We start from the raw sequence: 144179 nt of genomic DNA, 5'->3' as shown, positions 1-144179 counted from the left end.
GTGAATTACTGAAGTATTTAACAGTATTACACTTATTTTTAGCTTAAAGGTTATTAATTTTTGAGCTAGAAAGAAGTATGTGAGTGTAATAGTCCATTCTCATGCTGCTTATAAAGACATTCCTGAGTCTGGGTAATTTATTAAAAAAAAAGGATTTGATGAATTCACAGTTCCACATGGCTGGGGAGGCCTCACAATCATGACAGAAAGTGAAGAAGGAGGAAAGATATGTCTTACACGGTGACAGGCAAGAGAACATGTGTAGGGGAACTGCACTTTAAATAAAATTATTACTTTTTTTAATATTCACATTTATTTTATTATGATCTTGACAGAGTATGCAACAAAATATGGGTTTCTCAAAAAAAAGTTATTATTCTCAACACACACACAATAAGCAATGAAGACCTGGCTTGAGTTAATTCTACTCATTGTAATTAAATTTTATCTAAGTATTATGAATTTTTTAATACATACATGTCTTTGAAACTGTTTCCTAGGTTATCTTGTAATGAAAATATAAAATACACTGAAAAAGAGAGAGTGAGCCATTTTGAATAACAAAGAGAAAAAAAACACATATAAACCATACATACTCCTCACAAGATAGAGGCAATACCTCCTTGTTGGCGGGATCTTTGCTATAGGTAGAGTGGTCTTGACTTCAGATAAATCTTTATTATGTCAAATACAATTTTGTAAAAATGTTTTACTCTAATCTTACATGGTTTTCTTATTCAAAGCAAAGTTATTTTTCCCTATCATTAGCTGCCTTATGTAACAAAAAAATATAAACTACATCTATTGATTTATCTACCTACATCATCATCTACCTCTATATCTATATAAATTTCATGTAAACATTTTTATTATAAGAACTTCGTTTGCTAATAGTATTCAAGCAAGACAAATTCTCAGTCTAGGCAACTTGATGCTAACTCAAGTAAATATGCTCTGGTAAAGAACTAGAGTGATTAAAGCATACACTTGGAAATTAGTTAAACGTGGACTTGTATGTTGAGACCAGGTCATCTACATCTTCAATAGTTCTGGTGAGCACTGAATGACACTAAGTGGATGTAATGTTCAAAAACTGATCATAAATAGTTGTATATACCTTAGTATTGTTTTGTTGGAGTCAACAGTTCAAACTATTTAGTAACTAAATTAGGAAGCAAATTTGAGTTGTGATTGGTTTATATTCAATTGAGCTAATAAAGATTATTTTTAATGGAAAGTGTTGGCTTTGCTTACTTATAGTCCCTACAATTAGAATTTTTATTAGAATTAGAGGGTAACAATAGAAAAAAATCATTGAAATAATAAGTGTCTAAACCTGGAATCTTTTTTCCATTATTCTACAATGTTTCAAAAAATATAAACCCATGTATATTTATAGATATGTATACAAATAGCTAAAATATACTCACAGTTAAAAATAATTTTATAGGAACATTTCTAATGGAGATGTTGATATTAGACGTCAGTGATAAAATGCATTCCCCTGAAGTTCTTCCTAATGAGCTTGGTATAGATATTAAGTGACCATCAGATTTTACAGGGTGGGTGCTCCCAGAGGCCACTTCCCCCATTCAGTAAATAAACACATTGATCCTGTCATCTTGTTTGCCTTTTTCAGCTCTCTGAAAATTCCTTCACATTTTGTGTTGTCTAACTTAGTCATTGATTTAGAGCAGCATCACAGGACCGATCTCATCTTCTCAGAGTATCCTTTAAGTAAAGTTAGTCAGCATCTAGAAAATCACGTTTTACTCCTTAATTTCACTAATTTTCAGATTAAATTTTAGGTCATATCAAGATACCCAGAACCTCCAGATTCTTCAGGAGAAACTTCAAGCTTGTTTATCACCTAACAGATGACATATAGGGGAGAGTTTGTCTATGGGACAAGGAAGTACAGAGTTTTTGTTGTTTTTTTTTTCACTCAAAGTGGTCACAAACTTTAATTTTTAAAGATAAGACATTTTAACATGTCTCAAAGTCAATGAATGTTTCTACACTATTGTTTTCACTCTTGGAGGTATTAAATGAGGGCAACCACTTGTTTCAATGGTTGAGTAAAAAAAAAGGAAAGACTAGAAATGACAAGTAAAACTACCATACTAATGTTTTAAATTTACTGACACATCACATGAGCCTGGTGAAAAAGCAGAAGAATGTGCATTGAAGGTTTTTTGATTTTTTTTTTTTAATAGGAGAGACAATTTGGGTCTAGGGGAAGTAAGAAATGTGATCATACACATGGGACTTTGGGTAAGAGTTTGGTGATAGAAAGCAAGTCCATTTTGCTGGGAGGAGGCATTGTGGTATTCTTATCACTGCTTCTTAACATCTCATGGGTAGAGTGTAGTAAACTATTTATAATGTGGTTGTGAAGAATGTTAGAAAAACATAAAAATGCTTTATATGCATGACTGTATTTGAATTGTTGTTGCTGAGTTGACAGTATCAACATAACTTCTTGGTAATGGATCTTCTTTTGCCAACATATAAGATTAAAGTCTAAGTTTAGGGAAATTCTAATGTTTAATCTTACTCTAAAGGCTTATAAGTTTTATTACATAAAGTATAACATATAATTCTTTTAGGAAACATTCTTAAATACTTTAAGATAAAAGGAAACTATATTCTTGTAATAGTGTGTGAATTTTATTTGGACATATTTTAGGAGCATAAGAAATTAAAAGGTGATTTTCATTCTCATTGTCTGTTTTCTCTTTTGTTTTATTCTAAAACTAGAAAAGAAATCAAAATTCCTAGGTCTATCTATGTTAGAAAGTTCCTATTCATAGTTCTGAAGTGGAGCCCTAACCCTCACTTCAACAGTTTACTTAGGTGACTCCACCAGTGAGTCTAATTTAAGATTATTACAGTTCATGCACATTTATTTACTGAATACTGAAAGTTCTGAATCAATCATTTTAAAGATAAAATTTGTGTCAGCACTGCACAAGTTGATAGTCACATTCCATTTCTTAAATTAGAGATAGGATAAAAAGACTTGGACCAGTTTGTAGCCTATAATTTAGAAATTAAAAGAGCATAATGTAAAAATTTTCTAATTAAAAATATATTTTATGTGTTTTCTGTCTTCAATTCAAAATTAATTACTATTACAAAGAGCAATACCACTTGGCAGGCAGCCAAAATGTATTTTCTCTGAAATTCTTACTCACAAGAAATCAGTGATACTTGTGTTTTCCGTTTTTATACATAATTATAATAAACCTACATTAACTAAAAAAAAGTCTCATGTCTTTTTCCTTAAACTTTGTACCTTTAGTAATCTATGATGATATATTTGATTACATTTAAATCCAAAAAATACCACTAAAATGAAATATTGGAACCCAGAAAGTAAATGAGCAGTTATTTTTAACAGTCAGTACTTCTTAGACAAGATTTCTCAACTGTCATATGAATGTACTTAATTGTAAAGGTAAAAAAACAGGCACTCTGGAAAATAATTAGAATTAGACAGTTTCTAAGTAAACTATGTACACGTTTATTTTTTGCCCCATAAATTTAAATCTGTGATTTATGTTTAGATATATGAAACACATAACAATATTTTACTTAATGTAATATTTGCAATTGCAAAATCCATAGGAGATTGTCAAGGAATATACAGTGTTCCATCTATTTAGTGTAGTAATATTGTGCAACCATAGAAAATAAGAAAAAATATTCATATAAATATGGTAATTTCTAGGATGTATTATTAGACATAAAAGCAAAATGCCAAAGGTTGTGCATTTGTTAATGTTTAAGAAAACAGAAGTGATACTATAGTTCAATATAATAGTAAAACTTCTATTGTTGTCATTTTGAATTTTACATATGTATGTGTATTACTCAATTTAAAAATAAGGAAAGATGAACAATGACAAAAATCAAACATAAAATTAAATACAAATAAAACAAATAAACTGACCTATGTGATAAATTGCTAATTAAGACATACCAAAAAAATTAATCAATTTAAGTGGCTCTTTAACTCTGACTTTGTATCTTTAGTATTATATAGTTAAGGAGAAATAGAACTGTAAAGAAATCTTTCTCTTTACTTGGTAGAACTGCTTTCACCATAAAGGTATTGGTGTATTTGTTATGAAACTATTGTGTATATATTGTTGGATTGAGCATGGAAATATATTGCTATGTCTGGGCCTGGCCTCTTTATTACAAGGAAGAGAGATGAAAATATGCAGTGAGGAAAGGTGAGGAAGTACTCTGTGAAGGTAGATACAAATGGGAGGTGTCAATATAAACATATCATTTCTTAAATGTTTTATTTTCTAACTCAGATCACTAGAAAAGACAGTAGTAATGAGAACCCAGAAGCAATAAACACAACCAACATGCTCAGATCTTAGACTCTAAATTATATTCCCCACTAAAACAAAACAAAACAAAACAACAAGAAAAATCATGAGTTCCTTTTAAAGCATCAACTGATATCAAGTTGAAGAAGGAAAAGAATAAAATCACTCTGGCACATCTCACATGACAAGAATTCATCCAGAAACTAATAGAGTTATGCCAAAAGAAACAAGATGACTTCCAGGGAGGTTCATGAGATACATTTTGAGCATCAAAAATAATGCTGTTGATAATGAGTTACCACATTTTGAAAAATAGCAAGATAATAATTAACAATATTAAGTGGTTCTCAAAATCATAAAGAGGGCTAAGAGGAAAGAAAGAGCTCCTCTCTAGAGTCTAGCTACTAAATGTAGAATTATTCTATTTAGAAAATTATCACTTTATAATCATCAATATAATAATTGATATAGCAGATCAAAATATGTTGAATAATTTTTGGAAATTTATTCATCAATAAGATTTTCTGAGGATCTTGAACTAACAAACCACAGGTAACTTATTAATTACCATAGAAAACTCTGTTACAGGGAGATCTGGTGGATATCAAATTAAACAATAGACTCAACTCAGTATCATCAATATTGAATCACACTGAGATTGTGTTCTTTCTAGTATGCAATGAAACTAATATGACATCAGCTATGTAGCATTATTGAAAAAATGGTTAAATTGAACCTAATCATGAAAATACAAATTTTTGATTGTGACAAATTTCATAACACAAATGACCTGTGTTTTTAAATAAATGAATATATAGTAATTTAACTATAATAATTTTCTAGATGAAAAACTTGTAGTGGTTAGTTTAAACACAGAAATATAATTTATTTGCAGTATACAGAAATTCAAGATTGGAGCAGTGATGTCTTAAAACAACTTGGAAACTGGGAGCTCCAGGTAACTCAAGAACAAAGAGCTCATGACATTTTTTCCTAAAGGCCAAAATTAAAATGACTCAAAGTTTTAGGCATGACAGTGTTTATAAATCTTTCTCCTTCTTCCAGAAATCCAACAACAACAAGAAACCAAAGATATATTTTTAAAATAAATGAAAATATAAATTGTATTGAAAACGGAGACAATATGCAGACCAAAATTAGTTAAGGGTTAACAAACCTTTGAGATTTCCTATAAGTCCCAAATAGGAGGTTACAGAAAAGAAGTATAGAGAGGTGAAATAACAGCATCAATTTTCTAGAATATGCCAGCAAAATCTCACTTTCTTAAGGAAAAGAGATCACACAGTAAAGCCAAATCAGTTATCATTATATGCAGTGATAACTGCAGGAATTGATGGGAAAAATGTCAACTGGATACTACTGAAGAAGTAGGAGAATGAAAAATATTCAAACGATCCCACTCTTGGATAATATTTACAGGAAGCAATTGTTTCCATATAAACAAAGGTAAAAGATTTTGTGAAATGCCTTCTGGAAATGTCCTGGGCCCCTTCAGAGGGTGACAATTTTTGTATAAAACTCATTAAAGAAAATTCACTGATACAGTACCAGCACTAAGAAACTCTAGGAGAAAATCCTATAGAAACATAAGCAATACTTACCAACATACACAAATCAATTATCAGAAAAAAATGATGTCATAGATCTGATATACTTTATAATCAATTACTTTGCTGTTAATTAAAATCCATCATAATAAAATAATTCAATAACAGAATTCTACAAAACAGTTACATGGGGAAACACGGGAAAAGATAAGACAATTAAATATGAGTTGTCAGAATTAAGTAAAGAAGAGTCATTTCTGACTTTATGTATTTGGGTCTTCATAAAATTCTTGTTTAGTCTTGCTAAAGGTTTGCTGATTTTATATTTTCAAAGAACCAGATGTTAATTTTATTGATTTTTTTCCACTGTTTTTGTACTCTGTATTTCATTTATTTCTACTCTGATCTTTATTATTTTCTTCTTCAAACTTTGGTTTTGTTGTTTATTCTTTTCATTAAAAAATATAAGTGTTTTTAAAAATGTTAAAATACACTCATCGTATGATATAGCAATCTCCGTTTTGTGTATTTATCCAAAGGAATTGAAATCGGTATGTCCAAAAGATTTCTGCACTCCCAGGTTCACTGAAGTATTACACAAAATAACCAAGATAGAGAATCAACTTAAGAGATCATCAGTGGTTAAATAAAGAAAATATGGTATATAACATAAGTAGTAGAATATTATTCAGCTTTAAAAGAAAATGAAGTCCTGTTGTTTGCTACAATGTGGATGAACTTGGTGGACATTGCCTTATGTAAAACAAGCCGGGCAGGGAAAGACAAATGGCACCATCTCATTTGCATGTGCAATCTAAAAAAGTTAAAGTCATTAAAACAAAGAGCAAAATGGTAGTTACAAGAGGATGGAGATGGGGAGAACTTAGGAGATACTGGAAAAAGGCAACACAATTTTAGTTTGAGGGGATAAATAAGTTTAGAATGTCTACTGTACATCACAGTGATTACAGTAAAAACCAGTATATTGTATACTTCAAAATTTCTAAGACGGTAGATTTAACTGTTTTTACCACAAAATAGTGTTAGGTAATGAAACGTTAAATAGCTCAATTTAATCATTTCATAATGTATACATACATCAAAACATCATCTTGTACTTGTCTTGTCCATTTTGTGGTCATTGTAACAGGATATCTGAGACTTCATAATTTATAAAGAAAAGAGGATTATTTGGCTCATGATTCTGGTGTCAAGAAAGTTCAGAGTCTGGTAACTGGTGATGGCCTCAGATGGCTTTCACTCATGGAGGAAAGCAAAAGGAGAGAGAATGTGTGCAAAAGGATCACATGGCAAGAGAGGATGCAGAGAGTGAAATTGAAGAATTCAGACTCTTTAACAATCCAACCAATAACAGGATATTGGTTTGCCAGAATCTGGAAAACCAATTTTTCCTATGAGAATGAAACCAGTTACTCCAGAATGACAACTCGTTCACTACCTCAAGTATGGCACCAAGCCATCCATGAGAGCAGAGCCCTCAAGCACAAATACTTCTCACTTGGCCCCACCTTCCAAGACTACCACATTGAGAATCAAGTTGCGATATGGGTTTTGGTTGGAAAAACACAATATTCAAACAATAGTAGTACTTCATAAATATATACAACTTTTACTTGTCAATTAAAAACATATTTTTAAAAAGTTGAACTCAGAGAAATAGAGAAGAAGGTTATAAGGTGCTAAAGGAAAGAAGGATGGGAAAATACTGGTCAAAGGGAATAAAGTTTTAGTTTGATAAGATGAAGAAGTTTTTGAGATGAATTGCAAAGCATGGTGACTATAGTTATAATAATATAATGCATACTGTTGCCTTTTTAAATCATTATACTTTAAGTTCTGGGATACATGTGCAGGGTGTGTAGTTTTGTTACATAGGTATACACATGCCATGGTGGTTTGCTGCACCCATCAACCAGTCATTTACATGAGATATTTCTTGAACTCTGTGGGTCCACTTAAGTGGAAATTGTCCTTCTCTGCAATCCGAGACAAGACAAACCCTTCTTCTTCAGCCTACTCAATGTGAACAAGAAGAAGATGAAGGCCTTTCTGATGATTCACTTCCACTTAACAAATAGTAAATATTTAGCTTACTTAATGTTAAGAATACAGTATATAATACATATAATATGCAAAATATGTGTTAATAAACTGTTTATCCCTAAGGCTTCTAGTCAACACTAAGATATTAGTATTTAAGTTTTTTAGAGAATCAAAAGTTATACATAGATTTTTAATTATGCAGGAGGTCAGCATACCAACCCCTATGTTGTCCAAAAGTAAGCTGTATTTCCAAATTACTAAGAAAGTAGATTTTAAATGTTTGCATCATACACACACACGTGCGCACACACACACACACACACACACACTTAGCATATATCAGGTAATTAATAGGTTAATCAGCTTAATTTAATCATTTCATAGTATATGCATATATACATGAAACATCTCTTTGTACCACATAGATATGTATAATTACAATTTAAAAATGAAAATGAAAAAATAAATTAAAATATATTTTAAAAAGAAGCAAAAAATTTCAAGGAAATCTCATGGAAGTAAAGTTGAAACTGGGAGGAAAGAGTAGTCACTGTGGAATGAACAGTTGAAAAAACATAGTATATATAAATAAACAAAACAAAACAGTTTGACAATGCCAAGAAAATTAACATAATCATAATAGGTACGCAAAGAAGATCTAATTTGTAAATATGTTTAGTAGAATAGAAGAGTATATATGCCTAATTGGAGCACAAAGATAAGACAATCAAATAATAAAATATAAATTTGAGAGTGCACTCAAGAAGTGAATACACACACACGCAGAGAGTGAGAGAGAGGCCATATATAAAGAATAACAGGCACAGAAGTGTCAACATGACAGTATAACCTGTAAAAATTCCGGTCTTTTAAATATAAAGATTCCTTGTATGGCCAGGATAAAAATATGAAGTAACTTACGAGAGGAAAAATAAAGTTTGCTCTCAGATTTATTCACAGCAAAATTTAATGTCACAGAAGAATACAGCAATGCCTAAAAACACTAAAAGAAAGACATTGAGCCAAGAATTTTGTATCTAGCCAATCTGTCCTTCACTATAAAAGTTATGAGAAAACAATTTTGAAAGTGTAAAAATTTTAAGATTTTTTTTTGTCCTTGAGACTGTTTTAAGCAATCTAAGTTCACTTGAGGAACTATGGCACAGAAGCTGTCAACAGGCTAAAATTTAAAATTTAGACTAAACAAAATATTTGTTTTAGAGTGACAAAATAGAATGCCTCAATAGTAAGGAAAAATAATTTAACTCAGACATGTGGGAAGAGGAAAAAGGGAAGATGATAGAAGGTATCTTTTAACTTCTATCTCTTTTTGCCTCATCTGTTTATGAATTTAAGCATATTGCATTCTTACAAATAAAACAATAAAACAGCTTTTACTGATTTTCTTGTTTCTAAAAACAACGGGTATTATGAGGTTGTTCATTATTCTATGTGTATATAATAGATAAATTTAGTTAATAACGTTGTTTGATTCTTACATATTTTACTGAGTTTTGTTACATTTTGCTGTTTACATGATACATTTATGAGAGAAGTACATTAAATTATTTTATTTCACTTATTTATATGGGTAAATTAAAGTATTCCAGAACCATTTATTAAAGGGACTATTCTTTTCCTATTAATAGTCTTGGTACTTATGTTGAAATCAATTAATATTACATGTTTGTGTCTATTTCTGAATTCTCAAGTCTATTCCATTGGTTTACATATCACTATGCCAGCACTGTATTGTTTTGATTGCTGTAGTTTGGTAGTAAATTTGAACAGTGAAAAACATAAGTTTAGCAACTTTATTCTTATTTTTCAAGATTGCTTTGGACATTCAGGCCCCTTAAAATTCCACATGAACTATAGGATTGAAATAAAAAATGAGAGAATTTTCATAAGAGATTACAATGAAGCTGGAGAAAACTTGGGATAGTAAAGGTATCTTAACAATATTAGTTATGGCAATCCATTAACATGATATCTTTTCTTTTTTTAGGTTTTATTTTTGCTCCAATGTTTTATAGTTTTGTGTGTAAAAATATTTTACCTCTTTAAATTTATTCATAGGTGTTTCATTCTTTAAATTCTTTTGTAAAAACAACTATTTTCTTAATATATTTTCAAATTGTTTGATACTGATATATAGAAACACAACTGATGTTTGTGGGTTAATATTTTATGTAGTGTTTTTAAAATCTGTAATTAAATATTATTTATATTTTAGTAGTTATTTAAAGATAATATGCAGTCATAAATTACAAAGTTTAATGTTGTGATATTTTTAATTTCTGCCTGAATAAAGCAAACATCTTAAAAGTTTAATTTTACTTATCTTTCACTGTTATATATATAAATATTTTATATATAATATATATAAATATTTTTTGAGACTTATACGTTATCATGTATAGCACCAATTATTTACCATAATTTTTTCATCTTGGATAGTTTTTTATTTTCTTTTAGAATCCTCATAATATTTACTTTAGTGTGGGTCTGCTGGTGACAAATTACCCCATTTATTATTTATCTGAAAATATTTTTATTCAACCTTAATTCCTGAAGGATATTTCTGTAGGTAAAATATTTTAAATTGACTCCTATCCCCTTTCAATACACAAAATTTATATTTATCACCATAATTAATTAATTATTTCAAAAGGATAGGCTCTCAGATAAATTGTCTTCTCAATTTTTTTTATTATTATACTTTAAGTTCTGCAGTACCTGTGGAGATCTTGCAGGATAGTTGCATAGGTACACACATGCCATAGTGGTTTGCTGCCTCCATCCCCCAACACCTATATCAGGCATTTCTCCCAATGTTGCCCCTTTCCAACCTACCCATCCCCCAACATACTCCCAATGCCCTGAACCCCAACAGATCCCAGTGTTCCCTCCCTGTGTCCATATGTTCTCATTGTTCAACACCCACTTATGAGTGAGAACATGCAGTGTTTGGTTTTCTGTTCTTGTGCCAGTTTGCTGAGAATTATGGTTTCCAGATTCATCCATGTCCCTACAAAGGACAGGAATTCATCCTTTCTTATGGCTGCATAGTCTTCCACTGTGTATATGTGCCACATTTTCTTTATCTAGACTAAAACTGATGGGCATTTGGGTTGGTTCCAGGTCTTTGTTATTGTAAACAGTGCCTCAATGAACATACATGTGCATGTGTCTTTATAAAAGAATGATTTATAATCCTTTGGGTATTTGCCCGGTAATGAGAATGCTGGGTCAAATGGTATTTCTATTTCTAGATCCTTGAGGAATTGCCACACTGTCCTTCACAGTGGTTGAACTAATTTACACTCCAACCAACAGTGTAAAAGTGTTCCTATTTCTCCACATCCTCTCCAGGATCTCTTGTCCTCAGATTTTTTAATGATTGCCATTCTAACTGGCATGAGATGGTATCTCAATGTGGTTTTGACTTGCATTTCTCTAATGACCAGTGATGATGAGCAATTTTTCATACGTTTGTTTGTCATATAAATGTCTTATTTTGAAAAGTGTCAGTTTATATCCTTTGCCTACTTTTGAATGGGGATGTTTGTTTTTTCTTGTAAATCTGTTTTAGTTCTTTGTAGATTCTGGATATTAGCGCTTTGTCAGATGGATAGATTGCAAAAATTTTTTCCCATTCTGTTGGTTGCACATTCACTCTAATGACAGTTTCTTTTGCTGTGCAGAAACACTGAAGTTTGATTAGATTCCATTTGTCTATTTTGGCTTTCGTTGCCATTGCTTTTGGTGTTTTAGTCATGAAGTCCTTGCCTATGCCTATGTCCTGAATGATATTGCCTAGGTTTTCTTTTAGAGTTTTTATGGTGTTAGGTCATTATCTTTAATCCATCTGGATTTAGTTTTGTATAAGGTGTAAGGAACGGATCTAGTTTTAGCTTTCTCCATATGGCTGGTCAGTTTTCCCAACACCATTTATTAAATAGGGAATCCTTTCCCCATTTCTTGTTTTTGTCAGGTTTGTCAAAGATTACATGGTTGTAGATGTGTGGCATTACTTTCAAGGTCTCTGTTCTGTTCCATTGGTCTATATCTCTGTTTTGGTACCAGTATCATGCTGTTCTGATTACAGTAGTCTTGTAGTACAGTTTGAAGTCGGGTAGAGTGATGCCTCCAGCTTTGTTCTTTTCACATAGGATTATCTTGGCTATGTGGGCACTTTTTTGATTCCATATGAAGTTTAAGTTTTTTTTTTAAGTTTGGTGATGAAGTTCAATGGTAGCTTGAAGGGGATAGCATTAATATAAATTACTCTGGGCAGTATGGCCATTTTCAAAATATCGATTCTTCCTAACCATAATCATGGAATGTTTTTCCATCTGTTTGTGTCCTCTCTTATTTCCTTTTATGTTGTTTTAGAGGCAGGTCTTGTTATGTTGCCCAGGCTGGACTTGAACTCATAGGCCCAAGAGAACCCTCCACTTCAGCCTCTTGAGTATCTAGGATCACAGATGCACACCAATATATCTAGCTAAAATTGTCTTTTGAAAGCCCTTATTCTCTCTTTTCCTTCCTTCTTTCTATAATAGTCTGCTTTTTTACACTGTATTGATTTTGCTGATATATGTGATGTTGTATTTTATCTTTTTGAACATAATAAGCCTATGATAAAATTTGAAATGTTTAATATGTAAGTATAGTTAAGAATTCACAATCCCCAAACTTGAAACCTGAAATATTCCAAAGTATAAAACTTTTTAAGCACTAAAATGACAACACAAGTGGAAAATCCATGATTCATTTCATATGATGGGTCCTGTTGAAATGCAGGTACACAACAGTTTATTCAGTGACTCCATGGTATAAAGACCTACCCTGTCTTCTTCAGCTGGAAAACATCTGTATTAGTCTGTTCACACTGCTAATAAAGACTTACCTGAGACTGGATAATATATAAAGGAAAGAGCTTAACTGACTCACAGTTCTGCAGGGATGGGGAGGCCCCAAGAAGAGAAACAAAACATGTCTCTCTTCACATGGTGGCAGCAAGGAGAAGTGCAGAGCAAAATGGGGCTGGGGAGCCCCTTATATATCCATCAGATCTTGTAAGAACTCACTATCATGAGAACAGCATGGAGGTAACTGCCCCTGTTTTAATTACCTTTTATCAGGTCCCTCCCATGACACATGGAGATTATGAGAATTACAATTCAAAATGAGATTTGAGCAGAAACACAGCCAACCATATTAGTATCTTTCCTGTACATGCCCAGATTTCCCTATACAAGCATGTCACAAATGTTACCAAAATCACTCCTGTAATGGCCATACACATCAATGTCAGGTTCCTCACAATGGGACCAAGACCTATGTGCACTACGTTTTGATTTGTAACATAAAGATATTGTATTGTTGAAAATGTCAAAAAGACCTGCAGATACCAACATGAGTAACAGTGTTAGAAGGAGGAAACATTTTTATTTGTCCATAGCACAGAAATCAAGCTGCTGCAGACTCTGAACAATGGTGAAACTTTGATATATACAGAAGAGTATAATTTTGGAATGTCCACCATATATCAACTGAAAAAACAAAAAGATAAACTGCTAAAGATATATGTTGAAAGTGATAAACAGAAGGCAATGAAAAAATAGAAAACACTGTATAAATCTGAAAATGAAGATCTAAATTGTGTATTCCAGGAATAAAACTGCTAACATTGTAGTGAACACAGGCCACCTAATGGTATTCTGATCAAGAAACAAGCAAAGCCTAACACAATAAATGGAAAATTGTAGAAAGCTGTGAATATTCAATAGGCTGAAGTAATTCAAAAAATACATGGCATTAAATTTTTAAAGATCTGTGGTGATAAAGGATCTAATAATCATGAAGCCATGGAGAAATTCATTGACAAGTTTGCCAAACTCATCACCAATGAAAATGTGATACAAAACAAGTCTCTAATGTTAATCGAACATTAGAGCTTTGGCACTATTGCCACAGAAAGACACTAATGAGAAAGGAATTGATGAGGTAGTATCTATTTAAATTGTGAGTGCCAAGGACAGAATAACTATGCTGGGATGTGCTAATGCAGCAGGCAGGCATAAGTGTGAATTTGCCGTGACAGGCAAAAGCTTGAATTCTCATCATTTTCAAGGAGTGGATTTTTTTACTAGTACATTATGCTAACAAAAAATGTGGAAACCAGGAACTTGTTTTGTGATTGGTTTCACAAACATTTTGTTCTAGTGGTTTGTGCTCACTGCAAGAAAGCTAGATAGGATAACAACTGCAAGATTTTGTTATTTATTGACAACTGTTCTTTGCATCTTCAAGCTCATTTTTCATCAAAAAACTTTATGCTATTCACTTTCCTCCAAATTTGACTTTATTGATTGAGCCATGTGACTAGGGTAGCTTTAGGTCAATGCAGTCTAAATATAAACAGCATTTCTTAAATGCTTTCTTAAACAGCATTTTAGCAGCAGTAAAGGGAGACATGGTTGTGAAAGGATTTCAAAAGGAATTTAGGATGAAGACTACTGTATATGCTGTTGTCAATGCTTGGAACTCAGTGACTAAAGACACAGTTGTGCATGCCAGGCACAACCTCTGGCTTGTAACTATGTTCAGTGGTGATGATGAACAAACTGCTAGCTTTGAAGGATTCTTTATGTTGAGTGGGAAAAAAAATCATGTCTTATCTTACATATGTGACACACACACACACATATATATATGTATATATATATATATAAACTCTGAAAAGATATATATATATATATATCTTCAGAGTTTGTCAGTAAGCTGGTAGAAGATGTTGAAGATGTTTTAACATCAATAATGAGGCTCTGTTTGTTTATTCACTGGCCATTGGTTACATAGAATCAAGGTCATGATATCAGTGATGATGAAGATGTTACTAACACTTAGAAAAAAATGCCTAGAGACAAACGTGATGAAAATGTGTGATGAACTTTCTGAAGGATTAGAGCAATGTAAATTGATAACAAAACAAGTTTTCATGTTAGTTTACAAAGTCAAAGTAAGGTTTCTAAGACAAGAATCATTGTTAATGAGACAGATAACTCTGGATGAAATATTTGAAAAAGCCATTCAACAGAATGCCTCCTCATTACTAGAGGAACCACTTCCTGGTCCCTTAAATTCTTTGAATGTTTTTCAACAGACTATAAAAGCCATGATTTTATATTTAGAAGATCCCATTCTCTCAGAAAGCATTCCATCTTTTAGGAAGAATTAGTATCATGAAAATGGCTATAATGCCCAAAGTAGTTTATAGATTCAATGCTATTTGCATCAAGCTACCATTGACTTTCTTCACAGAATTAGAAATAAAAACCTTAAAATTCATATGGAACAAAAAAAAAGCCCACATAGCCAACAAAGAAAAAAGAAGGGTAGAGGCATCATGCTACCTGACTTCAAACTATACTATAGGGCTACAGTAATCAAAACTGCATGGTACTGGTACAAAAACAGAGATATCGACCAATGGAACAGAACAGAGGCCTTGAAAGTAATGCCATACATCTACAACCATGTGATCTTTGACAAACCTGACAAAAACAAGCAATAGGAAAAGGATTTCCTATTTAACAAATGGTGTTGGGAAAACTTACCAGCCATATGGAGAAAGCTAAAACTGAATTCCTTCCTTACACCTTGTGCAAAAATTAAATCCAGATGGATTAAAGATTTAAACATAAGACCTAACACCATAAAAACCCTAAAAGAAAACCTAGGCTATATCATTCAGGACATAGGCATAGGCAAGGATTTCATGACTAAAACACCAGAAGCAATGAAAACAAAAGCCAAAATAAACAAATGGAATCCAATTAAACTTCAGAGTTTCCACAGAGCAAAAAAAAACTATCATTAGACTGAACCAGCAACCAACAGAATGGGAGAAGACTTTTGCAATCTACCCATGTGACAAAGGGCTAATATACAGACTCTACAAAAACTTAAACAAATTTATAAGAAAAAATCAACCCCATCAAAAAGTGGGCAATGAATATGAACAGACACTTCTCAAAAGCAAACATTTAAGCAGCCAACAAACGTATGAAAAAGAGTTCATTATCACTGATCATTAGAGAAATGCAAATCAAAACCACATTGAGATACCATCTCATACCAGTTAGAATGGTGATCATTAAAAAATCAGGAGACAACAGATGCTGGAAAGGATGTGGAGAAATAGAAACATGTTTACACTGTTGGTGGAAGTGTAAATTAGCTCTACCATTGTGGAAGACAGTGTGGCCTTTCCTCACGTAGCTACAACTACAAATGCCATTTGATCCAGCAATCCCATCACTGGGTATAAACCCAAAGGATTATAAATAATACTACTATGAAGATACATGCACAGGTATGTTTATTGGGGCACTGTTCACAATAGCAAAGGCTTGGAACCAACCCACATGCCCATCAGTGATAGACTGGATAAAGAAAATGTGGCACATATACACCATGGAATACTATGCAGCCATAAAAAGAGGATGAGTTCTTGTCCTTCCTAGGGACCTGGATGAAGCTGGCAACCATCATTCTCAGAAAACTGACACAAGAATAGAAAGACAAATACCACATGTTCTCACTCATAAGTGGGTGTTGAACAATGAGAACACGTGGACACAGGAAGGGGAACATCATACACCAGGGCCTGTCAGAAGGTGAGGAGGAATAGGGGAGGGATAGTAGCGGGTGGGGGATGGGGAGGGACAGCATTAGAAGAAATACTTAATGTAGGTGACAGGGTGATGGATGCAGCAAACAACCGTGGCATGAGTATACCTATGTAACAAATCTGTACGTTCTGCACATGTACCCCAGAACTTAAAGTATAGTTTTAAAAAATCAAAAGTAAAAAAAAAAAAAAAAAAAACAGTGTACATTAACTTTTTTTTTTTTTTTGAGACAGAGTCTCACTCTATCACCATGGCTGAAGCGCATTTGCACAATCTCAGCTCACTTCAACCTTTGCCTCCCACACTCAAGCGATTCACCTGCCTGAGCCTCCGGAGTAGCTGGGACTACAGGCGTGCACCACCACACCTGGCTAATGTTTCTGTATTTTTAGTACAGATGGAGTTTTACCATGTTGGTCAAACTGGTCTCAAACTCCTGATCTCAAATGATCTGCCCCCATCAGCCTCCCAGAGTGCCAGTGTACATTAACTTTTATCAAAACACAGCATCTTTTTTTGATTTTTTTTGAGACGGAGTTTCGCTCTTGTTACCCATGGCATGATCTCGGCTCACCGCAACCTCCACCTCCTGGATTCAGGCAATTCTCCTGCCTCAGCCTCCTGAGTAGCTGGGATTACAGGCACGTGCCACCATGCCCAGCTAATTTTTTGCAGTTTTAGTAGAGACGGGGTTTCACCGTGTTGACCAGGATGGTCTCCATCTGTTGACCTTGTGATCCACCCGCCTCGGCCTCCCACAGTGCTGGGATTACAGGCTTGAGCCACCGTACCTGGCCAAAACACAGCATCTTAATTGGAGACTGAAAGCCTGCAGTTGTTTGTTTTTGGTGTTGTTTCACAGCTAATCTAGGTATTCTTGTGATCCTCATGTGCTGCATATTTATACTGAGCACGTCGTTTTCGGTTGTATTAAAGCTACTTCATATATTTAAAATTTTAAGTACTTATGTGTGAATACGTGTAAGAAATGATTGCTTATCAGTAGCATAGAAACTTTTGAGTCGGGAATGATGCCAAACAACCACAGACTGTCCATATAGGTGGCTAAGATACTGACATCTTGCTTTTAGATGGTCCAAATGTACACAAACCTTGTTTCACACATAAAATTATTAAACACATTGCATGATTACATACAGGTTATGTGTATAAGGTATCTATGAAATGCAAGTCAGATCAGAATATATTTTACTAGACATTTATTAATAAATTGTTATTTTAGTAATTGTCTTACATTATCTTTTGTTTATTTTTTCTTGACTAATTTTTGGAATTTGTGCATCTTCAGCATATTATTTTCTTATTTACACTGCAGTAGAAGTTCATTGTAAGAGAGGAATAAACTATAATTCATATCTGGCACATATAGTTTTGAAGCACTGATGAGTTAATTGTTATAAAATTAAATGTTATATTATTTGCAAATCCTTTCTAATTGTTATACATATTATTAATTGCCTTTTATTTTTATTTAGCAAAATGGGTTAAATGTTTTTGAAAAAGCTGAGAAGGCATTATAATTTTCAACAATGGACTTGATTTAGAGAATGAAAAATACCTTTACACACACACACACACACGTCCTTGATTAATAATGCAGGCTGTCATAGAATTATAGAATTTAAGGAATAATTGAACTAAGCCTTTTTAAGGACAGGCAACAGAACCATTTTATGGATCTAAATATTAGGTTTAAAGTATCTGACATAGGATTAATGAAAGATTCAATGCAATAATCCAATATTTGTGTCTCTCAGGAGAGAAAAAAAATGCCTATTCTATCTTAATTTAGGGGCTCACTTTGATAGTAATCAACTATGAACCAAGTAGCCACATACATTGATGCAATTTAAATGTTATCAGTGTATAGAGCGCCATTCTTGATGAAGAATCTAATACTTAACCAAAATAATTTAAGTCTAGCCTCTTTCATTTTTTAAAATCTGTCATGATATTTTGATCAAGGTAAAGTTACTTGAAGGGAGATAAAACGGAACAGAGGCATACCCATTAAACAAAGAATATGGTCCCAATACTCTTTATGCACTAGCTGTGGAAAATTGGGTAAGATACTTACTGTCTCTGTTCCTTGATTTTCTCACTTCTAAGTGAGAATAACATTTTTAGTAGTGTTATTGTGAGGACTAGATAACAAATGAAAATCCTTGAAATTAAAATACTTTCTGGTATATAATATAATATATAATAAAAGTATTTAAAAGTTAAAATGTTATTAGTAATGGTATGGCCTTTATTGTTACTATTTTTATATGAAAGAGATTTTTATCTTGTAGAAAGAATGACAATATTATTATTTTGAACCACAGTGGGCTCTTCCTTGGTCTTGACACACTAAAAATTTCACACAAGAAGTTCGTCTTACCATTGAGCAACTAATTTATTCTCAGTGCCAATTTAAACATCTCATGTTTATCTTGATTAGTGTAACAAAGTAACCAATAACTTTATGCTTTATCTTGATTAGTGTGACAAAAAATAACCAATATCTAGTATCTAGATAACTATCTGGTAGGGGTGATTGACCAGTTTAAAAGAGAAAAAATTGCAAACAATTCAAAAAACATTTAAGGCAAGTATTCAACTACATATCTGGAAACAAGTGAAAAACATTGTTTATGTGGCAGATATAGAAAAAGTATTGCAACAGTGTGCAGATGTTGCATTGGTGTTGTGCTTGTCTTTACAACTAGGCAGATAAATAAAAATGAATACATTTTTCAAATTCCAACATATTGTAGTTTGAAAGTGTGTCTCTCTCAGCCAGTAGAATCACAAAGTCTAGCTCAACTTTTAGATACATTTGGACTTAAACACAAACACATGTAACTCTAGATAAATTAATATTTTTATTTTAATAGGCAGAACTATAAAAATAACTGAAAGTGTTAAATCAGTGTACAAAACAGAAATTCTTTACCCATCTTTTTCTCTCAGCTTTCTGCTTGGAATAAAATTATTGGCAATGTAGTTAACGTTTCCCTTCGTGTTAGTAAATGAAATAAATTATTATGCCAGTATCTTTGACTAAGACAGTTCAGTGATTCATTCTACAATATTCTGGATGAGACCTCAGACAACACAGACATTAAAGAATACTTGCCAGCCATTAAAGCCTGAACTAAATCCTCATCATGTTTCCCTTCCTGTGGAGGTTAGGCTAAGAAATTCACAGAGAAGGATTGCGGTCTGTTGGCTTACTGCCTGTAGTCCTTGGAAGGATTGCCCAGGTCTGCTAACCTGGCATGTCTCCACAGGTGCAATAGATAGCCCAAATCTGGGCGATTGGACGAATATAATGCTTGCAATGGCAGCAATGTGGGAGCAAAGAGACTTCATCTTGGTATCTCAGCAGAGGGTGACAGTTATCCAGCTCATTAGATGCCAGGTGATAAAGGACAACACTTTCCAAGATTCACTCCCCATCTGTTTTTTTTTCTGCCTAAGCTATCCTAAGAGCTTGCTTACCTGGGTACCGAGGTCACATATCAACATGAACAGTCAAATAAAAAATGTAATTCATTTACAATAAATTAGTAATTCAAACAATCAAGACTAAACAGACAAAAGAAAAAAAAAATAGAAAAAAGAATGAACTCTTGGATTTATTATGGTTAATTTATAGAAGTAGGAGAGAATTTTAATACAATGCATAGAGAATAATCAGGAATACTTAACATGCAACACCAATAATTGTTTCTAACTGGAATAACATAACATGTTTACTTAAAAAAGGAATAAACTGAAGACAGAAAATTTGCTATCTGAGAACATCGAAGGAAAGAGCTTTAAAATGACAAGAAACAAGAAAGGGAGAAAAAGTAATTTTTAAATAATTAATGAGATAAAAAATGGGGAAGGTAGAATACCTAAAACTTAAAAGTTAGTAATTTCAAATGAGAACATTAAGAAATAATGAAGTCATAATTACAGAAATAATTTAAAGATAAAAATCTCAATATTAACTTTAAAACACTATCAGGAAAATCTAATAAAAAGACATACATAATTAAGATTAGTACATTTCCTGAATTTCAGAAATAATGAGCAAAATCTTGAAAAACTAAAAAGAAAATGAAACAAAACCACACATATTAAAAGGAAATTAATATAAAAATATGAGTGCATCTATTATAAAAGTGATAAGTGACAGAATTACACTTTAAAAAGACATTAATTTTAGAATTGACATAAAGCAAAATTTATGAATAGAAAAGCATAAACATAAAATGTTGAGTAGCAATGTACAAGGCAAACACAAGGAAAAATAGAATAACAAAGTAAAATTTAAAGTCAATGTCTTTACTTTTAAAAAGAAAATTACTTAAATATAAAATATAAGCCAGTGTACAATATATAGCCATTGAATGTTAATTTATAAAAATAAAGACATACAAGGAGAACTCCATAAAATATATTAATAGCTAGACCTTTTTAAAATAAATTTTTTCAATTAAAATAATTTGCAGTGTTTTTATTTTAAAACTTATATTGTAGGTTTGGGGTATATGTGCAGGTGTGTTATATAGGAAAATTGTGTATCATGGGGGCTTGGTGTGCCAGTTGTTTTTTCACTCACGTAATAAACATAGTATCTAATAGGTAGTTTTTCTGTCCTCACCTTCCTCCCACCCTCCACCCAGTATTAGCTAATTGAAGGGGATTTTTTTTGCAAATTTCGAATAATATCACAATAATACCTTCTTAACATTTATATTCCTTTAAAATTTCAGTTTCACTAAATATGATAAGCTGATATGACCTATATAATTTCTACTTATGAAAATCATTGTAATTTTATTTTTTTCTCACTAAATAAATTTTCATATTAAATTTAGAAGATACAAATTTATATATCCTCTGACTATAGGGTGATCCTTTGTGTATATTAATGCAGTCTTGTGATTTGTTATCCAGATATTCTACATATCTTTGAATTTGTAATATGCCACATTTCTATATAGCAGTCATTTACATTTCATTAGATTTATTCCTCAGAATTTCATGTTTTTGAATGCTATTTTAAATCATGTTTTTTATTTTTATTTTTTTTAAGACAGAGTCTCGCTCTGTGGCCCAGGCTGGCATGCAGTGGTGCAATCTTGGCTCACTACAACCTCCACCTCTTAGGTTCAAGCAATTCTCCTGCCTCAGCCTTCTGAGTAGCTACAGGCACACACCAGTATCCTTGGATAATTTTATTGTATTTTTAGTACAGACAGGCAGGGTTTCACAATATTGGCCAGGCTGGTCTCAAACTCCTAACCTTGTGATCCACCCAATGTGGGCCTCCCAAAGTGCTGGGATTACAGATGTGAGCCACTGCGCCTGGCTGATTTTTTTTTTAATTTAATTTTTTATTTTCTCTTACAAATAAAAGTACAATTGACCTTTTATTCAGTGATCTTATTATATTTCACAATTAGTTGAAATTGCTAGTAGATACTTGATATGTACATAATTTATACAATTAAAAATGTGTATGTTATTTTTACTTATTTTCAATATTTATATTTCTAGTTTTGCTGTATTGTACTGAATAAGACTTCTAGAACAAGAAGACATTAGTTAATGTTTTCAAAATGTCAGAAATAGAAGACATAATTTAAATATTAAAAGACATTTTACAGTTAAAAAGTAAGAACGATAAAACACAAGAAAATACAAAAATTGCAACTTTTATGGAAGAGAAAAGGAATGAATGCACCCACCCTGTGTTATAGTCTAAATGTCTGTGATTTCCCAAAATTCATATATTGAAATACTAACCCCCAGTGTGATGGTATAGGGATGTGGGTCATGTGGCAGGAAGTCAGGTTGGGACATAGTAAAGTCATGAAGATAAAACCTTCATGTATGGCATTATTAATCTTATAAAAAGGACTCCAGAGAGCTCTTTTGCCCTCTGATTGCCTTGTCAGGACTTAGGAAGAATTCAGAAGTCTTTGATCCTGAGAAGGGCTCTCACCAGAACTCAGCCATGCTGGCACTCTCATCTGGGACTTTTAGCCTGCAGACATGTGGGAAATTAATTCATTGTTTATAAGTCACCCAGTCTATGGTACTTTGTTATAGCAGCCCAAACTAAAACCCGATGTAAAGGATTCTTTCAAATTACAACAACACAATATAAATCGACCACCAGGCAAACATTTTAAAAGATTAATTTAACAACAACAACAAAAAATTAAATAGCTAGAGCCCTTGGTCAACCTTAGTAATAATCAGTTAACTGTGATAAAGAACATACAAAAAAAATCATTCGAGTGTGAAAAGTTGGAAAAGTTCTCAGTAAGTCCACTTTTCTGAGTTGAATATAGTATATAATCTTATATTTTAGAAATAATAGAAGGATTTGTTTACAGTCATAGAATTATTTTTCGGGAATAATAAGGGTTCCCCTAAAATTAATAAGTTGAAGTCCTAATTCCAATACCTCGGAATGAGAATTCCTTTGGAGTTAAGACTTTTAAAGAGGTAATTAAGGCAATATGAGGTCATACAGGTGGCCCTTGATATAATATACCTGGCGTCTTTATAAGGCGAGATTAGGTCAAAGACAGACTCCATATAAAGACAGAATAAGAAGGCATCAATCTGCAGGCAAAGGAAAAAGGTTTCAAACCAAATCTACCAACACTCTGATAATGGACTTCTAGCTTTCAAAACCACAAGAGAATAAATTTCTGTTGTTTAAATGACACAGTTTGTGGTATATGTTTATGGTATCCCCAGCAAACTAATACAGAATGAAGAACAAAATTGGACATATTTTAGACATCTCTGATAGGTTAAGATTATATACAAAAGAATTTATTGTAATAGTAACCATTATTTATATTATTTAATATGCCAATATTTAAGTAATATTAATTGGAATATTTATTATATATATGTATTATATAAATAGCCTTAAATGATGTCTATGTCACTTGGAATATTTTATTTTCATTTATTCATGAATCTTTTCAGGAAAGGCTAAGACAACATTATTGAGGATTACTCTGCAGATTGTAGTTTCATACTAAATCTCTTGCATAAACCACATCAAAATAAAAATTTAAAAATGCAGCCTGGCGCGGTGGCTCAAGCCTGTAATCCCAGCACTTTGGGAGGCTGAGGTGGGTGGATCACGAGGTCAGGAGATCGAGACCATCCTGCTCAACATGGTGAAACTCCGTCTCTACTAAAAATACAAAAAATTAGCTGGGCATGGTGGCGTGTGCCTGTAATCCCAGCTACTCAGCAGGCTGAGGCAGGAGAATTGCTTGAATCCAGGAGGCGGAGGTTGCGGTGAGCCGAGATCGCGCCATTGCACTCCAGCCTGGGTAACAAGAGCAAAACTCTGTCTCAAAAACAAACAAACAAAAATACATTTTTTGCATTTATTTAAAATAAAACCATTTTAAGAGAGCTAAAAGCAAACATAGTACAAAACTTTTTAGAGTATATTGTTTTAGACTATTTTATCTGCCTTAAATTATTGTAGTTTTGAAGCAAACTTAGAGAATAGTTCTCAGTTACCTTAGCTTTCATATAATTTACTTGTTAAACTCAGATTTTATAGACTTATAAGACATGATACTTAGAGTATCATGTGATGCTGCTTATCACATGATAGAGTAATCAGTAGTCTAAATATGCTTGCTATTAGTCAGCTCAGGCTGCTGTAAGGAAATATCATAGAGTGTGTGACTTAAACAAGGAAAATTTATTTCTCATGGTTTTGGGGACTGGAACGTCAAAGATGAAGGTGCTGACTGATTCCGTTTCTGGTGCCAATAACCACCTTTTTGCTGTGCCTTCACATGATCTCTCTTCCACATAAAGAGAAAGAGAGAGAGAGAGAAAGAGAGAGAGAGAGAGAGCGCCCTCTTCACTTTTCTTATAAAACCACCAGCCTTATAGGATTATGGCCCTACACTTATGGCTTTATTTAATGTTAATTACCTCCAAAAGTTTTATCTCTAAGTACAGTCGCATTTAGATTTTGTGATCCAATATGTGAATTTTGGGAGGACACATCATTCCATAACAGTTGCTAATACCATAGTATTCAAAAGGGAACTAGCTGAAGCAAATGTGTACAGGCATGCTACAGAGTGACCTTTTTCTGTATTTACTAAACACACAAGGGGCTTTAGTTTTAAAGGATTTATAACTAAAGGAGAAGGGCATTTGTTACTCTTGAAAGCAGGTGGCTTGAGTGCTTAATTATAGAAATAAAAGAAGTGCAGGAAGCAAAGTGTTTAGAATATTATAGAAGGTATGATCTCATTAAAAAAAAATTTATTTTTTCCTCTTGCCTGATTGCCCTGGCCAGAACTTCTAATACTGTGTTGAATAGGAGTGGTGAGAGAGGGCATTCTTGTCTTGCATCAGTTTCAAAGCGAATGCTTCCAGCTTTTACCCATGCAGTATGATTTTTCTCTGCTTGCAGATGATATAATTGCATATTTGGAAAACCCCATCGTCTCAGCCCAAAATCACCTTAAGCTGATAAGCCACTTCAGCAATGTCTCAGGATACAAAATCAATGTGCAAATATCACAAGCATTCCTATACACCAATAATAGACAAAGAGCCAAATCATGAGTGAATTCCCATTCACAACTGCTACAAAGAGAATGAAATACCTAAGAACACAACTTACAAGGCATGTAAAGAGCCTCTTCAAGGAGAACTACAAACCACTGCTCAAGGAAATAAGAGAGGACACTAACAAATGGAAAAACTTTCCATGCTTATGGATAAAAAGAATCACTATGGTGAAAATGGACATATTGCCCAAAGTAATTTATAGATTCAGTGTTATCCCCATCAAGCTACCACTAAATTTCTTCACAGAATTAGAAAAAACTATGTTAAATTTCATATGGAACCAACAAAGAGATCATATATTTATGACAGTTCTAAGCAGAAAGAACAAAGCTGGAGGCATCTTGCTACCTGACTTCAAACTCTACTGCAAGGCTACAGTAACCAAAACAGCAGGGTACTGGTAACAAAACAGATACATAGAACAGTTGAACAGAACAGAGGCCTGCAGAAATAATGCCACACATCTACAACCATCTGATCTTAGGAAAACCTGACAAAAATAAGGAATTAGGAAAGATTCTCTATTTAATAAATGGTGTTGAAAAAACTGGCTAGCCAAATGCAGAAAACTGAAACTGGACCCCTTTCTTACACCTCACACAGAAGGTAAGTCTTTACACATAAGACTTACACATAAGACCTAAAATCATAAATACCCTAGAGGACAACCTAGCCAATACCATTCAGGACATAGGCATGGGCAAAGAAGTCATGACCAAAACATCAAAACCAATGGCAACAAAACCCAAAAGTGACAAATGGGATCTAATTAAACTAAAGAGCTTCTGTACAGCAAAAGAAACTGTTATCAGAGTGAAAAGACAACATACAGAATGAGAGAAAACTTTTGCAATCTAGCCCTTTGACAAAAGGCTAATATCCAAAATCTACAAGGAACTTAAATCTACAAGAAAAAAAAATATCAAAAAGTGGGTGAAAGATATGAACAGACACTTCTCAAAAGAAGACATTTATGTGGACAACAAATGTGAAAAAAAGCTTGTTATCACAGATCATTAGAGCAATGCAAATCAAAACCACAATGAGATATTGTCTCATGCCAGTTAGAATGACAAGCATTAAAAAGTCAGGAAATAACAGATGTTGGAGAGGATGTGGAGAAACAGGAACACTTTTACACTGTTGGTGGAAGTGTAAATTAGTTCAACCATTGTGGCAGACAGTGTGGTGATTCCTCGAGGATCTAGAACTAGAAATACCATTTGACCCAGCAATCTCATTACTGGGTATATACCCAAAGGATTATAAATCATTCTGCTCTAAACACATATGCACATATGTGTTTATGCAGCCCTGTTCATAATAGCAAAGACTTGGAACCAACCCAAATGTCCATCAATGACAGACTGGATAATGAAAATGTGGCACATGTATACCATGGAATACTATGCAGCCATAAAAAGATAAGTTCTTGTCCTTCCCAGGGACCTGGATGAAACTGGAAACCGTCACTCTCAGAAAACTAACACAGTAACAGAAAATAAAACACTGCATGTTCTCACTCATAAGTGGGAGCTGAACAATGAGAACACATGGCCATAGGAAGGGGAACATCACACTGGAACCTGTTGGGGGTTGAGGAGACAGGGGAGGGATAGCATTAGAAGAAATACCTAATGTAGATGATGGATTGATGGGTGCAGCAAACTACCATGGCACATGTATACCTGTGTAACAATCCTGCATGTTCTGCAGTTGTATACCATAACTTAAAGTATAATAATAAAAAAGAAATAAACAAAATATCATATAAGTTTTCAGACTTTCCAGTGGCCTGTCATGCTTGTGCCCATAGAAGCTTTTCTACTTTTGCTTCTTGCTCATTTTCAAGCCTGTTCCTCCAAGCTTCTAGGTGAGTCTGTGATTCCCTAATATTGTTCTAGTTCCTTTTTGCACTTAAGGTAGCTTGAGTTATTTAGTCAAGTAACAAACAGATACAAAAACCATTACCATTTTTGAATCAAAGACAATAGATCTAGAGAGAAACATTAGATGGTCCTAAAAGCAGAGATAAATCCAGTAACTTGTGGTTTGGCTTCCAGTGTGTGTCCTCCAGTGTGTGTCCTCCAATGTGTGTGTGTGTGTGTGTGTGTGTGTGTGTGTACATGTGTGCATGCGTGTACATAGCTAGGCAGAATAATTGAAGGGCAACGTTTTATGTTATTTTTACTCACCAGAACTTAGTACTTTTAAATTGTTAGAAATGAATCTGGGATTGAATATGAAAAAACTATTTTTACACACAATATCATCTTCTCTCTATTCACAGAGCATTGATATGCTAATTACCAAATACTCATTTATTTATTAAATTAGTTCCCCAACCAGGCATTTATGCAAACTTAGTTCAAAAATATCTTAGAGCAATTCAGACTATTAATACTATATTTCTGTAAAAAAATCTATAATCCATATTGTTCTGTAATAGCTTCCACATTAATCTCTTATCAAACCATAATGTATAATTTGCTAATAATTTTATCAATATCATTTAACTCCCTTCCACCCTTAAAAAATATTTCTAAATGTATGCTATATTGCAGTTTAATCTTAAAGGCAAATCATCTGGGGAAAATGACTTACTATTAAATTTGCAAGGGAGATTATCGCAACACTTTAAAGTTCTTTAAAATTTTAGTCTTGGGATAATTTTTTAATCACCAACAAAGCCCATATATTCTAACCACAGGTTCTGTGAAAAAAAGAACAGCAACACTTATCTGAGAAATGTCATTTCTGCAGAACCAAAGGGACAATACAGAGAGAATTTGCCTAGGCAGAGTTATTCATCTTAGAAATCAGTATTTATGAATTATCATAATTATGTTTCAAATGAAAGTAATTATACAATAATAACATTGATGGTATAAAATATTAAGCATTTTTTTGTAAAAAAAATAACTGTCCTTTGTCATGTCAAATAGGATAGAACTGTAAGCATGAATGGTCTATCCTTTATGGATGGTTATAAATTATCAAATATCAAGATATCTTAAAATATAATGAGATAATTTATTGTGTGATTATAAATAAAACTAGTTTATAATTAGTACTTTTCTGTAAGCAAGTTTACATATTTTCAAAATATTAACAAATATAATCTAATAATTTGCATTTAGGAAAATTCTTAACTAAGAAAATTCAGCAGTATTCTGATTTTGTATATGCATAATAAGAGTTAAGTCTATTGGATAATTCATGGATGGTCATGAGGAACTTTCTGCGATTAGAATTATAATATAAATAGAGGGATATATCTTCTTAAGAATTTAATAATTGATTATTTCTTGAGACCAATACTTTAAAAAGCGATTGTAAATATAATGTCCATTCAAAATAACAACACATGAATTAGTTACAGAAAACAGGGTACATCCTATTTCACATGTGTTTACTTACTTTTCTGGCATCTGAGCCACTACAGAGGTTATTTAGCCTGATATGTATTTCTTTTTTTTTTTTTGCCTGATATGTATTTATTAAAGTAATATACTATTCTGCCTCTAGCCAAGTGCAACCAATTATGTTGTTTTGATGCCATTAAGATTTTAATTTTTATCTTCAATTTATGCCCCCAAAACTCTGTTCAAAGTAACTAATTTAAGATCTATAACTATATAGAGCCCAGAATTATTCTGTAGAATGTCTTCTGTGACTAACATGACGTCTACAAAATGTCATGTAGAAATACTAATACAACAGAGGGTTTTAATAAACTTGAGAACTATAATAAAGAAAAATACAATTGCTATGAAGATTTTTTATCATGTTTTAATGGACGTTTGCTTTAAGATGTTGTGACATCATAGAACTGCTTCCCAGAGCCATCAGCTAAGCTTTAAAATGAGAAGACTAGATTTGACTTTTCTTTGTGGAATTATATTAAATAGTTTTTGAGAGATTATTTTGTGCAAAAATGTCAAAATCACTTGTTACAAGTTAATAAGATGATGTTTTCAAAACTATTTGAATGAGTTGAAGCTCTTAATCATTCTCACAAAAGCATAGGTTTATGATAATTACTCATGCTTCAGTAGAAAAATTATGAAAAACTACAAATGATTTACGTCCACTTATTAAGTAACACTATTAATAATACAAAGATGTGCTATTAAGCCTATTAAAATAAAATTGAAAACAATCTCAAAAAATCCAAATCTTTTGCAATTTTTATTAAAGTCTCCCTAGAAATCTTAAAGGTTGAATAAATAGCACAAGGTTTGTTTAATGGACTTATTTACATCTTTTATTGCACTTGTTTTGCTCATTTCCTTTTCAGATAATTTTATTATTGAAGTCCACAGAAAATTTATTTGAATGGTTTCTAGGATGCTATTTACAAAAGAATATGACAGTCTGGTACTGCATCTGTATACTACTCAGGATTTCTGGTGATGATTGTTTTATCTCTACCACATATTCTGGAATAACAAGCCTATGTGATTAGAAAATAGAAATAAATGAAAAAATAGAAAAATTAATATGGAAACATTATTACTGAAAAATATGATTATAAACCAAGAAAATACTAGTCAGTGGGAAATTATTAAAAACTATGGGGCCACTGCTTAAGTAAAGATTATTCGTGGTAAAAAGATAAGTAAGTTGACTAAACACATGAGCACACGCGCACACACACACACATACACACACACACAGTAACAGAACAGAGAGATTGTCAAAGAAAGTTCCATTTCTTAACTGAACTTTTACCAAGCCAAATCTATGGAAAAATAAATGGCAATATTTATGAGATTAGTAATTGTGAAAGTTATGTCGCATTTGTATCTCTTGATTTTCTACCTTTGATTATGATTTTTTTTCATTCTTAAAAGTTGTTATTTTATGGCAAATAATATATTTATTGCCACAATAATTAATTTACTTGAATTTTTTTAACCAAAGGGCATAGTCTGATTGTTCTCAAGTGTTAATTTATATTTATAATACCATATTTTTAAATATATGCTAAGATTTAATGTGTAACTTAAAAGTAAATATTTTTGATAATTTATTTAAATTTGACTTTGTAACATTTTAGAGCTTTATTACAACTATTAATAAGGAATTTATTTTTAGTAGCCTAAACATTTCATTGATTTACTCTCTAAAAACTAGATTTGTGCATTTCAATGATTTTTTCACTTTCTAATCAAAGTGAGGTACTTCAAGATGAGTTCATGTTTTTCCAATTTTTTTATTGAGGTAAAATATACATTAAAATTTTACCTATCATCTTTGTCATTTTCAAATGTATGGTGCAGTAGTAATAAACACATTTATATATAGTTTTGCCTTAATTCTCCCACTCTCCACTATCATTCCTAACCTTTAGTTGCTCACTATCTTCATGAGATCCACTTTTAAACTCCTATACATGAGTGAGAACATGTGCTATTTATCTTTCTGAGTTTGGCTGATTTTGCTGAACTTAATAACCTCATGTTCCATCCATGTGACTGCAAATGGCAGAATTTCATTCTTTTTTTAATGGCTGTATAATATTCCTTTGTGTATGTATAGCACATTTTCTTTCCCATTCATCCACTGATGGGCACATAGTTGGATGCCATATTTTGGCTATTGTGAAGTGCACTCCAATAAACATGGAAGTACAAACATCTCAACATACTGATTTCATTTTTCTTTAAATATATGACCAGAAGAGGCATTGTTGGATCATACGATATCTCCAGTTTTAGGTTTTTTTTTGAGGAGTCTCCATGGTTTTCCATAGTGGCTGTACTAATTTACATTCTTATCAAAAGTGTAAAAGCCTTCCATTTTCTCCACATCTTTACTGGCATCTGTTATTGCCTGTGTTTTTGGTAAAACCATTTTAACTGGAGTGAGATAACATCTCATTGTAGATTTGATGTGCATTTCTCTGATGATTAGTCATGGTCAGCATTTTTACATATATCTGCTTGCCATTTTTATGTCTTATTTGAAAAATGTCTATTCAGAACTTTTAGATCAGATTTTCTTTCCATCGAGTGGTTCTTATATATTCTGGTCATTAATTCTTGTCAGGTGGATACGTTGCCAATATTTTATCCCATTCTGTGGGATGTTGCTTTACTCTACTGATTATTTCCTTGGCTGTGCAGAAAGCTTTTAAATGTGATGATGTGACCCCATTTGTCAATTATTGCTTTGGTTGCCTATGTTTTTGAGGACTTATATAAAAAATCTTTGCCCAGGTCTGTATCTTGGATTGTTCTCCTCAATGCTTTTTTTCTAGCAGTTTGATGATTACAGGTTTTTGATGTATTTAATCCATTATAACTTGATTTTTGGGGAGACCAAAGTCCAGTTTTATTCTTCCACATGCAGTTAGTAAGTTTTCTCTGCACCATTTATTGAAAAGGCAATCCTTTCCCTCATTGTATGCTGTTGGCATCTTTGTTGAAGATGAGTTTGCTGTAAATGTGTAGATTTATACCTGGGTCTTATATTCTGTTCCATTGGTCTATGTCTGCCTGTTTTCATGCCAGTGCTATGCTGTTTTGGTTACTACAGCCTTGTGAAAATTTTTGAAGTCAGGCAGTGTGATGCCTATAGCTTTTTGTTTGTGTATGCTCAGAATTGTATTGGCTATTTGGTGTGTTTTATAGTTCCATATAAACTTTGAAATTTTTTCTCCCATTTTTGTGAAGAATGTCATTGATGTTTTGATAAGGATTACATTGAATCTGTAAATTAACTTGGGCAGTATTGACATTTTAACAATATTGGTTCCTCCAATCCATGCTGATGAAATCTCTTTCCACTGTTTTGTGTGTCCTCTTTGGTTTCTCTCATCAGAGTTTTATAGCTTTTCTGTATACATCTTTAATTTATTGGTTAGATTGATTCTTAGCTATTTTCTGTTTTTTGTAGCTATTTAAAATGAACTGCTTTCTTGATTTCTTTCTCAGATTTTTTGCTGTTGGTGTATACAAATGCTACCAATTTTTGCATGTTGATTTTGCATCCTGCAACTTTATTGAATTTGTCAGTTCTAAGAGGATTTTTGGTGGCATCTATAGGTTTCCCCAAGTATAAGTAATAATGGCTACAAACAAGGATAATTTGACTTAATCATTTCCAATTTGGATACCATTTATTTTACTTTTTCACCTAATTGTTCTGGCCAGAACTTAACAGGGCTTTGTTGAAAAAAAGTGAAAGTTGGCATCTTTGTCTTGTTCCAGTCCTTAGAGAAAAGGCCTTCAATATTTTCCTGTTCAATACAATGTTAGCTGGGGGTTTGTCATATATAACTTTTATTATTTTGAGGTATGTTTCTTCAATAAATATTTTGATGAAGATTTTCTCATAAAGAGATGTTGAATTTTATCATATGCTGTTTTGTCATATAACAAGATAATCACATTTTTGTTCTTTATTATTTTAATATGATAGATCACATTTATTGATTTATGTATGCTTGCATCCCGATCCCACTTGACCATGGTGAATGATCTTTCAGGTGTGTTGAATTTCATTTGCTAGTATTTTGTTAAGGATTTTTGCATCTATGAACACCAGCAACATTGGTCTGTAGTTTTCTTTTTATGTTGTATCCTTGTCTGCTTTTAGTATCAGGATAATCCTGACATCATAGAATAAATAATGGAATTACACTTCTCTCTTCAGTTTTTTTGAAGAATTGGAGTAGTACTTGTATTAGTTCTTCTTTAAATGTGTGAAAGAAATTGTCAGTGAAGCCATCAGGTCCTGGATGTTTTGATCTTATTATTCATTATTGGTTTGTTAAGGTTTTCTCTTTCTTTATAATTCAATCTTGGTAGGTTGTATGTGTTCAGGAATATATTTCTTCTAGGTTTTCTATTTTGTTGGCATATAGTTGTTCATTATAGTCTGCCATAATTCTCTGAATTTCAAAAGTCTCATGTATGTCTTGTTTTTAATTTCTAATTTTAAGCCTTTTTTTCATTGTATAGGTAAGATGTGTTAGTTGTGGCTAATTTTTCAAATAAATGACTTATTCTTGGTCTAGCTAAAGAGTAGTCAGTTTTGGGTTAACTTTTTAAATAAATGACTTTTTGTTGATCTTTTGTATTTTTTAGTCCCAATGTTATTTGTTTCTGTTTTGATATGTATTGTTTCTTTACCTTTACTAATTTGGAGTTTCGTTTTTTTCTTGCTTTTCTAGCTCCTTGAGGTTCATCAGTAAGTTGCTTATTTTAAATCTTTCTACTTTTTTGATGTGAATAGGTATTGCTATAAACTTCCCTCCTAGAACTGTTTTTGTCATGTCTATAGGTTTTGATATGTGTTATTTTCATTTTTCTTTGTTTCAAAAATGCTTTAATTCCCATCTTAGTTTCTTCACATATCTATTTGTCTTTTAGTAGCATGCTGTTTAATTTTTTAATGTGTTCATATACTTTCTGAGGTTCCTGTCATTACTGAATTGTAGTTTTATGTTGGAAAATAGCTGATAAAACTTCTATTTGTAAAAAAATTGCTTACACATTTGGTGCCCTATGATATGGTTTATTCTGTAGAATGTACTATGTGCTGATGAAAAGAATGTGTATTTGAAGCTGTTGAGTGAAATGCTCTGTAATGTCTCTTAAGTCTCTTAGATCTAGTGTGTAGCATAACTCTGCTCTTTCTTTGTTGTTCTTCTGTTTGCATGGTCTATTACTGACAGTGAGGTATTAAACTCTTCCACCATTACTTTTTTAAATTGTAGTCTATTCCTTCCTTTAGATCTAGTAATGGTTATTTTATATACTTGGGTGATGTGATGTTGAGTTCAGAAATATTTATTATTGTCATATTTTGTGGCTCAACTGACTCCTTTATCATTGTGTAGTGACCTTCTTTGTCTCTGTGTATAATCTCAGATTTGCAGTTTATTTATTTTGATATAAGAAAGCTATTTCTGCTCTTTATTGGCTTCTAGCCTTCACTTTCAATCTACGTGTGCCTTTATAGTGGAAGTGGGTTTCTTGTAAGCAGCATCTAGTTGGCCCTTGCATCTTTATCCATTCAGCATGCCTTTTAATTAGAGAAATGTGACCATTTACATTCTTTATTAATAATAAGTAAGAAGTTACTACTGTTAATTTATTGAATGTTTTGTGTTTGTTTTGAGGCTTCTCTCTTTACTTCTTTTTTTTTACTGTCTTCCATTGTGCTTATGTAATTTTCTCTAGTAGTATGTTTTAATTGCTTTATATTTTCAGAGAATCTATTATAGGTTTTTGTGTTGTGGTTACCAAAAGGCTTACAAAAAAAGTCTTGAAGATATAGCAAGTTATTTTAAAGAAATGATACCTTATCTTTGATTACAAATAAAAGACTAGAAACATAGGAAAACATAAAAATTGTATACTTTACATCTTCATTTCTTCATTTTGACTTAGTTGCCTCAATTTATATAATTTTATATTACCTATCTTTTAATGGACTGCTGTTGCCATTAGTGTTTTGGATAGATTGGTCTTTGTGTTTTCAGAAGAGATTTATAAGTACACTCCACATCACAATTATAGTATTAGAGTATTATGAGTTTTTCCATGTTCTTAATTTTACCAGTTTTTAATCAGGGTTTTATATGATTAAAAAGTTGTCTTTTTGCATGCGAATGTTTTATTTTCTTTCAAACTGAAGAAATCCCTTTAGTATTTTGTATGATGAGTCCAGTGGTGAATTCTCTCAGCTTTTGTTTGTCTGTAAAAGAGTTTATTTCTCCTTTATATTTGAAAGATAATGTTGGAAGCAATAATTTTGAATGGCAGTATTTTTTGTTGATCACTTTAAAAATATTTTTCCACACCCTCCTGGCCTGTATGGTTTCCATTGAGAAGTCTGTTCCAAGATAAATTGAATCCCTGGTATCTGTTATTTGCTGCTTCTTTTTTGCTGATTTTAGGATCTTCTCTCTATCTTTGATCCTTGAGAATTTGATTATTATATGTCTTGAGATGGTCTTACATGGGTTCAATCTCTGCAGTGGTCTCAGAGCTTCTTGTACCTGAATATTTATATTGTTCTCAAGATTTGAAAAGTTTTCTGTTATTTCTTTGAAAAATCTTTCTTCCCATTACTCTTGAACACCAATATTTCTTAAATTTGTTTTTAAAATAATTTTCTATCTTCTAGATAGTCTCTAATATTTTTTGTTTGTTTGATTTTTCTCTTGTATGTATTTTCAAATAGCCAGTCTTTCAGCTCATTCATTGTGTCCTCCGCTTGGTACATTCTGCTGTTGAGAGCCTCTATTGATATATTTAGTATAACAAATGTATTTCTTAGATCCAAAATGTTTTAATTATTTCAATCTGTTTGCGAAATTCCTCTGATAAATTTTGAATTCCTTTCCTGTGTTATCTCAAAGATCATTGAGTTTCCTTAAATTTGCTATTTGGAATTCACGGTCACAAAACTCACTCACCACCAACTTCTTAGGGTCAGTCAGTCATTGGATTTTTGCTTTGCTTTATTGAGAAAGTCATTCCTCCTCCTCATTTGCTACTGTTTCTTATGGGTATATGTCTATGTCTTTTCACTGAAAAATTATTTATTTCAGTTTTATCTGTCTAACTTTATTTGTTTATGCTGAATATATTTGCTTCACATATGTTGACTGTTAGGTCTCAGCCTTTTTTAAAAGCTCTATTTTATGTTCTAAGACCAGTTCTGCCTATCTCAAATTGGGGGGATCCAAGGAATCATCCTGGAAGTGTGGAAAGTCTGGCTAGGTTTTGTGCTCAAGAAACATATCTTCTACAGTGTCATACTGCTGAATAGCTACTGTGATTTAGCATTTCCTTGGTCTGAGTTACAGAGAAGTTTCCAGGAGTAGAAATTACAGTCCAACTTCCCCTTTTGGTCTCTGCCTATCCTTAGGGATATTTCTTCCTTCAGACAATAACATGCTTCCCATGGGTTCAGGCAAGGACAGGTCTCCTGCCAGGGAACCCAAGATGGTGGGAAAAGTGGTTGACCACCTCAATCTAATTTGAGTACCATGAGTTGGGGAGCAGAATCAGGGTTTAGGTTCATCACTGGCATGAAATTTTGATTCTCCTACCATCTGCCCAGAAGTTTCTTGCTTTTTCTTTCTCTCTTTTTTGTTTATTTAAATTCTTTGTGACCCTAATAGCTATTTTACTCTCAGATTTGAGTTGTGATTTGCTGCTGGTAAAAATCTTGGCACTGTGCATTTGTTTGGAATTGTCTGAGGGCAGGAGGGATAGCTTGCTTCTATCTCCGCAACCCCCGAGTAATAGAGTTATTTTTTAAAAAACAGTAAAATGCAAAAAACAAAGTGAGCTAAACATTTATACTTTGAATTGAATTATATTAAAAACAATCAGAAATTATGAATACAATGAAATATGTCAATATATGACAAAATATGATTTAATTACTGTGTAAATATATTTATCATGAACTGAATGGATAATATTTGAGAAAAAAATATAAAATTTGATATATCTACTCATCATCCAAAAGATTACAGCATTTTTTAAATAGTGACAAACCCATGTAACTTCAATACTACCCTGGGTTGAATACAATGACCACAGAACTGTGTAAAATGTTTGATTACAAACTACACGAAGTAAGATTTTGGAAGAACCAAATTTATCATCAGGAAGTTGCCTTCAAAATTAGAGCTATGGCTTATCTCCATTATCTTCCATTTTCATTATGGAGAGGCTGGTGATATGAACACAGACATCTATATCTTATTATCTAATAAACATTAAATTTATTTCTAGTGAAAAATAAGTATATCTTCTTCAGGAAAACAGTATCCTTGATGTGTATGGGCTTCAGGACAACCAGCAAGCTAAAGAATGTTGAGTCTTTTCTTATAATTGTATAAGATTATCTTTGCTTGCAGGTTACAAAACTCAATCTGATCTACTTGGGTAAGAATTATTTGGCACAGAGAATAAAACCACATGAAGAATTTGAATAAAGTTAAACCCTAGAGGCAGGGCTTCAGGGGGATATGCCAGTCTCCATTCTATCTAAATATCTTCCTATGTCTACATGATGATTTTATTATTTTTATTTATCCCACATATCACATCCTTTGCATCAGATAGGACTTGCTTTTATTGATTCCAGTTAAAAATTCCCAGTAAAAGAATTTCACTGATGTGGAAGTGGGGTACCATGGAAGGCGAATGCAGTAATCGAGTCTCCAAAAGAACCACATGGCATACAGTCAGACAATATAGAGTTCTTTTAAAAAGGAGAGCAGCTGGGAAAAATTAATTATTTTTTAAAACAACACATTTATATTAAATATAATATTTAGCAACATGCCTTCATGTTTTCCTTTAAGACTTAATAATTTTGTAACAAAAACATATTAGAAACGGTGAGATTGAGTCCAAGAAGACTTAAATAGTTTACAAAGCTAACATACATACTAAATGCCAGAGATTAGACTAGAATTTAGGATTTCACACTTTGAGACCCATGTTATCTCTACATTTGAAATTAGCTGCTTCCATCACTTATTCAGATAGTCATGACTATTCAAAGTCATGCATTCATAAATCTTTTAATATTATGAGCTTAATACTAATTATACAAAAGAATACTGTACAAAGAAAAATAGGATAAGTTCAGCTGAATGACAGAAGGTTGTAAAATCTCTTCTTACTCTTTCTAATCACCACCTCCCACTAATGTTTCCTCTATATTTCAGTCAGTCCTTTCGAATTCTGAATGACTTAGTTTTCAAAATGAATTTCTTCTCTCATTAGATTTGTAGTAGAGAATATTTTATTCATGGTAAATATTATGAAGGCATTATTTCCTGGAAATAAATGAAGACACTTTCATTGAGAGAGTAGATAGAGTGTATATTTCCTGTACTTTGTATATAAAATTCCACATGCTCTATGATTATGAATGTCCAGAGTAGTCACAAAAGAGTTTGTCTGTAGAAGATTAGGTGGAACATCAATGATCAGAACAAGTTCTGGAATGAGTCAAATATCCCCTAACTTCCTATTTTATCTCTTTACTAATAGAACCTTTCATGAACTCCAAATATCTGAAAATGTTAAATACAATCGTGACTAGTGTTTAGTCACAGACATACAGAAAGTATACATGATGGTGCAAAACCAGTGGGATTCTGGCTTTTTTCTGTCTCAATTATTCCTCCTTCTTTTCCTTCTCCCTGTTAGCCTTGACCGCTTCTGTCAGACTTTTCCATATTTTTTTCTTTACTCTTACTGGACAGACTATTGTAAATTCCTCATTTGCCCTTTATCTGGAGGCTTAGGTTTTCTGGCTACTCTTTTTTAATTTCCAAATTTTATTTTAAGTTCAGGGGTACATATGCAGAATGTACAGCTTTGCTACATAGGTAAATGGGTGCCATGGTGTTTTGCTGCGCAGATCATCCTATCACCCGGGGATTAACTCCAACATCCATTAGCTTTTCTTCCTGATCCTCTCCCTTCTCCCACCCACTACTCTAGTGTGTGTTTTTCTTCCCAGTATATCCACATGTTCTAATCACTAAGCTCCCACCTATAAGTGAGAATATGCAGTATTTGATTTTCTGTTCCTGTGTTAGTTTGCTAAGAATAATGTCCTCCAGCTCCATCCATGTCCCTGTAAAAGATATGATCTAGTTTCTTTTTATGGATGCATAGTATTACATGGTGTATATGTACCACTTTCTACATCCAATATATCATTGATGGGCATTCAGGTAAATTCCATTTCTTTCTTATATACAAAAATAAACTCAACATGGAATAAAGACTTATATGTAAAACCTCAAACTATAAAAACCCTTGAGAAAAACCTAGAAAATACTATTTAAGACATAGGCACAGGCAAAGATTTCATGATGAATACACCAAAAGCAATTGCAACCAAAGCAAAAATTGAAAAGTGTGATCTAATGAAAGAGCTTCTGAACAGCAAAAGAAACTATCAACAGAGTAAACAGACAACCTACACAGTGAGAGAAAATTTTTGCAATCTAGCCATCTGACAAATGTCTAATATCCAACATCTATAAGAAACTTAAATACAATAAAACAAGTAAACAAATCCATTAAAAAGTGGGCAAAGGACTTGAAAAGATACTTATCAAAAGAAGACATAAATGTATCCAACAAACATATAAAATAGAGCTCATCATTAATCACTAGAGAAATGCAAATCAAAACTTTGAGATACCATCTGACACCAGTCAGAATGACTATCATTAAAAGGTCATAAATTGACACATGCTGGTGAGGTTGTGGAGAAAAAAGAATGTTTATACAGTTTTGGTGGAGAGTATAAGTTCGTTCTGATTACTTCTTAGTACTAATTACCAGAAACTGTTGTCTTGCATCACGTAATTTGGTATATCATGTTGACAGTATCTCCTTTGCTTTATTCTATGTTAATAATACTTTCTTTCCCTTTGGGAGAGGTTAAAAACCATTCCATGCTTGTACTATCACATATTATAAATTATGTGTTCTCTTTTCACTAAGTTACCTGTTGGAGCTATAACCGAACAAAAGACAAATTTAGTACCAATAACACTCATGTTCAGTTGTTCACTTGTGTTGTGAATGTTCGGGCATTGCATTAGCAACTCTCCCTAATCATGAAATAAGTGAAAATTCAACCATCAGTATAATACATATTAACATTTATACTGGCAATAGCTACAAGGAGGGATTATGCCCTGTGAGAGATGGGTAGTATGGACTTTCACATTACAATCTCCCAAGAGGAAATCCCATGAACTTTGATCCTTTAACTCATTTTCTGTAAATTTATCTAAGGTGAATTATCAGATGAATGAATCATTGTAGCTGAACAATGATACTCACACCTAAAATCACTATTTATAAAGCATATTATCACTGAAAATTTGTTAAGTGTGGTATATCCATGGAAGGAAATTTTAGGAAGGCATTTAAAAACACAAAGAATTATTTAAGTATAAAACAGTTGTTCACAGTGTGTAGTTAAATGAAATTGCAAACTTCTATAGGTTGTATTCAGTATGGTATCATTTATCTATACTTTTTAATCAAGGTAGTTATACCAACTGGTTACTGAGTGTCCATCATATGTCAGGCTGTGTGACTGGCAGTAGGAATACAGTCATAAATCAGATAACCAATTTTTTTAAATATTACATTATAGTGAAGAATACATGCGCCAAAGCAAATAAACCGAGGGAAAACCAGTATATTTAATTTATATTTAGAACCAGTCAAGCACTTTTATTGAAAGATCTGTTTCAAAATCAAAGTTACACTGCAGATTTCAGTGTTAAAAAAATAATTTTAATTATAAATAAGAAAAAAAATCACTGTGCTTATGGCAAATCAAGCTTTATTTAAAATGATTAACAAAAGTATAATTTTTAAGTTTTAAGTCTTGCCAATATTAATATGTATATTGGCTTCCTGCTGCTTATCTTACAGTTCTGGAGGTCAGAGGGCTAAAATGGGCACCACTGGGTTAAAACCAAGGTGTTGGCAGCACTATGTATCTTCTGAAGGCTGTGGCCAGAATCTCTTCCCTTTCTTTTACCAATTTTTATATATATGAGCCTTGGCCCTTGGTCCATCTTTTTTTAAAATGAATCTTCTTTTTAAAAATTTCCAGTGATACACCTTATTTGTACATTTTTATGGGTGATATCTGATATTTTGTTACATACATGGAACGTGTAGTGCTCATCAGCTTATTTAGGTATCATAACCTCAAGTATTTATCATTTCTACATTTTACATATATTTCAAGGTCTCTCTTTTGGTTATTTTGAAATACATAATGCATTGTTGTTAACTATATAATAATATATATAACCCAATATATATAACAACATCATCTTATTTTGTTCTCAGACATTGCAACAAAAGTAATTGCTGTTTTAGTTATTAAAACTAAAGGCAAAAACAGCAATTACTTTTGTACCAAGCTAACACTAGGTATGTTTCCCCATCAACCAGCTCCACTTCATTCCCTCTTAAAAGCCAGGAATAGCATCACTTAGACCTCTGCTTATATTAGTATATCCCTTCTGATTATTTCTACTACCTTCCTCTTTCATCTATAAAGAAACTTGTAATTACAGTGGGCTTATCTGATATTCTAGGATAATCACCCCATCTCAAGATATTTAATTTTAATTTTAAAATATTCACAAAAACACTTTTACTATGTAAGGTAACATATCTAGAGGTTTAGATCTATGAGGGGCTATCTTTCTGTATACTACAACATGCTGTATAATTTTCAACAATTATATAAACTGTGCATCACAAATCTTTGTTACAAACATAGAGGCTTACATTTCAGATGGTTCAAGTCTGGCTTTATAATAAAATAGTTTGAAAATAATGGGGTCTTTATCTTTGTGCATCAAATATCAGGAAAATAAAACAGCAAAAACATATCTGTATAGTGATATGCCTTATAAACATATCACTTTACAGTTTAAAAATTCAGCACAGCATTACACCATGGAAATATTAATATGTCAGTATTTGTCAAAGAGTGGTCTCAGCACCAGCATCAACACCTTCAAGGGAGAACTCATTAAGACATAAAAATTCTTGGAACCCACCCCAGATGTGTTTAGTCAAAAATCATGGGATTGTGGCTGGGGTTGTGGTTCAATAATTTGCATTTTATAAGCATTTCAGGTAATTCTGATGCACACACAAGTTGAAGATTGTCTGGAAATAACAAAGCACTTTTAGAAGTTAATGATTTGCTTTTGAATTTTTCTATAATTAACATGGGTTCCTATTTACTTATTCATTTATTTAGAGACAGAGTTTCACTCTTGTTGCCCAGGCTGGAGTGCAATGGCATGATCTGTGCTTACCACAACCTTCGCCTCCTAGGTTCAAGCTATTCTCTTGCCTCAGCCCCCAAAGTGCTGGGATTACAGGTATGAGCCATGGCTCCTGGTGGTTCCTTTTTAAAGATTGCTAATTCTGATTTCATATTTATCTGTATCAGAGAGAGATAACTAAAATTATACTATTTCCATATGTGACCTATATATCCTAAAATTGCAATTTGCAATAAGTTTTATTAAGTATGTAAATAAGAACCTTAACATAGAAGCCTACATTAGACAGGGAGACCCCCAGAAAGAAGTGAAATTTAAATCCTAACCTATGAAATTAAAGAAGCAAATTATTTAGAGGATGGTCAAGAACATTCTAGGTAGAGGGATCATTCCTAGGACAGAGAAGAACTTGAATGATTTAGATAAATCTTTGTTACACAAGGGTGCCAGAGACTTAATGAACCAGGAAAGAGTGGACAAGATGAGATCAAATAGAAAGCAAGGATCTGGACCTGTAAACCTTGTAAGTCTAATAAGGAATTTGGGTTTGTTTTAGAGACAACAGAAGATATTTGAGTAGTTTCAAGTGACATAAATTGAGATGTGTATAAGTAAGCATGCACATATGCTGTGTCCATTAATTTTATGCTAGAAGAATCAAGACAGCACCTAGGAACCCTGGTTAAGAAGACATTGCAATGATACAAATGATAGGCTGATGGTCCATGAGCAGAGCTGATGATGCTAGAGATGGCCAAAAGAGGGTAAATTCAAAATTTACTTATGTGTGAATTTGTTTGTTTATTTTACTTTTTATATTTTTATTGTTTTTGCTTGGTTTGATCGCTTTCAATGTTTGGTATAAGTCATCAGTGAAACCATTTGGCTCAGAAGTTTTTCCTGTTACAAGTTATTTTACTAAAAAATTGAATTATTGAATAATTAAAATGGATATAAAATTATTCAGATTATTCCTTCTTGAATGGATTTTGATAGATTGTGGATTTCAAGGAATTTTTTAATTTTATCAAAGCTGTCAATTTTGTGAACATAGTGACATAGAGTTTATCTTTTTAATGTGGGGTGATATTGCCTATTTTGCAAATCTTTCTCTTTCTTGGTGACCTCTGTTTTTATCATCAGGTTTACTCGTTTCATCCTCCTGAATCATCTTTTACAACCCCTTGTGACTGCTTTGGACCTTCCTAAATAAATCAGGATAATCTCCCAATCTTAATATTCCTCACTTAATCACATCTACAGAATCCCTTTTGCCATGTATGGTAACATATTCACAGGTTTGAGGGATTAGAATGAGGGCAAGTTGGAGAGGCTTTTTTCTACCTAGAAATTTACTTATGTGATAATAATATTAACTCTACCATCATTTATCCTTTTTACTTAAATTTACAAGCAAAAAACAAACAACTCCATTGAAAAGTAGGCAAGGGAGATGAACAGACACTTTTCAAAAAAAGACATAAATATGGCCATAAAACATATGAAAAAATACTCAACATTTATCCTTTTAAAATCCAATCTAATAATCTGTCTTTTAAATGTGTGTTTAGACAATTCACACATGTCATTATTAATATGATTGATTAAATTCAATCATCTTTGCAGCTCGTATTCAATTTGTACTCTGTTTTCTTTTTCTTTTTTCCTTTTTTCACCATATTCTTGTGTTAATTCTGAACTTTTTGTGTTTAATATTCTCTCCTCTACTGACGTATCATTTCGACATTTAAAATAAATTTAAAACTACCAATTAAAGAGAGTCTACATTATACTACATTAAAATAATACTGCTTAGGATGAAGTTTTAAAACTTTTCAATAGTGTGTTTCCAAAATCTTCCTCCAATCAGTTGGGCTATTACTGTCAGGCTGCTTACTCTTACACATGAAATAAATACATCATGAACTATTCCCATTTCTGCTTTCAACAGCCAGATATCTCTTACAGTAATTAAACACACACAAAAGAAGAGTTTTACTGTACTTTTATATATTCAATTTCTGATGTTTCTTATTTTATTTGTATAGATTTAGATTATGCTCTAATTGCATGTAATTTCTGTCTGAGGAACTTCATTTAACATTTCTCATAGAGTAGTTCTGTAAGCAATACATTGTCACATATTTGTTTGCCTGAGAAAAATGTATTTCTCCTTCAATTTTAAGGGATGGTGGTGTTTATCCTTCTTGGTCTTCTCTGGACTTTTGAATATGTGATTTTATCAATATATCATTAACTTAGAAAAATTCTCAAGTGTTATTTTTTCAAATGTTTCTTCTGCCTCTTTCCTCTTGAATTTTAATTATCAAATTTTAGATTATTTGATATTGTCCAATGTTTTGTGCTTTTTTTCCTTTCATTCTCTCTCTCTCTCTCTCTCTCTCTCTCTCTCTCTGTGTGTGTGTGTGTGTGTGTGTGTGTGTGTGCGTGCTCTTCAAATTCTTTGGTCCTTTCCTCATTTATACCAAGTCTTTATTGTCTTCTCCATTTCTAGCAGCTCCGCTGGGTTATTTCTTAAGATTTTCATCTTTCTGATCATACTATTCATGTGCTTTTAGATGTTATTCGGGAATTTTTCTTCCTTTAACATGTTAATTATAATTATTTTTAAAAATCCATTTCAGATAGTATCACTATCTGTACCATATTTGAGCATTCTGCTGATTATTTTGTCTCTTCAAAGTGTGATTCATATGCTTTTAAATTTCTTTAGAAAGCCAGATATCATGTATAAGACATTTCATTACACACTGAGGTAAGTTATCTTTATGCCTTGAAAAGGGCAAAGCATTCCTTGTGACAGGGTTTTGTCATGAGTGTTTGAGTTAGCCTAGTTAGGGGTTTGGCCATCCCAGGCTTCGAATCTTATAGCAATGCTGTTTACAGGGTGGTGGCAAATTTACCGGATTATGTTTGTAATATTCAGAACTTACACCTTTCCAGTGAAATGTTATCAGAGAGGTCCATACTTATGATCTTGTTCATCTCTTTTCTCTCTCTCAATAGTGCTAAACTGTTGTTATTTAACTCTCTCTCAATAATGCTAAATAAATCATTCTATGATTTTGAATGTGTCCTGGAAACTCACAGATGTGGCTTTCTTATTGTCCTGTCCTTTCCCTATTTACAGCCATGTAAAACACTGTCCAATGTATAACGTTGGAGCTTCTGCTCCAAGGGTAGAATTTTTTGCATTTTTCTTTTCCCTGCTGCCATGAGTTTTATTGATGCCAAATAAAGCATTGCTTGTTTCACTTTTCCCTTTAAGTTCTGAATTCACCCCTCCTCCTGTGGGGCAGAAAGATCTGGGTAGAGTTTCTTGACCTTTGCATACAATGCCCAATACCTTTGCCTCCCCCCACCTCCCAAATAAGGTCTACGCCACACTGAACACTTCTTAGCAATCAGTGGGACTCCTGAGAAAAAAAAGTCAGCAAAAGGTCTTGAACTTCCATCAATTCTGTGGCCCTCTGGGTATCCAAATTAGCCCACCAGCTAGATTTCCATATTCAACAAGGCATCAACCTTCTGGCTAAACTCTTCCTACTTGTAGTCAGTCACATTAATATACTCCAGGTGAGCAATTACTTGAATTTCATCTTTCCCTGTGGGTCTTTTTTTCTGCTTGATTTGCGGCTAGTTGTTTCTCTGTTATCTCAGCTCCCAATGGGTTAAAAAAAATGGGGCTGGGTGCAGTGGCTAACATCTATAATCCCAGCCCATTGGGAGGCTGAGGCAGGTGGTTCACGGGGTCAAGAGATCGAGACCACCCTGTTCAACACGGTGAAACCCTTCTCTACTAAAAATACAAAAATTAGCTGAGCATGGTGGCACATGCCTGTAGTCCCAGCTACTTGGGAGGCTGAGGCAGGAGAATTGCTTGAACCCAGGAGGTGGAGGTTGCGGTGAGCCAAGATGGCGCCATTGCACTCCAGCCTGGGTAACAAGAGTGAAACTCCGTCTCAAAAAAAAAAAAAAATGAATATCAACTTACTTCAGATCTTTTCTTGTTGTAGGATGAAAGCAACACTCCTTCCAGCTTTCTATACCTTTAACAAAACTTTTAACATAATCTATTACTTTTAACATAATATACTAATGATTTGGAAGTTACGTTGTTTTGAAGATGACTTGTAGATTTCTTAGTTAAGTACCTAATGTTTTACCTTTTACCATCAGCTCCCATGGATTTCAACACAACTCTTCTCCAGAAAACGCTCCTTTGGCACATTTTGTTTTATTACTAAATTATTACATTTTCTTCATAATTTTTGGCATATACACAAACTTAAAATGTCCATAAATAGGCCAGGAGTGGTGGCTCACACTTGTAATCCCAGCATTTTGGGAGACCAAGGCAGGCAAGTCACATGAAGTCAGGAGTTTGAGACCAGTCTGGCAAACATGGTGAAAGCCCCTTGCTACCAAAAATACACAAATTACCTGGAGGTAATTTGGAGGCTGAGGCAGGAGAATTTAAGTTCCTTATAGATGCTGAATATTAGACCTTCATTAGATGCATAGTTTGCAAATATTTTTCCCCATTCTGTATGTCATCCGTTTACTCTGTTGATAGTTTCCTTTGCTGTGCAGAAGCTCTTTAGTTTAACTAGGTCCCATTTGTCATTTTTTTTTCTTTCTGTTGCAGTTGATTTTGGTGTCTTTGTCATGAAATCTTTGCCAGGGCCTATGTCCAAAATGGCATGTTCTACGTTATCTTCCAAAGTTTATATGGTTTTATACTTTACATTTGTCTTTAATCACTTGAATTGACTTTTGGATATGGTATAAGGAAGTGATCCAATTTAAATCCTCTGCATATGGCTGACAAGTTATCCATAGCTGTTCAATTGCAGAGTACAAAGTAATGTTTATAAGCTCCCACAAGTTCAAAATATAATAGACTCAAGATGATAAGCAAATTACAGTTACAATTTCTGCATCTGAATTCTATCTAAAAGGCAAGATGACTCCAAAATAAAGTATCCTAGAGCCCAGGAAAAAAAGGCAATGTGTGAAAAGAATCACAAAGAGTTTGTAGTCTGGTTATTCTTTCATTAAAAATATTAGCTTAGGAGTCAGATACACCAGAAATAAATATGTAAGTCTACTAGTTACGTGCTATGTCTCTTTCAGAATTACTTTATGCTTCAGCTTCCATTTCCTTGTTTATTTAACAGCACTAATAACATCTTACTCAATTTTTAAAATAAATAATATATGTGAAAAGATATAATTATCCCAGTGACCCACAGAATATTGTCAAACTAGGAACTGTGATTAACATATGGAGTTAAATATTAGTTCATAAAAATATTGATGACTTTAATTATACTACTACCTTGATAAAATTAAATATATTCAAATGGTGTTTCTGATTTCCTGAAGAGGTCTCCTCACTTCATTTCTAAGCTATAAAATTTTGTGTATGTTTAATTAAGAATTCCCATATCCCTGTTATAATTACAGAAAGCAGAGCCTCTGTTAACATGCAGTATGCAGAACACGTTTCATAAAGCAAGTTTCTAAATGGGGGTAGACTCAGACGTCCCTGAAGGCAGTTACCAATCAGCTGACTGCTAAATGGAATAACCTCAGAATTGCATTAGAGGCTTTGATCAAACATAAAAAGCTCTTGTTAAACAGACATAATGAAAGAACTCATTAACTATGGGGTAGCTGTGTGTGTGTGTATGTGTGTGTGTGTGTCAGTGTGTATGAATAAATGAGATCATACCATTTTTCAATTAGAGAATAGTTAACTAATTGTCTGGCATTTGTATTATATGTGGAGACAGCCTCTCTCTTGGTCTAGATTTGGGTTAGATCCCAAACTCAAACACTTTTATTATGCTTTGTGGAAAAAGCGAATCCTAAGAAATTATTGTTGTTTGGATTATTTTGGTACCTGTGTTTCTTGGTTGTCTTCCAGTTTTGACATTTAAAATTTCTATCATGTAGAAGCTCTTCCACTGCCCATTCTCTTCATTTATAACACAGATCAAAAAGCAGTAACATATAGCATAATTGCAAAAGCTATAGTTAAAGCCAAATATGATGAAGCCAAAATTAAACTATTAACTAGCATACAAAACTATTAACTGACATAAATTATTAACTGACATATGTTTCATAGCTTTAGAAGTTTCCCTTCTCGCTGGTAGTCAAATGTTGTTGATGATGAAGATATTTCTTTCTGTTTTTAGCTCTCCTTCTAACAGGCCCCTCTGCTGTAGGATTGCTGGAGGTCAACTCCAGACCCTGCTTGTCTGGGGATCACCTGCGGTGGCTGCAGAACAGTAAGGGTTGCTGCCAGTTTCTTCTTCTGTTATCTTCGTCCTAGAAGGACACCTGCCATTTGTCAGACAGAGCTCTCTTTTATGAGGCGACTCTTTGGATATATGGGGGTCATGGAGCTGCTTGAGGAGGCAGTCTGTCCCTTATAGGAGCTCCAGTGCTGAGCTGTGAGTTCCATTGTTCTGTTCAGAGCTGCTGGGCAGGTACGTTTAAGTCTGCTAAAGTGGAACTCATAAATGCCTTTTTCCCAGGTGCTCTGTCCTGGGAAGGTGGGGCTTACTTATAAGTTCCTGAGAAGCTGCTGCCTTTTTCTTCAGAGCTGCCCTGCCCAGCAAGGAGGTAGCCTAGTCACAATCTGCCAGCAGAGGCATTGCTGAGCTGCCGTGGGCTCTGCCCAGCTGCTGTGTGACCTTCCTTGCCATTTTGTTTATAGAGGTGTAGTTAGAACTGCCTCAGAATGGGGAACTGCCTCAGACCAGCGGTCTGCCTCAGAACAGCAGTCTGCCTCAGAAGGGCGAACTGCCTCAACAGGGCGGTCTGCCTTAGTAATGGCAGACTACCTCAGTAGTGGTGGACTGCCTCAGTAATTGCGGATGCCCTTCCCCCAACAGAGCTGGACCCTCCTGGTCCAGCTGCGCTTGCTGCAAACCTCTCAATACAGAGCGTTTCCGATTGCTGGTCTTTGTCGGGGTGGAACCCGCCGAGCCAAATGATCTGTTTCAGCCCCCCTTTTCTTCAGTTGAATGGGCATCTCTCTCCCAGGTGTTCCAGGAACCAGTTGAAAGGGCCACCCAGATTTCTTTGAGTTTTTGTGTGGAGACCCACTGCGCCTGCTGCGCCAGCTGAAACAGCCATCTGGAAACTCATCATGCTTCAGCGTGGGGAATCTCCTGGTCTGTGGGCAGTAATAACTCCTTTGGAAATGCGTTGTTCTCACTGGGAACTGCACTCCAGGGCTGTCCCTATTCGGCCATCTTGGATCCCTCTCAGAACACATCTTTTAGTGTTTAGCTGTCACACACTCAGCAGATGCTGCTCGGCTGGGGAACTGCCATTTATCCTCCATTCCTCTTGGGGCCCTGACATCACAGGTGCCCTACTCCAGGGCAAGCTCTTATTTTCTACTCATGTTATATTTTTTAAGACATCAATTCCATTATGCTAATAAATATGCTTACTTCTCCATTGTAAACTAGATAGAGAAATGTGTTTTTTCTTTCTAACATTTTCAAAAGGATGGCATAGCAGAAATTACTTGGATCTCAGTAGTGTTTTTGTTGTTTGTTTAAATAAATTTAACTTACAGGTTTTCTCTCCCTAGCTTGCACAAATTCTACTAATGTAGATATTTTTTGCAAAAGACATTAGAACAGACTATCAAAGTGTAACTCTAAAGTTGACTGCTGACTAATCCTGCTAGATTTTCTCAGTGTAGAGCCATTCCACAGAGTTCTTGTGTTTGCTCACATTGATTTCCGTAATGTAATTTCTTATATATGCACATATATATTTCTAAGTCCTAAATGGCTTATTTTATAAACAATAACATAAAAGTTTTCCATGAAACGTATGTTTTTAAAAAATCAATGAAAGAGTTGTAGTCTAGTAAGGCTAATCAATTAAAAAGGAAAAAGATACAAATATGCAGCTGAAAAGTAAAATATAATGAGTATATTGACTTAAGTACTCAAGAGATTAGAAAAATTAAATGGTAATGTATTATAGCCTATGCTAAAACTTAGAAAATATTGATACTATGTAGATTGATAGAATTTACAGGAAGCAATAACACTGAGAGAAAATAAAAGAGTCATTGCAGAACAATTTCTCACTACAAATCTGAGACCCTGGATTCAGACTTGTATTTCATAGGAAAGAAAAATCTTATTTAAGTGTATTACATGTAGATTTCTGACAGCTGTTGTAATTTTTCAAATATCATTTAACTTTTTATCCATTACATGGATATAAATTAATTTGAATAGTGCTTTGTTTTTTCCTTGTTTTTTGTATTGCAATAATAGCAAGACATTTACTACGAAAATGCTTATCTATATAATTCATTACATATCCTTGGAGTAAAGATGTAGAAGAAAGAAAAAAGTACATTTTATATTCTCACCTATATAGTATGAAAAAACATGGTCATCTAGGATTTTAATACTCTTGCTCCCACCTTTGTAGATTTTATTTATTCATTCTGTTCATGACTTAGATTCTTGTTCTTTCCTGATTTTATGCTAATATCCATAAGATGAATTTTCTATATTTAATGTAACTTGAGTATTTCTTCCTTGCCAAAATGTCACCTAAATAAAACCAAGTCAATCTTTAATTTATTTAATGTATAATATATGACTTCAAAAGTGCCTCTTTCTTCCACTCCTGTCCACTTAGAACCTCAGAATGTGATCGTATATGGAAAATAGGATCTTTGCAGATGTAATTAGTTAAGGATTAAGATAAAATTACCCTTAATTCAGAAGGGACTCTAAATCTAGTCATTGGTGCCCTTTAAGAAGAGTTGAGAAAACAGAGAGTTACATAGAAAAGAAGTTCATGTGAAGGTGAAGATAGGACTGGAGGGATGCTGCCACAAGACAAGGAATGACTGAGACTACGATAAATTAAAAGAGGCCTGGAGCAGTGGCTCACGCCTATAATCGCAGTGCTTTGGGAGGCTGAGGCAGGAGGATCACGAGGTCAGGAGCTGGAGACCAGTGGCCAACATGGTGAAACCCCGTCTCTACTAAAAAAAAAAAAAAAAAAAAAAAAAAAAATTAGCGGGGGTTGGTGGTGCATGCCTGTAGTCCCAGCTACTCAGGAAGCTGAGGCAGGAGAATCGTTGGTACCTGGGAAGCAGAAGTTGCAGTGAGCAGAGATTGCACCACTGCACTCCAGCCTGAATGACAAGAGCTAAAACTCCATCTCAAAAAGAAGAAGGAGGAGGAGGGGAAGGAGGAGGAAGAAGAGGGGTAGGAGGAGGAGGGGGAGGAGGAGGGGAAGAGGAGGAGGAGGGGAGGAGGGCGAGGAGGGGGAGCAAGAGGGGGGAGGAGGAGGAGGAGGGAGAGGAGGGGGGGAGGAGGAGGAGGGGGAGGAGGACGAGGGTCAGGAGGGAAAGAAGAAGAAGAAATTAAAAGAAGCTTGGCCTAACACTTTCAGGGGAACATGGCCGAGCTGACACCTGAGTGGAGATTTCCAGCCTCCAGGACTATGAGAGAATACATTTCTGTAGTTTTAAAGTTCAAAGCCTGTGCTAATTTATTTGGCAACCCTAAGAAATTACTACATATGGCATGAGTTAGTTCTCTTACTTCACTTTCACCTGAATGGTTAGCTGGTCTTCAATAAAGCGTAATGGACTAAATACTTGTATTAATCCTGGTTTGAAATGCCACTCAACATCTTTAAGATAATTAGATCAGCCTCTAGAATTTCTATCAGAAATAAATTTTAAACTTTCTAAATCTTTGAATATTTTTCTAATATGAGATTCAAGATCTTCCTAATTTTGCTAGTCCTTCTTTCAAATGTTTTAACTGTATTCTCAGACCTTTACTCCTCCCAATTAACCCTCGAATTCTTCATAATATAAATAAAGCTCCATTGAGTTTTCACTGCAGATGTATTTACTACGTAGAAATATTTATGGAAATAAACATTTTTAGATAAGTCATAATTCCTACCCAAGAAGATTTTTTAAAATTAATTAGTTCTCATATTTTCAGTAAAGTCACACTCAGGTATTTCATGAAAGTCATATACATCTACTATTATCTCTTATTTATGAATTCAATTGGTAAGTCTTTAGTGTTATATTCTTTAGGAGGAAGTTGTATATAAAGTTGTAATGTACATTTTTATTATGTAAATTATTCCTATTTCTCTGAGAGGTTTGATCAGAAATGCATGTAAATTTTATTAAATGTCTTCCTGGCATCTACCAAATGAATCAGTAGGTATGACAGTATTCACCCATGTTGTGGAAAAATGTTTTTTAAAAACTGAAGTTTTTTTATTACTTAACCATGCTTACAGGGAAAAATGACTGGGGAGAATTCAATAACCAGTAGTTGATTATCTATTATACACTGTTTTCTTCAAACACATCAAAATTGCACACTTTTCTACATACTTACAAAGAGCCTTTCTAAGAATTGTCTTATTACAAGCCAGATTGAAGAATATCTTATATCATCTGGTGAGTCAGTTTAATGATATTTAAGTAGAAGAATGAGAGGCATGGTTACCATAAATAAGAAATTTTCAAAGAAAAATTTATAAATGATGCTGACAAAGCAGCCTAGAGAGGGATCAATTATTTGTTTGCTGAAATATTAATTAAGCAAATTCTACATCCTGGACCGAAATTAACCTACCTTAAACAGTAAGAAAACTAGACTAATCAAACTTTGGTTTCAGACATTGGACAACAGACAGCACATGACTGGGATCCTTGGGAACAAGAAAACAGAATGGAGACCCATACAGTTTTCCCTGCTCATTTCCTAGGAGCAGTTTCTAAGCCACAGGACAGAGAATGATAAACCAAACAGAAACTCACAGTCTCTAGGGTGAAGACAAAACATTGAGTTTTAGAGAGGCAGCTAGAATCTGCAGGCCAAAATACCTTAAAAAAGAAATGCACAGATAGAGAATGTTACAAGATGTGTTGATAGGTTCTTTCCATTTCTTTACTAATGTTCAAGCTGCATATTAAAGGAAAATTCAGCACAAAGCAGCAGGCAAACACATTCTTAGAATCCACAAGAGGTGAAGTTAGTTCCTTACACTGGAGTAAACAAAAAATATACAAGATCCAGTGTGCAGTACTCAGACGTTATTTCCTTAGTACTTAGTAATTTATAGGGATGAATTAGTCCCGTACTAAAGACTGCTCTAGACATTTCCTAATATAGTTTAAAAGTAAGCCTCAAAAGAAATTAATTCAGAGTTAAATTCTCTGTGTACCAGAACAAAGTTCAACAGTGTGTATGAAATAAAAGCAAAATTTATCAAACAGGTTGGAGGGAGAGAGAGCACCTAATTCAATATGGTGTATAAAAAACTTATCTTAAATATAAAGGCACTAACAAGTTAAAAGTAAAATGATGAGAAAAGATACACTGTGCAAAATTTAATCAAAAGAAAGTTGTAGTGATTGTATTAATATTGGAAAAATTAGAGTACAGAACAAGAAGTATGCAATAATCAGAAAAAAGGAATTATCATAATAATTCATGTTAAACGAAGTTTTTAATTGATGAGAAAATGACAAATTGTTATCCAAAGCAGTTGTTTTATTTTATATCTCTACTAACAATGTATGACTTCCAGAAATGTTCCATTTTTTCCATATCATAACAAACATGGCTGTTATTATGAAACTTTTTAACAGCAGTCTTTTAGTTGTTATACAGTGGTATCTTAGTATAGTTTTAACTTGCATCTACCTAATGAATATGGTGTTGAGTATATTTTCATATACTTACTATGTGTACTTCTTATTTGGTGATTTATTTGTTCATATATTGTGCTTATTTTTAAATTGTTTTAAAATTACAATATTGCATTGTAAGAGTTCTTTATATATATTTGTATTCAAGACCTTTATTAGATATTCTTTGCAACGTTTACCTGCAAGCTCTTGTTTCCTTGTATTTGCTTTATATTGACTTTAGAAAAGCAAAAGTTTTCCATTTTTTTTTTTTTTGAGACAGAGTCTCACTCTGTTGCTCAGACTGGAGTGCAGTGGTACAATCTCAGCTCACTGCAACCTCTTCCTCCTGTGTTCAAGCAATTCTGCCTCAGCCTCTCTAATAGCTGGAACCACAGACATGTGCCACCACATCCAGCTGATTTTTTGTATTTTTAGTACAGAGGGTTTCACCATGTTAGCCAGGATGGTCTTGATCTCCTGACCTCATGATTCACCCGCCTCAGCCTCCCAGAGTGCTGGGATTACAGGTGTGAGCCATTGCGCTTGGACATTTTCTTGTTTATAAAATCATTTCTTTCAATACGTTTACATTTATAATTTGAGTACTTTTTGTGTACTGTTTTAAAAATATCTGCCTAACCCATAGTCATTTTTAAAAATGTATTCTTTATGGAAGGAATGTATTAACTGAAGATTTAGGATTTATTTAGAGATTGTTTTAATAGAATTTATGATTGAACTTTCTTTTTGTTCTCTATGTGAATATCTGCATGTCACACTACCATTTGTTTAAAATATTATTTTTTCTTGTGTTTTATTAAGTGTTCATCCTTGAGATCTTTGTCAAAAAAAGCAATGGATTATATATGAATAGACCTATCTATTCAGTTCCATTAATCAATGTGACTATTCCTATAATAAGACCAAAAAAAATTTTTTTAACTTTGTTAAGTCTTGAAATGAGATAGCATCAGTCTTCCAGAGTTGTTCCTTTTTCAAAATTGATTTGACTATTCTAGATTATTTCACATCATATAAACAAATTCTCAACATATCAAGATCACCAAACTATATTTTCTGTTCTTCTTACTGAAAAACAGTTCAGGAATTTCCTCTAGATAGAAAAACTGCTGTAGTAAGGCTCACTTCATTTTCTTCCTCTTTCTCAAAAATTATACTTTTCCACTGTCTATTGTACAATAACTTCAAATAGATGATTTCTGGTTTTTGTCCTTGTTTTCTCATTATTTTCATTCAAGTATAAATAAGAACCATCTTTCCTTTTTAAGAAAGCCAGATATGTAAATCTGGAATTAATATTTTTTATGTATTCATGTATCAATAATATTTTATTGTTCTGTTTTAAAACCCTTGCATTATTCTTTAGTCCTTGATGGTAGGTAAGGTGGCTAAGATATTTTACACGTATTGGTTGAAGGGAGGGACGAATGATTGGAGTACAAGCAGAAGGAAAAGAGGGCCAGATTTTGACTTTTTCGTTTCCAAATGTCAGGACCTGATAAAAGCAAAGTTTATGGCAGAATACATAACCAATAGAGAATAGGTTCTTTCAGTCTACATTATGCATTAACCAAAACTAAGGTTCTATAAGTTCTCAAAAAAATTAATTAGAAGGATAAATAAAAATGGTCCATATACAGTTGGGGCCCTAGAAAGGGCTGCCTATCATGCATGCATTTAATTTTAAAAGTAAATATTATTTTATATATTTAAGTATACAACCTGATGTTATAGGATACATATAGATAACAAAAGGGTTACTCTAGTGAAGCAAATTAATATATTTACTGTCTTACGTAGTTACCCATATTTTTGTTCTTGTGGCAAGAGCAGCTAAAATCTACTCGGTTTGCATGCTCCCCATTAGAAAATGATCTAATATCCAGAATCTATAAGGAACTTAAACAAATTTACAAGAAAAAACAACCCCATTAAAAAGTAGGCAAAAAGACATGAACATACACTTCTCAAAAGAAGACATATTTAGCCAACTAACATGAAAAACAGCTCAACATCCTCATCATTAGAGAAATCCAAATCCAAAACCACAATGAGATATCATCTCATGCCAGTCAGAATGATAATTATTTAAAAAGTTAAGAAAAAAACAGATGCTGGTGAGGCTGTGGAGAAATATGAATGCTTTTACACTGTTAGTAGGAATGTAAATTGGTTCAATTATTGTGGAAGACAGTATGGCAATTTCTCAAAAACCTAGAAACAGAAATATTATTTGAGCTAGCCATCCCAAAGGAATATAAATCATTCTATTATAAAGATACATGCACACATGTTATTGCAGCAATATTCACATTAGCAGTGACATGGAATCAACCCAATGCTCATCAATGATAGACTGGATAAAGAAAATGTGATACATATATACCATGGAATTACTGTGTACCCATGAAAAGGAATGAGATCATGTCTTTTGTAGGGATATGGATGAAGCAGTAAGTCATTATCCACAGCAAACTAATGCAGTAACAGGAAACCAAATACTGCATGTTCTCATTTGTAAGTGGGGGCTGAACAATGAGAATACATGGACGCAGGGAGGGGAACAACACACTCTGGGGTCTGTCAGGGGTGGGGTGTGGGGGAAGGGAGAGCATCAGGAAAAATAGTTAATGCAGGCTGGTCTTAACACCTAGGTGATAGTGTCTAATATCTAGGTATTAGGTGATGTTATATAGGTAAACAAGCATTTACCTATATAATGAACCTATACATCCTGTGCATATATTCTGGGACTTAAAATAAAATAAAAAATAAATAAACATTGAACTAGCATATGACCTAGCAATCCCTCTTGTAAGAATATACCCAAAGGAAATTAAATCACCACCTAATAAAGATACCTGTCCTTCCATGTTTATTGTAGCATTATTCACAATGACCAAGATAGGAAAACAACTTAAGTCTCTGTCAATGGATAAGTGTATAAATAAACCATGGTGTGTGTGTGTATGTGTGTGTGTGTGTATACACACACATATATATGCACATATATGTATACATATATGTATATATGCATATACATATATATGCAATAAAATATTATTCAGTTCTAAAAAAAGAATGAGATCTTGCCATTTACCACAATGTGGATGAGCCTGGAAGACACTATCCTATCAGGCAATTAACAGTAACAGATACCCCAATTAGTTTTGATAATACAATAGCAGAGCTAACTGTATTCTCAATCTGAGGAATAGTTCAGAAAGGTGGTAAAACTGCTCAGATGGAGCAGGAACAACAAAACATCTGTATTTTTTTGTAATTTAAAAAATTGATTTGGTGAAATCTAGTCAATTTTAGTATCTATATCATACTGAAATAGTAAAATGTTTCCATTATGCTTGAAGGTAATATAAAAACAAAATATAAAACCAACATCACTTTCTCAAGATTTTTTTGAAAAAGGAAATTGATTGAATTACAGATGAAAATGAAGAAACAATTATGGATAAATGAAGACAACAGAGGTCAGACCCATTTATCCTGTTGAGCAAGATCTATGCCTATTTCTAATAAAAACCCATGAAGAATCATTTATGATGTATTTTATTGCACTCATTCCATTTTTGACTAACTATACACCCTAGATTACAGACTAGTACAGGCCATCTAGAGGCAATTCTCACGTTACTTAATCGAATTCACTTATATATTTAGCATGGACTTTCAAAATATCCCATGGATTGTGATGAAGCAGAGTTGCAAAAAATAATGTAACAGGATTTAGATATTTGACAGAGATGTGATAGTTGTCAGAAAGAAAGAAAGCTGAGCAAATGCATCCTTTCTGGAGTATGCTGATAAGATTAATCTGAAATCAGAGCTTTCTAAATTACTATAACCCTTCCTGAGAAGAAAAATAGACTTAGTTCTGCCATCCTCAGCCAACAAAGCAAAGGAATAACATTATCCCCAACAAACTGGCAGAGCATTAATCTGTACTGAAAATTGTGACCTGAGGGCTGGCAGAAAAACTATTTTAAACAGATAGAAGTGCATGCCCTGACCACAAGGAAATTCTAATTGTTGGTGCCCACTGGGAATAATTCTTGGACACACAGCTGTGTCTAAGGAAATATATCAAAGATGATAATTGCAACACATTTTTCCAGCAGCTGAAAAAGCAAATTAAAACCAGTACCCTTTAGAGTAATAAATAACATGTTTTCATTTTTTCAATTGAACAGCATACAACAGTTACATGAGTAAATTCAAGCTACATGTATCAATGTAGCTGTCTCCAAAAACATAATCTTAAATGAAACCATCAAGTCCTAGTGTGTCAACATGTATTTAAATTTTAGAAATAGTACATTTTTTTCTAAAATTAAAAAGCACATACTAATCTTTTATACAAATACATAAGTGAAAAAAAGCAAAAAACAAAACAGAGCAAAAAGAAACACATATTTCAGTATATATCTTAGTATTGTCTTCTTTGAAATTATAAAATGGCATGTAATGTAAATTTCAGTCTGATAGATCCATCATCTCTGACAAATACCACCACTTTAAAACCCAGCTCCCTTCCTAGCCTGATGCATTTCAAAAAAAATCACTTATCTTTGAACTACAAGCAACCAGAAAAAGCAGACAGTAAAACACAGATAAGACAGCTGGGGCACAGTGGGAGGTGGGGAGATAGTCTCTATTCACAATTAACCTGTCCCTGTCGACTGTTGAGCTGCCCGTTATGCTTCTCCTTTCTTTAATTCTTGCACAGTTTACATACTCAAGTGTGTAAGCATTATGTACTTTGTGATAACAAACCCAAAATTGATATTTAAGTCTACATTCTACTAACTGGAACAAATTTAATCTTTAAATTTAAATGAGATACGTTTTAGATTTATAGCTAAATTTATGTAAACACCTTTATTTATTTTCTCCACAATTTCCCAGTTAGACAGTTCTCCATTTGCTCAGTTCCTATACAATTTTTTGTTTGATCTTCTATCCTCAGAATTTCACAAAATATTTGAAATTTAAAAGGTGGTTAAAATTTTATAGAAAATATTATAAGAATTTATAAACATATATTATTCATATGTAAATGTCTTTGCAAACACTGTGTATATACTTTATTATAAAAGAGAATGACAGGCCAGACAGTGGCTCATGCCTGTAATCCCAGGATTTTGGGATGCCAAGGTGGGTGGATAGCTTGAGGTCAGGAATTTAAAACCAGCCTGGACAACATGGTGAAACCCCCATCTCTAATAAAAATACAAAAATTATCTGAGCATGGTGGCACCACCCTGTAATCCCAGCTACTCAGGAGGTTGACACAGGGAAATAGCTTGAACCTGCATGGCAGAAGTTGCAGTGAGCCAAGATCCTGCCATTGCACTTCAACCTAGGCAACAGAGCAAGACTCTGCCTCTAAATAAATAAATAAATAAATAAATAAAAGCAAATGATGGAGAATTATATTCCTGCAGGAGGAAAAAATTAAGTCAGATAAACTCTTTAACAAAGGATAAATTTAGTTATAAAATAAAGTAAAATTACATAATAGAAATGAAATAAGACAAATATATGCTATTGTAATTTATGCTGATTTAAAATAAATTTAATAAACATAAAAATCTGATTTTTACTCATCCTAAGACACATCTCTGCAGCCAAATTTAGTTTTTTCAATTTAAATATGTCGATTTATAAATAGTATGCATGACAAGAGTATTACTTCATGTTTAAAAAGTAATACTTTTGCCCTCTTTTAAAACTGTTCAAAGGAAAATTTTTTTCATACTTGTGATATTATTATCAATAAGGAAGGGTACACTTTTCTAAATGTGGAATTTTCATGCTTCATTGAATGATAAGTGGAATTATATGTGCTTATATTTATATATGCACATATAGGTTGAAATCTCTTAACTCGTAACGGTACTTCTTACAATATTTTAAAAGTTTATAAACCCTCTTATTCTACGTTGATATCTCTCCACTCTTCCTGCCTTAAGAAATGCTAGGGAAACCGACTCAAGATGGCATGGTGAGAACAACCCAGGATCGAAGCTCTCGGTGAACGTGCAGAGGGTGAGTCAGGGCCGCATTTCCAGACGGATCTTTGTTGCCCACAGAACGGGGAAATTCCCAGGTATAAAAGAGATGCCGGACGCCAGCACAGTGGTTTTGGCTGGTGCAGCTGGTGGCTGGTGCAGCCGGCAGCCGGCGCTACAGCGCAGCAGCACTCCACAGTGCTCCACACAAAGCGCACTGGTCCGGGTGCTATGTTGAACCAGCAATCTGAGACTTGAGAGGGCAGATTGGCATATCCATCTGATTGAACAGACTTGGACAGTGAGTCAGGCCAGGAGATTCAGGGAACCGGCGTTTGGGCCAGCGCAGTGGAACAAACAAAACGGCGATTCCAAACGCTCCAAGTGGAGAGTTTCACTGCGAGCACAGCTGAACCCAGAACAATGCAGCTCAGTGGGGGAGGGGTATCCGCCATTACCGAGGCAATCCGCCCCTACTGAGGTTACACCCCCATTGCTGATGCAGCCAGCCGTTGCTGAGGCAACCCGCCACAACAGAGAGACTCCGCCATAGGGCATAGCCCGTGGCAGCAGGGCGGAGACCGCAGCAGCAGGGCAGAGGCTGAAGTAACAGGGTGGACCTCAAACCAGCAGGGCGGAGCCTCAGCAGGCAAATAGTGACTAGACTGCCTCCTAGCTGGGTAGGACACCTCAACAGACACTCATAAAGAAAGCCCCAACCCCCGACACAAAGCATCTGAGAAAAAAAGGGTTTTTTTAATGAGTTCTGCTGCAGCAGAACTAAATGTAGCAGCCTAACAGCCCTGAATGAACAACAGAGCTCACACTAAGCACTTGAGCTCCTATAAAGTACAGACTGTCTCCTCAAGCAGCTCCCTGACCCCTCTATATCCAGAAGACTGACATTTGGCAGGCATCATTCTGAAACAAAGATAGCAGAAAAAGAAACTGGTAGCATCCCTCACTGTTCTGCAGCTGCTACAGGTGCACCCCAGACAAGCAGGGCCTGGAGTGGACCTCAGCAGTCATAGAGTGACGGGGGTAGACTGGTAGAAGGAAAACCAAGTAACAGAAATACTTCATCATCAACAATGTGGGCATCCACTCAGAGACCCAATCGAAAAGTCAGCAACTACTCAGATGACAGATGGATAAATCCACAAAGATGGGAAGAAACCAGTGCAAAAAGGAGGAAAACACCTGAAACCAGAACACCTCTCCGCCTACAAAAGACCAAAAATCCTCACCAACAAGGGAACAAAGCTGGACGGAGAATGACTGTGATGAAATGATGGAATTAGACTTCAGAAGGTGGATAATGAGAAACTTTGGTGAGCTAAAAGAACATGTTTTAAATGAATGCAAAGAAACTAAGAACCTTGAAAAAAGATTTGAATAAAGATTCGAGGAAATAATAACAAGAATGGATAACTAAGAGAGGAATATGAATGAATTGAAGGAGTGGAAAAACACAATAAGAGAACTTTGCGAAGCATGCACAAGTTACAACAGCCGAATTGACCAAGCAGAAGAAAGAATATCAGAAGTCGAAGATCAACTCAATGAAATAAAAAGAGAAACCAAGATTAGAGAAAAAAGGGCAAAAAGGAATGAACAAAGTCTCCAAGAAATGTGGGACTATGTGAACAGACCTAGCCTACGTTTGATAGATGTACCAGAATGTGATGAAGAGAATGAATCCAAGCTGGAAAATACTCTTCAGGATATTACCCAGGAAAATTTGCCCCACCTAGTAAGGCAGGCCAACCTTCAAATGCAGGAAATACAGAGAACACCACAAAGATATTCCGCAAGAGCAACCCCTAGGCACATAATCGTCAGATACACCAGGGTTGAAATAAAGGAGAAAATACTAAGGGCAGCCAGAGAGAAAGGTGGGGTCACCCACAAAGGAAAGCCCATCAGACTCACAGCAGATCTCTCGGCAGAAACTCTACAAGCCAGAAAAGAGTGGGGGCCAATATTCAACATCCTTAAAAAAAAGAACTTTCAACTAAGAATTTCATATCCAGTCAAACTGAGCTTCATAAGTGAAGGAAAAATAAAACCCTTTGCCAACAAGCAAGTACTCAGAGATTTTGTCACCACCAGGCCTGCTTTACAAGAGCTCCTAAAAGAGGCACTACACATAGAAAGGAACAACCAGTACCAGCCATTCCAAAATCACACTAAATGCTAAAGAGCATCAACATAATGAAGAACCTACATCAACTAATGGGCAAAACAGCAAGCTAGCATCAAAATGGCAGTATCAAATTCACGCATAAATATATACACCCTAAATGTAAATGGAATAAATGCACCAATCAAAACACACAGACAGGCAAATTGGATAAAAAATCAAAAACCATCAGTGTGCTGTATCCAGGAAACCCATCTCACATGTAAGGATACACAAAGGCTCAAAATAAAAGGATGGAGGAAGATTTAGCAAGCAAATGGATGGCGAAAAAAGAGCAGGAGTTGCAATTCTCATCTCTGATAAAATAGACTTTAAAGCAACAAAGATCAAAAGAGACAAAGAAGGCCATTACATAATGGTAAAAGGATACATACAACAAGAAAAGCTAATGATCCTGAACATATATGGACCAAATCCAGGAGCACCCAGATACATAAGGCAAGTTCTTAATGACTTACAAAGAGACTTAGACTCCCACACAATAATAGTGGGAGACTTTAACACTCCACTGTCAACATTAGACAGATCAACCAGACAGAAAATCAACAAGGATATCCAGGGCTTGAACTCACACCTGGAACAAGCAAACCTGATAGACATTTACAGAACTCTCCACCCCAAATCCACAGAATATACATTCTTCTCAGCACCACATCACACCTACTCTAAAATTGACCACCTAATTGGAAGTAAAGCACTCCTCAACAAATGCAAAACAACTGAAATTATAACAAACAGCCTCTCAGACCATAGTGCAATCAAGTTAGAACTCAGAATTCAGAAACCAACCTAGAACCGCACAGCTTCATGGAAACTGAACAACTGGCTTTAGAATGTTGACTGGATAAACAATGAAATGAAGGCAGAGAAAGAAGTTCTTCGAAACCAATGAGAATGAAGACACAACATGCCAGAATCTCTGGGCCACATTTAAAGCAGTCTCTAGAGGAAAATATACAGCAATAAGTGCCCATATGAGGAGAATGGAAAGATCCAAAATTGACACCCTACTGTCAAAATTGAAAGAGCTAGAGTAGCAAGATCAAAAAAACTCAAAACCTAGCAGAAGAAAAGAAATCACTAAGATCAGAGCTGAACTGAAGAAGATAGAGACACGAAAAACCCTCCAAAAAATCAATAAATCCAAGAGCTGGTTTTTTGAAAAGATCAACAAAATAAACAGACCACTAGCCAGATTGATAAAAAAAAAAAGAGAGAGAACAACCAAATAGATGCAATAAAAAATGACAAAGGGGAAATCACCACAGATTCCACAGAAATTCAAACCATCATCAGAGAATATTACAAACAACTCTATGCACATAAACTAGTAAACCTGGAAGAAATGGATACATTTCTGGACACCTGTGTCCTCCCAAGCCTAAACGAGGAGGAAGCTGAAACTATGAATAGACCAATAAAAAGTACAGAAGTCGAGGCAGCAATTAAGAGCCTACCACACAAAAAAAGCCCAGGTCCAGATGGGTTCACAGCCGAATTCTACCAGACACACAAAGAGGAGCTGGTACCATTCCTTCTAAAACTATTTCAAACAATCCAAAAAGAGGGAATACTTCCCAAATCATTTTATGAGACCAACATCATCCTGATACCAAAACCCGGCAGAAACCCAACAAGAAAAGAAAACTTCAGGTCAATATCCATGATGAACCTAGATGCAAAAATCTTCAATAAAATATTGGCAAACTGATTGCAACAGCAAATCAAAAAACTTATCCATCATGATCAAGTAGGATTCATCCCCGGGATGCAAGGCTGGTTCAACATACGCAAGTCTATCAACATAATTCACCACACAAACAGAACCAAAAACAAAACCACATGATTATCTCAATTGACGCACAGAAGGCATTTGACAAATTCAACAGCCCTTTATGCTAAAAACCCTCAATAAACTTGGTATCGATGGAACGTATCTCAAAGTAATAAAAGCTATTTATGACAAACCAACTGCCAATATCATACTGAATGGGCAAAAACTGGAAGCATTCACTTTGAAATCCGGAACTAGACAAGGAAGCCCTCTTTCACCACTCCTATTCAATATAGTACTGGAAGTTCTAGCCAGAGCAATCAGGCAAGAAAAAGAAATAAAGGGTATTCAAATAGGAAAGGTGGAAGCCAAATTGTCTCTATTTGCAGACGACATGATAGAATACCTAGAAGACCCCATCGCCTCAGCCCCCAAACTCCTGAAACTGATAAGCAACTTTAGCAGTCTCAGGATATAAAATCAATGTGCAAAAATCACAAGCATTCGTCTACACCAATAACAGACTTAAAGAGAGCCAAATCTGGAACGAACTGCCATTCACAATTGCTACAAAAAGAGTGAAATACCTAGGAATACAACTCACAAGGAACGTAAGGGACCTCTTCAAGGAAAACTACAAACCACTGCTCAATGAAATAAGAGAGGACACAAACAGATGGAGAAACATTCCATGTTCATGGCTAGGAAGAATCAGTATCGTGAAAATGGCTATACTGCTCAAAGTTATTTACAGACTCAATGCTATCCCCATCAAGCTACCATTGACTTTCTTCACAGAACTGAAAAAAACCACCATGAACTTCATAGGGAATCAAAAGAGAGCCCACATAGCCAAGTCAATTCTAAGCAAAAAGAACACAGCGGGGGCAGCACACTACCGGATTTCAAACTATACTACAAGGCTACAGTAATCAAAACAGCATGGTACTGGTACCAAATTGAGATATAGACCAATGGAACAGAACAGAGGCATCAGAGGCAACACAACATATCTACAACCATACAATCTTTGATAAACCTGACAAAAACAAACAATAGGGAAAGGATTCCCTGTTTAAGAAATGGTGTTGGGAAAACTGGCCAGCCATGTGCAGAAAGCAGAAACTGGACGCCTTCCTGACACTTTACACTAAAATTAACTCCATATGGATTAAAGACTTAAACATAAGACCTGGCACCATAAAATCCCTAGAAGAAAATCTAGGCAAAACCATCCAGGACATAGGAGTAGGCAAGGACTTCATGAACAAAACATGAAAAGCATTGGCAACAAAAGCCAAAATAGACAAATGGGACCTAATCAAACTCCACAGCTTCTGCACGGAGAAATAAAGAGTCACTAGAGTGAAATCGGCAACCAACAGAATCAGAAAAAATTTTTGCAGTTTACCCATCTGACAAAGGACTGATATCCAGAATTTACAAAGAACTCAAACAGATTTACAGGAAAAAAACAAACAAGCCCATTCAAAAATGGGCAAAGTATATGAACAGACACTTTACAAAAGAAAACATATATGAGGCCAACAATCATATGAAAAAATGCTCATCATCACTGGTCATTAGAGTGATGCAAATCAAAACCACATTGAGATACCATCTCACGCCAGTTAGAATGGCGATCATTAAAAAATCTGGAGACAACAGATGCTGGAGAGGATGTGGAGAAAAAGAAACACTTTTACACTGTTGGTGGGAGTGTAAATTAGTTCATCCATTGTGGAAGAAAGTGTGGCGATTCCTCAAGGCCTTAGAAATAGAAATTCCACTTGACCCAGCAATCCCATTACTGGGTATATATCCAAAGGACTATAAATCATTCTACTATAAGGACACATGCACATGAATGTTCATTGCAGCACTGTTTACAATAGCAAAGACCTGGAACCAACCCAAATGCCCATTGATGATAGACTGGATTGGGAAAATGTGGCAACTATACACCATGGAATATTATACAGCAATCAGAAATGATGAGTTCGTGTCGTTTGTAGGGACATGGATGAATCTGGAGAACATCATTCTCAGCAAACTGACACAAGAACAGAAAATGAAATACCGCATATTCTCACTCATATGCTGGTGATGAAAAATGAGAACACATGGACACAGGGAGGGGAGTACTAAACACTGGGGTCTACTAAGAAAAAAAGTGGAGGGCTAGTGGGGGGTGGGGATCTGGGGAGGGATAGCCTGGGGAGAAATGCCAAATGTGGGTGAAGGGGAGAAAGGAAGCAAAACACACTGCCATGTGTGTACCTATGCAACTGTCTTGCATGTTCTGCACATGTACCCCAAAACCTAAAATGCAATAAAAAATAAAATAATAATAATAATAATTATGGCCAAAAAAAATGCTACTTCAATTAGATTTTTACCCAGTTTTCTTAAACAAATGGCATTGATATCAGATTCTTCTGTTTATCTCTTAAAACTCTATGAATATTCACAATAATAAATCTTTTTACTAAATTTCAATTTTGAAAACTTTGAGATATTGATTACCTAATTACCTAGTATTTTATTCTTATAATTTACTTTAACATGTTAAATCTTTGTTAATATTTATAAAATTTTAATTTTTACAAATAAACACAATATAAATATAAAAATCACATACATTATTTTATTTAATCCAATTTTTTAAAAAAAATTCTCTTAGGTCCAAATTTATCATACTAAATTGTTGTTTGCTTTTTACATACTACAAACATTAGAATTTCCAGAATCAGCTAACTTTTTTCTCATTCATTATGCTATTTCCATCTGTCATTATTAACAGTTTTCTTATGTTTTATTTCTCATATGACTACAAAATTATGTTACATATTAGTCCATGATTTTATTAATGATTTAATATGCGAATCCTAATATGTAACATACTAATATAATTAAATTATCTAACATATATTAATAGCACATACTATATAATTAATATATAACATACATTAAATATTTTATCCTATATATGCAACATATATAATTATTTTGGTAATCCACAATAAATGGGAATAAAATTCAAAGCACTTAATCCTATCTCCATTTGTGAGTGAGAATAAATTGGGAGAAGGCAGGCTTTATATTTCAAAAGTAAACATGAGAAGAAATCACAGAGGAATCTGTTTTAAAATGTTGAGTAGTAACTTAGAGATCAGTAGTCATTAGAAAGCATAAGGTACATCTTTATGTCATAGAAATTTTCCAGAGAATTAAGGGGTATTGGTTCTTTGCAGGATATTTTTGCTTGTGTAATTCTTACATATCTTATGTTTTGATATGAAAATATAATATTTATTTGAAATATCCCAGTGCTAGATATTTTATGCCAAGGAAGTAGTAACCTGTATAGTAGAAAGAGTACCTTGAGACATTTTTCGTGAACTTAGGAAAAATCGATAAATGGTTCTAATATAACAATTGTAATATAATATGATAGCAAATGTAAAAAAATTAAAAATTAAATCAGAAAAAAATTTACATATAATTATTTTAATTGAGAGAAAATTGTAAGCCAAATAGTAGATAACTGCACTAATTTTGAGAAAGGACATGCATCTTCAAGTAGATGGGATCCGTTATGTACCAACTACATGGTCATTTATTTTCACAAACTTTTTGGTTATTTCAATATCCTTCTCTGTCAAAGTTCCCTACTCCAAATTATACCTTTACTTTCATGGCATTTCACAGATTTGCTCATATTTCTACACACAAAAATTGCAATTGCAAATGCCCCATTTTCTTTATAATTTCCTCTCTCCACATCACTCAATCTTTTCTTACTTATCCTGCTATTACCTCAAAACCAACAATTCTCTGAGCTTCTCAGAAACCACAAATTATTACTCCTACAACTTTTTACTGAATTTTACTTTTTTCTTTGTTTTTCACCCAACCCAGTGTTAATTCATCGCTCCAGTAATCTAGTATTTCATCGTATATTCATTAAATTTTTGTGCCCCTTTCTTGTTTTTCCATACTTCCTTGGTAGAGGCCAAAATTCTGCCTTCCTTCTGCCTGGACCCCTGCTACTATATTCGTTTTAATAAATGACTTTCAGATTGGTGGGGGAGGGGGTGGCTCATGCCTGTAATTTCAACACTTTGCATTTTAAGAGGCCAAAGCAGAAGGATTGCTTGAGGCCAAGAGTTTGAAACCAGTCTGGGCAACATAGGGAGAGATTGTGTCTCTAAAAAAAAGTAAAATAAAATAAATAGCTAGGCATGGTGCTGCACTTGTAGTCCCAGCTACTAAGAAGGTTGAGGTGGGAGGATGGCTTGAGCCCAGGATATTTTGCCACTTCACTCCAGCCTGGGTGACAGATAGAGACACTGTCTCTACTTAAAAGAGAGAGAGAGAGAGAAGAAAGCAAGAGAGAGAGAGAAAGAAAGGAGGAGAGAAACATAAATACTGAATGAAGCAGAGAAAGAGAAACAAAGAAAGAGAGAGGAGCGAGAACAAGAGAGAAAGGAAGAAAGATAAAGAAAGAAGAAAGAAAGAAAGAAAAACTCATTTTTAAAGTGATAACCACTAAGGTTAGAGTTCCTTTTTAGTGCTTGGTTATTTCAGATTACATTTGTAGTAACAAAACAAAGACACTGAACATACATAAGTTTATTTTTAAAAAACAACCACTCAACATACTTACATTTATTTGCCACCCATGCAACTCTGATACAGGTTTTTCACTTTACCAAAGTATCTCACATCCAACCTACTATTCAGCATGCATACTTAGCCCACTGTTTGATGTCGGCATTTTAACAGGTGGCTTCTATTGACCAGATGAGAAATTACACCTGCTTTCTCTACTTAGAGTCAATTGGCAGATCCCATCACATTGAGCCAACTATCTGCAAATGTGCTTGGAAGACTAATCTTTTTACTCAATGAAAAAAGATTTGACCATGAGAGTGCACAGAAATAGTTTTCATAGCACTTGCCTGTCTTCATATTACATTTCCTTAGTCCAAACACTCTCTCATGACAATATTCTATACTTTCTTCTTTCTCCTCAAATATCTGACAAATACATAATTCTTACCTTCAACAATGTTTTTCCTTCTAGAAAATACAGGATCAACTTAAAACTCCACAAATGCCTACAATCACATCTCCATTTATGTGTGCTTGTATAAATTACCTTCATATTTGTTGCCATGACTGAAACCTTTATCCTTGTATATAGGTTTAATGTAATATTTAAATACTAGAATGCTTCTGATAGGATTTAGCTATGCCCCCCCTCACCCAAATCTTACCTTGAATTGTAATAATCCCCACATGCCAAGGGCAGAGCCAGGTGAAGATAACTGAATCATGGTGGTGGTTTCCCCCATGCTGTTCTCAGGGTAATGAGTAAGTCTCATGACATCTGATGGTTTTATAAATGGGAGTTCCCTTGCACAATCTCTCTTGCCTGCTGCCACATAAGACAGGTCTTGATTTCCTTTCCACCATGATTGTGAGGCCTCCTTAGGCATGTGGAACTGTGAGTCAATTAAACCTCTCTCCTTTATAAATTACCAAGTCTCGGGTATGTCTTTATTAGCAGCATGAGAACAGACCAACACAGTAAATTTGTACCAGGACTGGGTTCTGGAGACTTGTTTAATGGCTTTGAACAAAATACTGTTAGTAATATAAACAGTGAAGTCCAGGCTGATGTGGTCTCCAATGGAAATAAGGAACTCATTGGAAACTGGAGTAAAAGTCACTCTTGCTGTGTTTAGCAGAGACTGGTGGCATTTTGACACTTCCCTAGAGATCTGGGAAACTTTGCACTTGAGAGAGATGATTTACGATATCTGGCAGAAGAAATTTATGAGTGACAAAGCATTCAAGAGGAAACAGAGCATGAAAATTTTGAAAATTGCAGCCTATCAATGTAATAGAAAAGAAAATCCCATTTTCTGGGGAGAAATTCAAGCCAGCTGCAGAAAGTTGCTTACATAAGGAGGAGACAAATGTTTATCATGAAGACAATGGGGAAAATGTATCCAGGGCATGTCAGAGGTCTTCACAACAGCTACTTTCATTCACAGGCCCTGAGGCCTGGGAGGAAAAAATGAATTCCTGGGCCAGATACTTGACCTTGCTGCTTTGTGCCCTCTTGGGACTTGGTGCCTTGTGTCCCAGCAATAAAGGAGGCCAGTGTATATCTCAGGCTGTGGCTTCAGAGAATGCAAGCCCTAAGCCTTGGCAGCATCCAAATGGTATTAATCCTGTGGGTGCATGGAAGTCAAAAATTGAAGTTTGCAAGTTTCCACCTAGATTTCAGAAGATGTATAAAAATGCCTGGATGTGCAGGCAGAGGCGTGCTGCAGGGGTAGAGCCTTCATGGAGAACCTCTGCTGGGGCAATGCAAAAAGGAAATGTTGGGTGGAAGCCCCCACACAGAGTGCCCACTGGGCACTGTACAGTGGAGCTGTGGGAAGAGGCCCAGCGGCCTTCAGATCCCAGAATGATAGAACCACCGACAGCTTGCACTGTGCACCTGGAAAAGCCACAGGCAATGCCAGCCTGTGGAAGCAGCCAGAGGGGAGTCTGTACCCTGAAAAGCTAATGAGGCAGAACTGCCAAGACCATGGGAACCCATCTCTTGCACCAGTGTTACCTGGATATGAGGCATGAAGTCAAAGGAGATCATTTTGGAGCTTTAAGATTTGACTGTCTTATTGGATTATAGACTTGCACAGAACATGTAATTCCTTTGTTTTGGCCAATTTCTCCCATTTGAAAAAAGGTGTCGTTATGCAATGCCTAGATGCAATTGCATCTAGGAAGTAACTACTTTGCTTTTGATTTTACAGGCTCATAGGTAGAAAGGACTTGCCTTGTCTCAGATGAGATTTTGGACTGTGACTTTTGCATTAAGGCTGAAATGAGCTGGGCGCAGTGGCTCACTCCTATAATCCCAGCACTTTGGGATGCCGAGGCCGGTGGATCACAAGGTCAAGAGATTGAGACCATCTCGGTCAACATGGTGAAACCCTGTCTCTACTAAAAATGCAAAAATTAGTTGGGCATGGTGGTGCACGCCTGTAGTCCCAGCTACTCAGGAGGCTGAGGCAGTAGAATTGCTTGAACCCAGGAGGTGGAGATTGCAGTGAGCTGGGATCATGCCATTGCACTCCAGCCTGGGTAACAAGAGCAAAACTCTGTATCAAAAAAAAAAAAAAAAAAAAAAAAAAAAAGGCTGAAATGAGTTAAAAATGTGGGGGAACTGATGGGAAGGGATGATTGGTTTTAAAATATGAGGGCATGAGATTTGGGAGAAGCAAGGACAGAATGAGATGGTTTGGCTGTATCTCCACCTAAATCTCACCTTAAATTGTAATAATCCTCACCTGTCAAGGGTGGGGCCAGGTAGAAATAATTGAATCATGGTGGCAGTTTCCCTCATACTCTTCTCATGGTAGTGAATAAGTCGCACAAGATCTAGTGATTTTATAAATAGGAGTTCCCCTGCACAAGCTCTCTTGCCTTCTGCCATGTAAGATAGGTCTTGCTTCCCCTTTGTCTTCTGCAATGATAAAGAGGTTCCTCAGGCATGTGGAACTGTGAGTCAGTTAAAGCTCTTTCCTTTATAAATTATCTAGTTTTAAGTATGTCTTTATTAGCAGTGTAAGAACAGACTAATATAACTTCTTTTCTTGCTAACTTAAGAAACTCAGTTCAGAAATTCCCCATTCTATCACCTTATCTTCATTTCTTTTAGCTCACGAATTATACCTACCAGAATACAAACATTCCATAATATTTTCCATTAAGGAAAATATCTCTTGAGAACCCAACACTTTAGCTATCAGCCCATGACTCTTTACTTGTCAGCACAGTGTTTTCAAAATAATTCCCTATCCTGTCTTCTTTAATGTCTTTTCTCATTTTCTTTCTCAAACCTATCCCAATTGTATTTTAATAAAAGCTCATCAAAGGCATTTGAAAACATTCTGAAAATACATAACTAATTAACTGAAATGTTTATTCACTTTGCCAAACAATTCTCCCTATCCTAAGAAATTGTATATAATTATATATATGAATATATCAATAGATATATAGATATGATAAAATTTAAGCATTGTGAAAAATTTTGTACTATTGTGATGGCATAGATGTAGGCAGATTGGGTGAATTTTCAATTGCAAAACTTGAAGGAATAAGTTAGAAATTAAATTTATTTATTTATTTGAGACTGAGTCTTGCTCTGTCATCTAGGCTGGAGTACAGTGGCACAATCTCAGCTCACTGCAACCTCTGCTTCCTGGGCTTGAAGTGATTCCCCTGCCTCAAGCTGGGACTATGGACACTCACCATCACACCCAGCTAAGTTTTTGTATTTTAGTAAAGAAGGGGTTTTACCATGTTGTCCAGGATGATCTTGATCTCCTGACTCCATGATCCGCCTGCTTCATCCTCCCAAAGTACTGGGATTACAGGCATGAGCCACTGCACCCAGCCTTAAATTTATTTTTAACACAAAAATTTAGCACTTTAACCAATGTTTGATTTATTCTGGCAGTAGAAAAATTAATGCCATAAATCCAAGGAAAATTGAGACACTTTAATGTATTTTTCAAATTTCATGAAAAAAGTAGCCATGTTATTAGAAAAGACAGTTATACATGGGCATCCACACAACAAAGACAGCCTGCCTACAGCCCTGCTGAGTGCCCAAGCTGTCAGCAGCAGAGATCAACAATGACCCCCTGATATGGCACCAATGCAGCTACCTAGTGGCAGGTTGATTACCCTGGACTACTTCCAATAAGGAAGGGGAAGTTCTTGCCTTTAGTAGAATAGATACTTACTTTCGAGAAGAATGTGCCTTCCCTGCATGCAATGCTTCTTCCAAAACAACCACCCACGGACCTACAGAATGCAGTAAGCCTATCTGCAGTCATAGTATTCCATATAGCATTGCATCTGGTCAAGGAATTCAACTTAGTCAAAGAAGTGTGACAGTGGTTACATGTTCATGGAATTCACTAGTCCTACCATGTTTCCTGCAACCCTAAAGCATCTGGTTTGCTAGAACTGTGGAAACACCTTTAGAAGACTCAGTTACAGCACCAGCTAGGTGGCTATACCTTGTAGGGTTAGGGCAAGGTCCTCCAGAGGGGTCTATATACTCCAAATTAATATTCAGCATTTGTCACTGTTTCTCTAATAGGCAGAATGTATGGGCCCAGGAATCACAAGATTAAATTGGAATGGAACTATTTACCATTACCTCTAGTGACCCACTAGCAAAATTTTTGTTTTCTGTTCTTATGCCCTTATGCTCTGGGGGACTGTAGGTCTTACTTTCAGAAAAAGGAATATTTCTACCAGGAGACACAACATTGATTTCATTGACCTGGAAGGTAAGACTTCTAGCAGGCCACTTTGGGCTTGTCATACTTCTGAATCAGTAGGCAAAAAACAGAATTACAATGCTGTTTGGGATAATTGATCCTGATGAACAATGGGAAATTGAACTACTACTATAACATGAAGGTAAGGAAAACTGTGTCTTAAATATAGAAGATTCCTTATAGTATCTGTCGATATTACCACCCCTTGCAATTATGGTCAATGGAAAACTACAACAACCCAATTCACACAGGACAACTAATGGGCCAGCCCCTTCTGGAATGAAGATTTGGGTCACCATACCAGGTGAAGAAACAAGACCAGCTAAGGTACTCGCTGAAAACAAAGGGAATATAGAACGAGCAGTGGAAGGAGGCAGTTATAAATATCAGCAATTAACATGTGGCCAGATACATAAATGAGGATTATAATGTCATAATTTTTAAAAATTTTGTTGTGCATCTATCTGTGTGTATTCCAGTTATATATCTATTCATATATCCACATTGATGTCAAAAACTATAGCTATGGCTATACTACCCTGACATCATTATTGCCAAATATAACTTTAATTCCTATTTAACTTTAATTCGATTTAAATTCCTCAAGGCAAAGTCTTCAGACTATTTTTGTTACAACTAAAAATAAATGTCATTGTGAGCTACTGAGCACACAAATTATCTTTACCAAATTCTAATTGTTAGTAAAAAGAACTTCAAGTAAACTAATTAACTTCTTTATTTTAAGGAATAGCAATTTAAGAATCTCTGATTAGTTCCAGTCACCACTGATATTGTAATAAATGAGCAAACAAAGTTTTATCGTTAAATAATTGCATTAAAATATAGGTCATAGATTCATTATACTTACTATATTTATCTTTTTAGTAATATTTTCTCAGTTATGTAATTCAACTGATTTTGTTAATGACTGCCCCAATATAGCTTCTCCTAACTCCTTTGAAAATAAAACAAACAAACAAATATAAAATGTCTCATCTCTAAAACTTTTAAAGACTATTAGCAGTGGATTTCTGGTCAATACAGTATTTTGAATTAATATTTTGAAATTCTCAGACCCAAATATTATACTAAAATGAATTAAATGTATCTACATTCAATAACAAAATATACATGTGAAAGAACAGAATATATATTATAAACAAAAGCGTTCCTAGAACTGAAGCTGATTGACAGTGGTCTATTATTTTGTGAATATAATTGAGGGGAGCTGCTGAAAATAAAATAAAAAAAAACAACAAAAGTTGTTGATTCAAGATAAGGAACAACATCAGCTTCATTGCTTAAAATTTGAAGCTGTATACTTATCTTGAAAGAAGCTGAGAAACACAGCATGTGTTTTTCGATTATATAAAGGGGCTTAGAAAGAGAAGTTTGAGTAAACATATGCAAACATGCAGTCAAGAAAGACAAGACACCTACTGAAAGGACAATCTAGCAACTGGATTTAGAGTATCTCTAATATCATTATATTACAGGATCTCTGACCCACAAATACAAGACTTAGTTTTGTACTGCAAGTTCAGGTGGAGGCAACTGACAATGCTGTCTGCATGGATGAGAATATGTAAAATCACATCACATGCAGCACATCAATCATATCATAAGTAATCACATCAGCTTTTTTTGAATTTATATATTAATTTCAAGCAGGTTCAATAAAGACAAAATATTAAGCTGATCACAGTGATATAGGGAAGAGTACAGAAATAGGAGTAACCAAAATTATATTTTAAGAAGAAACATGAGAAAAATAGAGCTTTTCTTAACAGTTACTAGAATTACTGAAGTTATAGACATATTGAATTTATTTTTTAAAATACTGTGGAGTTGACAGAGTCAAAAGCTAACAGACCAATACTAAAAAATAAAGACCAAAATAAACTGACACAAACATTTAAGGACAATTGTGACAGAGAGGAAAGGGGCATAACAAATCAGTGGGGATGAATTTTAAGTATTCAGTAAATTGAATACAAAAATAGAATCTCCATAAGAAAATGAAAATTATGCTGCCACCTCATAAAATACAAAAAATCCAAATTGATTATAAAACTATTTGTAAAATAAAAATTTTGAAAACATACTAGTATGAATACTTATAAAAGTTTCAAAATTTTTATTTTACAAAGTATTCATAGTAGTATGTTTTCATGTCCTCTAGGGATGGAAAAGCATTTATCAATGACACAAAAGTACAACCCATTAAAAAAAAAAAAACTTGATCAGACTAAAGTTTAAAACGTATTACTATGGCAAAATATAAGCTAAGGTTAAAAAAATGGCACATTGGGGAAAATATATTTTCAATGTACACAACCAACAAAATTGAATAATCAGAATTCACAAAATGTATTTCATTTAAAAAAGATTCAGCAGCCTAAATGGAGAAATATACAAAGAATATAAACAGATGACTAACAGAGAAGATTAAAATGCCAACCTGCATGTGAAAAGTGCTTTTGACTAGGAATCAAGAAAGCATAAAACAAATTCATGTCTATCAGATTAGCAAAATTGCAAAGACTGACATTGTTACTTTATATTAAGGACTGGAAAGGTGGAGCTCTATTACAGTAGAATAGGAAATAAAGACCAACTCATTTTTATAACAATTTGGCAATTTATTTTAAACTTTAAGATTAAAATATTTAATTGCCTATTGAGAGTGGCAGGAGGCAACCAAATGCCAGGGCAGACAGGGGCAGGTCCCTGGTAAAACTCCACCTCCACACTGAAGGCAATTTAAAGCCTGAAATCTAAGCTACAAGTTGGATCCTCAGAATGGATTGAGAACTTGTCTTCCTTTTGGACATGCTTTCCTCTGACTGATCCCCATCCTTCACCTATTTTACAGTTTTATATGTATCTATCCTTTCCTAATTGGTTTTCTACACCGTCATGCCCACCTTTGAGTCGTGTTTTCACTTTAACCTTTTTTTGCATACTCAAAAACCAATCAGCACTCTTTAGAGTCCATGAGAGGCCCCAGAACCAGCCACACAGGAGACTTCCCTGCCTTTGGATAGGGGTACCACCCCAGTTTGCTGAGAGCTTTCCTTTTGCTTAGTAAATGTTAGGCTACTCACTCTCTGGTGTCTGCGCACCTAATGCTTCCTGGTTGTGAGACAAGAAGGTAGACCAGCTGAGCTAAGGAGCAGAAGGACCACAACACTATCCATTTTTCCCTTTATGAATCTGTCTTAGATAAATGTTTACATATACACAAAAATATACAGGCACAAAAATAATGATAAAATGTGCTTATGATATTGAAATACTGATTTATGTTTATCATTAAAAGAACTCCATCAAATTTTTCAAAGTATCTTCACAATTACTGATGATATTGAACATTGGAAAACAACATAGTGCCCACCAGTCGAAGAAAACATAAATAAAATGTAGAATATTCATTCATTGAATCAACACGGTACTTACAACTTAAAAACTGTATTTCTCTACGTATCTAAATCTAAAACATTATATTTCTTGAATAAAAGAAAGTCCAAAAGCATCATGAATAGTGTGATAGATTTATGTAAATGTTACAAACATAATACTATGTTAAATAATAAATACATTAGTACAGATATATAGATGCTTAAAACACACAGAAATTGATTTCCTTTACAGACAGAGGAATGAATAAGTATCAAATGCAAAGTATCTTACAAATGGGGCTACAAAATATTTTTCAGCTACAGCCGTATTTGTGTCATGTCATTTTATTAGCTGATGGAAAATGTAAAGGAAATATGGCAGTGGTGTATGTTGTTCCTTACATTAGCTTCAATTTTTTATGATTTTATTTTATTTTTTCTTTTATTTACTTTTTTTTTTTTTTTAAAGACAGAGTTTTACTCTTGTTGCCCAGGCTGGAGTACAATGTCTGGGTCTTGGCTCACCACAATCTGTGCCTCCCACATTCAAGTGATTCTCCCGACTCAGCCTCCCAAGTAGGTGGTGTAAGGTCGGTTGCCTTGCCCAGAGTCAAACGGACACATTCATCATTCTCTGTGCCTGATAACTGCGTCATCACTGGAGCTCATTATCTGGCTTCCCCACATAGCTTCCCCGCACCCGCCTCTGCCTACCATACCCAAGCCCACACTCAGCACTAAATTATGTATCCAACCTCCAAGCCGCTGTTAAAAAACCCTGCAGAAAAATTTTAAGGATGCCCCACCATACTATGCCAGGCTACAGCCTGCCCCATATGCACCCAGCAGTCCCACATACCCAAGGTCCCGCCCGCCTACCAATGACAGCTAGTTTCATGTACTTCCTACTTTAACTCCATATACTTACTGCTCCTCAATAGCTATTAGAAATGCCTTCTCTTTGTTTCCCCAGTGGTCAATCAAGGCCCACTTACCCAGGGTCCCACCCTCCTACCAATGACAGCTATTTTCATGTACTTCCTACTTTAACTCCATATATTTACTGCTCCTCAATAGCTATTAGAAATGCCTTCTCTTTGTTTCCCCAGTGGTCAATCAAGGCCCACTTACCCAGGGTCCCACCCTCCTACCAATGACAGCTAGTTTCATGTACTTCCTACTTTAACTCCATATACTTACTGCTCCTCAATAGCTATTAGAAATGCCTTCTCTTTGTTTCCCCAGTGGTCAATCAAGGCCCACTTACCCAGGGTCCCACCCTCCTACCAATGACAGCTATTTTCATGTACTTCCTACTTTAACTCCATGTACTTCCTGCTCCTCAACAGCCAATAGAAATGCCTTCTCTTTGTTTCCCCAATACCCAATAAATTGCCTGCCCTCCCCATAAAAGCCCACACCCTGAACAGCCAGGCGACTTCTCTGGCCCCTCCAGACCACTGAACCTCACCCAGGTGCTGAATAAATTAGCTTCTCACTTTCTTATACTTGCCTCAGTTTCCTCATTTTACCTCGGCAATAAATCTTACAGGTGGGATTACAGGCATGTGTCACCATGCCTGGCTAATTTTGTATATTTAGTAGGGACGGGGTATCTCATGTTGGTCAGGCTGATCTGGAACTCCAGACCTCAGATGATCCGCCTGACTCAGCCTCCCAAAGTACTGGTATTACAGGCATGAGCCACCATGCTTGGCTATTTATTTACTTACTATTTGAGACAGAGTTTCGCTCTTGTTGCCCAAGCTGGAGTGCAATGGTGCAATCCCGGCTCACTGCAACATCCACTTCCTGGGTTAAGGCAATTCTCCTGCCTCAGACTTTCAAATAGCCAGGAGTACAGGCATGTCCTGCCATGCCCAGCTAATTTTGTATTTTTCATTTAAACCACGTTTTACCATCTTGGTCAGGCTGCTCCAGGAATCCTGAGCTCAGGTGATCCACCTGCCTCAGCCTCCCAAAGTGCTGGGATTACATGCATGAGCCAGCGTGCCCAGACAGTTTTTTATGATTTAAAATGAATAACATTTACAAAATTTTGCTAGCCAATATTTATTTAGACAGAGTACACTATTATGGAGATAAAACTTCATGGGATGGTGTGGTGGCTGTGGAGAAACGGAATAAATTCAATCAGGCTTCAGTGAAAGTGAGAATTTTTTTCTTTTTATCATTCCTCACTTTTTTTTTTTTTTTTTTGCCCTAAATTGGAGAAACAATCACTGCTAATCAGGTAAACAGAGAGATAGCTAATTCTATCTGCTGTACTTCTACTAGTCTGGTATCTTTCTGCTTATAGAGTGTTTTTCATATTTGAGAAGGGGATAATATTTTTAAAAAATAAGTCAAATAAAATAAGCGGCATGGAGAATAAGAGGCTGTGATCTAAGCAATATTTAACTCCAGTCATTTGTTTTTAGAGAAAAAAAGGAATAAAAAAAAGAATGAAAGAGAGAAAGAGGAAGAGAAAGAGGGAGAGAGAACAGGAGTGTTGCTTTATTGCCCAGGCTAGAATGCAGTCTAAAAATGGGTATTGAAAACCTCTTTTATGCCAATAATTGTGCTTAACAATGGAGACAGAAAGGAATAAGGGAGGAAAATAACAAACAAACTGACAGCCAATATTTCATTTAAACCAGTGAAATGCTATGCAATTACTGAAGAGTGATTTACTTCCAATTATGTAGTCACTTTTAGAGTAGGTGTGACGTGGTACTGATAAGAATGTATGTTTTGTGTATTTGGGGTGGAGAGTTCTATAAATGTTTATTAAGTTTACTTGTTTCGGGTCTGACTTCAAGTCCTGGATATCCTTGTTAATTTTCTGTCTCGTTGATTCATCTCATATTGACAATGTGATGTTAAAGTCTCCCACTATTATTGTGTAGGAATCTAAGTCTCTTTATAAGTCATTAAGAACTTGTCTTATGTATCTGGGGGCTCCTGTATTGGGTGCATATATATTTAGGATCATTAGCTCTCCTTGTTGCATTGATCCTTTTACCATTATGTAATGTTCTTCTTTGCCTCTTTTGATCTTTGTTGCTTCAAAGTCTATTTTATCAGGCAAGAATTTCAACTCCTGATTTTTATTTATTTATTTATTTATTTTTGCTCTCCATTTGGTTAGCAAATCTTCCTCCATCCCTTTGTTTTGAGTCTTTGTGTATCCTTGCATTTGAGATGGGTCTGGATGCAGCATACTGATGGGTTTGGGCTTTTCATCCAGTTTGCCTATCTGTATCTTTTGATTGGGAGATTTAGTTGATTTAAATTTAGGATTAATAATATATGTGAGTTTAATACTGCCATTTGATGCTAGCTGGCTGTTTTGCCCATTAGTTGATGTAACTTCTTCATTATGTTAATACTCTTTACTTTTTGGTATATTTTTGGAAAGGCTGATACTGGTTGTTCCTTTCTATGTGTGGTGCTTCTTTCAGAAGCTCTTGTAAAGCAGGCCTGGTGGTGATGAAATCTCTAAGTACTTGCTTGTTCACAAAAGATTTTTTTTTTCCTTCACTTATGAAGCTTTGTTTGGCTGGATATGAAATTCTGGGTTGAAAGTTCTTTTCATTAAAGATGTTGAATATTGACCCCCACTCTCTTCTGGCTTGTAGGGTTTCTGCTGAGAGATCTGCTGTGAGTCTGATAGGCTTCCCTTTGTGGGTAACCTGACCTTTCTCTCTGGCTGCCTTTAGCATTTTCTCCTTCATTTCAACCCTGGTGAATCTGACGATTATGTGCCTTGGGGTTGCTCTTCTTGAGGAATATCTTTGTGGTGTTCTCTGTATTACCTGGAGTTGAATATTGTCATGCCTTAATAGGTTGGGAAATTTTTCCTGAATAATATCCTGAAGGGTATTTTCCAGCTTGGATTCAATCTCTTCATCACATTCAACTACACCTATCAAATGTAGATTAGGTCTTTTCACTTAGTCCCATATTTCTTGGAGAGTTTGCTTCTTCCTTTTTATCCTTTCTTCTCCAATCTTGCCTTCTCGTTTTATTTCATTGAGTTGGTCTTTGACTTCTGATATCCTTTCTTCCGCTTGATCAATTCTACTGTTAAAACTTGTGCATACTTCGCAGTTCTCATGTTGTGTTTTTCAGCTCCATTAATTCACTTATATTCCTCTCTAAATTGTCTATTCTCGGTAGCATTTCATCAAACCTTTTTTCAAGTTTCTTAGTTTCTTTGCATTGGGTTAGAACATATTCTTTAACTCACAAAATTTTCTTATTGTCCACCTTCTGAAGCCAATTCTGACTATACATCACATTGATTCTCCGTCAGGCCTGTTCCCTTGCTGATGAGGAGCTACGATCCCCTGAACGAGGAGAGGCATTCTGATTTTGGATGTTTTCAGCCTTTTTGTGCTGTTTTTTTCCCATCTTTGTGGATTTATCCACCTGTCATCTTTGTACTCACTGACTTTCAGATTGGGTCTCTGAGTGGACATCCAGTTTGTTGGTGGTGATGTTATTTCTGTTTTGTTTTCCTTCACAGATGTCCCTCCCCCACAGAGTTGGACCTTTCCGGGTTCAGCTGTGCTTGCTGTGAAACTCTCAACCATCAGCCTTTCTAATCGCTGTTTTTTTGGTGGGGGTGGGACCAGCTGAGCCTGATCACCTGGGTCCCTGCCTCGGAGCCCCCTTTTTTTATTTTCCTAACTGAACAGGCAATTCTCTCCCAGGTGCCCCAGTCGCCCACTGAAAAGGCGCCAGGATCTATGCAATTTCCTGTGCAGCGACCATGCCGACTGAAACAATGGTGCTGAGATTCGTGGCACTTTTCTGCCTGGGAATCTCCTGGTCTGGCTCCTGGCTTCAGTCCCCCTCCAAATCAGCTGAATGGGTGACTCTGCCCTCTCGGAGCTCCAAATGCCAACCAAAAGGGCACCCAGTCCCGCATACTCCGCACTGAGAACCGCTGTGCCGGGATGCCAGCAAAACAGCTGCGCCAGCCAAAACAGTTGTGCTGGCGACCCATGGGGCTCCTCCGCTGGGAATCTCCTGGTCCATAAGCAACAAAAATTTGTCTGGAAGTCTGGTGTCCACTCACTTCCTGCACCTTCACTGGGAGCTGCAATCCCGACCTGCTGCTAGACGGCCATCTTGGATCTCTCTCTGGGACATTTTTTGGCCTAACTCCAGTCATTTTTATACCATCTTCACTATATGATGTTTCTGCACAGCACTGTTACTATTACTCATTTAAATCCACTTGTGTCTCAAATTTTTAGAAAATACTGAGAATTATCTCATTTCATTTTAAGAAATTCCCTGCTGGGAATGATAGCTTTCACCTGTAATTCCAGCACTTTGGGAGGCCAAGGCAGGCAGATCATTTGAGGTTAGGAGTTCGAGACTAGCCTGGCCAACATGGTGAAATCCCATTTCTGTTAAAAATACAAAAAAAAAAAAAAAAAGCAGGGCATGGTTGCACATTGTTGTAGTCCCAGCTACTTGGAAGGCTGAGGCAGAAGAATCCTTGTACCCCAGAGGCAGAGTTTGCAGTGAGCCATGTTAGTGCCACTGCACTCCAGCCTGGGCAACAGAGAGATTGTCAAAAAAAAAAAAAAATCCCGTATCACTTGCCAACTGAAAAGTAAAATAATGGAATTTTTAAATTATGTATTTAAAATAGAAGATCAAATTATATAACTAAGTTAAAACATATTAAAATGATACAGATTACAAAATGAAAGTCTTGTTCTAGTTTGCAAAGAACACATCTGAAAATAATTTTAAAGAAAAGCATGAGGCTGAAAATAAACAGTCAAAGCAATTGATAATTGCTTGATATCACCTAGTTAAAAATTAGAAATTCTAACATGATAATTTAATTCTGTCCAATAGTTATGTTGCCGTATCTTGAGATTTCCAACTCATAGATATATAGTCATGAAGGGTCAAAAATTGTTTACTATGATTTCTGCTAGAATAGGTTATTATGCATACATTTCTTAATAAAATAATAGACATTTTGTGTAACCAACTCACCTCAAAAGTTCATCTGAACAAGCTTCAGATTCCATTTCTTATCTGATTAGTTTTTGTCAGGTAATGCTCACAGAGTAATAGCAAAGTTCCTCACCCACACACCAACACTAATTCATTTGGGAAAATAATGCTTTTAAGTGGCTTTCGAAAATCATTTAAAAATCTCTTCATGAAGTTCAAAATATTTTTAGTGAGTTCTTATATGAAACTATAAAATTCAATTATAAAAGTCTACAATTATTTCACCAATTTTTTAATCATCAAATTAAATTTTCTGATATAAATGTGTCTCTAAAGATAGGTGAATTAATGAAGTTGGCCAACATGCAAAGCTAAACAAAGAATGCATATACTCTCTCTGTAATAAAAGTTTTTTTCAGAAGACTTAGATTCTTTGAATAATATAGCCAAATTATGTTAGTGTAGAAAAGGTCAGCAAACAAGCACCACTGTAAAATGAGTTGTTTATGGTCTAACAAAAAGAGAGAGAAAGAGACAGAAAGGGACATAGGGAGACAGAGAGAATAAAAATTGAATGGCCTGTCCTTAATATGATTTACACATTTCTTCATGCAGTGTATGTGGGGAAGTGAGCTTTCATGTGTGTATGGGTACAGTCCATTCTGCACCCAAAGCAGCAAAAGTGAAGTAACCTTATAACTTGGATTTGAGGAGCAATACTCACATTGGATTCACTATAGCTTTAATATCCTGTGTGCATTTTCTAAAACATAGTTCATAGGGTGACTTTTATTTGTTTTCAAATAAGTAAGTTGGCATTCAGTTTGAAAATGATCTTTTTCAACTATACTTTTAACTGTAGGTATAGGACAAATGTTTTGCTTTTTGCCTTTTTGAAATGTTTATAGAGTCAGGGGTACACATGTGAGGGTATTATGTAGATATATTGCATAATAGTGAGGTTTAGGCTTTGAGTGTACCCATCACGCAAATTGTAAACATTGTACTCAATAGGTAATTTTTCAAACCTCAACTGCCTCCCACCCTCCCTGCTTTTGGAGTTCCCAGGGTATAATATTTCTATTTTCGTGTCTGTCTTTACCTACTGTTTAGTTTCCACTTATAAGTGAGAATATGCAGTGCTTGATTTTCTGTTTCTTAGTTATTTTACTTGGGCTAAAGGGCTCTAGCTCCATCTATGTTGCTGCAAATGACATCATTTCATTTCGTTTTATGGATGTGTAGTAGCCCATGGTATATATAGGGCATATTTTCTTTATCAATTATCTGTTGCTGACCATACAAGTTGATTCCACTATTTTGCTATTGTGTATAGTGCTGAAATAAACATACAAGTGCAGCTGCATTTTTGATAAAATGATTTCTTTTCCTTTGGTAAATACACAGGAGTAGGATTGCTGGGTAAACTGGTGATTTTATTTGCAGTTATTTGAGAAATTACCATAGTAGTTTTTATAGAGGTTGAACTAAATTACATTCTCACCAGCAGTGTATAGAGCATTTTCTTTTCTTCATATCCCTGCCAATGTCTGTTGTTTTTGACTTTTTCATATTAGCCATTCTGACTGGTGTGAGATGGAATCACATTGTGGTTTTAATTTGCACTTCTCTGATGATTAGTGATGTTGAGCATTTTTTCATATGTTCATTGGCTGTTTGTATATCTTCTTTCGAGAAATGTCTGTTCATGTCCTTTGGCCAGTTTTTAAAGGGGTTGTTTTTTCCTATTGACTTGTTTGAATTCCTTGTAAATTCTGAATGTTAATCCCTTGTAGGATGTATAGTTTGCAAATATTTTCTGCTATTCTGTAGGTTGTCTGTTTGCTCTGTTATTTCTTTAACTGTACAGAAGATTTTTAGTGTAACTAAACCCTGTTTTTTATTTTTGCTTTTGTTGCATTTGCTTTTGAGGTTTTAGTCATAAATTCTTTGCCTTGGCCAATGTCCAGAAGAGTTTTTCCTAAGTTTTCTTCTTGTATTTTTGTAGTTCCAGGTTGTGTTTAAGTCTTTAATTCATCTTGAGTTAATTTTTGTATGTAGTGAAAGGTATGAGTCCAGTTTCATTATTCTGCATATGACTATCCAGTTCTCCCAGTGCCATTTATTGGATAAAGTATGTTTTCCTCAATGTGTTATCATCAACTTTTTTGCAGACCATTTGGTTGTAGGCAGGTGTCTTTATTTCAGGATTCTCTATTATGTTCCACTGATCTGTGTGTCTATTTTTATACCAGCACCATACTGTTTTGGTTACAGCAGTCTTGTAGTGTAACTTGAAGTCATATAATGTGATGCCTCTGGCTTTGTTCTTTTGTTTAGGATTGCTTTGGCTATTTGGATTTTTATATTACTCCATATAAATTTTATTATTATTTTTGTTAATTCTGTGAAAAATGACAATTGATAATTTAATAAGAGTTGTGTTGAATCTGTATATTACTTTGGGCAATACGGAGATTTTAATGACATTGATTCTTCCAATCCATGTGCATGGGGTGTTTTTATCATTTGCATCATCTATGAATTATTATATAAGTATTTTTACTTCTGTTTATAGAGATCTTCCATCTCTTTGGTTAAATGTATTCCTAGGTATTTAACTTTTTTTTAAGCTATTGTGAATGGGATTGAATTCTTGGTTTGGATCTCAGATTGAATGTTATTGGTATATAAAAGTGCTACTGATTTTTGTACATTGTTTTTATGTCCTTATGAAATAGGAGTATAAATGATACTGGTTTCCTATCATCATTCTAATTCTCACTGCATATTTTATTATTATTATTATTATTATTATTATTATTTTATTTTTTTTTTGAGATGGAGTTTCACTCTTGTTACCCAGGCTGGAGTGCAATGGTGTGATCTCGGCTCACCACAACCTCCTCCTCCTGTGTTCAGGCAATTCTTCTGCCTCAGCCTCCTGAGTAGCTGGGATTACAGGCATGCACCACCATGCCCAGCTAATTTTTTGTATCTTTAGTAGAGACGGGGTTTCACCATGTTGACCAGGATGGTCTCGATCTCTTGACCTCATGATCCACCCGCCTCGGCCTCCCAAAGTGCTGGGATTACAGGCTTGAGCCACCGCGCCCAGCCCTTATTATTATTATTATTGAATCTTTATTATTTCAAAAAATAGGTTTTGCAAAATGGTTCTTTGCTTTCTTTCTTGGCTTCAAAATCCAATCACAAATGGAAAGATTTATTATCAGAATTTATGAATAATTCTTCATAGATTAGTGAAATGAAACACACCTAGTATCTTTGCCAGCCCCCCAAATATCAAATTTATAATGTTAGTATAAATTTGTATGCAGTTAGTTGCTGAGTACCAGAATACTGCTAAATTATTCACTAAATTGGTACTCATGTATATAAATATTATATAAATATTTTAATTACAATGAGCATTTAAATTCAATACCTTTGTGATTTTAAAATTCTATTTTTAAGCACAGCCTAACAATACTTCAGAAACCACCATTATCGCTATGAAAGCAACAAAACAAAGTCCTAATTACTTTTATTTACTATATATGCTTTTACAAACTTGATTATTTAAATAATTATTCTTTCTAAAATTGTTCTTTAGACATCACTAAAAAGCATGCAGAAGATGTATAGAAATTTAGTTGTCAAAAATGTATATATATGATCCATATCATCTATGTCATTCACACTTCTAGATATCTATAGAAGATATAGGCAACATATTATTCCCAAGTAAAGCACTGGGTAAATGATAATTAGTCACATTCCTTTTACTTTTATAGATTTGGACCAATTAAGAGATACAAAACATATTTTAATTTGATTTTTACTTATTTATCTATCATCTATCTATCTATCTATCTATCTATCTATATCTATCTACCATACCTACCTATACCTCTCCACACACATACATGGTTGGACGGGCAGTGCTTTCCAATGTTTTCATATTTCAGATAAAGGGATTTCACTAAAGCTGTGGTCCTTGTAATTAATTGCAAATTAAAATAACCTGGGGAGCTTAACTATCTGTTTCCTCCAGAGATTCTGATTTATTTTGTTGGGTCCCCAGGCAACTCTATTATGCTTCTTGGATAGGCAGCCACTGCACTAGGGCAACCCTGCAAGCTTGTTATGCTACTATTTCACTCTCTTTTAATAAAAAATAAAAAAACATCTTTCTGGATATTGCTGTCCTTGATTAAATATGCCCAATAATGGTAAATGGTGAAGGTAAATTATTAAGTCCTATATAGTAATACAAAACTAGAAATGTGTTAAATGGAAGTGGCTGATAGCTAAAAATACATGTAGGGTAATTTCCACTTCCCTAAACAAAGCCATTTTTGACAGAAATGTAGACCATGACCAGACAGTCAAACAACATGGGATTGGGTAATTTTTGAAATACAGAGAGAGAGAGAGAGAGAAATATTATGAATAAGACATGAAGAGGATAAAGGAAAAGCTTCTGTAACAGAAAATACATTTACACTGCAATAAATACGTAGTCCCTAATACAAGAACCTGTGGCTCTTTTGTGAGGACTTTGGCACTGAAGTAGTAATTCAAGCTTTAAGAGAGCTATGAAATACTAAATAACTTCAATTTTGTGCCTGTATTTTATGAGATCATCAAACACTTCAAGTAAATTACAACTTTAAAATCAATTTCTCTCTTCAGCCGATCATCTATTATCCTATATGATTGAAGCTTGCATCTCTTAACTGATGTATTATCCAAAGCAAAGTCAAACCCAAAGTCCTTATTTAATGACAGTACTTCAGCATTCTGAAGAAATAGAAAAGAAAAATGCTAATCTATACACAGCACTTTGTGCTCTAGTGCTGGGCTTTTTATATTTATGTGGAGAAAGTAATTGGAAATGAAAGAAAATAGTGAGCTTGAAGTATAGGAAATGGCCTAGGTACAGAAATTGGGGACTTTCTCTGCCCTGTACTAGCTACCTTATATGGACAAGTCAATTAACCTCCATGAACTGCTTTCTGCTCAGTTACAAAATGAGAGTAAGATATAATATCTATGGAAGTATTTAAATACCGATAGATACAGACAAGTAATTATTATGTTACTATATTTTTCCATTCTATATATGGAATGGACTAGCCTCAAGAAACAGGATAGGAAAGACAGACAAACTTACTAATATATGATATACATATGAAGGTATTTGATAAAGTATAAGATAGAATGCTATGAATATGAATGTTAGCTGTAAAATATTTACAAGTGTCAAGAAAATTGGAGGATTACAGTGAAGTAAGAATGTTCTGTGATTAGGATTTGATGGCTGTGAGCTACTCAAAGGGGCATATAAAGTCTAGAATGGGTGTGGAATAACACAACAGAGTGTTAACAGGTGCAAAGCACTATAATTCATGGTTTCCTGAGTGGTAGACAGTGCCCTGCAGACAAAGGTGGATATTGAAAATTTTAGCATAAATAATATTAGCTCTGATAAAGTGGACTTTGTGTTAAAAGGGTATTAAGCGGTCTCTTAGAAATCTGTGGCATTTTTCTTTACAGGCCCTAGGGATTAAAGAAAAAAACAGTATCCCATCAATTAGAGTGATAGAGACCAGGAAATATATTTGAAGAATCAACATTTTTGTTGCCCTGTGGAGAGGAGAGAGATGGGGTTTGAAACTATTGTTTGAAAATAAGCTCTTGACTAAGATGTGAAAATTAGAAATATCAATTTGTTTATTTTTAGATTCAACATTTTTGCCAAATAATGGAAGATAAAGCAAAAAAGAACCTAATATTATTATTTAATAATATGAATACATTGTAAGTACTATTTTAAATATTTTGCCAGGATTTTACCATCCTGTTACCTCTTTCCCCTTGTTTTCCTTGTTCTTTGCACAATATAAAAACCAAGGGCAATAGTATTAAGACCATTAATATGATAGTTCTATTTATATTAAAATTCCAATATTCTTCCATAAATATGTAAAGTTTGAAATAATTTATGATATGTGTTGACTTCTTTTTCCTCTAGCTGATAGTATGATTTTCTTTGTTAATATTCATTTTCCTCTAGCTTATAGTATGACTTTCTTTGTTAATATTATTGGTTGGGAATGTATCCGTCAGTTGTTAACCAACCAAACCTTTAAATTACCAAATGCATGGTTATTGATAAGCAACCTTGAACTACAAATGAACAAGCACATAGTCTCCTACGGACCTGGATGACCTGTGTGTGCATGTGGAGTAACTCATTGTAGAAGCCAGCAACTAAGATTGCTCTTCCTATGTGACCCAGTTGCATTGGAACTGGTTAGAAGGATTAATAATTAAACTAGGAATCTCCTCAGATCTCTTATTTTCCTTCTTAAACCTATCACCTTTAGGGCTTAATTTCTTCAATGTCTTAAACTGACATTCAATGTAAATATCTCCAAAATATCTGTTTATAGCCCTGATCTCTCTCTCCTGGTCCATCTTAGACATTAACTTCTCATCCTTAAACTGTATGTTTCATTGGCTCATTAGGCTTATTATATACTAAAAAAAAGTGCCACATTTTCCATGGAACAAACTCATCTCTAACCTTACTTTCTTGTATTTGTTTATAACCTCAACTCACCTTCTAGTTGTTGAGATTGGTCTTGGTCAACTTAGCCTCCTCATTTTCTACACTCTACCCAGAGCTAAAAAATTCAGCTGCTTCTTCACCAATCTTCCTAGAATACTTCTATTATTATAGCTACTATTCATGTAAAAGATATCGTTCTCTTTGCAATAACAACTTCAGTAGTTTCAAACTGTCCTTCCTGCCTCTCTTCTTTTTCCTACTAAAGTCCATGGCTAATTTTTTTAAAGAACATGCCCAATTATGCCACTGTCATGCTCAATTAACATTTGTAATTCATTTTTGTATGCCAAATTAATTATAAATTCATTAACATAGCACTTAAAATCCTCCATAGATCCTCAATCTACTTTTGCCAGTATTGTTACTCTGTCACACATTTCCAAATGAACCTTATGATCAAATCAAATTTAACTGTGACTGATTCTCAGAAAAGCTCATACTTTGTTGCTTCCAGGCTTTTGCTCAATTTGTTTCACTGTTCTTATATCTTTTCCTCCAGTAGATATAATAATTACAATTACTATCATAGCAATATTAATAATAGCTAACTTTGATTGAACTATATGCCAGGGACAGTGTTACATGCTTTATAAATATTTTCTCATTTAAACATAAGAGCATCACTTTGTTAACATGCTATTATCGCTATCATATATATTGTATTTCAAGGCTTACAAAGGTTATATTGTTTGCTCAATTTCATTACAACACGGATGAAATAATTATTCAACCTAAGAATGCAGAGTTCAGAAAAACTGTATTTTACTCTCTCAATACAAATTTAAAGAGAAGGTAGAATTCAACTTGTCTTTCATTTCAATTGTCTCCTATTCAGTGTTGACTTCATGGTGTATTTTTTTTTCAGGCAGTCAATTGTTCCTCTTTCGAATCATCAAACCCCACACTGCAACAAAGCATTTTTATTGTTCTTCTTATACAAATAAAATAAAATGTGTTCATTTGCATAAAGGCCAAGATAAATACTAGCAGCTTGAGCAGATGGAGTGTTTCCAATTCACCTTCATTTCCTCTGAAGCACATAACCAGAAGTGTGTATGTGTGTGTGTGTGTGTGTGTGTATTATATATAACACATATATAATATATATTACATATATATGCAACATATATGTAATATATGTTATATATATGGAGAGAGAGAGAGAGAGAATGGGTACTCAATAAGTAATTGTTGAATTAAAATTCAAATGATTCTCTAGGGGCAGAACTGTACTAAATACAAAATATTTTCTCAATATTTTTATAACCAAGATCTACTGCTAATTTATAGTTTAACTTTTTTGTGTGATTTATCAAGATAGACCCACAGATAGTTAAAGGGTATGATTTCATATATCTTTGAGTATTGTGAAGAGACTCATGCAGAATAAGAATTTGTAGCAATTTTATTTTCCTTTGAAAACCTGATATTTATGGAGAAAAATAATGAACTCTTCATAATGGAACCATAGGAAAACACTCAACAACACCGGAAAAAATAATTATAAATCTAAAGGGAGATTCAAAACAGCAGGAAGCTAGATTGAACTGTAGTTATTTAATGCTGAGTACTCTTACTCAGATGTACTAGCCTAAAAATTGCTAGGGAATAGCATTTAAAACTTTTTATGCTGTAATGTTCAATATGCTATACTTTCTAATAACCACTACTAAAGAATTTGGCTGCAAGACCAAAGTATGATATAGTGCAGAGGTACAGATGAACTGGAAATATAATGCTAGGGTTGACTTTACTGCTAAGAGCTGATAGTAAGAAACAAAAGCCATTCCTAGCCTTCGATATTCCAGGGAATTTGCCATATAAGTTGTAAGACTCATACCATGAAGCCACTAAGGACTTGGACATTTGAAAGAGAAATTTAACACAATGACTTTCCCAGAACATCATGAAATATCCTACAAGAAATTTTCACACAGGTCATTTTTGCACAGGAGTTCTTTGAAAGGGTAGGTTTTTCTATATGTCTGTAAATACCCGTATAATGGAATGTATTCCAAAGCAGAAATTTCCATTATCCCTCTTTGCTTTTCATCTTCAGCAATAAAACCAAATAATATATTAATGACAATAGAAAACATATACTGGAAAAACAGTGATTGTTTCCAAAGTAACATGGTGATGTTAAAATTTCCCAAACAGAAAATTACATTTGGAAAACTGAGCTACAGGGACAGAGACCACACATTTAAATATTGGTATTTGCTTTAGTTCAGATACAACTGTCTCCACCAAAACGCACATTGAAATTTGATTCCCAGTGTGAAGGTGTTGAGAGGTGGAGCCTAATCAGTGGTGTTGGGTTGTATGGGTGAATCCCTCATGAATGGTTTGGTGCTTTTCTTGTGGTAGTGTATCCTCAATCTGGTGAGAGTAGATTAGTTATTGCTGGAATGGGTTAGTTCCCTCCAAAGTGGGTTGTGATAAAACCAGAAATCCTCTCAGGTTTTCTCTTGTCTCACCTATTTATTTCTTTGACCTGATCTACCATATTTTAATCTAGCAGTCCTCGGCAGAAGCCAACCAGACACCAGTGCCTTGCTTCTCACACTTCCCAGCCTGAAGAACTGTGAGCTAAATTAATCTCTTTTCTTATAAATTATCTAGTCACCAGTTTTTATTACAGAAACATGAAACTAAGACAATATATCCAAGCTTTTACTGACAACTGACCTCTTTACAAGGCTATATTAGCCTATCAAAAAATAAGAAATATCTTTCTACATTTTATGCCTTCTTATAGAACCATCAGTAAATTTTAATCTTTTCTTCACATAAGACATTTATTGCATGTTAATATACTTCTGGATATTTTGTACTCTTTAGTGAAATTTTTATTTCTTTAATTTTATAAATGTTTATGGGAGAACTATGAGAAACTGATTTTTGTGTGTGTTTTTACATTTCAATCAGATCTGGTAATAACTTTCTACTTTCTTATGGTTTTTCTAAGTATTTTAAGAAGTTTTCTAGAGACCGTTATTAGAAAATAAAAATACTTTTATTTTCTTGTATTTTTTTATTTTTAATTAATTTTTCATATCAAAAATAGAATTATAAAATAGTGTGGGAGAAAACAATAATAATTGCTTTTCTAATTTATTGGGGTTAATTCTGGAGTCTGTTCAAAATGTTATTTAAAATTCCTAAATGTGAAATTATATTTTTGTACTATTTAAAAATTAAAAATCATTCTTATTTGGTAAAAATACATAAAATAATTTTTTTAGTTTTCTATAATGAAACACAGTTAAAATAGTACAGATATTTTCTAAAACTTGAAACTGCATTTTCTTAGAATTTTAAAACAGATTTGTTGAAGTATAAATAGACATCAAATAAATAGCAGTGTTTATCTAATAATCTGTGGTTCGACATTTGGCTTGTTTTCAGATTTTGTCTATTATACACATTAATGTTTAATAAATTTTGGAGGCATATATATATTTAAATTATATATATATATATATATATGTGTGTATATACAGAAAGAAATGATTATATTGTAAGACAATAATCATAATAGGCAATTAATATATCCATCACCCTCCAAAATTTCATTGTGTGTCTGTATAATCCATATACCCTACCACCAGTACTCAGAAGACAATTGTTGTCCTTTCTGTCACTATAGGTTTGTTTGCTTTTTCTGGACTTTCATAGAAATAAATCACTTTTCAGTGTGTACTCTTTCTGTCTTCTTCCTCTTAGCATAATTATACTTAGATTCATCATCCCATCTGTGTCACTAATTCATTCCTTTATATTTCTGAGCAGTGTTCAATTATATGTATATACCATGATTTGTTTATCCCATAGCTTGTGCTTGAATATTTTAGATGTTTTCAGGTTGTATTATTATTATCATTATTATTATTATTTTGAGACAGAGTCTCACTCTACCACCAGGCTGGATTGAAGTGGCACAATCACAGCTCACTGAAGCCTCACCATCCAGGCTAGGGTGATTATCCCATGTCAACCTCCACACTTGATGGGACTACAGGCACACACCATCACACTTAGTTATTATAGTTTTTGTATTTTTTGTAGAAAGGGATTTTGCCATGTTGCTCAAGCTGTCTCAGACTCCTAGGCTGAAGTGATCCACTCATTTCCACCCTCTTAAAGTGCTGGAATTACAGGCGTGGGCCACTGTTCCCAGCCAAGCTTCAGGTATGAAAAATAAAACTGCTATGTACATTTACTTACAAATATTTGTAAAAACATATGCTTCTATTTTTCTTGCATGTGGAATATCTGGATCATATGGTAGGTATATATTTAATTCTGTAAGAAGCTGCTAAACTATTTTTCAAACTGGTTCACCATGTGGAATACAGACATACTAGTTGTTGTAAGGCCTGCACTTGCACATTCTAACATTTGTGTCAGTTTTGGGTGGTTTTCAACTAATGTATTTCTCTTCATTATAGATCATATTTTCCTGTCTCATCCCATACCTTGTTTTCTTAGATACCAGACATTGTAAACTTTATCTAATTGAGTGCTAAATATTTTTGCAATTTGTAAATAATCTTAAGCCTGGTTTTGGGAAGCAGTTTGATTCTTTTAAATCTAAGGCAATATTTAAATTTTAGTTTTATGTTCATTTATCTTTGAGGACTTCTTCCTAGAAGATTGTTTCATTCCTGGAGGATTTTCTTATTTCATAGATTTGAGTCTACATGTAATTGTCTTATAAATTGTTCATAACTTACAAAGGATATGACAATGTTTTCTTTATTAGTCTAACAATTTGTGTATGTAGGTTGCAAATTTGCCTAAACTACTTTGTTCACATAAAAGTTTCTCTTTGGGTTTCTGTAGGTTCCAAAAGTTAGAAAAAGGGGACAAATGAGTGTTTGAGCCTAAATTCTTCCATAGAGATGTATAGTATTAATCCTGGATTAAACTAATCTTACAGTTTTCTAGACATCAGACAACTAGAATGTTCCAGTATAGTTGCTGGACTCAAAACCAAGCTAAGTTTCAATTTCAAAGTGCAGTCTATAGTGTTCACTACTACAATCTTATACACATGACATTTAGTAGTAGACTGTGTCTATATTATATTTCTAGCAACTCCATACATTTGATTTACCACAGTTTTATCAATTTGAAAAAAATAATTTTAGCATTTAAGTAGCTAATTTTTTAAATGTCCTATAATGATGACTTAAAAGAAGTTGAAGCATTTTTGATAGCTACATCTGAATTATAATCATTGATTAAATCATAACTAACCACCCCTTGAACTAAATATATCTCAATTAGAATACCTAAACACCTTAGTTTATAGTTTAAAACCAACACGCAAACACACACAAAGAGACACATACACACACATATTCTCTCTGTCTCTGTGTGTGTTTATGTATTATAGATATACACATAAATATATATTTCAAAAACATATTGTAGCATGTTATATCACAGACCCACATTTTATAGGCATTTTCCCACTTTTCTTCAATATGCTTACTATATGTTTAATAGTTATTTTTAAAATAACTTTCTTTTAATTGCATTTTAGGTTTTGGGGTACATGTGCAGAATATGCAAGATTGTTGTATAGGTACACAGGTGGCAGCGTAATTTGCTACCTTCCTCCCCTTCACCCACATCTGGCATTTCTCCCCATGCTATGCCTCCCCAGCTCCCCCCTCACTGTCCCTCCCCTATTTCCCCCAATAGACCCCAGTGTATAGTGCTCCCTTCCCTATGTCGATGTGTTCTCACTGTTCATCACCCACCTATGAGTGAGAATATGTGGTATTTCATTTTCTGTTCTTGTGTCAGTTTGCTGAGAATGATGTTCTCCAGATTCATTCATGTCCCTACAAAGGACATGAACTCATCGTTTTTGATGGCTGCATAATATTCCATGGTGCATATGTGCCACATTTTCCCAGTCCAGTCTATCATCGATGGGCATTTGGGTTGGTTCCAGGTCTTTGCTATTGTAAACAGTGCTGCAATGAACATTCGTGTGCATGTGTCCTTATAGTAGAACGATTTATAGTCCTTTGGATATATACCCAGTAATGGGATTGCTGGGTCAAATGGAATTGCTATTTCTAGGTCCTTGAGGAATCACCACACTGTCTTCCACAATGGTTGAACTAATTTACACTCCCACCAACAGTGTAAAAGTGTTCCTATTTCTCCACATCCTCTCCAGCATCTGTTGTCTCCAGATTTTTTAATGATCGCCATTCTAACTGGTGTGAGATGGTAACTCAATGTGGTTTTGATCTGCATCTCTCTAATGACCAGTGATGATGAGCATTTTTTCCTATGTTTGTTGGCCTCATGTATGTCTTCTTTATAAAGTGTCTGTTCATATCCTTTGCCCATTTTTGAATGGGTTTGTTTGCTTTTTTCTTGTAAATCTGTTTGTGTTCTTTGTAAATTCTGGATATCAGTCCTTTGTCAGATGGGTAAACTGCAAAAATTTTTTCCCATTCTGTTGGTTGCCGATTCACTCTAGTGACTGTTTCTTTTGCCGTGCAGAAGCTGTGGAGTTTGATTAGGTCCCATTTGTCTATTTTGGCTTTTGTTGCCAATGCTTTTGGTGTTTTGTTCATGAAGTCCTTGCCTACTCCTATGTCCTGGATGGTTTTGCCTAGATTTTCTTCTAGGGTTTTTATGGTGCCAGGTCTTATGTTTAAGTCTTTAACCCATCTGGAATTAATTTTAGTGTAAGATGTCAGGAAGGGGTCCAGTTTCTGCTTTCTGCACATGGCTAGCAAGTTTTCCCAACACCATTTATTAAACAGGGAATCCTTTCCCCATTGTTTGTTTTTGTCAGGTTTATCAAAGATTGTATGGTTGTAGATATGTTGTGTTGCCTCCGATGCCTCTGTTCTGTTCCATTGGTCTATATCTCTGTTTTGGTACCAGTACCATGCTGTTTTGATTACTATAGCCTTGTAGTATACTTTGAAGCCCGGTAGTGTGATGCCTCATGCTGTGTTCTTTTTGCTTAGAATTGACTTGGCTATGTGAGCTCTCTTTTGGTTCCATATGAAGTTCATGGTGGTTTTTTCCAGTTCTGTGAAGAAAGTCAATGGTAGCTTGATGAGGATAGCATTGAGTCTGTAAATAATTTTGGGCAGTATGGCCATTTTCATGTTATTGATTCTTCCTAACCATGAACATGAAATGTTTCTCCATCTCTTAGTGTCCTCTCTTATTTCCTTGAGCAGTGGTATGTAGTTTTCCTTGAAGAGGTCCCTTACATTCCTTGTAAGTTGTATTCCTAGGTATTTTATTCTCTTTGTAGCAATTGTGAATGGCAGTTCGTTCCAGAGTTGGCTCTCTTTAAGTCTGTTATTGGTGTATAGGAATGCTTGTAATTTTTGCACATTGATTTTATATCCTGAGACTGCTGAAGTTGCTTATCAGTTTCAGGAGTTTTTGGGCTGAGATGATGGGGTCTTCTAGATATACTATCATGTCGTCTGCAAATAGAGACAATTTGGCTTCCTCCTTTCCTATTTGAATACCCTTTATTTCTTTTTCTTGCCTGATTGCTCTGGCTAGAACTTCCAGTACTATATTGAATAGGGTTGGTGAAAGAGGGCATCCTTGTCTAGTGCCAGATTTCAAAGGGAATGATTCCAGCTTTTGTCCATTCAGTATGAAATTGTCTGTTGGTTTGTTGTAAATAACTTTTATTATTTTGAGACACATTTCATCAATACCGAGTTTATTGAGGGTTTTTAGCATAAAGGGCTGTTGAATTTTGTCAAATGCCTTCTGTGAGTCAATTGAGATAATTATGTGGTTTTTGTTTTTGGTTCTGTTTATTGGGTGAATTACATTTATAGACTTGCATATGTTGAACCAGCCTTGCATCCCCAGGATAAATCCTACTTGATCGTGAGGAATAAGCTTTTTGATGTGCTTTTGCAATTGGCTTGCCAGTATTTTTTTTGAAGATTTTTGCATCTATGTTCATCATGGATATTGGACTGAAATTTTTTTTTCTTGTCGAGTCTCTGCTGGGTTTTGGTATCAGGATGATGTTGCTCTCATAAAATGATTTGGGAAGGATTCCCTCTTTCTGGATTATTTGGAGAATAGTTTTAGAAGGAATGGTACCAGCTCCTCCTTGTGTGTCTGGTAGAATTTGGCTGTGAACCCAACTGGACCTGGACTTTTTTTGTCTAGTAGGCTCTTAATTGCTGCCTCAACTTCAGACCTTTTTATTGGTCTATTCATAGTTTCTGCTTCCTCCTGGTTTAGGCTTGGGAGGACACAAGTGTCCAGGAATTTATCCATTTCTTCCAGGTTTACTAGTTTATGTGCATAGAGTTGTTTGTAATATTCTCTGATGATGGTTTGAATATCTGTGGAATATGTAATAATTTCCCCTTTATCGTTTTTTATTGTATCTATTACATAATTCTCTCTTTTATTTTTTATCATTCTGGCTTGTGGTCTATTTTGTTGATCTTTTCAAAAAACCAGCTCTTGGATTTATTGATTTTTTGAAGGGCTTTTTTATGTCTCTATTTCCTTCAGTTCTGCTCTGATCTTAGTTATTTCTTGTCTTCTGCTAGGTTTTGAGTTTTTTGATCTTGCTCCTCTAGCTCTTTCAATTTTGACGATAGGGTGTCAATTTTGGATCTCTTCACTCTTCTCATGTGGGCACTTATTGCTTTATGTTTTCCTCTAGAGATGGCTTTAAATGTGTCCCAGAGATTCTGGTATGTTGTGTCTTCTTTCTCATTGGTTTCAAAGAACTTCCTTATTTCTTCCTTCATTTCATTGTTTATCCAGTCAACTTTCAAAAGCCAGTTGTTCAGTTTCCATGAAGCTCTGTGGTTCTGAGTTAGTTTTTGAATTCTGAGTTCTAACTTGACTGCACTATTGTCTGAGAGACTGTTTGTTAAGATTTCTGTTCTTTTGCATTTGCTGAGGAGTGATTTACTTCCAATTATGTGGTCAATTTTAGAGTAGGTATGATGTGGTGCTGAGAAGAATGTATATTCTGTGGATTTGGAGTGGAGAGTTTTGTAAATGTCTATCAGGTTTGCTTGTTCCAGGTCTGAGTTCAAGTCCTGGATATCCTTGTTAATTTTCTGTCTGGTTGATCTGTCTAATATTGACAGTGGAGTGTTAAAGTCTCCCACTATTATTGTGTGGGAGTCTAAGTCTCTTTGTAAGTAATTAAGAACTTGCCTAAAATATTTGGGTGCTCCTGTTTTGGGTACATATATATTTAGGATCATTAGCTCTTCTTGTTGTAGTGATACTTTTACCATTATGTAATGACCTTCTTTGTCTCTTTTGATCTTTGTTGCTTTAAAGTCTATTTTATCAGAGATGAGAATTGCAATTCCTGCTTTTTTTGCTCTCCATTTGCTTGGTAAATCTTCCTCCATCTTTTTATTTTGAGCCTTTGTGTATCTTTGCATGTGAGATGGGTTTCCTGGGTACAGCACACCGATGGGTTTTGGCTTTTTATCCAATTAGCCAGTCTGTGTCTTTTGATTGGTGCATTTAGCCCATTTACATTTAGGGTTAATATTGTTATGTGTGAATTTGATACTGCCATTTTGATGCCAGCTCGGTGTTTTGCCCATTAGTTGATGCAGATTCTTCATTTTGTTGATGCTCTTCACCAGTTGGTATGTTTTTGGAATGGCTGGTACTGGTTGTTCCTTTCTATGTGTAGTGCCTCTTTCAGAAGCTCTTGTAAAGCAGGCCTGGTGGTGACAAAATCTCTGAGTACTTGCTTGTTTACAAATGATTTTTTTTCCTTCACTTATGAAGCTCAGTCAGTTTGGCTGGATAGGAAATTGTGGGTTGAAAGTTCTTTTCTTTAAGGATGTTTAATATTGGCCCCCACTCTCTTCTGGCTTTTAGGGTTTCTGCTGAGAGATCTGCTGTGAGTCTGATGGGCTTTCCTTTGTGGGTGACCCGACCTTTGTCTCTGGCTGCTCTTAGCATTTTCTTCTTCATTTCAACTCTGCTGAATCTGATGATTATGTGCCTTGTGGTTGCTCTTCTTGTGTAATATCTTTGTGGTGTTCTGTGTATTTCCTGGACTTGAATATTGGCCTGCCTTGCTTGGTTGGGGAAGTTTTTCTGGATAATATCCTGAAGAGTATTTTCCAGCTTGGATTCATTCTCTTTGTCGCATTCAGGTACACCTATCAAATGTAGATTAGGTCTCTTCACATAGTCTCACATTTCTTGGAGACTTTGTTCATTCCTTTTTTGCTTTTTTCTTTAATCTTGGCTTCTCATTTTATTTCATTGAGTTAATCTTTGACTTCTGATATACTTTGTTCTGCTTGGTCAATTCGGGTTTTGATAGTTGTGTGTGCTTTGCAAAGTTCTCGTGTTGTGTTTTTTAGCTCCTTCAATTCACTGATATTCCTCTCCAAGTTGTCCATTCTTTTTATCATTTCCTCAAATCTTTTTTCAAGGTTCTTAGTTTTTTTGCATTGATTTAGAACATGTTCTTTTAGCTCATGGAAGTTTCTCATTACCCACCTTCTGAAGTCTGATTATGTCATTTCATCACACTCATTCTCTGTCCTGCTTTGTTCCCTTGCTGGTGAGGAGTTTTGGTCCTTTGTAGGAGTTGAGGTGTTCTGGTTTCGGGTGTTTTCCTCCTTTTTGCACTGGTTCTTCCCATCTTTATGGATTTATTTACCTGTCATCTGAGTAGTTGCTGATTTTCCAATTGGGTCTCTGAGTGGACGTCCAGATTGTTGATGATGAAGTATTTCTGTTTCTTAGTTTTCCTTCTAACAGCCTGGCCCCTCTGCTGTAGGACTGCTGAGGTCCACTTCAGGCCCCACTTACCTGGGGAACTCCTGTAGCAGCTGCGGAACCATGAGGGTTGCTACCAGATTCTTCTTCTGCTATCTTTGTCCCTGAATGATGCCCGCCAAATGTCACTTAGATCAGTCCTTTGTGAGGTGGCTCTTTGGATATATGTGGGTCAGGGAGCTTCTTGAGGAGACAGTCTGTACTTTTTAGGAGCTCAAGTGCTGAGCTGTGAGTGCCATTGTTCATTCAGAGCTGCTAGGCAGGAACGTTTAAGTCTGCTGCAGCAGAACTCATAAAGCCCCCCCTTTTTTTTCCTCAGTTGCTCTTTCACTGGCAGGTAGGGCTTTATTTATGAGTATCCATTGCACTTTTCTGCCCAGAAAGGAGGCAGTCTAGTCACTGACTGCCTGTAGTGGCTATGCTGAGCTGCCGTGGGCTCCTCCCTGCTGCTGTGTGTAATTCCCTATAGTCCTGTTTATATGGGTGTGGTTAGAACTGTGGTGGCCATGGTGGCCTGCCTCTGTAGTGGCGGACTCTCTCTGTTATGGTGGGTTGCCTCGGCAATGGCAGGCTGCATCAGCAATGGCAGAGTACCTCCGTAGGGGTCACATGCCTCGGTAATGGAGGACGCCTCTCCCCCACCGAGCTGCACTCTCCTGGGTTCAGCTGTGCTTGCCGTTAAACTCTCAATCCCAAGCGTTTCCAATTGCTGTTTTGTTTGTTTTTGTGGGGGTGGGACCCACCGAGCCTGATCACCTGGCTCCCTGCGTCAGAGTCCTTTTTTTTTTTTTAAGTTGAACAGTTGACTCTCTCCCAGGTGTTCCAGTTGCCTGCAGCAAGGGCACCAGAATCTGTGTGATTTCCCTTGCAGCTTCACTGTGCTGGCTCAAACAAAGTTGCTGCCCAGGAATCTCCTGGCCTGGCTTTCTGTTTAAGTCCTGTTTAATCAGATTAATGTGTTAATCTGCATTTCAAAATCTCCAATTGCCAATTTAACAGGGCAACCAAACCAGTGTATTTTGTATGGAGGGCCACTGTGCTGCGGCCCCAGCCCAAACAGCCACACTGGCCCAAACTGCCACACTGGTGGCCCATGGGGCTCCTACACCTGGGAATCTCCTGGTCTCTGGGCAATAAAGATCCATCTGGAAATGCTGTGTCCACTCACCCTCTGTGAATTCACTGGTAGCTGCAATCCTGAGTTGGTCCTACAGCGCCATCTTCAGAAGTTGCTAAAATAACTTTTTTAATTACTTTTACTAATCTTTTCAAAGAACTAATTTGGGGTTAATTTTAAAATCTTTTCTGTTTTCATTGTTTTTAGGTTCTGAAAATTTTATTTTCAGTCTTTCTGAATTCATTTCTCCTAGTAGTTTTCTTAACCTTCTTACATTAAAAGCTTAGTTTTATTATTTATTTTCTTTCATCCCTGAAAATAAATATATTTCAGGCTTTGTATTTTCTTCCAAGCACTTTTTGGTCATCTTACAAAAATTGAAATATGTACTATCTAATGCCACTCCATTTTCTCAAACAAGATTTGTTTAGAAACTACAAAACTGATAATGTTTTCAACTCTGTTGTTTTTATTAAAAATTGATTACTTTTCTCATTCTCAAATCTTTCCTTTAAGCTTAAAAATTATAGACTTCATGCTATTTTTCTGAATGTTTTTCTTATTAGCTGACATCAGTGACACCCAGACATTTTTTAGTCTCCTAAAGATTTCCTGTGTGGCTTCTCCTTGGTACTAGCAACTGTCCACTTGCAATCTGTTAGAAGGTCCATTTAAAGCTTAAGCTGAAAGTCTGGCTAATGTAAATTTATGTTACTACTTGAGTAGTGAATCAGCTTAATTGGGAAGCGTGTCAGAGCTGTTGGCAGTCCAAGAGAAACTGATCTCTGTATTTTTTGTGTGTGTGTTTTATGAAGATGCTCTTTTTTCTTTCATAGCTTTTCTCTTAGGCTACCCATTCTACCAGCTCATTGCTCTATTTATCTCTCTTTGTTTCCTATAGCTTGCTCTAACATGGGACATCTCCAAACCCTCAGTCTTCCTACTTGTGTTTTCCACTGTGCTGTGTGAAATTGTAATTGATTACACTGTCAGGGATAGTGTATGTGGCCTGCTGCTTCAGTAACCTATGGTTGAAGCTCATCACCTACCCTGACTTACAAATCTGGAGGTGTTTGAGGGTTTCTGCAATGTGTTCTTCCCCTGTTATCCAAGGATGATGCTGTTTCTCAGTAAAGAAATCTATGTGGATGCCCATAACACAGTCTTTAATCTGATCTGTGTTTACCACCATTGCTTTTTCCTTGAATTTTCTCAAAACTGGATGACTACTTCCTCTAATTTTTCAGTATCAAATGACATATTTTCTTATGATTGTATCCTGTAAATGAAAGTCTTTTATTTTGGGATGTGAAGCACATATGGTAATATGTACATCTTATACATCTCCTGAAATAGAAAATATGTTCTGGGTGTAAAGTAGTAGTTGTCCATGTGATGATTACTAAAATAATGCCAGCATATGTAGAAACTAAAAAATGTAAAAGTGAAAAACACAAACAAAAACTTTCCTGATTTTTTTATTCCTATTATTTCCCCAAAACTATTACTGAAAAATGTGCCTACACTTGGATATTAGATATAAAACATTCTGGATTAATATGTTCATATGAAGAGAGAGTCTATAGTCAGAAATGTGTTTCACTTATCAATCATACAGAATCATGATTTTTCCATGTCACACATACAAATATTTTAACTATTTTAAAAGGCTGCAGGTATTTTATCTCAGTGATATTTCTGTATCAACAGTGAAGGGTCTATGTAAGAATATTTTATTATATCAACTATTACAAAAGTTAAACTTATTTATGGCTATTTAGTTCTCATCTATTTGTTTGGTTCTGCTATTACAAACAATGTAAAAAATTAATAACTTTAGATCTTTTATTTCTGTGTTTCCATCTGAGGATGGTTGAAAGATAAGTCGATAGAAATTAGATATTTAAGTCAATAAATAATTTTGTAATTTTGTTAGTTCTGTCAAATTGATCTCAGAGTATCACATAAGCAAAGATTTCTTGTATTACTTTTCTATTGTTGCCATAAAAATTATGACAAACTAATCTTACAGTTAGCACAAGACATCTAGAGTGTTCCAGTGTAATTGCTGGATCTCAAAACTAAGCCTTGGTTTTATTTTCAAAGTACAGAATATTGGATTTACTGGAATAATATATGCAGTTTATTTAAAAGTAGAATGTGTCTAAATACATGCTTAAAATATCATTTCTATACAGACATTATTTGGTTATTTTAAAATTATTAATCTAGTGCTTTTATTATGTATTTTTACATAAATATCCTTAACACATCTCAACATTATTTTTAGTATAAGAATTTAACTACACAAAATGTTAGAATAATAAAGAAGGCATTGTAATATCTTTTGTAACTTGTAAACAGTTTATAAGGCAACCAGAGTATTTGCAGTCTCTGCTATTGCAATATATTATTTTCATAATCATTTATGTGCCATATTTATCATATACTATATATTCACATATATTTGGATTCATATGTAAATAGGAAGTATACATTCAATAATTTGTCTATCTATTCCTATAACACGATCAAGCTGACTTAGTTACTTTAAGTTTATAATTTTTTTTTTTCCTACCTAGTAAGGAGCTCCTACTTGATACACTTTTAAAAATTGTTATTCTTGATATTTATTCCAGATTCATTTTATTGCCATTTATTAAACTTCAAAATTTCTGTTAGATTAAAGTCACTTTTAATTGACTGCTTCATTTAGAAAATAATGTGACTTTAAAATGGTTGGTCAGGCTGGGTGTGAAGGCTCACATCTGTAATTCAAGCACATTGGAAAGCCAAGGCAGGAAGAACCCCCCACCCCCACTTCAGTCTATGAGTTCAGGACTACAGTGAGCAATGATCACATCACTGCTCTCCAGCCTGGGCAGCAGAGTGACACCTGTCTCTCAAAAAAAAGTGATAAATAATAAAACATACTTATTTAAACATAATAAAATAAAATTTAGAAATGCTTGGTCAGGAATGGTTATTTTGGCCAAGCCCAGTGGCTCACACCTGTAATCTCAACACTTTGGGAAGCCAAGACTGGAGAATTGCTTGAGCCCAAGGGTTCCAGACCAGCCTGGGCAACATGGTGAAACCTTATCTTGATACAAAATACAGAAAAATTAGCCAAGTGTGGTAGTATGTGCCTATAGTCCCACCTACTATGAAGGCTAAAGTAAAAGGATCCCTTGAAGCCAGGAAGTCAAAGCTGCAGTGAGCCAACATAACACCACTGCACTCCAGCTTGGATAATATAGCAAGGCCCTGTCTCAAAAAAAAAAAGGTAATAATGGTTATTTTGATCAAAGTAGTTGTGTGTTGTTTGAATTAACTAGTTTAAAACAGAAAATAATGAGACGTTTTTATTTGCCTCCTCTTTCCAAATATCATCACTCTTCATGAATAACATAGTGTCATACCTAGAAAATTTCAGAAGATAATTTTAAAAATTATTCCAAATTATAAATAAGCCTAAAGTGACCAGATAATACATATTAATATCAGGACCACACATAGATACAAACTATCTCATTAGAATTATAACACAGGAAATTTTCACAAGTAATGATATTTGGTTTCTTACATAGAGTACATCTTCTCCTTTTTATTCTTAATACAACAACATTTTTTAAGGTATTCATCTGTCCTCAGATTCTAAATTGACAGTAATATAACAAATCATATTAAACTATGCCAATTCAGTGTGAAGGCTATTTGTTGAGAGACTAATGGGAGCAAGGTTTTGTTTCCAAAGAAAGTGAGGCAAGTAGGCCTTTTGATGCCTTCATAGGCAATGAAATTGCTTCATAGCCAAGGAATCCTGAGTTTAAGAAACCCACGTTTTGTAATGGGCTGCACGGAAATGTGCCAAACATCAGCTCCAGAGTGAGAGGTTATATTAATTACATTGAACAGCAAACATTCCTGCGCTCTACTCCAGAAGCCAATGTGATCTCTATTTTTCAATGCTCTTTGTTATGCAAACATCATTGAAAGAGGACAGTGCAGAATTAAAGTCTGTGTTGAAAGACATGCAAAATCCTAAGATATGGCTGGAAAATTGCATCTCATTATTTTAAGAAATACATTGTAGAAATTTGGCTAAGGCATACAATTCATACAGAAAAGGGACCTGATTAATTGACTCAGAGCCCTTCCAGGATTGTCCCACTCCCCATAAGATGGATTTGTATTTTACTTCTTGTTTTAAGTATACTCACTAAATTTTGTTTTCAGAGGATTATTTAATTTTCTGAAAAGATAAATGATCCTTCTCAGCTTTCAATTAATTCATACTTGATCATAATTTGTGTATGACATCCATTACATCTGACTGGTTTATATAAAAGTCAGTTCATTCAATTACTGTTTACTTAAAAGTTTAAGAGTACTGTGCCATTTCAAGGAACTCTTGACAATTTTTAACCCCAGTTTCAGAAGGCTTAGTTCTGTATTCATATGGGTGTGGCACTTACAAAATTGTTTACAACTTTATGCCTATAGGTATAATAGTTAATGCAAGTGATGAATTTTTGTGTTTTATGAACACCAATATATTTGAACAGTGTAAAATTGAAAATTTTACATTTGAAAATAATAACCGCAGGATAGAAAGGAAGAAATATTACCAGTCCTCATTTGGTAACTCTGTACCTTGTAAATATATTCTTGAAATCTTAAGGGCTCTCATGGATTTGTTATTTCAATTATAATTTTAATGATACATACGATCTGAATTCACAAGGCTGTTTGAATGTCCTGCTGCATAAAACTAAACCAATTCAGCGAGTAATGTTAAGAGAATGTAGATTTATTATTATTGTGATACATGATATGTAGGAACACACAATGGAGGAAAGATATTTTTGCTATTCATTGGCAGAAAATTAATATATTATGTACTATATAATAATATATAATAGGAAAAGGCAATCATTCTGTTGAATGGCTTTGGTACTACTATAAAACACAGCAGCTATGCATTTTCTTCCCCTAAAGTACAGTTTGGACTCACATCTGCATCAGAGAAAAGGAACAGCTAACCATTTATAAAATAAATGAAATCCAACAGAATCACAAAGGACTCATATTTGCAAGCTGAGAGCATTCTTTATACAGTACATTATAATAAGTTATAAATGATACATTTTAGAACTAGTAAATTCCTCTTGGAATTAAGGAGTGCCATCAATAAACAGACTTATTTTTTTCTTCTCTACTTTATGTATTATGCACTTGTATGAATTCTAACGGCAGGATTTACATGAGGAACACAGCACTGTAGCGCAGTGAGAACTGCTTTTATGAAAATTATCTCCAGCCTGGAATAGAGAACAGACAGAATTTAAAATATTATGTGGAAATAACAAAGGTCAGGGTTGTCTGACAATATCTGTTAAGGCAGTGGGGCTCAAATCTGGATGCGCCATCGAATACTCAAGAAATCTAAAAAATGGTGATGTTCAGGAATCACACTGAATCCACTGAATCAGTTTCTGAGTTAGGAGAGACCAGATTTGGGTTTTGGGATTATCTCAAAGTTCTTATAGGTGTTAAAAATATTCAGAAAGACCGGGTGCCTGTTATCCCAGCTACTGGAAAGGCTAAGGCAGGAGAATGGCTTGAACCCAGGAGGCGGAGGTTGCAGTGAGCCGAGATCGCGTCATTGCACTCCAGCCTGGGCAGCAAGAGTGAAACTCCACTTCAGGAAAACAAAACAAAATATTCATAAAGGATTGAGGATCAACCAAGCTTAGGAGCTCTTGATTATTAACTTGTGGTGTTTTGTTTTTTAGATGATCATACCTAATACTGCTTCAACGTAGTCTAACAAAAATATTTGTATTATCACATCCATGTAGGTCATTCTATGCTTTTTTTGTGGATGTAATTTTTTTTCTCAAATATCTTGAAATACCAAGATATTTATTTTTGATGCCCTAAATTACCTTCAGTTTCATTGAGTTTACTTTTATTAATTCAATCATGCATATTTAATCTTAATCTTTCCTTTTTATGGTGCTGGCTATTCATTCATCTATGCCCAGAAATTCTTTCTTTTTTTTTTTTTTTAATTTTTTATTGGATTTTAGGTTTTGGGGTACATGAGCAGAGCATGTAAGACAGTTGCGTAGGAACACACATGGCAGTGTGCTTTTCTTTCCTTCTCCCCTTCACCCACATTTGGCATTTCTCCCCAGGCTATCCCTCCCTACCTCCCCCTCCCACTGGCCCTCCCCTTTTCCCCCCAATAGACCCCAGTGTTTAGTACTCCCCTTTCTGTATCCATGTGTTCTCATTTTTCATCACCCACCTATGAGTGAGAATATGCGGTGTTTCATTTTCTGTTCTTGTGTCAGTTTGCTGAGGATGACGTTCTCCAGATTCATCCATGTCCCTACAAACGACACAAACTCATCATTTCTGATTGCTGCATAATATTCCATGGTGTATATGTGCCACATTTTTCCAATCCAGTCTATTATCAATGGGCATTTGGGTTGATTCCAGGTCTTTGCTATTGTAAACAGTGCTGCAATGAACATTCGTGTACATGTGTCCTTATAGTAGAACGATTTATAGTCTTTTGGATATATACCCAGTAATGGGATTGCTGGGTCAAATGGAATTTCTATTTCTAAGGCCTTGAGGAATCGCCACACTGTCTTCCACAATGGTTGAACTAATTTACACTCCCACCAACAGTGTAAAAGTGTTCCTTTTTCTCCACATCCTCTCCAGCATCTGTTGTCTCCAGATTTTTTAATGATCGCCATTCTATCTGGCTCAACAATCATATGAAAAAATGCTCATCATCACTGGTCATCAGAGAGATGCCCAGAAATTCTTGTCTTTTGATATTTAGGAATAAAGGATTATAATAATTATTATATTCTGAATATTTTTCTCACTTGCTTACATGTATAAATATTTCCCCTGGGGAGGATTCTTTTAGGATTAGAAAGGCTGACTGGGAATTCTGTTTATGTGACTTGGGTTTGCCAAATGGCTGGTTTTGTTTGGGTCAGAGGAAAACAAACAGTTTCTAAATTGAAGCTTTCAAATATTCCATCCAAAGTCAAGGACTATGAGGAGCTCCGGCTGGACACTGCAGAACCAAATGCAGTTCTGAGAGTGGAAGTTAGACATTTAGGGAAACAGATTCAAACTATTGAATGACGCTCTCTTTTCATAAACTTAGAGGTAAAGTCACTTAATATGCACACTTCCTTCCTGGACTAGTCCTTACTTACATATTCAGCATCATCTTGTACCAAATTACTCTCTCTTCACCTAATCACTTTAGCCTTATTACATATTCTCACAGTGCATATGCTTTCATTCTGTTTGAAAAAGATAATTTACCACCATTTTTTTAACATAGTTAATTCCTGTTTATATTTCCCACCTCAGCTCAACACCATTACCTCAAGGAAGATAATTGAAATTACCTTAAATGTTCCTCACCTAATTATAGAGGGCACAGGATGCACTTGGCAGTTGCTTAAGGGGTGGGTATAAGATAGAATAATTCTTTTCAGAATATTATTACACACTTAGGAAGAGAAGAATTTTCCCTATTTTCATGTTTAATAATCTTGATAATGATATATCAAGTTAATATTTAAAAAGGTATTTTTATGAAAGTATATTTTATCATCATTAAATAAATTATAAGTAAATAATTGAGTAATCTTTTAAAACTAGAACACAATTACCAGGATAAGTTCATTGTTTTAAATATATGAGTATTTTCTTAAAAAAATGTTATTTTATTAAGATTTTACCTTTATCCATACCTATGTTCTCTTGTGTTCTCCAAATCATATTTTATATCCTTCCTTATTCTAAATTATATATTTACATGCTTTACCTATTTTTTTATTAGACTACTGATGAGATAATTATCTTGGTGTGTTTTCTAAAGAAATAACTCTCATTTTTATTTATTAGTTCTGTCTCTTGGCTAAATCGCAGTTTCTGCTACAACATTAAATCTAACTTTTTAAAATTTGAACAAATATATAAAAAAGTAACAATTTTTATACTTTCAAAAAGTCATGCTGATTTCATTACTCATCATGCTTCATTCTAAAATGTATTTTTCTCCTTTTGAATATTTTATTCTATTAATTTATCTGCTATTTTGATTTCTCTTGTTTCAGGTAAATGTTCATGGATGTTATAATTTCAGATTATTTCTTTGGCTCAAATTACTTCTCTATTATCCCAGCACATAAATTACAATTTGGTTGGGTACAGGAACCTTGGAGAATACATTTTATTTCAAAACTATAGTTGCTTCTCCATTTTATTCTTTCATTTTACATTATTGAAATTTCTGATACCAACCTGATTTATTTTACTTTGCTCTTTTTCAGTATGTATTCTGATAGGAATATTTTTTTCAACCTTGAAATATTTTAAAAAATCAATGTGATATTTTTAACAGTGTTATTTTTCTCATCATTCCAAAAGTTCTGTTAATCAAAGGACAGTTACTTTTATCTCTAAGGTATGGCTTCTGTTATTTACAAACTATTTTTCATTTCAATTACTCTGTTTTTTATTTTTAAAATCCTCTTTGTGTATACTGATATTTTAGAAATTTGACCTCATCCATATCTTTTAGCTCTCCAAATTTATGTTAGGTGAAAGCTGACTGGGTGCCCTGGTTCACTAATTCTCCAGACAGATTTATATTTTTATTTGTTGAGTCAAGAACTGCTTGGTTTTCTTTGAACCGTACCTTGGAAAAAGTTCTTGAAGTTTCTGGCATGTAAATGAGCACACTTTTGCCCTTGATCTTATTCATATAGGTACTGTGGGTTTTTCTCAAATTTAAATTATTATTGTGGGTTTTTCAATATTGTCTCCTTTGCTTCCATTTTTCATTTATAAAAAAATGTGTGTATACACAAACACAACACACACAGACACACACACAAAAACACACCAATCCTTTATTAGCCTTGTAAAGCAAGTAGGCAACCTAACTTCCCCCCGAATGGTCCTTTGTGGGATGAAGGCTTACAGAATAATAGTTTTCCAATGTTTCACACAATTTAATAAAAAATCAAGGTTTGAATTGGTGTTAGTGGTTTTTATGAGCTGCTGACAGCAACCTTACACTTTAGTGCTATCTAAGAGCAGCCAAACTCATGACTTTTCTCCAGAAAATCATGTAACTGAGTAAACTACTTTCGCTTTAACAACAATCCCACATCAAACTTTAGTAATCAATTTTGTCCCTGAAGCCTATCCACTAGTGGCCATTTGTTTTGCTCTATGAAAAGATTACTTGATGATTTCTTTCTCTTCAAACCTCTCACAATTATTTTTCTCTGTTCTGAAGCAATAGAAGCCATTAAAACTCAATTTCCTCATGCTTCTATTGCCAAATTTACCATCCTATTTTCACTATAACATCTTCAACCTTTCTTCTACAAAAATAAAAAAAAAATAGCTTTTCCCTTCTTCTCAAAGGCAGTCCTTCCCACATGTTGACTTGGTTCTGTCTTCTCCATTATCTCAAGGTTTTGTTGCTGGTATTATCCCCTCTTGCCTGTGTTATCTTCCCATCTGCTCTGTATTTGCTTTTTCCATCCTAAGATATTCTCTTATTTCCCAACTAAAGAAAATCATTTCCTGACTACATTCTTTTTCAACTTTTACTTTTTTCCTACTTCCATTCGTTACCAGTTTTTTAGTTTTTTAAATTTACTATTTAGAACTGTAGTGTTTATCTCAGAAAAGCTATTTCAACTGTTTTTGTTAGTATTACAGACAATATCCAATGAGCCACAAATTCTATCCTCATCTTTCCCAATATGAAATAGCATTCTTCACCCTTGACCAGTCTCCTATGCTATATTCTCTTTCTATATTTGATCTACAATATTGGACATTGCTCTAACCTACAATGCAGAATCTGTGAGTTAATTCTGTCCAAAAATTTTATGTTGATCCTAAGATCTACAGCTTTAACAAAGATTTATTGCCCACGCAGAAGTCCATACCCAGCTTCTACTTGGTTTTACCACATGGCTATCTCATAAACATATAAAAATAATTTTTTAATTGAAAGTTCTTCAGTGAAATTTCATCTGATTGCTCCATTTCATCTTCAGTTTTATACTTATATTTAGAATTAAGTTTTGCAATTTGAAATCTAGATTTATTTAACTGTTCCTTCAGCCTCAAAAAATTCTTACTCATAATCAAGTCTGCCTACAAAATGTATCAAATAGCCAGTTTTTTGGTTCTTTTTTTCCTTTGGCATCTGTACCTCCACTGTGGTCTAAGTTCCCATCAATTCTCTCCTTGACAGTTACAAACTCTTCTGAATTTGTCATTATACTTCCACTTTTGTGTCCCTATGACCAATGGTTTATGTAGAAGATATTTTTTAATTTAAACAAATTGTTTCCTTCTTTTTAAGTTTTCTTTTTTATTTGGGTGAGAACGTTTAGCCTGAGATGTACTCTTAATACATTTTTAAGTATACAATACAATATTTTAAACATAGGCATAATATTGTAGAACAGATCTCTAGGATGTATTCATCTCATGTAGAACAGATCTCTAGGATGTATTCATCTCATGTAGAACAGATCTCTAGGATGTATTCATCTCATGTAGAACAGATCTCTAGGATGTATTCATCTCATGTAATGGAAATTTTATAACCATTCATTAGTAATTTTAAATTTTCTCCTCCTTCCACCTCTTTGGCCCTGATAATTATGATTCTGCTCTATGATTTTTCAAGTTTGACTATTTTACCTACCTTGTATAAGTGGAATCATTCAGTGTTTGTACTTCTGTTGCCGGTTTATTTTGCTTGGCATAATGTGTTCATAACTCATATCTATTATTACATATTGCATGATTTTGTCCTTTTATAAGACTGAATAATATTACATTGTATGTTATCATGGCTAACTTTATGTGCCAACTATATGGGGCTAAGGAATGCCAAGATAGTTTGTAAAGCATTATTTCTGAGTGTGTCTTTCTGTAAGGATGTTTCTGGAAGAGATTAACATTAGAATAAATAGACAGAGTAAAACAGATCACCCTTACCAATTAGAGTGGGCATCATCCAATCCTCTGAGAGCCTGAATAGAATAAAGAGGTGCAAAAAGGGAAAATTTTCTCCCTCTTTTAAATGAAATATATATATTTTTCTTGTCCTCAGCCATCAGCACCCCTGGTTCTCAGGCCTTGAGACTTGGGTTTGGAATTATACAATCAACTATCGTGGTTCTTAGGCCTCTGGACTAAGATTTAATTACAACTTTTCAGGTTACCCAAGTTACAGATGGCTGATCTTGGGACTTCTGCATCTCCACATCATGTGAGTCAATCCTTATTTATGTGTGTGTCTTTCCCTGGAGACTAATACTTATGTACATACCACATTTACTTTATCTGTTCTTCTGTCAATGAACATTTAGGTTGTTTCCACATCTTGAAAATTGTGAAGAGTGCTATGGTAAACACTGGATGCTAGTATCTTCTTAAGATTATCATTTAAATTATTCTGGATAAATAAACCTAAGTGGGATTGTTGAACTACATAGTAGTACTGTTTTGAATTTTTGGATGAACCTTCATACGGTTGCTAGAACAGCTGAGCCAGTTTGTATTCCACCAACAGTGTACAAGGGTTCCAATTTCTCCACATCCTTGCCAACACTTGTATTTTGCTTTTTGATCATAGTCATCTTAACGGGAGTGAGGTTATATATATCACTGTGGTTTTGGGTTACATTTTTCTAATGACTAATGACATAGAGCAAATATTTATATACATACTGAGTGTTTATATTTCTTCTTTTGAGAAATGTCTATTCAATTCTTTAGTTCACTTTTAATTGGGTTATTACACATGTACTTTTTTGCTATTAAATTGTATAAGTTTCTGAAATATTTTTGAAATTAACCCCAAATCTATGTGGTTTGCAAATACTTCTTTTTCCATTCAGTATGTTGTCTTTTCTTTCTGCTGAGTTTTTTCTTTGCTGTTCAAAAGGGTTTTAGTTTGTTGAAGAAATGCAGTAAGACACAAAAGAATGGAAAAATATTTCACATTCATTGAATGAAATAATAATGTTGAAATGTTCATACTACCCAGAGTGATTCACACATTTAATAAAGTAATCCATACCAAATCCAAATGGAATATATATTTTAATGGCAGATGTTGCTTCTCACTAGAGGGGAGAAGTGATCTGAATAATAGTAATATTTCTTGCCAAAAATTATTGCTTCCTTACTAAGTGACAATTACAATTTATATTAATTTTTTAAGGTTTATTTTGTGGGGGCAGAAACAAGATGTTTGTCAGGGGGTACAAAGTTTCTGTTACATAGATGAATACGTTCTGGAAACTTATTGTAAAACATGTGACTGTATTTAACAATGAAATTATAGTATTTATCTCCCCAGTTACCATTTTTGTCTTTCTGTTTTGTGGTAAGAACACTTGAGATACATCCTCTTCGCAATTTTCTTGATTGTGATTATTTTATAATGTTTATGTATATTAAATAATTAACCCATACCACTTAAATATGCATATTTTAATTGACAAATATACTCAATGATATTGTTTACAGAAATAGATAAAACAATTCCAAAATTCATATGGAATAGCACCACATGCTAGCAAGAACATGGAACAACAGGAACGCTCATCCATTGTTCATGGACTTATATACGGTTTAGTTGCTTTGGAATAAATTTTGGTAGTTTCTTATGGAATAAAATACTCTCAGACCATGTGATACAGCAATTGAACTCCTTGGTATTTACACAAAGGATATGAAGAATTATGTCCTCACGAAAACCTGAACACACGTTTATAATAGCTTTATTCGTAGTTGCAAGAGCTTGAAAACAACCAAGATGTCTCTTAGTAGAAGAAAGATTAAATGAATTGTGATACATCTAGACAATAAAATATTATTCATTGCTAAAAAGAAATTAGCTAAGAAGTCATTAAAGGGGATGGAGAGTTTGGTCAGTGTTTACAATTGCAATTGCAGCACTTTGTGAGGCTGAGACAAGAGGATTGTCTCAGGCTAGGAGTTCGAGAACAGTCTGGCAACATAATGAGAGCTTTTCTCTACAAAAACACAAAATAAATAATAATCCAGACATAGGTGTGTGTACTCATAGTCCTAGCTACTCAGGAGGCTAAGGAGGGAGAATTGCTTGTGCCCAGGAGATTGACTCTGTGGTGAGCTGTGATCATGACACTTTATTTCAGTCTGGGCAACAGAGTGAAACTTTCTCTAAAATTATTTTTTAATTTAAAAAAATACATAGAGGAGGTGATTAAATAAGTATTACTAAGTGAAGGAAGACAGTCTGAAAGGCTATATACTATGTGATTGCTGCCATATGACATTCTAAGGAAGGCAAAACTTTGGAGATTGTAAAAAGATGAGCAGTTGTCGGTGACTGGGTGGAATGAGGGACAGATGGGCAGATCACAGAGGACTTGTAGGGTGTCAGAAATACTCTGCATCATAACATAATGATGTATACATGCCATCATACATTTGTTCAAATTCATAGAATATACTACACTAATAGTGAACACTAATGTAAATTATAGATTTGGGGTGATTATGGTTTGTCAATGCAGCTTCATCAGTTGTAACAAAAGTACCAGTCTGTCTCTTCACATATGTCAAGCCAAAAAAAAAAAATACCACTCTGATGAGGGATGCTGAAAATAGGGGAAGCTACATATGTGTGGGGGCAAGGGTGTATGGCGATTTTCTGCACCATCCTTTCAATTTTGATAAAAACATAACTGCTCTAGAAAAATTAAGTCTTTTAAAAATTTAAATGAAAATGCAGAAGGCCTTGATTAGCCAACACAATTTTGAGGAAAAAACAAAGTTAGAATCATCTCATTTCCTAACTTCAAAATATATTAAAAAGCAAAAGTTATCAAAACAGTATGATGCTAGCATAAAGACATACATATAGACCAATGGAACAAAACAGAGAATCCAGAAATAAATACATGCATGTACAGTTAATTGATCTTCCACGGGGTGCTGGGAATACATAATGTTAAAAAGTTTTTTCAATAGGAAAACTGGATAACCCCATGCAAAAGAGTAAATTTGGACTTCTATCTTACAGCACACACAAAAATCAAATCAAACATTTGATTTGCTTGAAGACATAAGCATAAAACCTGTAGGTATAAAACGCATAGAAGGAAACAGTGGAAAATCTTCATGACATTGGTGTTGGCAGCAATTGTATAGATCTAACGTTCAAAGAACAGGCAACAGAAGCAAAAGTAGACAAATGGAGCTATATCAACTTGGTTCTTCTTAAAACAAAATAAGATCATATTGTTGGACAGGTGCAAAACTGAGTTTCAGAATGGCACTAATTACCACAGATATGAAAATCCAGATTCCTCAAATGGTCTGCAAAGCCTGTCTGCACTTCCCATATACAACTTACACTTCCCAGATAACTTTTCTTTCTAGTTTCTGTCCTCCAGACTCACTAGTATTCTTTTTATCCTTTGAAAATTACAAGCACTTTCCAAAGCTAGGCATACCGCTCTTGCTAAACTCCTGAGGGAAAACTCTTCTTCATTCATTTCACATGGCTCATTCTTTCTCATAATTTAACTCTCAGTGTGAAAATCTTCTTGGAGAAAATTTTCCTTTTATGACCTTATATTGATTGTCACACTAAAAGAATATTTCATTTTTATCTATATCTTCCCTGGAATAATTATTATACATAAAATGTATGTACTTTATAATTTTTTCTCATTAGTTTTTTTTTTTTGCTGTTTATGTTTCCACCTATTTAATCTCTTTCAATTAAGAAACACCAACATTTCCAACTCTCTATTTCTATTATTACTTTTACAATCAAAGAGCATTGAAATTTGAGGAGTCCTTTTTTTCATTTATCCTCAATTGTTAGATACATTTGTGTATCACATTTTCAGGAATATATTTCTCACTTGCCCATTATAGCTCCTTCTTCTTTTAATCCCTGCTATCATATCCATATTATATATTATCAAACCCTTATTATATCTTGTCTGAATCATGATATGTTATCAGGAAAATAAAATATTTAAAGACCCTTTAAAATAATATTGAAATTGTTTGTAAATGTTAATTTATTGGATGTAGGGAGAAACTCGTTTCTTAGTACTCTTAATTGCATGTTGTTCACTTGCAATTACTTCACATGAGATTACACTGTTAATGTTTATATTACTTATGTTTCCTGTTCTTTCACCATGACACATACCATACTTCTATAGTCAATTTGTAGGAAATACATAACTTACAGAAAATTTTGATAATAAATATACAGCAGTTTATCTAAAAATATCCCTTTTGTATCCATTTCTTCTTGATCTTATAGAAGCCTCCTTTCTTTATTTTCACCTCTGGCCTTCAATATTTTAAATATTTACCTCCCTAATTAACTGTAAATTTTTCCTGTATTATTATCAAGGTTCTCTTCACATTGCTTCACTCCTAAGCACAGTGTCAATTCTATAATTCGCTGGGCCCAGTGCAAAATAAAAATGTGGACTATTGTTTAAAAAGCAACTAATAAGCTTCCCTTTCTCCTCTGAACTTATGTATGTATGTATGTATGTATTTTAGATGGTATCTTCACCCAGGCTTGAATCCTTGAACTTCTGAGCTCAAGTGCTCCTCCTGCCTCTCAATTTGTGTGACTACAGGTATGCGCCACCATACCCAGTTAGTTTTTTAAAAAAACATTTTTGGGGGGAGCCTCACTGTGTTGCCCAGTCTGGTCTTGAACTTCTGGCCTCAAGCAATTCTCCCACCTCAGCCTCCCAAATAGCTAGGATCACAGATGCAAACCATTATGCCCGGCCTTCGGATCTCTTTTGAATCTTGTTATGGTGCTTTCCTCTTTGTTATTAAATGACCCATACCTTTTGACATAGTTACACTCATGGGGCCTCTGCTTGAGAGGATCCCAGATGCCCCATCACTACATTATTTGTTACATAGGGTATGGGCCAACTCTATATTTTCTTATGCCCTGAGGGGTGGCTGGACAGGAGCAGAGGTGAGGACACCTCAAAATCTATTGTAGGAAGAAAGAGAGGTAGTAAGAGATAGGATTGCATTTTAGCCAAAGTTTCAAGCCCCTGATACATGCTCCATTGTCCTATTAGGGTTCAATTACAGATCACAGTTCAAAGATAAAAGGGCATGGTGGCTCACGCCTATAATCCCAGCACTTTGGTAGGCCAAGGATGGATCACCTGAGGTCAGGAGTTCAAGAACAGCCTGACCAACATAGTGAAACACTGTCTCTACTGAAAATACAAAATTTAGGTGTGGTGGCTGGTGCCTGTAATCCCAGCTACTCAGGAGGCTGAGGCAGGAGAATCACTGCAACCTGGGATGGGGAGGCTGAAGTGAGCTGAGGTTGCAACACTGCACTCCAACCTGGGCAACAAAACAAGACTCTCTCTCTGGGCAATAGAACAAGACTCTCTCTTTCTCTCTCTCTCTCTCTCTCTCTCTCTCTCTCTCTCTCTCTCTCTCTCTCTCTCTCTCTCTGTCTCTCTCTCTCTCTACATATATATGTATTTTTTCTTTATGTGTGCGTGTGTGTGTGTGTGTGTGTGTGTATTAAAAAAGCATTAAATCAAGTACAAAACTCTTTTGAGTCTAGGAATCAGTGTGATTGGTGGTTCTGTTTATTCAAATCAATATAATTCTAGTTCAATTGAATATGAAAGCTTAAAAATTCTGAAGACTATTAAATTTTTCAAATATATAATAAATTATAGTGTGCATGAAGAGATTATTTGCTCAGCAAACTAAAGATCCTTTATGGTAAAGATCAATCTTAGAAGATAGTATAATACAAGCTAAATAATACAAAAACGCATTATATCTATTAAATGTAGAAAAATAAAATTTTATTTTGGATCCATATGAAGATTTACACATGGAAAATACATAGATATAACTATTTGTGAAAAATATATGAATTAATTAGATTATCCTACTCGTATGTGAATGTCCCATTGGAACCAACAAATGTTGTCCTCTTGGCTTTAATCTGGTATATCTCTTTGTTTGCATTAATTAGACTTCAGCATTTTTCTATCTGTACCTCATTCCTGCTCAAATACGTATATCATTTTGTTTCATTATTCTTCCTTAAGCATAATCATTATCATATATTTCTATTCAAAAACTTTGTGTTTTCCCACTGGACAAAATCTATATAAAACATATCAAAAAGTTTCCACAATATAAGCATACTTTACATTTCAAGCACCAACCAAATTGGATGACATATTTTTGCTTAATGATGTTTTCATGGTCATTGAATGAACACATATCTCTATTTGGCCAGGTGACTTTTAGAAAAGTATGGTAAATAATTGAATAAATTATTTTTGTGGAGATACCATATTATTACTTTTGCACCAACCTAATATACAACACGTTTCAATATTCTTTGGTGACATTCGTTTTCTCTATCATTCAGTGACATTACACAATAATGTCATTTATAGATATGTTTGCATCTACAAACTCTTCTACAGACATGAACCCTGAATGACTCAATGACCACAGAAGATATTTTTATTTTTCTCTGAATTAGGAGGTAAAAAGAAGGGAACATATCTGAGCATACAAGATTTTTCGAAATCTTTGAAGTCAACTTCCAGCCTTTTAGAAACTCAGCATCCATTTTACTTTGTTTCTAATGCTATTTTCCTTCACTTGAGCTGCTTGTACATGTTTTATAAGACTGCATCCCATATAGGTAAAGCTTTTATACAAAATTTAATATAATTTAACAGTTCATAATTCTGCTACTAGTAACAGTCAATAAGGCAAAATCACCTCAGTTAAATGCCAAATGTGTAATCAAAATTTTAAGTTTGCATAGCAGACTGATAACAATTGTTCAATGACTGGTCATTAAAGAAAAAACAATTAAAATCATGGCAGGTAAATGAAGCAATAAATGCTTTTGTTACTGACCTTTCTGTTTAAGCCTCCACATTAAAAAAAAAATCATTCAATCTTCAAAATTCCTCAAAGAAAATATTCTTATACCTGCTTCATTAATACATAAACTAAGTTTCAGGTAATGCATAATTTAAACAAGGGCAGGCAAATTCAGTAATCATCTGAAACTAAATTTTCTGTTCTTACTATCTGTTTCTGCTGTGTTTAACAAAGTTCATGTGGGGTGTGACTGTGCCTCAGAGTCCACCGTGAGAGTGGTGTGAAGAGTCAAATGTGATAGGCCCCTCTGATGCTTCCCTGTCATCAATGACAGAAACCTTATGTTTATGTATTTTCTATACTTAGATTTCATTCAATATTTAATGTAGAGGAAGGATTTGGCTGCCTAAAATAAATGCTAGTATTATTTTTAATTGCGTTCAATTTGTTATATTTAGCAATACATTGCTGATTATCTTTGATCTACCTTCTAGTTTATTTATTTATTTATTTTATTCTCCTCTACCCTGCTTTGTGCCTGAAAGGCTGACTTTGCAAATTGAAATACCCTGGCTCCCTTGTCATCTGGTTGCTGGTTGGATTCTGCCAAGGAGAATGGCAGAATTCTGGTTGTAAAAAAGGTAAAATCAAGAAGTTACAGGATTAATTATCTCCACTAGCTCTTTGCCTCACTATTGTAGTTGTGCTTAACTACCATGTGCTTTTAGGAGGGAGAATAACAGTGGGTAAGGGCATGTCCTTACATATCAAACTCTCCACTAAGATATTCCTAGGTTTGACTACCAGCTCTACTCCACTTATAGGATGTCTAGTCTTAGGAAAGTTAGTGGACCTTTGTGAACCTCAGTTTTTCTCATTTGTAAAATGGGGATAAGTAAAATAACCAGCCATGCAAACAAGCAGAACAATATGACCCATATAAAGAGAGAAAAAATAATCAATTGAAATCCACTAAAAAATGATAGAAACATTAAAAATATAAGATCTAAAATTTCAAACTTGATGAAAACTATAAACTATAAATACAATAAGCCAGACATACCGAGAACCAAGTATGATAGAAAACTAATGGCAAAGAGAATATATTAAAAGGAGGCAGTCTAGACAGTAGTGTATAGATATGACTAAATAGAGGGACAGAAATCACAAGAGAAAAAAAAGATCAAAATGACTAAATTTTGAATGTGATGATAATAGCAGAGCCAATAAATACTGGAATGAGCTCTGTTTTGAACATTAGCATGGGGTCTACGGGTGATATTTAGGAGAAAAAAATGTTAAAGTCTAAGAGAATATGATTGGCAGACTGCTAAATGCCCTTCCCTTAATTTTTACTTTAATTTTTGAGAATATGAATGTGATAAAATATCACATCCTGATTCTGTATGTTTGCTGGTAAAAAGATATGAAATAGTTAATTAATGTTTCTATTTAGTTGACTTTACTTAATATTCAGTGTAATAACATTAGTCAGTGTAAAGCTAATTGTTATAATACTAATTACTATGACATTATATCATTCAGTCCTCAAAAGGATTGCATTTAAAAAAGGAATCTATTCACTTGAGCTTTTTAAAAGCAGTATTTTCTCTGGCAGGTTGCAAGAAGGAAAGTTAAAAAGATTCAAAGCATGAGATGGACTCAGTATTATTGGCTCTGATGCTCTCTTGCTGGCTTGTTCATGAAAGGGACCAAGTGCAGGAATGGGAGAGTTGTCTTTACAAGCAAAGAAAAACCCCCCAGACAAAAGCTAGCAAAGACACGAAAGCTGTAGTTCTAAAACTGTAAGAAACTGGACTCTTCCAAATACCTGAATAGATTAGCAGCGTATTCTTTTCATCACATTCCAGATGACATCCCAATATCTGGATGTCATCACTGCCAATATCTTTATTTTAGCCTTTGAAACCCTAAGCAGAGACCCTGGCTGAGCCTACCAGGGTTCCTCACATAAGCAACTGTGAGATAACAAATGGGTGTTAGAAGGAGAGCTGGAGGGAGAAGAGAAAAACTTTAGTGTCTATATTAATCACAAACAAGTTTTTAGAACAAAGAATATCACTACAGTAAAGAAGGAAAAAATAACCTATTTTATATCTTGAATGGGGTTAATACATCAAGTGGACATAACAATTCTAAATATTTATGCCTCTAATACACAAAGCAATAACTGATAGAATCATAAGAGCAACTAGACAAATTTACAATTATAGTTAGAGAGTACAATACAACTTTCAATAACAGCGAAGTACACATAAAGTGAGTATGTATGTAGAAAGCCATTATCATTCAATTTTATCTAATTGGCATATAGATATTTCAACCTAACACTAGCAGAATACAACATGCACATGGAACGCTGTCAAAAATAGATCATAAAATAAGTCTCAAAATGTTTAAAAATAGTAAAGCCATACATAGTATATACTCTGTTCACAATGAATTAAATTAACCCCCAAAGACAGAAAGATGTATCAAAAATTACTAAATATTTGGAAACAAAAAATTACTGAAAAACTCATGAATCAAAAAAATATTAGAAGGGAAATTTAAAATATATTTTTTAAGTGAACAAAAACAAAACACAACATATGTAAACCTAGGCAGTACCATTCAGGACATAGGTATGGGCAAAGACTTCATGACTAAATCACCAAAAGCAATTACAACAAAAGCCAAAATTGACAAATGGGATCTAATTTGATTAAAGAGCTTCTGCACAACACAAGAAACTATCATCAGAGTGATACAATCTACAGAATGGAAGAAAATATTTGCAATCTACCCATCTGACAAAGGCCTAATATCCAGAATCTATAAGCAACTTGAACAAAGTTTTAAGTAAAAACCAATCCCATAAAAAAGTGGCCAAAAGATATGAACAGACACTTGTTAAACTAAAAAATGTATGTGCCAAGAAAAGTATATAAAAAAAGCTCAGCATCACTGATCATTAGAGAAATGCAAATCAAAACCACAATGAGGTATCATTTCAGGCCAGTCAGAATGACAATTATTAAAAGTCAAAAAAAATTTTAATACTGGTAAGAAATAGAGATGCTTTTATACTGTTGGTGGGAATGTAAATTAGTTCAACCATTGTGGAAGACAGTATGGCCATACCTCAAAAACCTAGAACCAGAGATACCATTGGACTCAGCAATCTCATTATTGGTATATACCCAAAGGAATATAAATCATTCTACTATAAAGACACATGCACTCATATATTTGTTGCAGCACTATTTACAATAGCAAAGACAGAATCAATCCAAATTCTCATCAGTGATAAACTGGATAAAGAAAATGTAGTATATATACACCATGGAATACTATGAAGCCATAAAAAAGAATGAGATTATGTCCTTTGTTAGGACATGGATGAGGCTGGAAGCCATCATCCTCAGCAAACTAACACAGGAACAGAAAACCAAACACTGCATATTCTCACTCATAAGTGGGATTTGAACAACAAGAACACGTGGACACAGAGAGGGGAACAACACACACTGGGCCAGTCAGGGGTTGGAAAACAAGGGGAGGGAGAACATTAGGACAAATAACTAATCCATGTGGGTCTTAAAACCTAGATGATGGGTTGATAGGTGCATATGTATACCCATGTAACAAACCTACACATTCTGCACTTGTATCCTGGAACTTAAAGTAAAATGTAAAAGAACAATTTTTGAAAGGTAGTATTACCTGAGTTTTATTATTATCATGAAGTTACAATAATCAAGATACTCGGGCACTGGCATAAAGGTAGACAAAAAGACTAATGGAACAGAATATAAAATCTAGATACAGAGCTGCATGTGAGGATAACCGACTTTTCACAAAGATCCAAAAGGAATTTGGTGGAGAAATTATAGATGTCTCATCAAATAGGAATAATTGACTGGCAACATAAAATGAAAATAATATTAATAATTGTAATGATAAATAAACTTTGACCTGGACCTTATGCCATTTGAAAATATATCTTACTGGATTATACCTAAAAATGAAACCTAAATCTGCACAACTTCTAGAAGAAAGCACAGGAGAAAATTATGATATGTTAGAGATTTCTTATAGCAGGTCAAAAACAAAATCCATAAAAGAACAAATTGACAAATTTGACTTTATCTAAAGGTACCATTAAGAATTAAGAAGATAAAAAGACAAGCCACAAAATAGCAGAAAATAGTTTCAAGAAATATATCTCATAAATATAAATAATTCTCAAAACTTAGTAAGAAAATAACTTAATACAACATAATGGTAAATATTCTGAAGAGAATCTTTACCTAGGAAGTTATTCAGATGATATATACGCACCTGACAAAATACTCAGAATCATTAGCCATTATGGAAATGGAAATTAAATTCATAATTATATACTACTACACACATATTAGAATGACTAAGATTGAAAATACTAAACATACTGAGTGCTGACAAGGAAAAGGAAAAACTGGACCTTTCATGCACGTCAAGTGGGAATGTAAAATGGGTCAACTACTTTGAAAAGCATTTTGACAGCCTTTTACAAAGTTAAACATTCGCCATATGATCCAGCCATTTTACTCCTAAGGATATATTAAAGACACACACACACACACACACACACACACACACGATACAAAGACTTGTACGCATTTTCTATCCAAGTTTATTTGTTATAACCCAAAACTCAAAATAATCCAAGTGTTCACCAGGTGAATGGATGAACAAACTGTGATATATCTATTACAGTGGAATGCTTCTCAGCATCAGCTCAAAATGATAAAAATTCAAAAAAAAAAGAATCCATTCTCTTCGATTGTTTTTATATAAAATTATACAAATGCAAACAACTCCATAGGGACAACAATTAGATCAATAGTTGCTGTATTAGTTAGGGTTCTCTAAAGGGAAAGAGCTAATGCAATATATTTCATTATACATATTCCACATTTATATATATATATGTTTGTATATATTCCATAGTTATGTGTGGAGTATATATAACGGAATATACATATGCATATTTATATATAGGAGTTTATTAAGTATTAACACATATGATCACAAGGGTTCCGCAACAGGCAGTCATCTGCAGGCTGAAGATCAAGGACAGTGAGCCTGAGTTTCAAAACTGAAGAACTTGGAATCCGATAAATGAAGAGAAGCACCTAGCATGTGAGAAAGATGTAGGCTGGGAGGCTAGGCTATCTCTCCTTTCACATTTTTCTGCATGTTTTATAGTCACTGGCAGCAGATTAGATGGTGCCCACCCAGATTAAGGGTGAGTCTGCCTTTCCCATCTCACTGACTCAAATGTTAATCACCTTTGGCAATACCCTAACAGATGCATCCAGAATCAATACTTTGTATCATGTAATCCAATCAAGTTGACACTCAGTATTAACCATCACAGTTGCCTAAGAATGAGGATGGAGGGAGGCGTGGAGAAGCTGTGAGATCCAAAAGGAAACTTTTGCAGGTGAAGGAAATGTTCACTATATTGACGGTTGTGATGTTTTCACAGGGCTACATACATGAAAACTTATCAAATAATATATTTTAAATAGATGGAGTTCATTTTATGTCAACCCTGCCTCAGTTAAAAAATAGAAACAATGAAACTATATTTTTCTTTCAAGTGATCAGTTCCCTTCAAATGAGTGAAGCTCAAATGTTCACATTGGAAGTTAATAGTAACTTTGATGTTCAACATACTTTCTGTGTTATTGTTTTTATTTTTCTTACATCAGAAACTGTGGACTTTTGGGGACCTAGACATATCACATTTTGGGGGGGTGACATTTCACTCTGTTCTGTGAGGAAATAGATCAGTATAACACATTCAATTTATTTAGGCTATTGCTTCCTTTTGGATGAGAATCTATGCAGCGAATTACAGCTCAGGATACTATTAGCTTGTCCAAGTTAGAGACTAGGTTGTATACATTTCCCTCTTTCAAATCCCCTTACCCCTGAATTCACCTTAAGGTAATTTTCCTTGCAGTCTCAATTAATTTCAAACTCAGACCTTTGGCAGACAGTGGGACTCTTCCAACAGGGCATCCAGCTCCCAACAGAGCATTATTGGATTTAACTGTTCTCTCATTCTGATTGAAGCTGTGACTTCTCAGTGGTAACCTCCCTTCCAAAGTGAGCTTTTACCTCACTCTATGCAGAGTAGGGACACACAGGAAAGAGCGGAGAGGCCTAGCAAGCAGAGGTCACGGTAGACTTGCCATGTCCACAACGAGGTCAAAGGACTTTTGGTCATAGTCGACATAGCGCTTAGCAAAGCTGCTTTTAATTTTATACACAAACTGGATATATTTAAAAATATGTGGGAGACAATACTCTCATTTTTAAATTTAATTGTCTAAAGTACTTTTTAAGTTAATTTTTTTTTTTTTTGACTCAGAGTGTCACTCTGTTGCCCAGGCTGAAACAGTGAGTGACACAATCTCTGCTGATTGCAACTTCAGCCCCCTGGGCTCGAGATCCTTCTACCTCCACCTCCTGAGTAGGTGGAACTACAGGCACACACAACCTCTTCAGGCTAATTTTTTAGTTTTGTAGAGATGGGGTTCTGCCATGTTTGCCAGGCTGGTCACAAACTCTTGAGCCCAAGCAATCTGTTTGTTTTGGCCTCCCAAAGTTCTGGGATTATTGACTTGCACCCACTGTGTGAAGCCTGACATCAAATTTGACAATAGATATGTTTTTACTCTTGGCTTACTATTTTCATTGATACACATTATTCTAATAAAAAAGAAATATTGTAAAAGCTGTAAGTACATGGGTTTAATACCTCATCACCTATATTTGTTCATATTTATTACATAAAAGTCACTATTGCATACACTGTGATGGGGATAATATTCAGTATATTGAAGTGTGCAACAAAATATTTTGAAAGAAAAAATAAGTGAGTGAAGTCTCATGCCCTTATTGATTTAGTGATGTGTGTTTATAATCAGATAATTACTTTCATTTCCTTTATTTGGTTATTATTTTATAATAATGTAAACATACTTAAAAATAAGTATATTTTTATTGCTTCTGCAGTACTTTATTTGCCAAGTTAATGTGAATGTGAATCTACTGATAAAGGAGGTTCAAGTGATATTTTACTAAGACATGTATTTATTTCTTTTGTATGTACCATGAGGGCAGGAAATTAAATTACAAAGAAATTTCAAGTATGTTTAGTAAGAAGTAATTGAGGTATGTAGGTTATTTTATGCTATAATGTTTTTCTTCTGTTCAGTCTACCATGAAATGTCAAGTAGGTAGACGTTGTAACCCGAGCATTTCATCTTTCAATTTTTTTTTTTTTTTGAGATGGAGTCTCACGCTATGGCCACCCATGCTGGAGTGCAAAGGCTAATCTTTGTATTTTTAGTAGAGATGGGGTTTCACCACGTTGGCCAGGCTGATCTCAAACTCCTAACCTCATAATTCGCCCACCTTAGCCTCCCAAAGAGCTGGTACTACAGGCTTGAGGAACTGCACCCAGCCTATCTTTAAATTTTTATAATTATTTAGACTACACTTTCCTTGAGTGTCCTGACTTTCTCTGTGCTTATTGTTCAGATAGAGAAGATTATAATTTCACTTATATTTAACAGTAAGTCTTCTACTCACTAGTCTGAACATATCCAGCTCAATTATTCTTACAAATCAGATAAGCGTTACTAGCTTCAATCATCATTTAAAAACATAGGAAAAGACTATATTCTAAGCAGTTGCCTTTCAAGTAGCAACTAACAGCAGCATTAGTGTGTTTTAAGAGAGATATGTGTTTTCTTCTAATTAGATTGAAGGTATGGATTATAGGATTAAGCCCACCTGTCTAAAGGACTGTAGAATGGGCTTCATCCTCATCCTGCAGTAACAATAACTTCTTTTAGGACTAATCAAAGCTGAAAAATAGGAATTTAAATCCTGTCGCAAACTCTCATCTTTGTACTGCAATGGAAATTATGCTATGAATAACTGATACAAACATGAAACTGCATTAGTCAGACTACCACGATATAGAGAATATTCTTCTGGTGTTTGGAAAAGATATAGAAAATATTTCTTTGAGTGTTTGGGAAAGATATAGGAAGTATATATGGGACATTCCTATTCAAATTTAATGACTCAACTGTGTACAAGTCTAATGTCAACTTCCTGCAACATGCACTTTACTAATCATGCAAATGATGAATTATATCTAAGTAGCACATCTCTCTGATTCTCTCTTTTATTGTGAAAGCCTTCACTTTAAAATAAAGTAAATATATGAAGGATTTTTATTTTTTTCTACTTATTCATCTTGGATATTGCCTATGTTCTGTGGAAACAGATATTACTTTCTAATTGAATTAACTGTAGATGTTTTAAGTGACCAAAGAGAAGATAAAATTTGAAGTCAATTACTTGAAAGTCACTTGTTAGTTAGTATCATTTACTATGTCTGGCATAACTGAGCTGGTTCATAGGTCTTAGATATGTCAGTGGTAGAATGAATAAGTGAGAGTTGGTCCATTTCCTTTTTGCTCTTGTTGATATGTATACATTAGCAGGCCTTTCAGAGAGAAGCTGTTTTTAATGTTTCATTGGGTATTTTTCTGTAAATATGTTTGTAGCTGGGTATGATGCAAAAATTAAGGTAGTATTTATGACTGCCTATAGAGGAAACAATTTCCCCAATTCCTTATTCTATCATTTTTGGTGAGCCCAAATGTTTGCCGTCTGTGATTATCTGTGACCTTACAACAAAATACTTAAAGTAGTAGTTTTACGTGCTTGAACGCTGACTCTGTCTGGCTGTAGGGTCTGATTAAATTTAGATTGTCTTGAGTCTCAAATGGACCCAATGCCTCTGGATCCAACTCATAGTTCTACAATGTTTCTTCATGTGAGAAATGGATGTAGTGGGTAGGTGTGCCTGGACAAAGTGCATTTATTCAGCATTACCAGCAAGTCCTTTTAACTTCTAAAACTATTTCATCATCATGGAAGTCATAAATTTGCAATTATCCTTCTGAAAAGATAGCTACAAAATATATAAACCACTTTCTTTCAATAGTTTAACATAATATCTTTTATATACTGCCCCTGAACTCGTGGCCTGCCAATTAATGATACTCTACTTTAGTGCTGTATTTCCTTATAGTTCCTCTATTCACTTCATTTTCCTGTATTTCTGATAAGTCATTTCCATAGTGTTTACATAGCTATTGCACCATCAGTAATTTGAAACATAACTTCTCCCTTCCCTAAGTGTGGGTTGTGCATAGTGACTTCCTTCCAAAGAGTACAATAGGTAAAGGGGAGAAAGAGGAGTAACTTTACAGCAGAGAAAACTGACAAATGCTACGTGGATCAAGGTGAATACCAACAGAGATAAGTTGTATTGACTGTATGAACACTTGATACAATATAATGAAAATGAAACTTTACTGCAGTAGATTTCCCCAAAATACCCTTTACTCAGGTCCAATTATAAGGAAAACATCTGATGAATCCCAATTGAGAGGCATAAGGCAAAATAACTGACCAGTATTTCTCAAAACTCTCAAAGTAGGCACAAACAAGGGAAGTATGAAAAACTGTCACAGACCAGAGGAGCCTAAAGAGATAAAGCAACTAGGTTTTCTTCTAGGGTTTTTATGGTGTTAGGTCTTAGGTTCAAATCTTTAATCCATCTGGAGTTAATTTTGGTGTAAGGTGTAAGGAAGGGGTCCAGTTTCAGCTTTCTACATATGGCTAGCCAGTTTTCCCAACACCACTTATTGAACAGGGAATCTTTTCCTTACTGCCTGTTTTTATCAGGTTTGTCAGAGACCAGATGGTTATAGATGTGTGGTGTTACTTCCAAAGCTCTGTTCTGTTCCATTGGTCTATATCTCTGTTTTGGTACCAGTACCATGCTGTTTCTGGAGACAACAGATGCCGGAGAGGATGAGGAGGAATAGGAACACTTTTACAGTGTTGGTGGGAGTGTAAATTAGTTCAACCATTGTGGAAGACCATGTGGCAATACCTCAAGGATCTAGAAATAGAAATTCAATTTGACCCAGCAATCCTGTTACTGGGTATATACTGAAAGGATTATAAATTGTTCTATTATAATAGAACACATACACACATATGTTCATTGCTGTACTGTTTACAATAGCAAAGACCAGGAACCAACCCAAATGCCCATCAATGATAGACTGGATAAAGAAAATGTGGCACATATACACCATGGAATACTATGCAGCCATAAAAAAGGATCAGTTCATATCCTTTTAGAGATGTGGATGTATTTGGAAACCATCATTCTCAGCAAACTGACACAAGACCAGAAAACCGAACACTGCATGTTCTCACTCATAGGTGGGTGTTTAACAATGAGGTCACATTGGCACAGGGAGGGGGCATCAAACACTGGGGTATGTTGGGAGTTGGGGGGCTAGGGGAGGGACAGTGGGGAGTGGGGAGGTAGGGGAGGGATAGCATTGGGAGAAATGCCTGCTGTAGGTGGCTGGGGGATGGAGGCAGCAAACCACCATGGCATGTGTATACCTATGCAACAACCCTGTAAGATCTGCACATGTACCCCAGAACTTAAAGTACAATAAATAATAATAATAATAATAATAATAATAATAATAATAAATAAAATTCAGTTAAAGAAAAAGAGATATAGCAACTAAATATGACATGTCATCCTGCTGGGATTCCAACGAAGAAGGATGATGGGTAAAAAATATAAACTATGAATAAAATATGGCATTTAGCTAAAAATTGTTTCACTACTAGTTTTATTATTAACTAAAAATAATGTTTCATTATTAGTTTTATTATTAACATTTCCATGGGGCTGCTTCATGACACACGCCCAACCAGGATGTTCAGGCGGATGGCAAGGTTACTCTTGCAGGCGAATGGGGACAAACAGGTCAGGCTGAAGGCAGAGGGAGGTTCTGGTCCTCAGATGAGGCCTTGACTGCAGATGGGCTGTTAGCCACACTCCCATCTAGCTCTGAGAATCCCAGCAAGCTTCTCTGATTTATCTAGAGAGATCCAGGCTCAGCTTGGAGCAGAAGCTCAGGCGGAGCCTGGAGTGAATATCTGGGCTCAGGCTGCAGAAGGGATCTAAGATAAGCTTGGGTGGGCACCAGGCTTAGTTTGAGGTAGGGATTCAGGCTCAGGCTGGGGCAGGGTCTAGGGTCAGCCTAGGTGAGCACCTGCTCTGAGATGAATGAATGAGCCATACTAATTTAAGGCACTAATAGGAGAAACTAGGTGCATGGCACATGAGAATGCTCTGTACCATCTTTGTAACTTTTCTATAAATCTAAAGGCATTATGAAATAAAAATTTATTAAAAATACATGGGAAATTACACTATACAGTAGAGAGAAAATGGATGTAAGAACAGTAAAATAAGGCTAATTAAATCAACCATGCAATAATAAAAATTCATGTGATACTTGAGGTAGAAAACTGTAAAACAGTTACAACAGAAAAGAAATTTATGTTATGAAAAGGATAAATGTACTATGTGCCAGATAAAAGGAAATAGAATAATAAATTCCAGTGATAAGAATGATGGCCAATTATGAAAAACTTTCTTGGAAGGATTGCACCAATAACATATATTCTTCTATGTTATGCAATTTTTTGCAAAGTACCACCAGTAATGCCTGGATTGACTTATACAATGTAAGATAAAGTTTTCAGAATGCTAACTGAAACATGCATTATCATTAATTAAAAGATACAAATGTATTAAAGTAATTTATATCTTCTGAATTAATATTTTGCTTACTAAAAAGCACAATTATGAATTTTGTAGTAACAAAAAATAACTGTGATAATGATCTACTGAAAGCAAAATTACAATGTGTATGTGATATTATTGCAACCCTACAAATTATATCATTATAATTCAAAGACTGAAACAAAAATAGTTTGCCAATGCTTTATGTGTGGTAATGTTTTTTTGTGATAAATACACATTATAAATTAAGACAGTGTGCTGTTAGGCTTCAGGAGGGAAATAGAACCAATAGAAGATTATATTTAATACATATATATATATACTAATATAACTGTACATACTAAATATATATGTGTGTGTATATATGTGTATCTGTGTGTGTGTAATATGTTTCATTATGGATAATTCACTCATATGAATATGGACGCTGAGAAATCTAATGATCTGCCATCTGCAAATGGAGATCTCAAAAAGCCAATAATGTAGATCAGTAGGCCTGCGATCCAGGGGAACCAATAGTGATAGTCTCAGATTGGGGGCAGGAGAATATTTATGTTCCAGCTGCCGCAGTCATGCAGAAAGAATTAAATTATCCCTTCTTTTGTCCATCTATTTAGTCCATAATGAATTGAATGACATCCACCCATTTTGATGGGTGGGCAATCTTTTTTACAAAACCTACTGATTCAAATGCTAATCTCACTCATACACATCCTCGCAGCCATACCCAGAAATAATGTTTAGCAAAATATGTGGGTAATCCATGGCAGCATGCACGGGATACCATGTACTGTGTCTTAATAAAACAAAGTCCAAACCTGATTTACTAATACAGTCTAGAAAGACTACATTTTTCTTCTTTCATGGCACAATGCACAGAAGTTTAAAAAGACAGAATGCAATTTTTATTTTCTTTTGAGAAAATTTGTGAATTGTGATGCTACATTTACTATGGGTATAAAATATAATTATCTGCATCATAAAACTAGTATTGTTCTGACCATAAGTTAATTAAACCATAAGGATAATCATTTTTTTCAAAAAAACATAAATATCCAAACATGGAAATCAGAAATCGGAATGATTAACCCCACCTTTTTTTTTTTTTTTTTTCAATCATCTCAACTTTAAATGCCAGCTTAGTTTCATGGGAATACTCTATACTAATATGTTGAGACTATTAATCTGTTATGTCTACCAATGTTTTAGACAATATGTTGAGCTTAGTGATGCTTACTACTGAAAGTAATGGAACTCAGTCATTTAATTTAAATTAACAAGTTAGTTCAAACATTTGCTTTACTTAAAACTTGAAAAACCGCTTTTCAGTAAATCATATTTTTATCTATATAAGAAGTCTGCCATTCAAGCATGTTGTAGTATAGAAGTTAAGTGTTAAAAAATTCCTAATTTTTTTAATAAAGTAGCATACAGTGCATTCATTTCCACTGGTCAAAGGTTTTTTAAATGAATATTTAAGCCTAAACTTTATATTATATGTAATGACTTAGGAAAAAACTGCTCTAATACTACAACTGCCAATGTGAAAAATTGTACAATTTTGTTTTATATTTCAAAGTTACAAAAAAAGATTTTAAGCTTTAAAATTTCTTAAATTATTCCATCCAATGTCATTTTTAAAAAAGTTTTGGTAAAATACATGTAATATAAAATTTACCATCTTACGCATGTTTACATAGGGCTCACAGATTGGTTTGCTCAGATATGACATTTACATAGTGCAAAGGCTGGTGGCCCCACCCTAATCTCATTTTTTGCAAAAGATGGGTGATCCAGTTGATCATCCATCTTGTCTGCTCCTTACAATACACATGGCTGGCAGAAAAGGGAAGATAGTGCTGACATCTTGAGCATGTCTAGTCCTTAGTTCTCTTCTGACATTTACCCATAGAAGCTCCTAGCTTGCAAGCTGCTCTTTATTAGAAAATGATTTTGGGCTGCTTTTCACTAAAAAGAAAAACCCTACTGAGGACTCTCATTTCCTTACTATCTGACAAAGTCATTTCTTCTTAACTCCGATATCACAACAATCACTTACTTAGGATCTATTATTTCACCTTAAATATATAACAAAAAAATTAAACGGCATTTTCTAATTTGCTTTTCTTGAGGGGGAAGTGTTTTTCCACACATAGTAAAACATTGAATAATTGATTTTCTGTGGAAATAAGGTTATTAATGTCACCTTAGGATACAAATTCTTTCTTGAATTATAACATTATGTTTTAGAAATAATTACATGTATTTTTTGCACTTTTTAGATGTAATTTTAATTTTCTATATTTATGACCATTCTAGTAACAGCAGAAAAAGTTAAATTAAAATAATGTTTTATGTTTCTCAGATTTTCTGATTTCTATCTACCTATAATTTAATAAACAAAGGGTACTCTGTAAAACACTGTTCTAAATACTTAGTATATTTTGGCTTTTTTGATTTTTTAATGTCTGTGAGAACATTGGTATCATTAGTATCTCCTTTTTATATATATATAAAGAAATAGAGAATTTAAAGATCGTATTCTAGATCACCAGCTAGTAAATGGCAGTAGCTTGATATTGACTCAATACATCTGGCTACAGAACCCAAAGTCAAAATGACTACACTATTATTTATCTCAGGTAGTTGAAATTCAAATTTAATTTAAAAAGCAATTCCAATGATTGATAAAGTTTTAATTGGTTGCAGTGTATATGCATAAAACAGGTATTCTTTCTTGGAAAACTAATTTCATTTTACGTATGTTTAAAATTAGGGGTTTTTTTTTCTTTCCTTAGAACACTATGACTATAACACAAATTTGTCATAAGAGAAAACCACTAATAAATTGTTTTAAAACTTTGACTAGAAATACAGGTGCCAATTTCTTCAACATATAATTAAAGGATATTTTATTCTTCGAGTTAAAATCTGGGATGGTAAATTGAGGTTTTTTTTCCTAGCACCACTTAGGCAAATAATTACAGTATATAAAATATGAAATATATAACAGTCAAAAATCAAATACAGGACAAACATCTTTATAACAAAGATGGAAGACAAAATGGCAAATGTGTTGAATTAATGGGCTCATTGAGCTATGATCAGTAAGAATTAGGTGGCACCATCCAGAAATTCTACTTCTGTGGAAAAGAAAGATTGAAGAATCCCCCAACCAAGATGATGCACCTGAATCAGGCTTACATAATCAGAACTAGGGACTCCATATGGACCCCATATGATAAAGAATGGAGCCTAAAATATAATACTGTTTAATGTGACCTAGAGCAATTGCAAGGGCCAAGATAAAAAGATATACCATTTTGGGCTGATGACTAGATTTGCCATTATCCAGATTACTACAAGGCCATAAATGCAAATATAAAACACTAGATTTTATATTGGAAAAAATATACAACTACCTAAAAACAAACAAAAATAAAATAAAACTCACTTGAAAATGAAGATATCCAAGATGCTGAAGAAATTCAATGTCAGGGAAAAACATTAAAATGTATCATATTTGGAATTTTAGCTTTTATTAGTTGAAATAGCATTACCATCCCAGCAAATACTTTTAAAAACTCTATTACATAATTCAAGTATAGAAATAATGTATCATATTACATGTAAAGATAGCATAAAGTTTTGAATATAATAATATTCTGTTACAAAAAATAATTAGAAATAACATAAATTATATTTCATTTAAGTAAAATATTTTTCAAAAAAGTCTTTGCAAATATTTGGCTTGGATAGAGTTAAGTGGTAAATTGAAGATATTGAGGGAACTCATGCAGAACAGACAGGACACATGCAGAAAGATTGCACTATACAATGCAAAAAAAGTCTTATGGGACATGGAGGATACACTCAAAACAGTAATAGTTTTAGAGTTGAAAACAAGAGAGCAAAAAATAGAGGAGTAACTGCATTTGAGTATATATTTTTAATGTTTTCAAAATTGAAGAGGGGAAGATAACTCTAATAAAATTTGCATTCTTAAATATACATAGCATAAATAAACAACTCTATATCTAGATATTTCATAGTGAAAATGTATATTAATGATAAAATAAGTCGTAAAAGCCACTGACAAAAAGATAGTTTAACAATAAAGAAGTGCCTGACTGACAATGAACATTTTATTTGCAACAATCGACGCCGAAAGTGAATCTGATACTATCTTCACACCATCAAAAGGAAATAACTCTAACATAAAATTTTATATCCAAGCATAATATTTCCAAGTGTAAGCAAAATAAAAATGTCTTTCAGCTATAGACACACAGAATAACAGGAAATTTGACCACCCACAGAACTTGACTTAAAAAAACTATTACAGAAAAGTAAAATACTGAGATAAAGATGTAAGAAACTCTGTTTAGAACAGGAATTGATATAATTTAACAATAAATGTATTTAGCACTTTAAGAAAAACATTTTTACTTTGCATAAAGAAAATTAAATATTTAAATAATAATATTGGAGAAGAGTATTCAAATGATGATTGATTCCTAGTAAGGATGTTGTGATAAGGAACATTTAATAAACATTTAATGACTGATTATCTTAGAAGAAATTATTGATTACCAAATAGCTTAAAAATTTGAAGGCAATCACTAAAACTATGTAGGTATAACTTAAAATTTCCAAACCAGCAGGGAACAAACAACTGAAAAATAGTATTTGATAAAAAATATATCCATACTGCACTTGGTGTTGTATTACGGAAAAAGCATGATGAAATCCTAAGAATCTTCTAGCTTCAACTTTGGGGCCTATTGGTAATATGATATCAAACTAGTTCTCCCTCCATAAACAACTAGAAAACTGACAAAATATTTAGAAGAATAGCTTTTGTAAACGTGAATTAAAACAGACAAGACCTGATGAATCCCTGAGCAGGCAAAGCCAATTAACCCTCATAAATTGTCATAATCTTGCTTGATTTGTAAATATAAATTAAACTTCTATTTAACTATTTCTTGTAAATACCTTTTTAAAACAAAAGTGATTAAGACTAACTGATCAGAGGCTGGTATCTATCGTATATAAGTAGGGACCTGCTAGGAGGATAGACCAAATAAGATAGCTTTGTGACTGTAACGAGTTGAATATTTTCTTTGCTTTACTTCCCTTTTTACACCATAAAAGCTTTCCCCTTGAGGTCCCCGTTCTCTCCCCAGAGTACCCAAACCACCTCCAGTTTGAAACTGCCAAATTCATGATTTGCTATTCACTTAGATAAACTCTAAAATTTTATTGTGCTCTAGTTTATCTTTTAACATTTTCAAATATGACACATAGGGGTAAGATTTTGAGGAAAAAGAAATGCTATTTTAACTTTTTCCCTGGAAGCATGTATCTGACTACAACATAAGGAGAGAGAACCAAAGAATGATATTGTGCTGGGCTGAAAAGACAGAAATCTGAGTTTGTGATGGCTAACACGGTTGAAATATGTAGGACATAGTATTCAAAAGCAAGGATGTACATACAGAGAACACTTCACAAATCTTTTCTGTTCTTTTAAATCTTTGGGTGAAATTTAAACTGTAACACATAGGGTGAAACTGCCTAAGGCCAGACAAAGAACTACAGGAGTATATTTACTATTTCTGAAAAAATGAACTTTTACACACTTGGCAGCTAGAAAAAAAATATTATCTCATAGTTTCTGTGGATCAGATATGTGAGCATGATAGACTGAATTTTACTTTCAGGATCCCATGAAACTGAAGTCAAGGTGCCAGCCATGGCTTTGGATTTATCTAGAATCAGGGTCTTCTAAGCCTACTCATTGTTGGTAGAATTAATCTCTTTATGGTTGTAGGAAAGAGCTCCCCATTTTCCTTCCACCATGTCTCATTCACAAACCACACTCAGCTCCTAGAGGACACCTAACAATCCCTTGCTACATGGTCCCCTTAGGTAGTTTACAGAATGGATTTTTTTTTTTTTTAATTACAGGAAAGCCAGAGCATATCTCTTTGGCATTCTCTTCTGTAGAAACTCTTCTTTGAAAAGTCTAAAGTGTTTATGTGAGCCTACCTGGATCTCAATATTACGAAGTCACGGTGGCTCAAGCCTATAATCCCAGCACCTTGGGAGGCTGAGGTGGGTAGATCATGAGGTCAAGAGATTGAGACCATCCTGGTCAACATGGTGAAACCCTGTCTCTACTAAAAATACAAAAATTAGCTAGGCATGGTGGCGCGTGCCTGTAATCCCAGCTACTCAGGAGACTGAGGGAGGAGAATTGCTTGAACCCAGGAGGTGGAGGTTGTGGTGAGCCAAGATCATGCCATCGCACTCCAGCCTGGGTAACAAAAGCGAAACTCCATCTCACAAAAAAGAAAGTATTCTGTGAGCTTCAGAATAAGAAACATTAAAAACATAAAGAAAAACAATTACAAATTAGATAATTTAGAAGATTCTCCTATTCCTTACACAATTAAATATGAACTCACTATAGTGCTGCAATATTCCATAAGAACAATAAAATTATATGCACCTATACAAGGGATATTTAGAAAAAAAATAAATTAAAATTTAAAGCCAGCAAAATGATGCAACATAAAATGAAAGAAAGGAGAATAATAGAACCACTGTGCTTTTTAATGAGACATTCATGCACTACAATGTGCAACAAAAACATACATCACATCAAGAATATCAACAGGTATTGTGTAGATTAAAAATTATAAAATGTTTTTTCTCAATAACTTATTGATAAAAAGAGGAATAGAAAAGCTCAAATATCAAAAAATATTTTGAAGGAAAAACCAGTAACAAGTATAGCTGTTTAAAAATTAGCAGATAAATATTATGAACAATTTTTATTTAAAAAATTTGAAAACATGCAAATAGAATGTATATATCTTAAAGAAAATATTTCCAAAATTTTACCAAGAAGAAAAAACACATAAATCAAATACTCCACACCCTTAGTATCATTGAATGGCAACTGACAGTAAATCTCATACCAATATTCAAATATCAGGTTCATATGGTTTAATTAAAATCTTTTTATTGTAAAATGAAGTTACAGTATTAGTAAGGTCACACAAAAGCTAATGTAGAGCTTAATACAGTATTATAGAGCAAACATGCTTATAATCATCAACAAGATAAAGCATCAGGATCCTATAATCACAACCTTTTCCCACCTACTAAAAGAAACCACCGTCGTGATTTTTAAAATTACTATTTTGCACTTCTTTATATTTTTACTAAAGTGTGCATAATTTAAAACTAAAATTTTACCTTTCTTGCTTTTTATTTTGATTATTTTTTCTAATTTTAACTAAACTTTATTTTTAGAATAGTTTTAGATACACAAAAAAATGGAGAAGAGAATATAGAAGGATGCCCAAAATATTCCACATGCAGTATCCTCTATTATTAATATCTTACAATGATGAAGCATTTGTTACACTTAGTGAACAAATATTAGTACAGAATTATTAACTAAAGTTTATCAATTTTTCATTGGTCTTTGCATAACGTTCTTTTTCTTTCCCAGGATCCCATTCAGAAGATTGGTTAAATTTAGCTGTAAAGTCTACTTAGGCTCCTCTCGAATCTGATAACTTCTCAGACTTTCTTTGCTTTTGTTGACCATGACATTTTTGAGGAGTAATGCTCAGGTATATGCCTCCGTGTTGGAATTAGGTGGGTATTTTTCATATGATTATATTGGAATTGTTGGTTTGATTACTGAATTGATTGGGGGAAGAATACTGAAGTAGTTACCATTTTCATCACATCATATCTACAGTACATACTATCAACATTATTTACCACTATTGATGTGATCATGGTTACTTGCCTGAGGGAGTGCTTGTCAGGTTTAACCAATGTAAAGTTGGGTGTTTTGCTCTGTTCCAAATTCTACTCTTTGGGAGTAAGTCACTACATGCATCTCACATTGAAGGAATGTTAAGCTCCACCTAATTAAGGATGGATTATCCACATAACTTTTTGTAATTATTCTGCATGGAATATTTGTCTCTTCCCTCCCACTTATGACTCTTTTCAGTTATTTATTTCCATCATTGTAGACTCATGAATATTTATTTTCTACATTAGGGTATAATTTAGTACTTCTTTATTTATTTTGTTGCTCCAATTTTTCCAACTTTGGCCATTGAGAGCTCTTTCACCTGACTTCTCTGACTCTTTTAAATACTCCCTACATGTGTATCTTCTTCTTTGTTTATTTTTAGCACCTTATTACTTTTGATTCTATAAAATACTCCAGCTTCATTGTATACATTTACACAAGTCCTGGAATCAGTCATTTACCACAGTTTCCCAGGTTTCTTTTACTGGAAAATAATATTAGAAACACAGATGTGGATACCAAGTGTGCTTATTAAAACTAATGTCTCTCATCATCTCTAGACTTTTCAGCAGGCAAATAAATAAATAAAATATATTTATGTATAATCACACACATGTTCACAACATGCATGTGAGCACTGTGATATATATCAAAATATATATCAGTATCAGAATTGTTAACCTGAATTCTTTTAAGAAACAATTTTTTTAATGAGAGTACACTGTTTGCCTGCAGTTTCTTTCATCTTTAGTCGTACAGACTCCACGCATTTCCAAAGTTACAAAGTATTTGTCATTTCCCCTGCCCTTTCCAATGAGGTGGTAACATGTTTGTACATTTCTATTCTGTTATCAGAAGCTGGACTTCCTTCTAGGGATACCTGACCCCTTAAATTATTTTTTTAGTGTGCATACAATAATAGTCACTTTTCTATTGGCTAATTAACATTTTGTACTGCCATTACAATATTACCAAAATATTTTTATTACCCTGAAAATCTCTTGTGCTTCATCTACTCATGTCCCTGAATCCCCATTCAAATCACTGGCAAACATTAATGACAGAAATGTTTTGCTTGTTCCAAAATGTCTTATAATTGGAATTAAACTCTAGGGAGCCTCTTCTGAATGGCTTATTTACTTACCAATTAAGTTTCCTCCATATCTTCTCTTGTTTAATATCTAATTTATTTTAATTTCTGATTATTTCACTGTATGAATGTATCACAGTTTGTATATCCATGATAGATATCTTGACTGCTCCAGTTTGGGTGAATAAAGCCATTGTAATCATGCATATACAGATTATTATAGACATCACTTTTAAAATCACTTGTGTAAATACCTAGGAGCACCATTGTTTGTTCATATTATGACACTAAGTTTGGCTTTGTAAGAAACTGCACAATGTTTGTACAATTTTGTACTCCCATCAGCAATGGATAAGAGTTCCTAGGGTTCCACATTCTCATTAGCATTTGGTAGTATTAGTATTTTTGTATTTTAGCTATTCTAATAGGCATGTAGTGGTATCTTATTTTTTATTTAATTTGAAAATTCCTAATGGCAAATAATATTCTGCATTTTAATATACACTTATTTGACTTATATAAATCTTCCTAGATGACGCCTCTGAAAAATTCACAAATATGTGGAAATTAAACATCACACTCTTGAATAACTCATGGATCAAAGAATAAATCAAAACAGAAATAAAAAGCTTCTTGAAACAAATGAAAATGGGAACACATACCCAAACATAGGATGCAGCAAAATAAATTTTAAGAGGGAAGTTTATAGCAGTAAATGCCTACATTAGTAAAAATATTTCAATTTAACTTTACTTCAAGGAACTAGAAAAAGACAAAGTCTTTACAAGTCTAAAGTCAGCAAAAATAAGAAATAATAAAGATCAGAGTATCAACCTAATAAAGGCCAAATAAATAAAAGAGACAAGGAAAACAATAGAAAAGGCCAATGACACTGAGATGATTTTTGAAAAGATAAACAAATTGGCAAACCTTTAACTAGACTATGGAAGAAAAAAAAACACTCAAATAAAATTATAAATTAAACAGGAGACATTAAGACTGATATCACAGAAGTACAAAGTATCATAAAAGGCTATTATAAATAATTATATGCCAACAGATTTGATAATCTAAAAGAAATGGATAAATTCTTAGAAACATACAACCTACAAAGGCTGGATCGTGAAAAAGAGTAAATCTCAACAGAACAATGTTGACTACGGATATTTAATCAGTAATCAAACAACTCTCAGCAAAAGATATCTCAAGACAGTCAGTTTCACTCGTAAATTCCACCAAGGCTTAAGGAATTAATGCAAATTCTTAATGTATTCAAAATAATTAATAAAAATAAGACATCTCCAAACTTATTGACAGGGACATAATTATCCTACTTATCCTGAAAATAAAGCCAAACAAGGACACTGCAAGAAAAAATTACAGGTCAGTTCCCCCAATCAAAATAGATGTAAAATCTTTAAAAAATATATTAGCAAACCAAATTCTACAACACATTATAACAATCATACATCATGTTTATTTGCAACACATTAAAAGAATTATATATCATGTTTGATTTGTATTTATCCCTGGAATGTAAGAATAGCTCAACATATGGTAATCAGTAAATGTGAAGCACTACTTTAACAGAATGAATGATGAAAATAATGATTGTCCTGATAAATGCAGAAAAAATATTTGACAAAATTTAATATCTTTTTATATTAAAAAATCTCAACAAAATTGGTGTAGAAGTAATGTGCCACAGCCTAATAAAGGCCATATATGTCAAGCCCACAGCTAACATCATACTTAAGAGTGAAAAGCTCAAAGTTTTTCCTCCAAGATCAGGAACAAGACAATAATGTCTATTCTTGCCACTTCTCCTCAATATAGTGCTGGAAGACAGAATAATTATGTGAGAAAAAAATAATAAAAGACATCTAGATTAGAAACGAAGACATACAATTGTCTCTATTTGCTAATGACATGATCTTATATATATAGAAACCCTAAAAACTCTATCAAAAATCTGTTAGAAGTATTAAATAAATTCAGCAAAGTTACCAGAAACAAAATCAACATAAAAGAATCAATTGCATTTCTATACACAAATAAATGAGACCTCTCCTCTTCAATTTTTAAAAATCTCTTTAACATCAGAAAAATAAAGTACCCAGGAATAAATTTTACCAAGGAGATACATGATGTGTACACTGAAAACTATAAAACATTGATCAAATGAATTGAATAATGCACAAATAAATGGAAAAATATTCCAAATTATGGATTGGGAGAATTAATATTACTAAAATGACCACACTATTGAAAGCAATTTACAGATACAATCCAATTGCTACCAAAATTCCAATGGCATTTTTTACAGTAAAAGAAAAAACGTTCTAAAATTTATTTGGAGCTACAAAAAAAAAAAAAAAAAAAAGTAGAATAGAAACAAAAAGAAAAAAAGGGGGTGGTGGGGAGGGATAGCCTGGGGAGAAATGCCAAATGTGGGTGAAGGGGAGAAGAAAAGCAAAGCACACTGCCATGTGTGTACCTACGCAACTGTCTTGCATGCTCTGCTCATGTACCCCAAAACCTATAATCCAATAAAAAATTTAAAAAAAAATAAATAAATAAAAGTAGAATTATAAAAAAAAAATCAACCAAAGTAAATCCAGTTTGAAAACAGTTAAAAAAAAAAAAAAGAAAAAAAAAAAAAAAGAAAAAAAAGGTAGCCAGTGTTGATGAGGATGTGGAGGAAAGGGAAACTTTGTACATCATTGGTGGGAGTGTAAATTAGTGTAGCCACTCAGGAAAACAGTATGGAGCTTCCTCAAAGAATTAAAAACAGAATTACTATATGATCCAGTAATTCCACTTCTGAGCATGTATCAAAAGGAAATTAAATTAGTATGTTAAAGAAATGTAAATATCTGCACTTCTTGTTCAATTACTAGCTTCTGTGGTGGTATATTAACATTGGTGGTGACTTACACATTTCCAGCTTAAGACCTGGAATCATCCATTTACCCAACAACCTCTGTTTCCTTTTAGATGAAACTGGTAATTAAGATTCACAATCAGGATGCTGGGGAGGCTAATTGCTACTAGGTTGATCATTGTTCTTGGCCTTTTCAGTGGACAATATTATGATTTCTAAAGATAAATATTCACTTGTAATGACACTGATACTCTCAACTTCAGTTTAGGACTCTGGAGTTTTAACTTAGCCACTTGTTTGTTACATATCTATCCATTTCAGAGGTGCCCAAAGAAAATTTATTTTTCTTTAAAGTCTAGTAATTTTACTAGACTGTGGCTTGTTGTTAGTTTTTCTGAATGTATGATTTGCTTTTTCAGTATGTAGTTCCTATATTTTAATATTTTATGTCAGGAATGTTTTCTCAAAATCAAATTTTAACATGTTTTTGCTTCCTTGTTCTTTAGTGACGTTTTAATTCTATATGATGGTTCTTTGCCTGTATAGAAGGGTACATTGAACAGGATAGGTTTTCAAATTTCCCAGTGTCCCCTAGGCATTGTTTCTGTGAAGTGCTCCAAAATACAGCTCTTGTTTTTGAGATTTATTTGCTTTGCTATTCTCTCGACTTTTATCTATACCTTATTTGCTTTTAACTCTACTGTCCTTATCTTTTTGTCTATGATACCACTCCTAGAAGTTTTCCTTCAGTGTTTAATCTGGTCCGGAAAGGAAGCTTCTATGTATCTATTTCAAACACGAGTCCATATGTTTCAAGCTTTGTAGAACTTACTGCTGGCTCCTTGCATTAAACCAGATTCAGGTGGGCAAATCTAACAGATACAACTGATATCCTCAAATTACCACAATGACCAGTCCAGTAAATTCTGGAATCTTGGCTATTGGTGGTCTCCCCTCTATTCTCCTCATTTTTGCTTCATTTTGTTATGTCCTCCTTTTCTTTGTGCACTTACTTATATTTTGGGGTCCATGAGGCCACCTTGTCATCCAGTTTAGTATTAATGCTAGTTATGGGTTTTCATTTGCTATCTAGTTCCTGTGGTATGCTTATGTGGAAATTCTGGAAAATTTAAATACTAATCAAATATTGTTATGCTACCATAGAGTTGTCAATTTTTCTAGATCATATTAAGTGTATATTAATTGTTACAGAAAATAGAAACAGAGAAATAGCCATATCTCTCCTTTAAGAGGACAAGAAAGCATT

This window comes from Callithrix jacchus, chromosome 14 (genome assembly GCF_049354715.1).
Source record: "Callithrix jacchus isolate 240 chromosome 14, calJac240_pri, whole genome shotgun sequence".
Taxonomy (NCBI): Eukaryota; Metazoa; Chordata; class Mammalia; order Primates; family Cebidae; genus Callithrix; species Callithrix jacchus.
Note: the sequence above shows the minus strand (reverse complement) of the source record.